At 40.4% G+C, this 144,179-nt stretch overlaps 3 protein-coding genes and 1 long non-coding RNA gene across 8 annotated transcripts in view; all 4 read left to right on the plus strand.

Moving 5' to 3' along the window:
• Positions 1–16,074, plus strand: part of MCOLN3 (mucolipin 3) — a 44,676-nt gene extending 28,602 nt beyond the window's left edge. For all 3 annotated transcript variants that reach the window (XM_032296399.1, XM_032296398.1, XM_032296400.1), the window contains 10 exons: positions 337–490; positions 1,587–1,671; positions 1,749–1,845; positions 4,772–4,871; positions 8,334–8,446; positions 8,530–8,679; positions 11,787–11,888; positions 11,994–12,116; positions 12,908–13,114; positions 14,931–16,074. In XM_032296399.1, the coding sequence (XP_032152290.1) occupies positions 337–490; positions 1,587–1,671; positions 1,749–1,845; positions 4,772–4,871; positions 8,334–8,446; positions 8,530–8,679; positions 11,787–11,888; positions 11,994–12,116; positions 12,908–13,114; positions 14,931–15,065 (1,266 nt within the window). In that variant the 3' untranslated portion in view covers positions 15,066–16,074. The remainder of the gene's footprint in view (positions 1–336; positions 491–1,586; positions 1,672–1,748; positions 1,846–4,771; positions 4,872–8,333; positions 8,447–8,529; positions 8,680–11,786; positions 11,889–11,993; positions 12,117–12,907; positions 13,115–14,930) is intronic.
• An 8,337-nt stretch (positions 16,075–24,411) lies between these two features.
• Positions 24,412–24,740, plus strand: LOC116563689. Its single transcript, XR_004274520.1, has 2 exons — positions 24,412–24,549; positions 24,706–24,740. It is a non-coding gene; the product is annotated as an uncharacterized LOC116563689 (long non-coding RNA).
• Positions 24,741–31,819: 7,079 nt separating this feature from the next.
• Positions 31,820–100,894, plus strand: MCOLN2 (mucolipin 2). Of its 3 annotated transcripts, none has more exons than XM_032296402.1 (14): positions 31,820–32,154; positions 58,602–58,761; positions 65,379–65,552; positions 67,541–67,694; positions 72,865–72,949; positions 73,052–73,148; positions 78,183–78,282; positions 84,701–84,813; positions 85,991–86,140; positions 87,545–87,646; positions 87,756–87,878; positions 94,689–94,895; positions 96,844–96,965; positions 99,762–100,894. In XM_032296402.1, exons 1-14 carry the CDS (start codon positions 32,054–32,056, stop codon positions 99,796–99,798), a joined length of 1,725 nt encoding a protein of 574 aa, XP_032152293.1. In that variant the 5' UTR covers positions 31,820–32,053; the 3' UTR covers positions 99,799–100,894. The 3 variants fall into 3 exon arrangements, with proteins under 3 accessions (XP_032152293.1, XP_032152294.1, XP_032152295.1); XM_032296403.1 differs by having other exon boundaries at positions 31,820–31,942; XM_032296404.1 differs by lacking the exons at positions 94,689–94,895; positions 96,844–96,965; positions 99,762–100,894 and adding an exon at positions 88,034–90,560.
• A 31,984-nt stretch (positions 100,895–132,878) lies between these two features.
• LPAR3 (lysophosphatidic acid receptor 3) overlaps positions 132,879–144,179 on the plus strand; it is an 86,967-nt gene continuing 75,666 nt past the window's right edge. The window contains exon 1 of the mRNA XM_032296405.1: positions 132,879–133,079. The gene's annotated coding sequence lies outside the window, so the exon portion shown is untranslated. The remainder of the gene's footprint in view (positions 133,080–144,179) is intronic.

Consider the following 144,179-nt stretch of genomic DNA (forward strand, 5'->3'; position numbering starts at 1 on the left):
ATTCAGTTCCTAAACATAATTCTTTAAGGGAAGAAAGAAACACAAAGATTACGTGGTTTCAGACTAATTTTGCAGATAAGGAACTGGAAGGTCAGAAAGGTTGTCACAGAAATGAGGCTGGAATCTAGAACTCTAATTCATGAGTGCCCTTTGCCTTCCTAGTGCACAGCAGCAAGTCGCTTACCCTGTTTATCAAGGTGAATGTCTCTATCCTAAGGGGGAGGTGGGAACCTGCCAGTTTCAAAGGTGGGGAGGGAGGGGAGTCATGGCTAGGGGAGGGGAGTCACTTCTGCCCTGGCTAGCATTCCCATCTTCTGTTTCTTGTTTTGGTTGAAGTACTTGCAGCTATACAATGTCTCAGTTGGGAATCATGCTTACGAGAACAAGGGTACCGACCAGTCTGCTATGGCAATCTGTCAACATTTCTACAAGCGAGGAAACATCTACCCTGGAAATGAGACCTTTGACATCGATCCACAAATTGAAACTGGTGATGTTCTTCTGTAACCTAGAACCTCAATTTTTAATGCCTCAATTTGTATTTAAAATCAGTAATTTTGTCTCTGAAAACATTGCTTTGGTCTGTGGTATTAGGGCATAGTAAGAATAATCTAGCAGTTATTATGTGTCAGGTAGTGTTCTGAGCCCTTTACCATAACTCAAGAATCCTCAAGAAAACCCAGCAAGTCAAGGATTATTATTATCCCCTTTTATAGAAGACTAAAGTGTGGCTCAGAGAGTTAAGTGATCTGCCTAAGATGGAGCTAGAAGAGCAGTGCTGAAATTTGGCCCAGGCTGTTTGTGCTCTTAGCTACCATATTCCACTATCTCTTGTGAAGGACATGCCTGTGAAGTATTAATAGACAGATATTAAGCTTGTAAAACATTATGCTTGCAAACTCTTGGTGTATATAAAACTCTCTTGCCCCAGTACCGCTTCACTATCATGTACCTTTTGGGGCAGATTGAGGGGGAGGAATAAGAATCAGAACATGGAATAGAATGGCTTATTGTTCTTAGCAAATTCTATTTTGCAATTATACCTAAAATGTTAACTTAAGTCATTGACTAAAAAAATAAGTATTCAAATACTTTTAACAATGGATTTTTTTTTTTTACTGATAACAGTACCAACTAGTGAAAACTTTCTCAAATGCTGTCTCCCTTTTTTCCTGTGTGTGGGGGTGTGTATTGAAGAAACATTGTTAGCACAGAGTATTTTAAAAATAGATCCTTCAGACTGCTTAGAAAATCTTATTGTAGTTACTTCAAGTGCTTCAAATCCTATGCTTAACATGCAAAAAGGGGGAGGGACTCAACATTTATCTAGGCTTTAAAAGGAAGAGAACATTCGTGAAATCGAGTTCAGATCTTTGTCTAGCCTCCACTCCAGAAATGTTGTAGCCACTTAGGTCTTAAAAACAAATGAGTCATGGTAACCATGTGGTATCAATGTTTAGCTTTTAAAGTTTTAATTCCAAAAAATATTAGAATCTGAATAACTGGTCTTAAATGTATCAGCTTTTCAAAATGCAGTCTTATTTATTTTAAGTACTAGATCATGTTTTCGTTCCTTTCTGTGGCAGATTGTTTCTTTTTAGAGCCAGATGAACCTTTTCACATTGGGACACCAGCAGAAAATAAACTGAACTTAACACTGGACTTCCACAGGTGAGGAGAGCAGATAGGGGTGTAATACATTTGTATGTATATAGTTCCACAGAACTAAAATCGCCTCTGTTTTCTAGACTCCTAACAGTGGAGCTTCAGTTTAAACTGAAAGCCATTAACCTGCAGACAGTTCGTCATCAAGAGCTCCCTGACTGTTATGACTTTACTCTGACTGTAAGTGTGAGCCAGGCTGAATTTGGTTCCAGTCCGGAGAAAAATTGTTTTATCTGGTTATGTTTCATATGCTTGGATTATGATGTTATCAAGAATACAGGATGTTTTCACTTGAATGTGCATGAGGGAAACACTGATACATCTAGCTTTATTTTGCTATAACAACAGGTTTACTGATTAATTATGTCTTTTGCACCTCCGTGTAAGTTCTAGGAAAGCAGGGACCTTGTTTTGTTCACTACTATTTCCAGTATGAAGAACAGTGCCTGGTATAGGGTAGATTTTCAAACACAAGAGGAACAGGTGTTTATAGTTTCAGTGTGGTTGGCTCTCAGCAGTCTGTGGCTGTCAGCTAAAGGTTACTGCCAAGAGTTCTTGTTACTTAGCTTCTTCACCGTGGATGTTTCCATGTTTGGGGTTTGTAGTATACATCTTTAACTTATTACAGTTCACCTTCAAGTTATACCACTGCGTATAGTGTAAGAACCTTACAACAATGTACTTCCACTTCTCCCATCTTGGCCCTTGTGCTATTGTTGCTATATAGTGTATTTTCTACATGTGTTATAAACCCACAATATATATTTGCTTTAAACAGTCAGTTATCTTTTATAGTGATTGAAATAATAATAAAAGCATCTTTGTATTTGCCCATGTAGTTACTATTTCCAGTGTGCCTCATTCTGTGCGTAGCTCCTGGTTTGTATCTGGTATTATTTCCTTCTGCCCGAAGGGCCTCCTTTAACATTTCTTACACTGCAGGTCTGCACTCCAGCCCGGGTAACAAGAACAACTTTTGTACGTTTAAAAAAGCATTTCATCTTCCTTTTAAAAGTTTTATTAGCATATTTTAAATAAAAATGTTACTAATTCATATTTATGGGGTACAGGTGAGATTTTTATGTAAGCATTCAGTGTGTAATGATAAAATAAGGCTAATTGGGACAACATTCACCACCTCAAACATTTATCACTTCTTTATGTTGAGAATATTCTAAATCTACTCCTTTTTTATATTGAAATATAAAATATTAATTATAGTTGCCCTGTTGTGCTACTAAACACTAGATTTTATTTATTCTATCTCACTGTATCTTTATACTCATTAACCAACTCCAGTTTATCCCCCATGCCTCCCCAATACCCTTTCTAGCCTCTGGTAATCATTATTCTGTTCCAAGCCTTCCTTTGTGAAAGGTAGTTTCCATGGCTATAGAATTCTAGGTTGACTGTTTTTTTCTTCAGCACTTTAAAGATGTTATTCTTTTAGCTTGCATTATTTATAATGAAAAATCTGCTCTCATCTTTATCTTTGTTCTTCTGTGTGAGATGTTTTCCCCCATCTGTTTGCTTTTAATTTTTTTCTTTATCTCTGATTTAAAGCAATTTGATTGTGAAACGCTTTGGTGTTTTCTTCGTGTTTCCTGTGTTTAGGGTTCACTGAGCATCTTGGGTCTGTGGTTTTTTAGCTGTCATTATATTTGATATTTATTCAGCATAATTTCTTCAAATGTTTTTGTCACTCTCCCCCCACCTTATCAGAGATTCAGAGACAAATACATCTGTATTTGGTTACTTGGAGTTGTCCCATAGCTCATCAATGATCTGTTTGTTTGTTTTATATTTCAGTTTTTTTCAGTGTGTTCATTTTGGATAGTTTCTGTTGCTATATTTTCAAATTCACTAATTTTTCCTCTGTGCTATCTAATCTTTTCTAATCCCATTCATTATTTTTCTTCTTTAAGATTCAACTTCTTCTGAGCCTTACTGAGATGTGATTGACATTAAGCCACAGTTACTTTCTCAATAGATATTTAGTGAGCACCTATTATTTGTACAAACCTGAGACCGCTTGTGTAAGAAAAGCATGGATTCTCCTTGGCAAGGATTACTGACTCAGTCAAATAACACTGAGCACCCTCCTTGCGTGAGGCCATATCATAGGCTGGGTCTTGCAGCCATTAGGGACATAGGCAGACACTGACTATGCCCTCAGTTGCTTGTCAAGGAAAGAAACGTACAATCCCTGATGAGGAGAAATACAGTGACTGAACTTTTAAAAGTCATTTGGAATCTTATATTTGAAGTATTTCTGATTACCCCACATGGAGAAGCTTCAATACAATTTATTTAAATAACAGACTTTTCAATTTTGAGAGAGAGAAGAGGCAGAAATGAAACAGACTGATTTTCATGCCTTGCCTTCCCTGTCCTTGCATGGGGAAGACAGTAGGAGTACTGTGGAAGGTGTTCTGGCCTAGCTGTGTCCTGCTTGGCCCCTGGTGTCCTGAAGTGTTATTCTTGAAGCAAGGCATGACTGTTGAGTCCCAGTCACCAAACCCTTTATAACAGTTGTGGTGCCAATGTGACTAAGAAATCTAGGCCCAGAATAAAAATTTTAAAAGCTCTACTTCAGATGTCTCAAAGCAGAATTAATGAGCCTTTGTATTAGTAAGAATTGTTTGTGTAAGAATAAGTTAGACTGCTTATTAGTAAGAATAAGACTTCTTATTAATAAGAATTGTAGCAGCACTAAAAATCTACCCCTAGCTGAGGTCCTGCCAGAATTTGGGAGAAAGCACAGTTGTACCAGCTCTTGCTCATATAAAGAGAGTATCTGGAAGTATTTAGAATGGAGAGCAAGAGGAAGTACCCTTGTTATATAAATTTTTTGGAGTGGAAATCCTGTCCTAGAAATACAACATTTTAGAGACTACAGGGTCTCTATAGAAGATCTAGTTCATCCTTCTCATTTCACAGAGAAATAAATGAAACTTCCCATGGTTGAACAGAGTTAGCAACAGATCGCAGATGAGAATCTGGGTCTACTGTCCCCTTAAAAGAATTGTTCCCTAATTAATACATAGAGGTATCTTGGCTTCAAAAAACTGTAAGTATGTTTTTGACTGCTTTCCTGTCTTCACAGATAACATTCGACAACAAGGCCCATAGTGGAAGAATTAAAATAAGTTTAGATAATGACATTTCCATCAGAGAATGTAAAGACTGGCATGTATCTGGATCAAGTAAGTAATGAGCATTACTGGTTTTCAGAATGGTTATTAAATACCATAAATGGTTATTAAAATATCTCCTTTTGGATATCTGGAACAGCAAATAGAAGTTTAGACCTTTTTCAAGTCCCTAAATCTCTACAAATAGATCAACTCTGATGTTTCAGGCAATAGGTAAGTCATGAATAACTGAAATGGGCTTCCTCTCCTTGTACCCTCACTTGCCCACTCCTGAGCAAGAATGTACTCATAGTCCCCTGCCACCAAAACCCTACATACATCTTCCCAGACCAATACTTATTGAGTGGTACTGTATACCTACTTCCACCTTAATTTTCCTCCTTTTAATATTTTTAAATGTCCTTAAGATAGGCAGAATCCTTATTTATTATTTTTTTTGAGACAGAGTCTAGCTCTGTCGCCCAGGCTGGAGTGCAGTGGCGTGATCATGGCTCACTGCAACCTCCGCCTCCCAGGTTCAAACGATTCTCCTGCCTCAACCTCCTGAGTAACTGGGATTACAGGTGCATGCCACCACGCCCAGCTAATTTTTGTATTTTTAGTAGAGACAGGGTTTCACCGTGTTGGCCAGACTGGTCTCAAACTCCTGACCTCATGATCCACCCACCTCAGCCTCCCAAAGTGTTGGGATTACAGGAGTGAGCTACCGTGCCCGGCCAGAATCCTTATAAAAATAAGGATTTTCGGCCGGGCGCGGTGGCTCAAGCCTGTAATCCCAGCACTGTGGGAGGCCGAGGCAGGTGGATCACGAGGTCAAGAGATCGAGACCATCCTGGTCAACATGGTGAAACCCCGTCTCTACTAAAAATACAAAAAATTAGCTGGGCATGGTGGCGCGTGCCTGTAATCCCAGCGACTCAGGAGGCTGGGGCAGGAGAATTGCCTGAACCCAGGAGGCGGAGGTTGCGGTGAGCCGAGATCGCGCCATTGCACTCCAGCCTGGGTAACAAGAGCGAAACTCCATCTCAAAAAAAAAAAAAAAAAAAAAAAAATAAGGATTTTCAAGGAAAGAAATGAAATAAATGAAGAAACTAAGGCTCAGAAGCCAGGGACGTCAGGTAGGATGTGACCCCAAAGCATCCCACATATTATGATTGTCTTCTGTCCATTTAAAAGTATACTAAAAGAAGAAAGGATCTATTCTTAGAAATATAGACAAGAATTCAGGTGTAGACTGAATACTGTCAACAATTTTGGGGCTGAACTGGAGAAAATTGCCTAGAAAGAATTTATCTAATTTTCTAGTCCCTCATAAGTAACATCATGGTACATTGTCCTGGACTTAGTGGTCATTAGATAAGGAGTTCTGAGATTCTAATCAGCAGAAGAATCATCCTGGGTACCTGCTCCAGTGCAGTTTCCCCAGCTCGATATAAGCCAGTAGTTCTGGGGTGGGACCTAGAAATGTGTAAATAGTCCTTATGCAGACTATACTTGGATAATCACAGTTCTAAAGTTTCTTACTAATTGATTTGCCAAGTTCCAAAGTAATAATGAGATAGAGTAAACAAAATGAAATTTTGCCATCATAGTATTTTTATTCACTAATAGGTAACTTCAAATATACGAGGCTCTTGAATCACATTTGAAACACAAGCCTTTTCCGTCATCTGTATACGTTATAATGTTTCTCCACAAATGCCAGAATCAGAAAAATGAGAGCATACGCAAGTGTCTGGCACCTAGGCATCCTCTCAAATGTTTGTTTCTTAATGTTTAAGTTTCTATAAAGTCAATTTAGACAATTATGTAGCAATTATGCTCCTTGACAGATATTAATGGGATGCTTCATGACAGAAATAGTCTTAAGTACTTTCTCTTTTTGTCAGCAGAGAGCAGTCTAACTTATTAAATAGAGACAAGCTCTGTGGCAGAGTGTACAATGGTTGACACCTCTGCCCATCTCTCTACATTGGCTCCAGCTTGCTAGCCAGGACTTCACACATTCGATTCTCTAAAATATCCATAAAGATGGCTCTTTCTTGTCACTCAGTTTTCAGCTAAAACCCACTGCTTCCCTCATTGAGGCCTTCCTTTACTATGCAATATAAATGAACCTCTCTTCTTCCATATTGCCCCACACTAACCTCTCTTATATAGAGCAATAGTTCTCAGACTTTAGCATCACCTGGAGGACTTGCAGAAACCCAATTCAGTGATTTCTGATTCAGTGGGTCTGGAGTAAGACCTGAAAATGTACACAAGCTTCCAAGGAATGCCAAGAACCACTGACATAGAGTGAAAGACACTGGAAACAAACTGCAGAGATTTTACCCCAGCTCTTCTACTGACTAGACCTGTAACTGTGGGGAAATCATGTGACCTCTCTGTGCTCAGATTTCTCACCTGCAAAGTGCGGATAATCATGCTTACCTCATTGGAGTTGTTGCGAAGATCAAATAGGTTAATATATATAAAGTGTTTAGAGCTATGCCTGGCAAGAAATGTGCTCAATACATGTTATCTATTGTGATTATCTTCTTTATGTTACTTACTCGTATCTAAAAGTATTTTGTTATGTGTTTACTTCTTTGTAGTAGAGTAGAAGTTTGAAAAGATCAGGGACTTTATCTATGTTGTTTACCACGGTATCCTAACATCTAGAAAAATGCCTGGCACATAGTGAATGCATAATAAATATTGTATACCTAGATAAGTATATTTTAATAGAATATGCAGGGAGGTGGGCCTGGGCATGGTGGCTCATGCCTATAATCTCAGTACTTTGGGAGGCTGAGGTGAGAGGATCACTTGAGGCTAGAAGTTTGAGCCAGACTTGGCAACAAAGTAAAACCCTGTCTCCACAAAATAATGTAAAATTAGCTCGGTATGGTGGCACATACCTATAGTTCCAGCTACTAGGGAGGCCGAGGTGGGAGGATTGCTGAGCCTGGGAGGCTGAGGCTGCAGTTAGCTTGATTGCGCCACTGCCTTCCAGCCTGGGCAACAGAGACCTGGTCTCAGAGAAAAAAAAAAGAACATGCAGGGAAGCTAATTGTATTAAGAACAAAAGACCTGGCCGGGCGCGGTGGCTCCCAGCACTTTGGGAGGCCGAGGCAGGTGGATCACGAGGTCAAGAGATCGAGACCATCCTGGTCAACACGGTGAAACCCCGTCTCTACTAAAAATACAAAACATTACCTGGGCGTGGTGGCACGTGCCTGTAATCCCAGCTACTCAGGAAGCTGAGGCAGGAGAATTGCCAAAAAAAAAAAAAAAAAAAAAAAAGACCATAGGCTTATAAAGTTAAAGATACTGGAATGATAGTTGTGGTAAAAAGAAGGACCCTTTCACCCTTCTTTAAATACTAATTGGAAGACCATTTATCAGGGCTTCTTTTCTTTGTTGTCTTACCAGAAAGATTGCTTGAATTATTTAAATGATTCTAAAAAGAAGATGTCACCGTATTAATGTCCCACCACATAAGCACTATGTAATCCTCTTTGCTTTCAGTTCAGAAGAACACTCATTACATGATGATCTTTGATGCCTTTGTCATTCTGACTTGCTTGGTTTCATTAATCCTCTGCATTAGATCTGTGATTAGAGGACTTCAGCTTCAGCAGGTAGGGGATGTTGCTTTCCAGGAATGCTACTGACATTTTGATTGACAGAGACATTCACTATGCCGCCTCTCTTTTCCCTAAAGGAGTTTGTCAATTTTTTCCTCCTCCATTATAAGAAGGATGTTTCTGTTTCTGATCAAATGGAATTTGTCAATGGATGGTACATTATGATTATTATTAGTGACATATTAACAATCGTTGGATCAATTCTAAAAATGGAAATCCAAGCTAAGGTAATTTTTTTCCTAATCATGCTATTGTTAGTGTCAGATTTGTATTAATGGTAATTGACTTTTCCAGAATTTGAGAATTTTCATAATTATTTCTTCTAAACTGTATATCAAGTAGACTTGAAATTGGTAATGGTAATTTTCTTAAATCTAGTCAGGAGGTCTCTTAGGCAGAGTTTTTCAAAATGTGATCCACAAACCATTTCATCAGAATCATTGGGTGCCTGGTAAAAGTGTACCATGTTAGACCGACTGAATTCAAACTCTTTGGCAGGGTCTGTGAATTCTTACACACACCAAAATCCATACACAACCAAGGTAACTAATGTAAGAGTTTAAAAAATATCTTACAAGAAATGCTAGAATATTTAACAAAAACGAGTGGGGCTGTAGGGGAAAGTGAGGTCAAGGCTCTATGCCAAACAAATGGCATGATTGCATTTGTGCCCTCCATCCATTCAAAGTGAGAACACATCCATTTTCTTACTTTCCCATTGATGTGCTGTGAGTTTATCCATTTTAAGACTAACCTAGCCTAAAAATCAACTGTCCCCAGAAAACAAAAATCAAATTTAAAAAACTACAAACTAATCTTGTTCAAACTTATGTTTCCCTAGTCTTGACGCAACTGATTGAGTCTCCTGGGGAGTTGGTTATAAACCCAGGCAGGGACCCCAAATGCAATCATTCAGAGAAGATAGGAGCTTATTTCCCTCTTATGTAATACTATGGGTTTTACAGATTGCTGAGTAGCTCCACTTCCCATAGTGATTCAGGCACCCACGGTCCTCCAGTTTTGTTTCTCTGCCATCCCTTAAGGACTTGCCCTGGCTGCATAATTATTGCTGGATTGCCTCAAACAGGTTGCAGCTTATGGGACGCAAAAATACAGTATGGTGGAAGCTCTCCCATAGACTGATGGCTTGGCTCAAGAGTGGTAGAATTTATTTCTGTACATATCACACTGGATAGAAGTTAGTTAATCCTAACTGCAGAAGGGCCAGGGTACACAGCCCAGGCATGTGCCTAGGAAGGGGAGAATGGGTTTAGGTCAACACTTAGCAGCTGCCACTATATGTGGCTGTGGTATGTATCATTGGAATAGATGTTTAACTTTAGGAACAAACAAAAAACCAAAACAACAAAAAAGAGGAGTAAGGGGAGATTTGCAGCAAATCTTTATTTTTACCAACATCAACTATCATTAATTTCAGTGAACTCTAAATAGTGTCCCAAAATATCTTTCTATATTTTTCTAGACCATTCACTGCTACCTCATAAATGATCATATCATGTTTTCCTCTCTTCTGAAACCTCCAGTACCCTTGTCCTATCCTCATTCTAATCTGATGACCTTACTTCCTGTTTCACAAAAATAATAGAAAAAGACCCAGAATTTCCACATTCCCACCTTATTTATCTGCCTCCTGGCAACAGTGCCCATATACTTGCTGTTTTTCTGTGGATGTATTGTTTAAGCTACTATTCAGGGCCAACCACGCCACCTGCCTACCAGAGGTCATCACCACTTGTTTATTCAAGGGCACAGCTCCCGCTAGTTCTACTTCTCTTCAGAATCATCAGTTTCCCCCTCTCTACCAGGTCATTCCCATTAGCATGTTTTTGTCCTTTTCCTTAAGAGATAGTATCTCAACTCTAAATCCTCCCCCTAACTTACTACCCTCATTTATTTAGCAAAAGATCTCAAAAAAGTAGTTAATTTTGTTATTTTCAATTCTGATTCTCTCGTACACTCCCCCCCCCGCCACTTTTGTTTTTAAGAGACAGGGTTTTGCTCTGTTGCCCAGGCTGGGGGGCAGTGGTGCAATTATAGCTCACTGCAGCCTCAAACTCCCCACTTAGAATTCTTCCCTGAACTCCAGACTCGAATATCCATTGTACAGGCTATATCTCCATTTGGATGTCTGCTTTTTCTCTCAAATTTAACACACCTAAAACAGAACATCTAAAGCCCCCACCTCTGCACACCAAACCTGCTTCTCTCATAGCCTTTCTAATTTTGGTTAATGGCAACTCTCATCAGTTACTCAAGCCAAAAATCATGGATTCATCATAGACTCCTCTCTTTTACGAATCTCCTCTCTCCCACATCTAATCCAAGAGGAAATAATGTTCTACCTTCATTGGCCAGGCACTGTGGCTCATATAATCCCAGCACTTCAGGAGTCTGAGGCAGTAGGATGCCTTGGGCCCAGGAGTTCCAGACGAGTCTGGACAACATAGTGAGACCCATCTCTACAAAAAATAAAAGACATTAGCCAGCATGGTGGCATGTGTCTGTAACCCAAGCTACTTGGAAGGCTGAGGTGGGAGGATTGCTTGAGCCCAGGAAGTCAAGGCTGCATTGAGCCGCCTCTGCACTCCACCCTGGGTGATAAGAGTTAGGGTCCTGTCTCAAAAAAAAAAAAATGAAATCACCTCGTCAACTCCACTATTACCAGCCTGGTCCAAGCTTCCATCTCTCATTTATATTATCGCAATAGCTTCCTCACTCCAGCAACCTGCTTTCAACCGCAGCAGCCAACATCTGATCATATCACCTCTGTTTGTGGTTCTCAAATTTCCCCAGTTTGAGTTAGAGTAAAAGACAAAGTTTGTAAGTGCCACCTTAGCTCTATAACTCTATATTCTTTCTATTGCTCACTCTATCTAGATGCACTATCTTGTCAGGTACCCTCCTGTCTCAGGGCCTTTGCACTTACCAGTCCCTGTGCCTGGTAGGCTCCTCCCCTAGATTTTTGTTTGATTTGCTCCCTCCCTCCTTTCAGATCTTTGCTCAGATGCCTCCTTTATTGAGACCTTCTCTGATCACTATATTTAAAATGACAAGCCCATACCTATTCCTTATCCCCTCTTCTGAATTTTCTCTTCAGCAGTTGTCATCAGCAAATGTCCCAAAGTTTCTATGAACTTATTTATATTGTCTCCCTTCCCTCTACTAGAATGTAAGCTTCATGAGAGCAAAGAATTTTGTTTACTGCTTTATTCTTAGCACCTAGAACAGTGCCTGACTCATAGCTACCTCAATATTTATTGCCCACATGAATTTCTGCTTTATAATCTGATTATATTTTTCCACTCTGTCTTAGAGTCTAACTAGTTATGATGTCTGTAGTATACTTCTTGGGACCTCTACCATGCTTGTGTGGCTTGGAGTCATCCGATACCTCGGTTTCTTTGCAAAGTACAATGTAAGGAATTCCACGGATCTCCATGCTGTTGGTATTGTTCTCAGAGTGATTATACTGCTTTGGCTAAAGGACAAAGAGATCTAATGGCCTCTCTTTCTTTCCCAGCTCCTCATTTTGACTCTTCAGGCAGCACTGCCCAATGTCATCAGGTTCTGCTGCTGTGCAGCTATGATTTACTTAGGCTACTGCTTCTGTGGGTGGATCGTGCTGGGGCCTTACCACGACAAGGTACGATAAACAACTTTTTCCCTATTACTATTAAGCTTTTAGTATAGTGCCAGTGGCTTGTTACCCTTTTTCAATGAACTCCTTTTTTTTTGTGATTCAGCCTTAAAATGTTGAAGGTAATATCTCTAGTGCCATATTTACAAAGTGGTAAGGTGTGACCAACTTGAGGGAATATGTGATGTACTCAACTGTCTGAAGTTCCTTCTTGTAATGTATCAGGTAATTAAGTCCCATTTACCACCAGTGAAGTCAAGTTCAGTCAATTTGATTCATCAGTATATCCAAGAGCAATCTATTCAGATAAGTCTTCTCGAAATGTGACTTTATTTAAAAAGTAGCATGGGGGAAACTTGTAGAAATATTTGAAATTTTGTTACCAGAGCTATAGTCTGGAATGGAATATTATGCCTTATTTTAAATGAAATAAACTTTAAAATGAGATGTGTGACCATGCATGGTTGGAACCTGGGTATCTCTGCACAGGCATTTCAAGGTCTCTTTAAGGTAAAGGGCAGATGCAATGCTTGATTCAGGAAAGCACTGAGGGTGAAGACCAGCTCCTGCATTTGATTCGAGCTACTCTAAGAGAGAGCTGCTTGTCACAAGGAAAAAAATAGTAGGCTTATACATATTATACACATCACAAAGCAAATGTGTGTGGTTACCTTAGATTATTTGTTTGAAAATGGTAACTTGGGTTATCTGGTCCCATTATGTTTAATATGATGTCATGAACAAAAGTCTCCAATGGGAAGGAACATGGAATAAAGTGAACTTTTTTCTTTTTCCAGTTTCGTTCTCTGAACATGGTCTCTGAGTGCCTTTTCTCTCTGATAAATGGAGATGATATGTTTGCCACATTTGCAAAAATGCAGCAGAAAAGTTACTTGGTCTGGCTATTTAGTAGAATTTACCTCTACTCATTCATCAGCCTCTTTATATATATGATTTTAAGTCTTTTCATTGCACTGATCACTGATACATATGAAACAATTAAGGTAGGTTTATCAAGAGCCGTAAGTAGTAGCATTGTCCTATAACTTGTAGAGATGCAGTAAAATTCAGTACCTAATGGTAGAAGACAAGTTGATGGAATGTTAATTTCTTCAGGATAGGGTAAAAGGACCTTATTTTTAGAGATTGATAAACAGGAAAAACAGAATGTCTAGAGTGCTGAAAGCCTTAGTCTCTAGGTAGTTAAGCTTTTTCACACAAGCTTTCTAACCTTTTTTTAGAATTATAAGGGTCATTCGAAGTCTGAGGGGCAAAGAGTAAAAAACTAAAAAAAAAAAAAAAAAAAAAAAGAATTATAAGGGTTAGTAGATATTGGGTGAATAAAACATATGGCATTTCAGAAAGCCAAAATATTGTGGGAACATAAAAAATCCAATTTTTATAAAGAAAAATTGACCCCTTCGTTTCGACTGTGCTGTAACTGAGCCAGTTACTCTTTGCAAGGCCCTGCAGGGCACAAGCCCAGGGGCCCAGCCTCTAGAATAGCAAAAGGATTAATGGGTCCAGTACTAGCCAGGCAGCTTTATACAGTCAGATACCTGAACTGAAAAGCTATTGTCATTCATATGAGATCTTTTAAAAAATCAGTTTGAGTCCCTTGAAATATGGAAGGGCAGAATAAATAGCCATATCTGTTTAAATTAATAATCTTATACTGTTAGGTGTATTCGTGGCATAGACACTTCAACATGGGGATTTTCTGGGTATGAGAGGGGTAAAGAAACATGAAACCATGTGGTTGGTCCCAGGGATAAAGAGAAGGCCTTGGTTTGGAGCTGATAGTGATGAATAGTTTGCTCATGAAGCCAGGGCTGTGACTTCATCCTTACTGAACTAGATTGCAGGGACCGAATATCCTCCTTGCTTTCTCATCTGCTCAGCAGATATGTCCTTAGGGTCACCAAGACAACTGTGAAAGAGCATAGTTGTAACTTCAGATCCCTCTCAATGGTGCTCTAAAAGTTCACTGCCTCCAGCTCTGCATGCAGAGAACTATGTGTTATTTGAGGGTGACATCTGAGAGCTCTTAGGATTAACATGAGTTTTCATCTTTGATGACATACGCCTAAAACTTGTATTTTAGATGTTAACCTCTTGCCATGGGCTCAGAGCACTTGCCAAATGGGAAAGCTAAGTTACTGCTGATCCTTTCTAGTCACGGCATGTCCTAGAAATTTTAGGTCCCAAACTGATATAAATATGAGGCCCTTAAACTTCCTGGAAGACTGACTCCAAAAGAGTGTGCAGATTGGAAAGGTCCCTTATAGCATTCAGATCTTTATTCAGACACCTGGGCCAGCTCAGGAGCGTCCAAGACTGTGCTCAGGTCTTCTGGGCAAGGCCAGGGATGTCCATCCCTCAGCCCACTAGAAAACCTTGTTAATTTAGATCCGCTGGGCTTCTTGTGGCCTGAACCAGGTTCCATCAAAAATGCCTGCATCACATTGGTCTCGAAGTCGCAGGGCTGCAGAGCACAGTAGTGACAAAGGTTCTCATACTTGGATGGGGCTGGCTCAGTTCTCCCTGGAAGGAAGACTCAGACTTAGACTCAGTGTGCCCATTTGGGTTTCAGTGGCCCAGAAAGAGAGCTCAGGTAGGCAGCTGCAGAATCCTAGGCCCACTTTACCTCCACCAAACCTGAGTGACTCCAGAGGCAACATCTCTTTGCAGGTACTCAGAAGTTAACTATACTATCTCTCTAGAGAACCCCCTCCCTTGCCAAATGATCCATTTTGAATTTGGAATGAAGCTGTTTTCAAAGGGCTTATTAATGAGAGCTTTTAACATTCTTCTGTATAGCATTACCAACAAGATGGCTTCCCAGAGACTGAACTTCGTACTTTTATATCAGAGTGCAAAGATCTACCCAACTCCGGAAAATTCAGACTAGAAGATGACCCTCCAGTATCTTTATTCTGCTGTTGTAAAAAGTAGCTATCAGGTTTATGTGTACTTTACAGGAAAATATAATGTGTAGCTGAGATTAAAGACTATGGATATTCTGAGATCAGATATAGTATGTTCAAAGACTATTATTTTGAGCTGAGAGCTATAATTCAACAATAACTATGTTTATATTTTTAAAAGTAATATTTAATGTCTTTGCAGTTTTATCCTGGGTTTGTTTTTAAAAATAATGAGGAAAGCTATTGGATTATTATTTCTTGTTTATTTTGCCGTGGCCTTAGAATGTATTCTCTGTGCCTCTCTTTTGCTTTGATACTCTTACTTCCCACTATGCTGACTATGTGGACTGTGTAATCGGTGGAAAACAATCCCTGGTCTGACTGTGACTTCGGACAACTCAGTAACCCTGGCTTGGAACTCTCAGGAGCCCATCCTTGAGAGAGCAGGGGTAGTTACCATATATACAGTGATAGTTATATTTTAAAATCTTCTTTTAAAAGGAAGAATAAGACTACACCAGAATAAGAATGCACCAGCTAACAGTATGATACAGTCATGTGTTGCTTAACGATAGAGATATGTTTTGAGAAATGTGTCATTAGGCGATTTTGTCATTAAACATCATAGCATATAGTTCCACAAACCTAGATGGTATAGCTTACTTACACACCTAGGCTATAGCCTGTTGGTCCTAGGGTACAAATCTGTACCATATTTTACTGTATTGAATACAGTAGACAATTGTAACACAATGGTAAGTATCTAAACATAGAAAAGGTACAGCAGAAATATGGTTTTATAATCTTCTGAGACCACCATTGAATATACAGTACATCATTGACTAAAACATCATTAATCGGCATATAACTGTATTTGGTAATGAGAAACAACTGTTATTTGATTCTGCTTTTTGTTCTTAAGAGGATTAGGTTTTTAAATACTCATTTACAAGTTTTCTATTCTCCTTCAGTATTACAGTAGAAAGTAAAAAGAGTATCTTATATATGCATGAAAATTAAAGCACATACCAAATGCATTTTTGATCCAGAAGTGATTATTTACTACTTGAGCAGCCTGTTAAAATTTGTGATATACTATACCTTTCATAGGCACATTAAGTCTCACAGTGAAGTGTTTTGGGGTGAGAGGCGGTGGTTTCATGGGGCAAGTTTCTATAGCTTACATTAAAATCGGGACTAGGCACAGTTTCTCATGCCTGTAATCCCTGCACTTTGGAAGGCCAAGGCGGGAGAATTGTTAGAGCCCAGGAGTTCGAGACCAACCTAGGCAACATAGTGAGAACCATCTCTAAAAAAATAGAAAAAAAAATAGCTGGATGCGGTGCCACATGCCTGTAGTCCTAGCTACTTGGTAGGCTAAGGCAGGAGGATCGCTTGAGCCCAGGAAGCCGAGTGCAGTGAGCTGTGATCATGCCACTGCACTCCAGCCTGAGTGACAGAGTGCGACTCTGTATCAAATGTATACACATATTTATGCACATGAAAACAATTACGCTTAAAATTTTAAAGTAAGAGAAATGTGTGCTGTAAAAAGACATAAAAATAGCCTCTACTCCTTGTAGACTGCTGATTGAGAATTGCAGGGTTTTTCAACACATGAATATTTATTGTATATACTATTTTATACAAATAGAAATAAATTCAATGATGTGCAGTGAAGATTTTCTCAAAGCAAACTCTTTTTTTAAAAAAATTGATTTTTAAATTTGTGATTTTGTTTTACTAAGATTTTATTATTTAATCATAATGACAGTCATAATAATGACTCCAGATGTTGAAATGGGGAGGTTTTATAACAGGTATAAGCTATTTCTATAGTACCAGAGGCTTTAAAACAATTAAAAAAAATCTAAATATCTAAGTGACTATTTTGGGGGCAGTTCTAATATTTGCAATGCTATCATTTTTAGAAGTTACTATAATTCTATGTGCATTTTAAAATCATGTTTATTATCTGATAAATCCTTTTCTTTACACCTTGTGAGATTTTTAGACTAACAACACTTCAGTGGAAACATGAAACCACTGACCCAGCATTGGGCCTGGAGTTTTGCTGTGTCCTGAAGTCATTATGCTTCTGTGGAATCACAGCCAATGACTTGGCGCCTTCACATCTCTCTTCTGATTCTCCATGCTCTCTTATTGTAGCAGGAGTCCCTGATAAATCCCAAGGCTTAACTTTTGGCAATGATGTCCATGAGAGAATAGCTCTACTCTCTACTGAAAGAAATAGCACTGACTGACTTTTTTGAACTGTCCTCAAACCAGTACAATGGCTTAATCGGGGTAGGCAGAGAAATTATGGGCCAGTCATTTTAGAGTTCTCCTTACATGTATATATGTATCACAGAGAATGCCAAGGTAGTTGTAAGAAAGAACAGAGAATGGAAGTCATTTTTTCTTCCAGGCTTCTAGTCTCCTTAGCCCAGGAAATCAGGGCTGGATATTTGTTGATGATACCCCCTTTTTCTGGAAGTCAGATTTCCTGTCCTCTCCTCCTGTCATAATGATTTTCAGGGTTGTAAGCCAAGGGGATTTTCTTTTCTTTTCTTTCTTTTTTTTTTTTTTTTTGTGAGATAGAGTCTTGCTCTGTTGCCCAGGATGAAGGCTGGAGTATAGCGGAGTGATCTCATTTCACTGCAACCTTCACTTCCCAGGTTCAAGTGATTCTTGTGCCTCAGCCTCCTGAGTAGCTGGAACTACAAGCGCACACCACCATGCCTGACTAATCTTTTTGTATTTTTAGTAGAGACAGAGTTTCGCTATGTTAGCCAGGCTGATCTTGAACTCCTGTCCTCAAGTGATCTGTCTGCATCAGCCTCCCAAAGTGCTGGGATTATAGGTGTGAGCCACTGTGCCCGTCCCACTGGGGGATCTTGTTAAAGTCATGAATGTACAGGTAATACCAGCAGAGATTCTCTCTCTCTCTCTCTCTCTCTCTCTCTCTTTCTCTTTCTTTAGACTACTGTATCAAAGCCTAACCGTATATTCTTATTCATCATGTCCTAGTAGGAGGCCAGGAATCTGCTATTTTTAGCCAGCACACAAAGTGATTCTGATATAAGTGGTTTGTGGTGGCTATGGGGCTCAGAGCTGAACCAGGAAGATAAATCCCTTTGTTGGGGCTACAAATAAATAGTTGTTTATAAGTCTCAGAATTCAGAATGGCCTTCTGTCACTCGAGAGAAACTACACTAGTCAAGAGAGAAACCCCAAGAAAATGGGTTTATAGATATCAACTTGGATATTTTAGTGTTTGTGTCTGTAAAAATCGTTCTTTTTCAGACATTGATTTTGCTGATGCTACATTTTTTAAACAATCCAGATCCCATTTTTTCTTTTCACTTAATAAAATTTTAAATTATCTAATATGCATTGAGTTTTAATCTTTTTTATCCCACCACACTATTTTCAAATTAATACATAAAAATAGGTGTATGGATTAGAACAAAAAAGGCAAAACTCATTAGTTGCAGATATTAGAATCTATATAGAAAGTCTGATAGAATATACATAACACATGGGTCAAAGAAGAAATATCTGGAGGCTGAGGCAGGAGGATCACTTGAGCCCAGGAATTCAAGGCTGCAGTAAACCACGATTGTGCCCTGCATTCAAGCCTGGGCAACGGAGACCTTGTCTCAAAAAGAGAAAGAAATCTTAAGAAATTAAAAATTATTTTGAAATAAAAACTAAAATAAAAATTATCAAGAATTGTGGGAAACAGTAAAAGCAATGCCTACAGGAAAATTTATAGCATTGAATGCAATAATTAGAAAAGAAAGATCTAAAAATCAATCTTCTAAGCTTCTACCTTAGAAAACAAAGAAGAGCAAGTTAAAACCAAAGGAAGCAGAAAAAAAAATATAGCAGAAATTAATGAAACTGAAAACAGGAAATTAGTTGACAAAATCAACAAAACCAAAAGCTGCTTCTTTCAAAAGATAGATAAAATCAGTAAGCTTATAGCCAAGCTAAGAAAAAAGAGGGAAGACACAAATTACTAATACTAGAAAGGGAGCATCACTACCTATCTCATGGGCATTAAATGGATAATAATATAATAGGAACGAATCTATGCCTGCAAATTTGAAAACCTGGGTGATAGGGACCAATGCCTTTAAAGACACAATTGCCAGTTGCCAAAACTCACACAAGAAGAAACAAACATAATAATCTAGTAAATAAATGGAATCAATAATGAATAACCTTCCAAAACAGCACTAGGCTCAGATGTTTTCACTGGTGAAGTCTACTAGACATTTAAGGAACAAATTATACCAATTCTGTATATTTTTTTCCAGAAGACAGAATTGGAATACATCCTAACTCATTCTGTGAGACCAGCATTAACTTAGTATCAAAACCAGAGAGAAATTCTAAAAAAAGAAAACTAAAGGCCAACATCTCTTATGAACAAAAATTCTCAACAAAAAATTAGTAAATCAAATTCAACAACGTTTGAGAAAAATTGTATATTACAAGCAAGTGGGATTTATTCTAGGCAGCAAGGCTGATTCAACATTCAAAGCTCAATTAATGTACTCCATCACATCAACAGGCTGAAGAAAATATATCACGTGGTTATATCAATAAATACACAAAAAGCACTTTTTAAAAATCCAACATCCATTCATGAAAAAGCCTTCAGCAAACCAAAAAAAAAAAAAAAAAAAAAGGTGGGGGGGGAACATCTTCAACTTGATGAAGAACATCTACAAAACAAAAACAAAAAAACTAGAGTTAACATCGTACTTAATGGTGAGAAACGTAAGACGTTTTCATGCAAAGATCAAGGACAAGGCAAGGATGGCCCCTCTTAACACTCCTTTTCAACATGTCCACTCTTAACACTCCTTTTCAACATCACATTAGAAGTTCTAGCTAATGCAATAAAATATGACAAGGAAATAAAAGATATTCAGATTGGGACAGAAGAAATAAAACTCTTTGAGATGACATGATTGTCTATGTAGGAAATCTGAAAGAATTAAAAAAAAACGAACTAATAAGTAATTATAACAAGATTGTAGGATACAAGGTTAATATACAAAATCAATCACTTTCTTGTCTATCAGCAATGAACAATAAGAATTTGAAATTAAAAACACAATACCATTTATAGAAGTATCCCCAAAAATGAAATACTTGGCTATAAATCTAACATGTAGAAGTTCTATATGAAAAAAAAACTGTAAAACTCTGATGAAAGAAATCAAAGAACTAAATAAGTGGAGGGATATTTCAAGTTGGGAAGAACTGACATCTTGACAATATTGAGCCTTTTGAAAAAGCAGGCTCAATATTGTCAAGATGTCAGTTCTTCCCAACTTGATCTATAGATCAACACAACCCCAATTAAGATCCAAGGGAGTTCTTTTGTGGATATCAAACAATTGATTTTAGAGTTTATATGGAGAGTCCAAAGACCCAGAATAGACAATATTGAAGGAAAAGAACAAAATTTTTAAAAAATTTAAAAAAAGGAACTGCCTAGTGTGAAGACTTACTATAAAACTACAGTAATTGGCCAGGCACGGTGGCTCATACCTGTAATCCCAGCACTTTGGGAGGCTGAGGTGGGCGAATCACAAGGTCAGGAGATGGAGACCATCCTGGCTAATACAGTGAAACCCCATCTCTACTAAAAATACAAAAAATTAGCCCAGCGGATATCACTTTTTTCTAATCCACTCGATTGATGGGCAATTTATCCAATCCTTGATTGATGGACATTTGAGTTGATTCCATATTTTTGCAATTGTGAATTGTTCTGCTATAAACATGCATGTGCAAGTGCCTTTTTTGTGTAATGACTTCTTATCCTCTGGTCATTTTTGTATAATGACTTCTTTTCATCCTTTTTTGTATAATGACTTCTTTTCCTACCCAGTAATGGATAATGGGATTGCTGAGTCAAATGGCAGATCTACTTTTAGTTCTTTAAGGAATTTGGACTGAGCGCAGTGGCTCACGCCCGTAACCCAGCACTCTGGGAGGCTGAGGTGAGTGGATCAGTTGAGGTCAGGAGTTCAAGACCAGCCTGGTCAAAATGGCAAAACCCAGTCCCTACTAAAAATACAAAAAACATTAGCCGGGCTTGGTGGCATGTGCCTGTAATCCCAGCTACTTGTGAGGCTGAGGTGGAAGAATAACTTGAATCCGGGAGGCAGAGGTTGCAGTGAGCTGAGATCACGCTACTGCACTCCAGCCTGAGAGTGCAGAAGCTTCTTAGTTTGATTAAGTCCCATCTATTTATCTTTGTTTTTGTTGCATTTGTTTTTGGGTTCTTGGTCAGGAAGTCTTTGCCTAAGCCAATGCCTAGAAGCATTTTTCCAATGTTATCTTCTAGAATTTTTATGGTTCTGCACAGTGAAAGAAACAATCAGCAGAGTAAACAGACAACCCACAGAGTGGGAGAAAATCTTCACAAACTATGCAACAATTGCAGAATATACATTTTCATCAGCACATGGAACATTCCCCAAGATCATATGATAGACAACTAAACAAGTCTCAATAAATTTAAGAAAACTGAAATTGTATCAAGTACTCTCTCAGACCACATTGGAATAAAATTGGAAATCAACTACAAAAGGAATTAACAAAACTATGCATTGAATCTATAAGTTACTTTGGGCAGTATGGTCACTTTCACAATATTGATTCTTCCTAACCATGAGCTTGGAATGATTCTCCATTTGTTTGTGTCCTCTCTTATTTCCTTGAGCAGAGGTTTGTCGTTCTCCTTAAAGAGGTCTTTTACATTCTTTATTAGTTGTATTCCTAGATATTTTATTCTCTTTGTAGCAACTGTGAATGGGAGTTTGCTCATGATTTGGCTCTCAGTCTGTTATTGGTGCATAGAAATGCTTGTGATTTCTGCAAATTGATTTTGTATCCTGAGACTTTGCTGAAGTTGCTTATCAGTTTAAGGAGATTTTGGGCTGAGACAATAGGGTCTTCTAAATATACAATCATGTCATCTGCGAATAGAGACAATTTGAATTCCTTTTTTCCTAATTGAATACCCTTTATTTTTTATTCTTGCCTAATTGCTCTGGCTAGAACTTCCAATACTATATTGAATAGGAGTGGTGAGAGAGGGCATCCTTGTCTAGTGCCAGATTTCAAAGGGAATGAGTCCAGTTTTTGCCCATTCAGTATGATATTGGCTCTAGGTTTGTCATAAATAGCTTTTATTGTTTTGAGATACATTCCTTTGATACCTAGTTTAGTGAGAGTCTTTAGCATAAAGGGCTGTTGAATTTTGTTGAAGGCCTTCTCTGCATCTATTGAGATAATCATGTGGTTTTTGTCTTTGATTCTGTTTATGTGGTGGATTACGTTTATAGATTTGCATATGTTGAACCAGCCTGGGATGAAGCCTACTTGATCGTGATGGATAAACTTTTTGATGTGCTGTTGCAGTTGGTTTGCCAGTATTTTATTGAAGATTTTTGCATCTATGTTCATCATGGTTATTGGCCTGAAGGTTTCTTTTTTTTGTTGAGTCTCTGCCAGGTTTTGGTATCAGGATGATGTTGGTCTCGTAAAATGATTTGGGAAGGATTCCCTCCTTTTGTATTGTTTAGAATAGTTTCAGAAGGAAAGGTATCAGCTCCTCTTTGCATGTCTGGTAGAATTCAGCTGTCAGCCCGTCTGGACCTGGACTTTTTTTGGTTGGTGGGCTATTAATTGCTGCCTCAACTTCAGCCCTTGTTATTGGTCTGTTCAAGGTTCCAACTTCTTCCTGGTTTAGGCTTGGGAGGGTGCAAGCATCCAGGAATTTATCCATTTCTTCCAGGTTTACTGGTTTATATGCATAGAGTTGTTTGTAGTAATCTCTGATGGTAGTTTGTATTTCTGTGGAGTCAGTGGTGATATCCCCTTTATTGTTTTTTATTGCATCTATTTGATTCTTCTCCCTTTTCGTTTTTATTAATCTATTTTGTTGATCTTTTCAAAAAACCAGCTCCTGGATTTATTAATTTTTGAAGGTTTTTTGTGTCTCTATTTCCTTCATTTCTGCTCTGATCTTAGTTATTTCCTGTCTTCTGCTAGCTGTTGAGTTTTTTTGATCTTGCTCCTCTAGCTCTTTCAATTTTGACTATAGGGTGTCGATTTTAGATCTTTCCTCACTTCTCTGGTGGGCATTTATTGCTACAAATTTCCCTTTAGCCACTGCTTTAAATGTGTCCCAGAGATTCTGGTATGTTGTGTCTTCATTCTCGTTGGTTTCACAGAACATCTTTATTTCTGCCTTTATTTCGTTATCCAGTCGACATTCAGGAGCCAGTTGTTCGGTTTCCATGAAGTTGTGCAGTTCTGAGTGAGTTTCTTAATTCTGAGTTCTAATTTGATCGCACTGTGGTCTGAGAGATTGTTTGTTATGATTTCTGTTCTTTTACATTTGCTGAGGAGTGATTTACTTCCAATTACGTGGATTATGTTAAACAACCAAACCTAAGAAGAATTGAAGATTCTTTCTTTCATCCTGACTTTGAATAACCTGATGACTATGTGCCTAGTTGATGATGTTTTTGTGATAAATTTCCTGGTGTCCTTTGAGCATCTGGATATCTAGATCTCTAGCAAGTCCGGGAAAATTTAGTTAATTATTGCCTCAAATAAGTTTTCCAAACTTTTAGATTTCTCTTCTTTCTCAGGAAGACCAATTATTCTTAGGTTTGGTTGTTTAACATAATCCCAAACTTCTTGGAAGCTTTGTTCATTTTTTAATCATTTTTTCTTTGTCTGGGTTAATTGGGTTAATTTGAAAGCAATGTCTTTGATCTCTGAAGTTCTTTCTTCTAGGTGTTCAATTCTATTGTTGAAACTTACCAGTGTATCTTGCATTTCTCTAAGTCTGTCTTTCATTTCCAGAAGTTGTGATTGTTTTTTATTTGTGTTATTTCTCTGGAGATTTTTTTTTTGTCCATATCCTGTATGATTTTTAAAATTTCTTTAAGTTGGTTTTCACTTTTTCCGGTGCCTCCTTGAATAGGTTAAAAACTGACCTTCTGAATTCTTTCTCTGGCAATTCAGATATTTCTTCATGGTTTGGATCCATTGCTGGTGAGCTAGTGTGATCTTTTGAGAGTATTGAAGAACTTCCTTTGTCGCATTACCGGAATTGTTTTTCTGGTTCCTTCTCTTTTGGTTAGACTATGTCAGAAGAAAGATTTGGGGCTCAAGGGCTGCTGTTCAGATTATTTTATCCTATGGGGTGATACCTTGATGTGGTGCTCTCCCCCTTCCTCTAGGGATGGGGCTTCCTGAGAGCTGGATAGTGATTGTTATTACTGTTGTGGGTCTAGCCACCTAATGGAGCTTGGGCTGGTACTGGGGAGGGTCTCCAAAGAGTCCTGTGATGTGATCTGTCTTCAAGTCTCTCAGCCATGGATACCAGCACCTGTTCCAGTGGACGTAGCATAGGAGTGAAGTGGACTCTTTGAGGGTCCTTGGTTGTAGTTTTGTTTCATGCACTGGTTTTCTCAAATGCTGGTTGTGCTAGCAGTAAAACTGTCACATGGACAGACTCAAATCTCTGGTTTGCCAGGATGTTACAGGAAGTGGAATTAGCTGTTGTTTTCTCCTTTCTTGTAGCAGGGTTGTTATTTTATAAGTTGCTGTAATGGCCTGAGTTGGTTGGGCTCCAGCCAGGAGGTGATGCTTTCAAGAGCGCATCAGCTGTGGTAGTATAATGGGGATACACACTTGCCCTAAGATCGCCTGCCTAAGTATTTTGTTTTCTCAGGTGATGTGTGGGGCCATAGAGCCACCAAGAGATTAAGTCTTTTGTCTTTGGCTATCAGGGCAGGTAGATAAAGACCATCAGGTAGGAGGAAGGTTAGGGATGTCCCAGCTTAGACTTCTTGGGTGGGGCTTGCTGCAGCAGCTGTCGGGGATGGAGATGTGGTTCTCAGGACAATGGAGTTATGTTCCCAGGGGGATTATGGCTGCCTCTGATGCATCATGTAGGTCACCAGGGAAATGGGGGAAAGTCTGCAGTGACAGGCCTCACTCAACCCTTCTGCAGCCAGCAAGCCCAGTCTCACTCCCTTTGTGCCTCCCCACCCCCGACAACACCAAGTTTTTATCCTGGCAGCCAGTGATCAGGGCCGAGATTCCCCCCAGGCTGCAAGCCTCCCCATGAGAAAGCAAGCAGGGCTTTTAGGCCCCACCCCTCCCAGCCTGCCACTGCTTCTGTTCCCTGTCTGCACTTTCCATTCATCTCCCTCCCCTGAATTCTGCACAGGAAAATTCACAGTTGGTCAAAATTATTACAAAGCTCATCTGTAAATTTCCTTCTCTGTGTGGTCCTTCCCCAATTCCATTGGCAGCCCTCTCGAAGGACCCCAGTGAGATAAAAAGTCAGAAATGGCTTCTCTGGTGACTGGGAGTACCTACAGGGCTCTTTCCGCTGCTGCATCTACTTTTACATTTTGCTCAGTTCTCTAAATTCATTTCAGCTCTAGGTAAGGTGAAATCCCTCTCCCATGATCTGAGTTTTCAGGTTCCTCAGTGAGGATGTGTGTTGGGTGGTAGACTTTCCCCCTTCACACTCAACATTTTTCAGCTGTCTTAGAGTTTGTAGCCACAGGTCACATTTTCAAAGGGTCTGTGAATTTTTTCAGTGTTCTTGGTATGTTCCTGTGGTAGTTCTTCAAGCAAAAGCTCATAATGTCTCCACATACTGTTCTGTTCATCTCAGTGGGAGCTCTAAGTTAGTCATGCCTCCTATCTGCCATTTTTTTTTCCTGGAGACTTTTTAAATACATCACTGAAAGCACAATCCATGAAATAAATAATTGATACACTGGTCTTTATTATAATTAAAAACTTCTGCTCTGTAAAAGATATCATCAAGAGAAAGAGAAGACAAGCTGCAGACTGGGAGAAAAATACTTGCAAAAGACATATCTGAAAAAGTATTGTTATTCAAAATATATAAAGAACTCATATATTTTTGTTTTTGAGATGAGGTTTTGCTCTATTGCCCAGGCTGGACTGCAGCCTTGAACTCCTGGGTTCAAGCAATCCTCCCACCTCAACCTACTGAGTAGCTAGGACCACAGGTGCATACCACCAAACCCAGCTAATTAAAAAAAAAATTTCTTTCATGGAAAGAGGATCTGTCTTTCTTGCCCAGGCTACTGTTGAACTACTGGCCTCAAGTGATCCTCCCACCTCTGCCTCCCAGTGTTGAGATTACTGGCATGAGCCACTGTGCCCAGCCTAAAGAACTCTTAAAACTCAACAATAAGAAAATAGACAACCCCATTAAAAAATCAGAAAAAGACCTGATGAGATACCACAGTAAAGAAGACATACAGATGAAAAATAAGTATATGAAAACACACTCAGCACCATATGTCATTAGGGAATTGCAAATTAAAACAACAAGATACCACTACACACCTATTAGAATGGCCAAAACCGGTAATACTGATAATTCCAAATACTGGCAAGTATGTGGAGCAAGAGGAACTCTCATTCATTGCTGGTACAAATGTAAAATAATACAGCCACTTTGGAAGATCAGCAGTTTTTTACAAAGCTATGCTCTTCCCATACAATGCAGGAATTGTACTCCTTGGTATTTAAAAAAAAGGAATTGAAAACTTATCTACACAAAAACCTGCATACAGATATTGATAACAGCTTTATTTATAATTGCTTTATTTATAAATTAAAACGGGAAAAAACCAAAAATGTCCTTTAGTAGATGAATGAATAAATACATTGTGATATATCCATTCAATGGAACATTATTCAGTGCTAAAAAGAATTGAGCTATCAAGTCATGTGAAGACAAAGAGGAAGCTTGAATGCATATTACTAAATGAAAAAAGCCAGGACTGGTGTGGTGGCTCACACCTGTAATCCCAGCACTTTGGGAAGCTGAAGTGGGTGGATCACAAGGTCAAGAGATCAAGATCATCCTGTCCAACATGGTGAAACCCCGTCTCTACTAAAAATACAAAAAATAGCTGGGTGTGGTGGCACATACCTGTACTCCCAGCTACTTGGGAGACTGAGGCAGGAGAATCGCTTGAACCTGGGAAGTGGAGGTTACAGTGAGCTGAGATCATGCCAACACTCCAGCCTGGCAACAGATCGAGACTCCATCTCAAAAAAAGAGAAAAAAGCCAATCTGAAAAGGCTACATACTGTATGATTCCAATTATATGACAATCTGAAAAGGAAAAACTTGTAACAGTAAAAAAATGAGTGGTCGACAAGGGTTGTGGGGAGGGATGTATAGATGCAGCACAGAGGATTATTACAGTAGTATTTTCATCAGTTTGGGCTGCTATTACAGAATACTACAGACCGGTTAGCTTAGGCAACAGAAATTGATTTCTCATAGTTCTAGAGGTCAGGGAATCCAAGATCAAGGTGCTAGCACAACTGGTATCTGGTGAGGGTGCACTTCCTAGTTTGCAGACAGCTATTTTCTCATTATATTCTCACATGGTGGAGAGAGAGAGAAATCACCTGTCTCCTATCTTTTCTTATATGGGCACTGGGGTACTAATTGAATTCATGATAGCTTGACTCTCAAGACCTAATTACCTCCCAAATGCCCCATCTCCAAATATCATCACATTGGGGATTTAGGTTGCAACATATAAATTTTTGTGAGGATGGGGTGATTGGTAAAGTAGGGGCAAACATTTAGTCCACAGCAGGCAGTCAAACTATTCTGTGTGATACTATGGTGGTAGATCATGTCATTATACGTTTGTCAAAACTTACAGCCTGCACATAAGAGTGAACCCTAAAGTAGGGATTTTGGGTGATGATTTGTCAATGTATATTCATCAATTATAACAAATGTACTACTCTGGCATAGGATGTTAACAGAGTGGGAGAGGCTATGCATATGTGGGAGCAGGGAACATATAGGAACTTTTTACTTTCTGCTCAATTTTGCAATAAACCTAAAACTGCTCTAAAAATAGTCTATTTTTTTAAAAATTAAAGAATAAATATTTCCCAATACACAGAACACAGACACTCTCTTCTTTATATATTATGTACAATTATCTTTACACTACAGAGTTAAATAGTTGTAAAGTAGACCATACAATGCACAAAGCCTACATATTTATATCTGACTTTATGCAGAAAAAAACAAGCCAACCCTGAATTATAAGATAACTTGCTGAAAACTGGCTTACTTGATGTAGAAAAATTGAGGTCCATTAATATCTCCCACCATATGCAAAGTTAAAGTACAATGGAATTTGATATGAAGGATAAAACTATTACAGAAAATGCAGAAGAATGGTGAATTAAGGGTAGAGAACAGCTTCTTTAAGAAGATCATAAAAGCACAAACTATAAGGATTAATATACTTAATATTGACATCATATATCAAAATTAAGGACTTTCATCCAAGGAAAAACACAGTGGAAAAGGAGATAGATGACAACTGGAAGAAAATACTTACAATGTTTAAAACTGGCAAAGAATTAATATCCACAACATACAGAACACTACTTGCACATCAAAAAATTTTGGAAAGGATGTGAAAGTAGGTAAATAAAGGGCATCATTTTTCTCCTATTTTATTCTATTTTCTCTCCCCATATTCTTCACAATAAACATTGTTTTTGCCTGTGCATCCTAGAAAATTGTTAAAATTGTTGCATTTTTACTGTTAGCCTGTTTCACATTTTCTTTTCTTTCCTTTGTTGTTGTTGTTTATTTATTTATTTATATTTATTTATTTATTTTTTTGAGACTGGGTCTCTGTTGCCCAGGCTGGAATGTAGTGGTGCAATCTTGGCTCACTGTGATCTCAACCTCCCAGGTTCAGGCAATCCTTCCACCTCAGCCTCCCAAGCAGCTAGAACCACAGGCGTGGGCCACCATGCCCAGCTAATTTTTGTATTTTTGGTAGAGACAGGGTTTCACTATGTTGCTCAGGCTAGTCTGGCACTCCTTGGCCTCCCAAAGTACTGGGATTACAGGTGTGAGCCACCATGCCCGGCCTATCTCACATTTTCTAGGCTACTTAAAAAAAATTCTCGTTTAACACTAAGTCAGTGAAACTTCCACATGAAGACAAACTGCTAGAGAAATTCAAGATCTTTAGGTTGTAAATTTAAAATGCCATATTATAAAACACTGTTGAGCAAAAGATTCTTGTGTTATTTGGATCAAATTTGAATCAGGGTACAAAGCTTTTTGTGCTATGATATACAGAACAGAGCACAGATGCTTGAAAGGATTAACACAGCACAAAACAATGTCCATTACTGCCCACTGAAAAATGAGCCACGATCTTTACCATAAACAAGTGACTTTTTGAAAGCTAAAAACTTAATGCCTACTGTGAACTAAATTTTCTAAGTAAGAATAATTAGATGGCTGAAAACTTTAGTATGTGTTATATTTATAATAAATCCTTCAGCCATCTGACTCCAGTAATTTTCCACTCTCACTCTTTTCCCTTCTTCTCCACCCTCAATTTCCGCACACACTCAGATTAAATATTTGTTAGAACAGTGCTACTTACAGAGTGGGACCAGCAGCAGCAGCAGCAGCAGCAGCAACTTCTTGCTAGAAATGCAAAACCTCAGGTCCTACTGAATCAGTCTGCTTCAATAAAAACTCTGGTGACTCATGTACACATTAAAGTTTGAGATCCCCAGACCTCCCTTTTGAAACTATTTATCTCTCTGCAGGGGTTCCCAAACCCCAGGCTGCAGACTGGTACAGGTCTGTGGCCTGCTAAGAACCAAGCCGCACTGCAGGAGGTGAGCACTGAGCAAGAGAGCAGCGGTTCCGTTAGATTCTCATAGGAGCAGGAGCCTTACTGTGAACTGTGCATGGGAGGAATCTAGGTTGCAGGATGTGTGCTCCTTTATAATCCCTCTAATGCCTACTGATCTGAGGTGGAACAGTTTCATCCCCAAAACATCCTCCCCAAATCCCCTGTCTGTGCAAAAATGGTCTTCCATGGAACAAGTCACTATGTTGTGCAGGCTGGAATGCAGTGGCTATCCACAAGCTGGATGATTGCGCACCTCTGATGAAAACGGCTCAAAAAGGCATTTTTGCCTAATAATCCTTCGGAAGTGACTTAAAAGAGGGTCAATCATGTATGCTTTTATATACATCGCCTGTCCAACTACTTCTTCCTGGACACACATATTAAGATAATTATCTGGCAGAATATTCTTTGCCTGAGCTAAACCCAGAGATCTTTTAAACGCTTGCTGACTCACAGAACCTGGCACTTCGGGCTTTGCTGCTGCTACCTGGTGAAGAGGAGGGGTACGAACTCTAGGAGGCCGTCGGTCACGTCCGAACTATCAAGCCGACAGGACTAGTAGCCGAACACCCCTTTTGGTCATGCACCGCCGACTCTCATCTTTAAGATTCACGACCGATTGTCTGTTCGGTTTCTCACAGGCGTCTTCCTTTCGTGCACTAAGAGAGAAGAGCAGCGGCGGCCGCAGCAGGGCGCTGGGGTTGCGAGTCCAGCGGTGGGGCCGGGCGCCCTCCCTCCCTGCCGGCCGGGAGATGCGGACGCTGGCTCCCGGCTCCCTCAGTGCCTTCCGATGCGAGCTCAGGGACCTCGCTTTTCCTATTCCTCGAGCGCTCGCCGCACTTTCCAGCATCTCAGAAATATGACCCTTGTCACAGACTTTCGTGATCGTGCACTTTAAAGAAAAGCCAGAATGAATAAACTTGTCCGAATGAACTTGTCAGTTTAATGTGACGTCCTGGAGGGAAAGGACCATATCTTTCTCATCCCAGCTACCACAGCACCCAGCAGTCGGCTTGGCGCTCAGTGTTTCCCTAAGCATCAAAACAAGAATGACTAAAGAAACAGAAAAATAAATGCATGTAGAAACAAGAAATGAATGCATGAAAGAATGAAGAAAAGAAAGGGCCAGGCGCAGTGGCTTACACCTGTAATCCTAGCACTTTGGGAGGCCGAGGCAGGAGGATCGCTTGAGTCCAGGAGTTCAAGGTTGCATTGATCCATGATCGCAGCTCTGCCCTCCAGCCTGGGAGACAGAGTGAGACTCCGTCTAAAAAAACCAAAACAAACAAACAAACAAAAAGCCCCACAAAAACAAACAAAAAAAGACAGGATCCCCCCAGAGGGCCACGAGTGCCGGGTGCCGCAGCCCGGGGCCGGTGCGGAGGGTGCGTGGGCCGCTTGGTCTTAGCGCCCACCGTCGGGATCCCTCTGCAAGGCGCTTCTCCCGCAGACACTCCAACCCAAAGCGGGCCGCACCGCCTAGCTGGGCCCTTGGTAGGAGAGCGCAGGGGCTGCGGGTTGGTGCCCAGACAGGTGCAGCCGTCCCATGCTCGGCGTCATCCTGCAGCTCCCGGGCCGCGCCATGCCTCAAGGCATGGAGGCGCTGGACCTGCCGGTGTGGAACTGCGCCTTGGACCTGTCCTGGGGCGGCACCACAGCTCAGTGCCCCAGGTCTCCCATTGGTACGCCCCACGCCTCGCTGGGGGCCCCATCGCGGCCCCTTTCGGGACTGCTTACTTCCTTGGCTCTTACAGCGCGCGCGCGCTCCTTGGTTCCATTCCCTACGGCCCCCACCCCGCCTCCTCGTCACCGCCCCCAGTCTCCCGGGGCTCGGGAAGACTGGTCAGCTGACGGGTCGAATAAGGGCCCCAAGTGGGAAAGCTGCAGTTCTGGGTGGGAGGCGGCGGGGCGGGGCGGGGCGGCGCCTTGGGGGCGGGGCGGGAGCGCCTGGCCACGCGCCGCATCCTGTCCGGAGCGTACAGAGCAGCCTTTCAGCCGCCCGAGCAGGGCCCGCCGCAGCCCGCTGCAGCCCTCCTCAGCCGCGCCTGCCCTCGGGCCGGGGTCTGCACGCACTGCACTGCCGGTAGGAAGGGTAAGAGAAGGGGGACCCGCTTAGAAGGGCTCCAACTTCAGCGGACGCGTTCCGGCTAGGGCGGAATGAGTCTGCTGTGAACGCTTTTTCCTGCTCCGAATCCCGAGACCCATGGAAAGTTTTGAAGGAGGAGGCGTGGCCCGGCAGCCTTACCGTTTTCCCCAGGCGAGGATTCCGGAGAGAGGATCAGGTGTTTTCAGGTTAACCGCCAGGTGAGGAGTCTGGGCTGCATCTTTCAGGATGCCACTCTGGAGAAATCCTCCTGAAGTCGATGGCTTTACTGTCCTAGACTAGAGCTTGCTTGCTGCCTTGGGAATGCTTGTATTAACTGCTTCCAGTTAGTTAAATAAGGCTGGGCTGTGCCTTCCGGAACAAACAGGCCTTTCCCTCAGGTGGGAGGGTTGTAGTGTGGCTAACCCCAGTTCCTCGGCCTTTGTGAAAAGGCTCACAGTTCAGCCGGTTGGCGCTGCCAGCGGGCTCCTCCTCTGTGGTCAAAGCTCCAGTCACCCCAGCACAGTTAAGCGAGGTTGTGAGTACAAACAGGCCTTGGCTCCCTCGTTCCCTGCTCTCCAAACAGATATATATATATATATATATATATATATATATATCTGAAATATATATGTATGTGTGAGTGTGTGTGTGTCTCTGGTTGCACAGTACTTGTGGGAAACAAAACTGTGTGTCGTAAATTGAAAATAAAGAAAAGGTTAGTAGGAGAGAGGTGGGAGAGGTTTCTTATGGGTGTCAGGATGCAGATTCTGATATTTTATGTTGAAGGAACCAACTACATAGTTCTCCCCAGAAATGGGATGTGGGTTTCACACTCAGCAGCTACTCACCACCTCTGTGATGTGATAACCAAAATCGGAGTTTCGGGAAATTTGATAGCTTTCTCCTATTGAGTCAGAAGTTTCTTGAGACTAGCCAGTCTTCCTCTTCATACCTTAAGAGGAGTCAAACGTCCTCTGCCGTGAACTTTCCACAGGCACACCCTTCTCCTTTAGCAAGCCCTTCCTAGGTCAGTTTCTGTGGCCAGTACTCTAAAAATGGCACATTTCCCATACAGAAGCCATCATAATACCAATTTTATTTAAGCTCCTGTAATAAAAACTGGGTGATTCCTGGTAAAGTATTTGAGGCAGCCACATTTTTTTTCTGTGAGGGAGGAACATATCAAAAGTGTTGTTTTTAAAAATAGAGTAATAGGTATAAATATTTTAATGAAGCAAGTGAGAAGAACTGAGAGACATAGTTTGAGGAGAGGGGCACAGAATACAGAACTGAAAGTCAAGAATGATCATATTCAAAAGCTGATCTCTTTGGCTAGGTCTCTGTCAGTGAAGCGAAACCTAGAATAAGACAATTTTAAAACAGGTGGAAAAAGAGATGGCTTTGTGACTATAGCTATCAAAGTAAAAATAGTAGCCAAAGAAAACTCTTCTGTCCAAAAAAAGTTAAAAAGCCCCTGAAGCTGGGCTGTTTTCTTTAGCTAAGGCCTACAATCTAAGTTCCTTTTTTTTTTTTTTTTTTTGGAAATGGAGTCTCACTCTGTTGCTCAGGCTGGAGTGCAGTGGTGCAATCTTGGCTCACTGCAACCTCTGCCTCCTGGGTTCAAGCGATTCTCCCACCTCAGTCTCCCAGGTAGCTGGGATTACAGGCGTGCCCCACCACGCCCAGCTAGTTTTTTGTATTTTAGAAGAGAAAGGGTTTTACTGTGTTGCCCAGGCTGGTCTCGATCTCTTGACCTTGTGATCTGCCTGCCTCGGCCTCCCAAAGTGCTGGGATTACAGGCATGAGCCACCTCGTCCAGCCGTCTAAGTTCCACATGTCAATTCTGAAGAATTAAATCAGTCTTTAGTGAGCTCTTATGTCACATGTTAAGGGGTTCATAGAAAAAAGTGCAGGCATACCTTGTTTTATTGTGCTTTGCTTTATCACACTTTGGTTTTTTTTTTTTTTTTACAAAGTGAAGGTTTGTGGCAACCTTGTATCCAGCAAGTCTATTGGTGCCATTTTTCCAACAGCAGGTACTCACTTTATATCTGTGTCACATTTTAGCAATTCTCTCAATATTTCAAACTTTTTCATCATTATTATTATATCTGTTATGGTGACCTGTGACCAGTGATCTTTGATGTTACTGCTGTGATTGTTTTGGGGTGCCATGAACTGTGCCCATATAAGACAGGGAACTCAATAAATGTTGTATGTGTTCTGACTACTCCACCGACCAGCCATTCCCCTCTTTTCCTCTCCTCAACCCTCTTTATTCCCTGAGGCATAACAATATTGAAATTAGCCCAATTAATAACCCTTCAGTGGTCTCTAAGTGTTTGAGTGCAAGGGACAATCACAGGTCTCTCACTTTAAAGCTAGAAATGATTAAGCTTAGTGAGGAAGGTATGTTGAAAGCCGAGGCAGACCAAAAGCTAGGCATGTTGTGCCATTTAGCCAAGTTGTGAATGCATATGAGAAGTACTTTTTTTTTCTGAGACAGAGTCTTACTCTCTCACCCAGGCTGGAGTGCAATGGTGCAATCTCGGCTCACTGCAACCTCCATCTCCCAGGTTCAAGCGATTCTCTTGCCTCAGCCTCCCAAGTACCTGGGACTATAGACACATGCCACCATACCCAGCTAATTTTTTGTATTTTTTAATAGAGACAGGGTTTCACCATGTTGGCCGGGATGGTCTTGATCCCTTGACCTTGTGATCCTCCCTCCTCAGCCTCCCAAATTTCTGGGATTACAGGCATGAGCCACCGTACCTGGCTGAGAAGTTCTTGAAGGAAATTGTGAGTGCTACTCCAGTGAACACACAAGTGATAAAGAAGCAAAACAGCCTTATTGCTATTATGGAGAAAGTTTTAGATAGAAGATCTGGATAGAAGATCAAACCAGCCCCAACATTTGCTAAGTCTAAAGCATAATCTAGAGCAAGGCCCAAACTCCCTTCAATTCTTTGAAGGCTGAGAGAGATGGTGAAGCTGCAGAAGAAAAGTTTCAAGCTAGTTGAGATTGGTTCATGAGCTTGAAGAAAGGAAGCCATCTCTATCACATATAAGTACAAGGTAAAGCAGCACATGCTGATATAGAATCTGCAGCAAGTTATTTGGAAGATCTAGCTAAGATCAGTGGTGAAGGAGGCTACTTTAAACAACACATTTTCAGTGTAGACAAAACAGTCTTCTATTGGAAGAAGATTTCCATCTAGGACTTTCCTAGGTAGAGAGGACAAGTCAGCATCTGATTTCAAATCTTCAAAGAGCAGGATGACTCTCTAGTTAAGAACTAGTGCAGCTGGTAACTTTTAAGTTGAAGCCAGTCCTCATTTACCATTCCATAAATCCTAGGGCAGTTAAGAATTATGTTAATCTACTCTGCCTCTACTTTGTAAATGGAACAGCAGAGCCTAGATGGCAGTACATTTGTTTACAGCATGGTTTACCTTTTAAGCTCATGGTTGAGACCTACTGCTCACAAGATTCCTTTCAAAATATTAATGCTCATTGATAATACCTCTGGTCACCAAAAAGCTCTGATGGAGATGTACAAGGAGATGAATGTTGTTTTCATGTATGTCAACACAACATCCATTCTGCAGCCCATGGATCAAGGAGTAATTTCAACTTTCATGACTTATTATTTAACAACTACATTTTGTAAGATTATGGGTTGCCATAGAAAATTATTCCTCTCATGAATCTGGGCAAAGTAAACCCTCTGTAAAGGATTCATCATTCTGGATGCCATTAAGAACATTCATGATTCATGGGAGGAGGTCAAAATATTAATATTAACAGGAGTTTGGAAGTTGATTTTAACCCTCACGGATGGTTTTGAAGGGATCAAGACTTCAGTAGAGGAAGTATTAGTCAGTGCAAAAGTAATTGTGGGTTTTGCTGTTACTTTTACTGGCAAACAACACAATTACTTTTGCACCAATCTACTAACCACAGATGTGGTGGAAATACCCAGAGCACTAGAAGAGAAGCCTAAAGATGTGACTGAATTGCTGCAATGTCATGATCAAGCTAGAATGGATAAGGAGCTGTTTGTTATGGGTGAGCAAAGAAAGTGGTTTCTTGAGATGGAATCTACTCCTAGTGAAGATGCTATGAACACTGTTGAAATGGTAACAAATAATTTAGCATATTCCATAAACATAGTTGATAAAACAGCAGCAAGTTTTGAGAGGACTATCTCCAGTTTTGAAAGAAGTTCTACTGTGGGTAAAATGCAATCAAACATCATTGCTTGCAACAGAAAAATATTTTGTGAAAAGAACAGTTAATTGATATGTCAAATTTCGTTGTTGTCTTCCTTTAAGAAATTGTCCCAGCCACCCCAACCTTCAGCAACCACCACCCTGATTAGTCAGCAGCCATCAACAAGGAGGCAAGACCCTCCACTAGCAAAAAGATTACAGCTTACTGAAGGTTCAGATAATTGTTAGCATGTTTTAGTAATGAAGTACTTTTAAATGAAGGTGTTTTTTTTTTAAAAAGACACAATGCTATTGCAGACTTAATAGACTATGGTATAGTGTGAACATAACTTTTATATGCACTAGGAAACAAAAAAATTTTTGTGACTTGCTTTACTATAATATTTGCTTTATTGTGGTGATCTGGAACCAAACTTGCAGTATTTCTGAGGTATGCCTGTAATTTTATTTCCAGATTTCATTTTATCAAACTGCAGTGTTCTGTTCAATATTAAATGTTTAAAGCTGTGTTTTCGGTTTGTTTATTTGTTTGCTTTGGCAAGCATCTGAATTTTTTTTTTCTCCCCACTCCTCTCAGCCTGCCTATAGCTGAGCTTTCTACTCCGTCTTGAGCTTGGACCTCAGCCCCTTTTTCCTGGTGTAAGAGACTGTGTCCAGGGAATGTTGTCCACACTCCTTTTCCCTCAGCTGGGTGGGTTGTTTCCTTTCTTCTCTTTTGAAGGTTGGGTTTTGTTTTCTCCCCTTGAATACATCTCTGTAGTTTCAGCCTAAAACATCTGCCAGGTAATAATTGGTAAGTCATGAGGCAGAATATTCTCAAAAATTGTCTTTGTTGTAATTCTAGAAGACCCACAATTTAAATGATGGCCTTAAAAAAATCATACTACTTTATACCAACTACAGGAATTTGGTAGAGATAGAGAGAATATAGGGATTCACCAACATGACAATGAGGTAGCCGTGTCCAAAATTAAGGTAACCTCAATGCTTTGAGGAAAAAATGATGAATTATTTCTTTATAACTTCTTTTCCTTAGGGAGGGTCATCACCTTGACTTTATTAAGTTGGGCTCTTACTGAAAATGTTGAAGAAAGAAAAATGTTAGGAAATATCATAATTCCAGTCATTTTCCTCAGCTTTAATGGCATGTGGAATCCTTTATTGCTGAGAAATGGAGTTTCCCTTTCTTTACCTCTGCCTCAGAGAACTGTTTCTTCAAGTTTTCAAAGGAGTATGACTTGTTTAGAACAAGAACTTTAAAAATATGCAGCTCTAGTTCTGCCTTCCTGGTGTTCTGAGGCAGCCAAGTGGTGCTCAGAGGTGGTTTTTAGGAACTTGGTGGCACGGTTGTCAGTAGGGAAACTCCTGAAAGGTTGGCATGTTCATCTTTCAGGAGTGGCTCTAATAGAAAATGAAAAGCCCCTGTGGCCTTCCTTCAAGGGGCTTCTTAGGATTAGAATGACCATGCCATTTATGTTCTGAGAGCTGTGCTGAGAAGGGAACCGAAGTTTTCTTCTTTGCCTTTTTTTCCCCTCAACTTCATTGAATTGAGGCCTAGCTACCCTACTTAGCTACCTCAAAACCTCAGTTGGCTAGACATTTTTCTTTCTTCCTCTCTTGTGAGACTAGCAGATCACGAGGAAATTTGTTCATAGTAGGAACTGGAGACTGAAAAAATGATTTGGGAGTTGTTAGGATTGGTCCAAAGTCTTTCATCTATTGGACTGCCCCCTGACGTCATCCTAGTCATTACTATAGAAACATTGACTTTTAGTCATTGTATCTATCACTCCTTCCACCCTCTACCCCAAACCAATCACGCACAAAGTAAGGCAGGGAAATACCTGAATACCTGATACATATCAGACTCTTTCTTTTTGAAATAGCCCATTTTAACTCATAATGACAATTCAAGAATTCACATGTTAATTACCAAAAATGAAGAAAATATGAAAAACTTAATGAAGAAAATTAAGATTACCTATAATACTACCTCACAGAGATTATAAAAATATCAAGGTTTTTTTTTTTGCTGGTTCATGTTCTTCTCGACTTTAAAATGTCTACACACACATATAAACATTTTTTTTTGGTTGTTTTCCAGTCTGGGTCTTGTTCTGTCACTCAGGCTGGAGTGCAGTGGCACAGCGATAGCTTATTGCAGCCTCAAACTTCCAGACTCAAGCAGTCCTTTTGCCTCAGCCCCCTAAGTAGCTGGGAATGCACGTCCCTGCCACCACTCCTGGCTAGCTTATTTATTATTATTATTTGTAGAGATGGGGATCTCCCTATGTTACACAGGCTGGTCTCAAACTCCTGGGCTCAAGGGATCCTCCTGCCTTAGCTTCCCAAAGTTCTGGGATTACAGGTCTGAGGCACCATGCCCAGCCTATGCTGATTTTTGAAAAATAGCAGCATAGGCTGGGCATGGTACCTCAGACCTGTAATCTCAAATCTATTCTGTAACTGAAAAAATTACAATATGTCATAGACATCTTTAAGTCAGTGCAAAGTTAAAAATAGGGCTTCAATTAACATTTTTGTAACTATCTTTCTAATTCATTATTTTAAAAATTATATCATAAATACATAGAAGTTTGATTCTTAAGTCACAGATACTTTTATAGATACTGCTCAAGTGCCAAAGTTTACATTTCTTTTAATAGTTTTAAAATCATTCCTCATAAATAAAAATTAAGATAGGTTTTTACCAATCTGATTGTTAGTAAATTAATATTGTTAAATGTTCACTGGCTTGTTCAGATCCATTGCCTGTAATATTGGATTGCCTCTTTCTCACTAATAGTCTGGAGCTCTCTACAGTTAATAATAGATAGTTAACTTTTGCCTGTGTAAACATTGCATATTTTTTTCCAAGTCTGTTTGTCTTTTAACTTTTTGAAGTCTTAAATTTTTATATTAAGAGCTGTCAGTCATTTTTATATCTTCTAAATTTTTTTGTACTTAAAAAGGTATGTTACTGGGCATGGTGGCTCATGCCTGTAATCCCAGCATTTTGGGAGGCCGAGGTGGGTGGATCATGAGGTCAGGAGTTAAAGACCAGCCTGGCCAACATAATGAAACCCCGTCTCTACTAAAAATATAAAAATTAGCCAGGTGTGGTGGTGGACGCCCGTAATCCCAGCTACTCAGGAGGCTGAGCCAGGAGAGTCACTTGAAACTGGAAGGCAGAGGTTACAATGAGCTGAGATCATGCCACTGCACTCCAGCCTGGGCAACAGAGTGAGACTCTGTCTCAAAAAAAGAAAAAAGGAAAAAGCCATGTTAAATTATTTTTAAAATCCTACATCTTATACTGCTATCAATTTTATTTTAAAAATATGTCTACATTTTATTTTTGCATTCAGTTTGAGAGAGTACTCTAATTTTCTCTTTCCCAAATGGATAGAAAATTATTATAATAACAACTCATTGAATAATTTATTCTTTGGAAAGACTTTAGGAATAATGAGTAAAACAAAGTAGAGTTTCTATCATCAGCAACCAGACAACTAAATTACCTACAGCTCGCTAATGTATCTTGACTAAGCAAGACTTTTGAATACATTTTTAATTCACTTTTTAATGTTGATATTTTAGACTTTCTATTATTTTTGTTATTAATATTGTTGTTATAATTTGATCACAAAAGGTATTAACCAAGGAAAAGTTCATGTAGTCAAGGTTGATGTCTCATTATTGATTCATTTCTTTTTTCCAACAAATTTTCATTGAACACCTATTACATGCTAGATACTGTGCTGTATGCTGGGCTATTTGATAATAAGCAAGACCCACCCTTCATTAAGTCCCTTGTAGGAAAGACCAATAAAGATTGTGATTGTAATTATGAAGGAAATAAAGTCATGATAGAGGCAGTGGGGAAGGCCACATTAATAGAGTGGTCAGAGAGCCCTGTCTACAGAGGTATCATTTGTGCTGAGATGAAGGATGACAGGAAGGAACCAGACACACAAAGAGCTAGGGGAACTGCATCTGAGCTTGTTTCAAATTTTTGCAGTTGCGAATTGTGCTGCTATGAACGTGTGTGCAAGTATCTTTTTTCACATAATGACAGTCACCCAGGCTGGAGTGCAGTGGCGCAATCTCCACTCACTGCAATCTCTGCCTCCTGAGATCAAGTGATTCTCCTGCCTCAGCTTCCCGAGTAGCTGGGATTACAGGCATCTGCAACCAAGCCCGGCTAATTTTTTTGTATTTTTAGTAGAGATGGGGTTTCACTGTGTTGGCCAGGCTGGTCTTGAACTCCTGACCTCATGATCTGCTGCCTTGGCTTCCCAAAGTGCTGGGATTACATGACCCACCAAGCCTGGCCCATATAATGACTTCTTTTCCTTTGGGTAGTTACCCAGTAGTGGGATTACTGGATCAAGTAGTAGTTCTACTTTTAGTCTTTTAAGGAATCTCCACACTGTTTTCTATTGTGGTTATACTAGTTTACATTCCCATCAGCAGTGTAAAAGTGTTACCTTTTCACTGTATCCCCACCAACATCTATTTTTTGAATTTTTGATTATGACTATTCTTGCAGGAGTGAGGTGGTATCACATTGTGGTTTTGATTTGCATTTCCCTCATCATTAGTGATGTTGAGCATTTTTTCATGTATGTTGGCCATTTGTATATCTTTTTTTGAAAATTGTCTATTCATGTCCTTAGCCCACTTTTTTATGGGATTATTATTATTATTATTTTTCTTGCTGATTTGAGTTCCTTGCTGATTCTGGGTATCAGTCCTTTGTCAGATATGTAGATTGTGAAGATTTTCTCCCACTCATTGGGTTGTCTGGTTGTCTGTTTACTCTGCTGATTGTTTCTTTTGCTGTGCAGAAGCTTTTTCTTTTTTCTTTTTTTTTTTTAAGACAGAGTTTTGCTCTTGTTGCCCAGGCTGGAGTGCAATGCAATGGCGCCATCTCAGTTCATCACAACTTCTGCCTTCCAGGTTCAAGTGATTCTCCTGCCTCAGCCTTCCAAGTAGCTGAGATTACAGGCGTGCCACCACACCCAGCTAATTCTGTATTTTTAGTAGAGACGAGGTTTCTCCATGTTGGTCAGGCTGGTTTTAAACTCCCAACCTCAGGCGACCCGCCCACTTTAGCCTCCCAAAGTGCTGGGATTACAGGTGTGAGCCACCACACCCAGCCCAGTTTCATTCGTCTACATGTGGCTTGCCAATTATTCCAGCACCATTTGTTGAATAAGATATCCTTTCCCCACTTTATGGTTTTGTTTGCTTTGTCAAAGATTAGTTTGCTGTAAGTATTTGGCTTTATTTCTGGGTTCTCTATTCTGTTCCACTGGTTTATATGCTTATTTTTATATCAGTACCATGCTGTTTTGGTGACTATGGCCTTATAATATAGTTTGAAGTCAGGGAATGTGATGCCTCCAGATTTGTCTTTTTGCTTAGTCTTGCTTTGACTCTTCAGGCTCTTTTTTGGTTCCATATTAATTTTAGGATTTTCTTTCTAGTTCTGTGAAGAATGATGGTGGTATTTTGATGGGAATTGAATTTGTAGATTGCTTTTGGCAGTATGGTCATTTTTACAATATTGATTCTACCCATCCATGATCATGGGATGTGTTTCCATTTGTTTGTGTCATTTATAATTTATCTTAGCAGTATTTTGTAGTTTTCCTTGTAGAGGTCTTTCACCTCCTTGGTTTAGAATATTCGTAAGTATTTTTATTTTATTGCAGCTATTGTGAAAGGAGTTGAGTTCTTGATTTGATTCTCAGCTTGATCTGCAGCTGAAGCATTTGGTTGAATAAGTACAGATCACTACTTTGAGGAGATGGGTGGAGGAACAGGTGGAGGGCAGCTTTGAGAGACCAATTAGACCTGTGGATGGAGCTTCAAAAAAGGGATTGCAAAAGAGATTTGCTGGATATGCAAATATGGAAACCCACATCATGTGGAGAGTATTTAAAGTCACAGCATTGGACAAGCTGTTCTAGAACAAAGGAACCCATACTGTGCCCCAAGATACTCTGACATCAAGAGGAGGGAGGTGTCCTGACACTGACAGAAGAGGCTGTCCCAGGGAGGCAGTGGTCAGCTGTATCAAATGCTGCTGAGCCACTAAGCCTGATAAGTGTTTGTTAGAATCTATAGCAAGAGATGGTTTACCCTGAGTGTTTTAACAGAGTGATAGAAATGGGAACCCAGTGTTTTGTTCTAGAAAATCTATACCACAAAGTCAGCTTGAGGAGATAAATGCTGGATTCATTCCATCAGATGGCTTTACTTTTTTTTTCTTCTCATTTTGTTAATGTGATCATGTAGAAGTTTCCCGAATGTATGGACTAGGATGGCTGTTTGCCAAAATGTCACGTTTTTAATTTAAATTTTATTTCAGTTTTTCTTTTTGAGACAGGGTCTTGCTCTGTTGCACAAACTGGAATGCACTGGTGTGATTATGGCTCACTGCAGCCTTGACCTCCCCAGGCTTAAGTAATCCTCCCACCTCAGCCTCCCAAGTAGGTGGGACTACATGCCCAGCTAACTTTTTGTATTTTTAGTAGAGATGGGGTTTTGCCATATTGCCCAGGCTGGTCTCAAACTCCTGAGCTCAAATGATCTGCTGCCTCGGCCTCCCAAAGTTCTGGGATTATAGGCATGAACCACCACACTTGGTCATATTGAGTTATTTTGTCCTTTGGTATTAATATGTTGCTTGCCTTCAACAAAACAGGAAGAAGAGAGGAATGGATACTAGACAGGCAACTAGTAGTGTCTGTCACAGAAGTCTCTCAATTTACTTTTCAGGCTTCCTTTTCCATGAAGGGATTGAAGGATATTCTCCACAAAATGGGAGAGTAAAGAAAGAAGCAGACCTGGGATCCAAGAGATGGGGATTCCAGTTTAGGAAGGCAGTGAAGGAATTCCCAAAGTTATGGCCTTGAAAAGTGATTAGAAAGCAACCAGGTAGATTTGAGCAAAAGGATGAGGGCTGTAGGAATTGATGTCTCCGTGGAAGAAAGAAATTGACAGGGTACCTGGCTTGTGTGTATTTAAGAGTGCTGTCAGATTCAGCCACAGTTTGTTGATAAAGGTATAGTTGACATGCAGAAAACTAAACAAATGGGGAAAAGGGTAATTAACTCCAGGAAAATAGTTCGAATGAGGAAGAATATAACATTACAGTATGTGAATAGCTCAACTATGAAGAGTTTTTGCATATTCACTTCATAAAATCTGAATGTTAATTTATCCAAAATTTGTATTAAAACTTTGTTAGGAAGATGAGTGGGGGAGGTGAAAATAAATCCATATTTTCCAATGGAGGATACGAATTGACAATATCTAAAATGAAAAAATAGTGGCATAGGTATTATTTAGAAATTTTAAAGTAAATGACTTTTAAAAGACAGATAAAAGGAGTTGCACCTAAGGAACAGAAATCAGAGGTGGAATTTATTAAAAATTCATTTAAAATTATGTATAGGCCAGGCACAGCGTCTCACATCTATAATCCCAGCACTTTGGGAACCCAAGGTGGAAGGCTCATCTGCGTCCAGGAGTTTGAGACCAGCCTGGGAAACGTGGCAAGACCCCATCTCTACAAAAAATTTAAAAACTAGCTGAGCATGGCAGCACATACCTATGGCCTCAGCTACTCTGGAGGCTGAGGCGGAAGGATTGCTTGAGCCCAGGATGTTAAGGTTCCAATGACCCATGATTGCATCACTGCACTCTAGTCTGGGCGACAGAGTGAGATCCTATTTCAAAAAAAGAAAAAAAAAAGAAAAGAAAAATACAGTTATGTATATTATTAAATTTGTTTGGGGGAAATAAAGATGGTGGGGAATTAGGTGAAACCAGATCATGCAGAGCCACACAGATTTGGGTTGCTGGTGTGGGGACCTGGGAGGCTGGTTTTACCACTCACTGTAATGAGGATACAGAATGAAGGATGGATTTGGGAAGTGGTTTGCCCTGCCTACCCTGCCTCATCCTCTGAGGCTGATAAGTTGTATTTGCGAATAAAAAGAAGAAAATTCTGGCCGGTCTCAGTGGCTCACACCTGTAATCCCAACATTTTGGGAGGCCAAGGTGGGCAGATCACCTGAAGTAAGAAGTTTGAGACCAGACTGGCCAACATGGCAAACCCCTGTCACTAGTAAAAATAAAAAAATTAGCTGGACGTGGTGGCAGGCGCCCTGTAGTCCTAGCTACTCTGGTGGCTGAGGCAGGATAATCACTTGAATCTGCAAGTTGGAGGTTTCAGTGAGTCAAGATCATGCCACTGCACTCCAGCCTAGGTGACAGCATGAGACTTCATCTCAAAAAAACAAAAACAAAAACAAAGTTTGTGTGCTGCTACACCAATATATGATACCTAAACAGATCTGGTAGGAAACATGATGCCTATTAAAATTATTTTCTGTTTGTTGGGGCTAGGGGAACAAACATCAATTTCTTAAAGCTAACAAGTTTATAATATCAACTGGGACAACAAAGAACAACCTCAGCTGAGGTGTGGTCAGAGCTCTGAAACAATAAGGAAGTAGTTTCAAATGTTTTTTATAATTTTTTCCCATCAGTTAAAAGAACATCCACCCTCTTTAAATATGTATTCATTTACATATCATATGCAGAAACATATGTATATTATGAAACAGATAAAATGAACGTTTTGAGGAATGGGATAAATGAGGATATTAAAAATGAATTGCCAGTCTGGGCACAATGGCTCACTCCTGTAATTCTAGCACTTTAGGAGGCCAAGGCCTGAGGCTTGCTTGAGGCCAAGAGTTCAATACCAATCTGGCCAACATAGCAAGATCCCATCTCTATTTTTTTAAAATTAAAATAGAAAAAAAATGAATTGCCAAATGCAGCAACTTCATCTTATGACTTCATAGTGTCATTAGCAAGTATCTTATGGTACTATATATACTTAGAGTCATACACCTCATTGAGCAATCATAGTTTTCTTGATAAATCTGCTTTTCCCCCTAGCTTCTTTTCAGATCAGATACGCTTTTCATATTTTATTTAAAAACCCATGGTTAACAAAATTTAGAGTGTCAGCTCTCCTGTTTTTTTATATTAATTTGGGCTTACATTAGTTTTATAATAAACCTAATTTTTTGCCATTATTCTTTTTATTTTTAATTTTGTGGGTTCATTGTAGGTATAATATGGGATTACATATTACATATTGTAGGTATAAAATGGGATTATACCTACAATGGAGATGTTTTGATACAGGCATGCAATGCATTATAATCACATCATGGAGAATGGGGTATCCATTCCCTGAAGCATTTATCCTTTGTATTACACACAGTCCAATTATACTCTTTAATTATTTTTAAGTTTACAATTAAATTATTATTGACTATAGTCACCCTGGTGTGCTAGCAAATACTAGGTCTTATTCATGCTTTCTCTTTGTACCCATTAACCCATCCCTACTGCGCCTTCAACTGCCACCTCTCTGCCACACTATTCTTCCCAGCCTCTGGTAACCATCCCTCTACTCCCTCTGTCCAACAAATAAATTGTTTTGATTTTTAGATCCTACATATAAGTGAGGACATACAATATTTATCTTTTTGTGCCTGGCTTATTTCACTTGTCATAATGATCACCAGTTCCATCCATGTTGTTGCAAATGACAGTATCTCATTTTTGTGACTGAATAGTACTCCATTGTGTGTATGTACCACATTGTCTTTATCCATTCATCTGCTGATGGACGTATAGATTGCTTCCAAATCTTAGCTATTGTGAACAGATCTGCAACAAACATGAGAGTGCAGATACCTCTTCGATATTACTGATTTCCTTTCTTTTGGGCATATACCTAGCAGTGGGATTGCTGGATCATATGGTAGCTCTATTTTCAGTTTTTTGAGGAACCTCCAAACTGTTCTCCATAGTGATTGTACTAATTTACAATCCCACCAACAGGGTATGAGGGTTACCCTTTCTCAACATCCTCACCAGCATTTGCTATGGCCTGTCTTTTGGATACAAGCCATTTTAGCTGGGGTGAGATGATATCTCATTGTAGTTTTGAATTGCATTTCTCTAATGATCAGTGATGTTGAGCACCTTTTCATATGCTGGTTTGCAATTTGTATGTCTGCTTTTGAGAAATGTCTATTCAAATCTTTTGCCCATTTTTTGATCAGATTATTAGATTATTTTTTATAGAATTGTTTGAACTCCTTATATATTCTGGCTACTAATCCCTTGTCAGATGCGTAGCTTGCAAATGTTTTCTCCCTTTCTGTGGGTTGTCTTTTCACTTTGTTGATTGTTTTCTTTTCTGTGCAGAAGCTTTTAAACTTGATTTGATTCCATTTGTTCTTGTTTGCTTTGTTGCCTGTGCTTGTGGGGTGTTGCTCAAGAAATTTTTGTCCTGGAGATTTTCCCCAATGTTTTCTTGTAGTAGTTTCATAGTTTGGGGTGTTAAAGTATTTAATCCATTTTGATTTGTTTTTTATATGGTGATAGATAGGGGTTTAGTTTCATTCTTTTGCATATAGATATCCAGTTTCCCCAACACCATTTATTAAAGACACTGTCTTTTCCCTAGTTTATGTTCTTGTCACCTTTGTCAAAAATGAGTTCACTGTAGGTGTGTGGATTTGTTTCTGGGCTCTCTATTCTGTTCCATTGGTCTGTATATCTGTTTTTGTGCCAGTACCATGCTGTTTTGGTTAGTATAGCTACATGATATAATTTGAAGTCAGATAATGCGATTCCTCCATTTTTTTTTTTTTTTTTTTTTTTTTTTTTCTGCTGAGGATAACTTTGGCTATTCTGGGTCCTTGGAGGTTCCATATCAATTTTAGGGTTTTTTTTTCTATTTATATGAAGAATGTCATTGGTATTTTGATAGAGATTGCATTGAATCTGTAGATTGCTTTGTAGTATGGACATTTTAACAATACTGATTATTTCAATTTATGAACGTGGAATATCTTTCCATTTTTTGATGTCCTCTTCAATTTCTTTCATCAGTGTTTTACAGTTTTCATTTAGACCTCTTTCACTCCTTTGGTTAATTTCTAGGTATTTAATTTTATTTGTGGCGATTGTAAATGGGATTACTTTTTAATATTCTTTTTCAGATTGTTTGCTCTTGGCACATAGAAATGCTACTGATTTTTGTATGTTGATATTGTATCCTGCAACTTTATTAAAATTGTTTATCAGTTCTAACTGTTTTTTAGTGGAGTCTTTAGGTATTTTTCCAAATATAAGTTAATCTCATCTGCAAACAAGGATAATGTGACTTCTTCCTTTCCAATTTGGATACCCTTTATATTGCTCTAGCTAGGACTTCTAGTAGTATGTTGAATAACAGTAGTGAAAGTGGGTGTCCTTGTTGTGTTCCAGATCTGAGAGGAAAGCCTTTCAGTTTTTGCCCATTCAGTATGATACTGGCTGTGGGTATGTTGTACATAGCTTTTATTATGTTGAGGTATATTCCTTCTACATTCAGTTTATTAAGAATTTGTATCATGAAGCAATGTTGAATTTGATCAAATGCTTTTACAACATCAATTGAAAAGATTGTATTGTTTTTATTTTTCATTCTGTTAATACGATGCATCACATTGATTGATTTGCATATGTTGAACCATTCTTGCATGCCAGGGATAAATCCCACTTGGTCATGATGAATGATCTTTCTAATATATTGTTGAATTTGGTTTGCTAGTATTCATACATGTGTATAGTTTCCAAAATTCCTTTTGTTATTACTTTCTAGTTTTATTCTGCTGTGGTCAGAAAAGATACTTGATATTATTTCAATTTTATGAGTGTGAGGGTAGAACAAGTCTGCTGTTGATGAAATCCCTCATCTTTTGTTTGTCTGGGAAAATCTTTATTTCTCCTTCATGTCTGAAGAATATTTTCACCAGACCTACTATTCTAGGGTAAAATTTTTTTTTCTTTAGCACTTTCAATATGCCGTGCCTCTCTCTTTTGGCCTTTAAGATTTCCACTGAAAAGTTTACTGCTAGATGTATTGATGTTCCATTGTATATTATTCTTTTCTCTTGCAACTTTTAGGATCCATTCTTTATCCTTGATCTTTAGGAGTTTGATTATTAAATGCCTTCTGGTAGTCTTCTTTGGATTGAATTTACTTGGTGTTTTATAACCTTCTTGTATTTGGATATTGATATCTTTCTCTAAGCTTGGAAAGTTCTTTGTTGTTATTCTTTGAACTTTCTATTCCTATGTCTTTCTCTGCCTCCTTCTTAAGCTAATAACTCTTAAATTTACCCTTTTGAGACGATTTTCTGGATCCTGTAAGCATGCTTCATTATTTTTTATTCTTTTGTCTCCTCTCACTGTGTATTTTCAAATAACCTGTCTTCAAGCTCACTAATTCTTTCTTCTGCTTGATCATTTCTGCCATTAAGAGACTATGCTGGGTCAGACCTGAAGCCAGCACAGCACTGGGTCTTGCCCAAGTCCTGCTGTAACTACTTCCTGGCTACTGCCTATGTCTGCTCAAGGTTCTGGGACCCTACAATTAGCAGGCAGCAAAATCAATCAGGCCTATGTTCTTCCCTCCAGGATGTGTGTTCTCCTAGGCCTCTGGTGGGTTCAGAGGTGCTGTCCAAGATTGAGGGACTAGAATAAAAAACCTTAGAAGTCTACCTAGTATTTTGTTGTATTGTGCCTGAGCTGGCACTCAAATTACAAGATGCAATTCTTCCCAGTCTTCCTTCCCCTTTCCAAAAGTAGAGGAGCCGTTCCCCATGGTCATCACCACCAGAGTCCCATGGGCAGTACTGCCAGACTACCACTGATGTTCTCTTAAGGCCCAAGGTCTCTTAAGTCAGCTTGTCATGAAGGCTGTCTGGCCTGGGACTCATCCTTCAGGGCAGTGGGCTCCCTTCTGGCCCAGGGAAGGTCCAGAAATGCCAGCCAAGAGTCAGCTCTTAGATTTGAGGACTCCGCTTATTGCTCTAGCCCCCATAGCCAAGATGAGCCTGAAGCCAGCAAATCTCAGAGGCTCACCTAAGGCCCTCGACATAGTACCTGGGTGTTGCTGCTGCTTATTCAGTGCCCAAAGGCTCTTCAGTTAGCAGGTGATGAATGCTGCCAGGACTGGTCTTCCCTTCAGGGCAACAGGTTCCCTTCTGGCCCAGGGTGTGCCTAGAAGTGTTGTCCAGGAGCTAGGGCCTGGAACAGAGGCCTCATGACCCTGACCCATGCCCTATCTTGCTGTGTCTGAGCCAGTATCCAAGATGCAAGACAAAGTCCTCCCCACTCTTATTTCTCCTCTTCTCAAGCAGAAGGAAGGGGTCTTTTTTGGAGCCACTAGTTGTGCAGCCTGGGGTTAGGGGTGAGGTGATGTCAGCACTCCTTTAGCTGCCCTGGTAGCTTGGTAGATTGCCTGCCCCTCCAGTCCACTGTCTCTGGGCCCAGTACAGCACTAGGACTCACCTAAGAATTGCAGTCCTTGTGGCTTAAATTGCCTTTCAGATTCACTTAGAGACCCAGAGCACTTTAGCCTGCAGTAGTGAAGTTTGTGGGAACTCAAGTTCCCTTCACAGGGACCTGTGACTCCCCTCTCTGGCTAGTGATGGTTTAAATGTTCCCTCCGTGGGTGGGCATCAGCTGAATTTGGTCCAGTTTTCCTTTCTGTTCTAACAGGACAACACCGAGTTTACTGCCTCATAAGTGCTGTCCTCTCCCTCCCCCAGCATGCAGAGGCACTCTGTACCAGGTGGCCACGCTGGGGGTGGGGAAAGGGTGGTGTCAGTGATTCAGAACTGTTTTTTCTACCTCTTCAGTGCCTCTTTTAGCAATACAGAGTTAAAAGCTGGTAGTGTGAGTGCTTATCTGATTTTTGGTTCTTTTGAAAGTACTTTGCTTACATAGATAGATGTTAAATTGGTGTCTTCTTGTAAGGGGATGATGATTGGAGCCCTTTCTTCCGCCATCTTGCTCCACCTCCTGGGCTTTTGCAAGAATCTTTATGTCCTTTGCCTATTTCGCAAGGGTTATTTCCACAAAAACTAGATGATACATTCTAAAAATGCTTAAATGGGCCCACATAAACCATAACTGATAGGAATATGCTGAAAGTCAATGGGGACATCACCATCAACCCCCCAATTTAGGAAGCTTGAGCAATTTCCCCAGGATGCCTCACATGCCTAAGTGAAACACAGGCGCCTGATGTTTTGTTTTGTTTTGTTTTGTTTTATTTCCTTGAGATAGGATCTTACTCTGTTGTCCAGGCTGGAGTACAATGGCACAATCATAGCTCACTGCAGCCTTGAACTCCTAGGCTTAAGCGAATCTACTGCCTCTGCCTCCCGAGTAGCTGGGACTATAAGCGTGCACCACCATACTGGGCTGATTTTAAAAAGTTTTTGTAGAGACAGAGTCTCACTATATTGTTCAGGTTGGTCTTGAACTCTTGGCCTCAAGTGATCCTCCTGCCTCAGTCTCAAATCCCAAGTGTTGAGATTACAGATATGAGCCACTGTCCAGTCGCATCTGATGTTACTGATCAAGTGAGGGCACCTTAGGTATGATAGGTAATAATTCATATGTTAAATCTGGGGAGATCTTAACTTCTTTGTTTTCTAAGTTAGCACAATTAGAAGCTCTAATACTTCCTTCTCACATACCAGTGGTCTTGCATATGTCATTGTGCACAAGGACCCCACTTTGGAGACCACTGCAGCAGGGGATAAAACAGCTTTCAGACCCCTTGTCAAGTAGGGTGAGGATCACGTAAGCCAAAGGCAACAGCAGCCTTGGTTGGTCAGCTTATTTGCTGACAAAATATCATCACTGAAACTGGTGTGTGTATTTTCCTGGGGCAAAGGTCAAGAGCCTTATTCTGTTCTCATAGGGGTTTATGACCCCAGTAAGGTTAAGAATCACTGGTATCTTGTTTTGTTTTATTTGTTTCACAACTTCAGGCTTCCATAGACTCTTAGTCATTGGTTTGATAAAACTGAAATTGCCCTTGATCATATGACAGCCTTAAACTTAACCAATGTCACACATTTCTGATTGTCTGTGGAGAGAGTAGGTTTTCTTAATACTGACGATAGCTTTGTTGTGCCTCTCTCCTGTTTTCTTACCACAGTACCAGTCTCAGCCTTCTTTTCTTTCATTTTCTATTCCAACATCTCTAGCTTTTATTTAGCTTACTGTATGGGTGGCTTTCTATTCTATTCCAGATCTTATTTTTATGCCTTCAAATACTGTGCTTTTTTTCTTTGATATTTTGGTCTTTAGTGGTGCCTTTATTAAGCTTATAAAAATCCAGATCATGCATTTCCTATGGTTTAATGAAACATAAATAATTCATAAGAGCTGTGATTGCTCTTATTTATTTCATGCGATTTCAATTGCGTGACAGCCCTGTAGCTGATGGGTCAGTGTAATTTAGATCTTCATTGATTTCTGTTCCTTAAGTGGTTTTATGGTGGTGCAGTTACTTTCACTTCCCCTGACTTACATTAACACAAGTTAGCAGCTTTATGCTTTTCTTAAACTGTTGGTGATTTTCATTTGTGATGGAAGTTGCAGTATTTCTCCCATCTGCTGACCTATCTGTTTGTTTGTTGTTGTTGTTGTTCATTTTTGTTGCCCAGGCTGGAGTGCAGTGGCACATTCTCAGCTCACTGCAACCTCCACCTCCTGGGTTCAAGCAATTCTTGTGCCTCAGCCTCCTGAGTAGCTGGGGTTACAGGTGTGTGCTACCACGCGCGGCTAATTTTGTATTTTTGGTAAAGACAGGATTTCACTACGTTGGCCAGGCTGGTCTTGAACTCCTGTCCTCAAGTGATCTACCTGCCTTGGCCTCCCAAAGTGCTGGGATTATTATAGGTGTGAGCCACGACCCCCAGCCTCTGCTGACCTAATTCTTGCTTATGAAGCTGTGGTTGTAGCTTAAGCCTCCTGTAAAACACCCATCAGAAGGTATATAGGGTAAATATGCATTAAATAAAAGAATGTTTTAGTCCTATGATATTGTCTTGTCTCTCTCTCTGCTTTAAAAATTTTTTTCTCTCTTCACTTTGCACCATTTTTTATACAATTTTATTTTTGTTATAGCAATAAGCTATTTTGTGTGTGTGTTTGTGTGTGTGTGTGTGTGTGTGTGTGTGTGTCTGTTTAATACCCTTCATCTACCAGGACAAACCTACAAATGGGGAAGAGGGAGGCAATAAAGAGCCCTCAGAAGAGTAAAGTTAAGAAAGTTTATATATTTATATTTTCCTTGAGCTATCAGAATTTTTAAACCAAAATTTCATTATTGTTTCCTCCCAAACGTACATAGTATTTAAAACTTAAGTTGGGTTTGTTAAAAAACAGCTATTTCATCATGCACCTTTATTATTCATTATCAAGTTTTTTCCCATACACTTCTATCATTTTATCATCAGATGACTAGTACTAGCCTATGTATCACCAGTTGGTGCATGTACTCTTGAGGGAAATGTTTTTCCTGCTAGTTTTTTCATTTTTCATCTTTCACATTGCTAAAAGCATTACAACTGCTCTGTAACTACCCAAAGGAAACAAGGATAGATAGTATAAATCATGTAACACAATGAGTGATCTGACAGTCATTATCTGCTACTTTGACTTTCTTTTTTTTTTTGCCTGAGGCTTCTTAACCAAGTTTCTTAGGGCAATGCTAACATCAGTTATCATTTCTTGAACACTTAGTGGCCACTCAGTCAAAGGAACCCAGCAGTCAGAAGAATTATTTGAAGGCTCTTGAAGCAATTAGGCTGCATCAAGCACTCTCTGTTTCCAGGGCACTCAGTGCATATTTCCAGTATAACTCTTAACACATTGTATCATATTTTTATCTATTCACGTTTGCTCCTGGAAGGCAGGAAAATGTCCCCAGCAGAGCATGGCTCACATTTATTTATTTATTTATTTATTTTTATGTTTATAAATGAGGCTGAGTCTTGCTCTGTCATCCAGGCTGAAGTGCAGTGGTGCAATCTTGGCTCACTGCAACCTCTGCCTCCTGAGTTCAAGCAATTCTTGTGCCTCAGCTGCCTGAATAGCTGGGGTTGCAGGCATGCGCCACCACACATGCCTATAATTTCTGTTGTTTTTTTTTTTTTGTATTTTTAATAGAGATGGGGTTTCACCATATTGGTCAGACTGGTCTCAAACTCCTGGCCTCAAGTGATCCACCCACCTTGACCTCCCAAAGTACTGGGGTTACAGGCATAAGCTACCATGCCTGGCCAATATTCTTTTTTTTTTTTTTTTTTTTTTTTTGTTTTGCACCACTGTTTCGAGAAAACAATCTCTTCCTCCTTCAGTTCAGCATTTCTCACCCAGAGGCTGTGTGTGTGTGTGTGTGTGTGTGTGTGTGTGTGTAGGTGTAGGTTCTATGGCTTTATTCTCAAGGGCTTAAGAATTCAGTACACACCATTACATACGCTCATTTTATTAAATGAAAAAGCATATTGTGAGTCATCAGGAGGGGTGCTTTAGCAACACTAATCCACTACAGTGATGGTGGTTAACACTAAATTCAGTATTGCTGAAATGTGCCCACAAGAGCTTCTTATAGGGATGTTCTCAGGAGGCCTGAAAGTCCATGTTTGGGGATGTTACTCTCAGGCAGAGTTAAGATGCACCTTTTTCTTGGAAATGCCTCCCTCAATGCACCCAGTCACATAGTCACATGCCCCTGCAGCACTTACTGCACTATCTATTATGACTCTTACGGGCTTTCCCACCAGCTCTCTCACCCCTCTCCCCAGAGTCAGAACTCTGCTTCTGTAATATTTACTTATTTTACAACATTCACGGAGCTCTTTGATAATTATGCATTGACAAGTCTGTCTCTCCTACTGGACACTAAGAATGTGCAATTCAGGGCTGTTCAGCCTTGTGTACCCAGCACAGTGCTTGCTCCGTGGACTAAGTGCTCGTTAAGTTGGTTAGACTGAGTCAAGAGGTGACTGTGTCAGGCTTAGGACAAACACATGCTTAAGGTCTTCACATTCTCTTGAAATGAGACTCATTATAGTGATTCGTTTTTCATTTCTTTCTTTCCTTTTCTTTTTGAGGTGGAGTCTTACTCTCTCACCCAGGCTGGAGTGCAGCGGTGCCATGTCGACTCACTGCAATCTCTGCCTCCTAGGTTCAAATGATTCTCCAGCCTCAACCTCCCAAGTAGCTGGGATCACAGGCATGTGCCACCATGCCTGGCTAATTTTGTATTTTTAGTAGAAATGGGGTTTCACTATGTTGGTCAGGCTGGTCTCAAAATCCTGACCTTAGGTGATTCACCCACCTCTGCCTCGGAAAGTGCTGAGATATAGGCATAAGCCTCCATGCCCAGCCGCCTCTGGAACTTCTCACTGTCCAACTTCAAGTTAGGATTCCCATGACTCTCTCTTTGGGTTTGATTAATTTGCCAGAGAGGCTCACTGAACTCAGGAAAACACATTTACTGGTTTATTGTAAAGGATACTACAAGGGACAGAGTGAAGACATACATAAGGTGAGCTATAAGGAAGGAATGCAGAGCTTCCGTGCCCTCCGCAGGTGCAATACCCTCCAGGAAGTGACATGTGTTCCACAAGCTCTCCCAACTCTGTCCTCTTGGGCCTTTTATGGAGACTACTGGAAAGGCATGATTGATAACCATGTAGAAATGTGACTGACAAAAAGGGTATGATTGGGCGGAGAAACCCAGCAAGGCCTGTCTGTTCAGATCCTTCTGGCCTCTTTATGCAGCTTTCCTTCTTCCAGGGTTTGGGGCAGGGCCCCTTCTGAAATGGGAGTCTTGTGACCTACAATCAGACAGGGTAGGTCAGAGAATTTTTTACGGCCGGCTCCTATATAGCAAGGTGGGGAAGATGCCTGTCTTTGGGACAAAAAGGAGCAGGTGAAAGGGTATCAGGAGAAGGTCGGAGAGAGAGATTCTGTTTTCTGAGGCCTGCTCCTGAGGCCTTAAGGTGCCTCAACATTATAACAAAGGCTATGAGAGTTATGAGCTAGTAGCTGTGGACAAAAACCCACATGTATATACGTCATGATATCACAGATGGTAAGCATGGTTATTTTCTAATGTGTCTAATTTCCAGTATACTTTGTCCTGTTTCAGTCTTTAGTCTGTTTCGTCTCACTTGGTTTCCTCATGTGCTTAGTTATATTTAACTACCTGCTGGTCATTGTGTCTTATAAGTTATTTGTTAGAGTGTCAAGTCTTAGGATGAACCTAAGACACAGAGTTCTGTGTGTATTTTCTGGGATATGAAGAACAATTCCAGTCTGGGGCCTCCAGAACCAAGCAGGCTCACAGTTTGAAGTTCCCTGGCACACCCGGGTGTGAGGCTCAAAGGTTTATGAGCCTTATTTCATCATGGCCTGGTTTATGGACATTCTTTATCAGGATGGGTCTATTTTAAAATTTCCTTTTTCTTTTCTTTGATTTGGAACCACTCTGGCCTTCTCTGTAGCCCTGTAAGTTTGAGGACAGGCAGTTTTGATGCCTTTGGGCCTAGAATCTTGGCTCTGTTGTCCCCCTTTCCTGAGGCCACAGAATGGAAGCTGAGTGTACTTGAATGGCAGTTGGCTCTCACTTCTCTAGGTATCCCCCAAGATTGACACAGGAGTTCTTGTGCTCTTCAATTCTTCAGTCTTTTAAAGGTAGTCCCTCACCCCCCTCAAGAAGTATGTATTGTATCTAGGATTTTTCTTTTCCTTCCCTCCGTCCCTCTCTCTCCCTCCTTCTCTCCCTCCCACCCTTCCTCTCTGCCTCTGTCCCACTATCTCTTTTCTTCCTTCCCTCCTTCCCCTACTCTTTGTCTTCCCTCCTTCCCTCTCTCCTTTTATTCCTTCCTCCCCGTCCTTCCCTCCTTCCTTCCCTTCTCTTCCTCTCTCCCTCTCTTCTTGCTTTCTCTCTTTCTTTTCTCCTGCTTTCCCTCCTTTCCAGCAGGATAGTTCTGAATAACTTAGTCCACTAATCCTAGAAACAGGAGATCTAAAAATCTATTTAGAAATAGTAAATTATTAACAACTGACAGTAAGCCTTAAAATGGGTATCCCCTTTTGGGATTCTTTCAGACTTGTCAGTCAAGGCAGAGAACATAGACCATGAGTCAGTATAAAAATATGTCACTTACATATTTCCAGTAAAACGATCCTTAAAAATGTCCCACAATTATAAAACCTTTCCAAGAAATGAGTAACTTGAATGATTAGCCTAACTTACTAGAATTTATTCATTACACTTACCATCAAGATACTTCCTAAGGCAAGAAGCCAAACTTAAACTGGCTTAAGCCACAAAGGGTATTTGTTGGCTTGAATGGAAAGACTTGGGATGGAATACTTCAGGAACAGGTGGATCCAGGAATTCAAATATTATCATTAAGCATGGTGTCTGTTTGTCTGATCTGTGTTAGCTGTAGTCTCTGGCAAGCTCTCCTTTGGTGGTGCGATGGGTTTTAGGAACTCCAGACTCACAGTCTATGCTCGAAGGCAATGATCTCCAAACTTTGTTGATTATGTACCCAGTAATAAAAGTTGAGCATAATAGTCCCTGTGTGTATATATGTCTTTATACATGATATGCTACTCGATACTACTTTTATGTGTTATATAATGTATATTCTTTGTTATGTTGTACATACTGTAAGTTATATTGCTATGTTGTATGTATATTCTATGTTATACTAGTTATGGTGTTCAATTTTTAGTTTTTAATGTAAAGAATGAAATAAAAATACTAATATTTTTTATACTCCCAATGGATCGTTTTCTACAACCCACTTTGGGACTATAATAACAGTCCTGTGAACCACGTCTCATTGGTTCTTTTTAGGCCAGCTTGAGTCATGTGCTCATGCCTGAATCCAAAGTCCTTGAAAGCAAAATTTTATTAATATAAAGTGACAAATATCTGAGTAGGCTTCAATAGAGAGATGCTATTTGTCTTTTTGAAGCTGCTTATATTCTGGAATCATATAATCACTGATATTTTATCCAATAAAGGGGTCATAGTCCTTCTCTCCAGTACAGTATCACAGAACAAAGATTCTCTGCTTCCGTAACAATCTAATTCCATTAGTTTATACTAAGTTTCTGTAATGTCATACCTGGAGTATCATGAAAATGTCCTATCTGGTTTTTGTTCATATACTTACTCACATACACTCACACAAACATAAACATACATACTTTCTCCAGTGACAGATGAATGCTCTATGTTAAGATGTAGGAATTGATGAGTCTTGCAAGTAAAATCCATTTTTTATAATTCTTGGCTGTTTTGTTTTTAATTTTTAATTTTTTTTTGAGAGGGAGTCTTGCTCTGTCACCCAGGCTGGAGTGCAGTGGTGTGATCTTGGCTCACTGCAACCTCCACCTCCTGGGTTCAAGTGATTTTCCTGCCTCAGCCTCCCGAGTAGCTGACATTACAGGGGCTCACTACCACACCTGGCTAATTTTTGTATTTTAGTAGTGACAGAGTTTCACCATGTTGGTCAGGCTGGTCTCGAACACCTGACCTTAAATGATCTGCCCGCCTCGGCCTCCCAAGTGCTGGGAGTACAGACATGAGCCACTGCAGCTGGCAGAGATTGGCCGTTTTGAACAAGTTTGGTAGCTGTCTGGAAAGGTAGGAGATAGAGGGTCTGGAATAATTTTTCAGATTTTTTTTTTTTTTTTTGAGACAGAGTTTCGCTCTTGTTACCCAGGCTGGAGTGCAATGGCGTGATCTCGGCTCACCGCAACCTCCGCCTTCTCGGTTCAGGCAATTCTCCTGCCTCAGCCTCCTGAGTAGCTGGGATTACAGGCACGCACCACCATGCCCAGCTAATTTTTTGTATCTTTAGTAGAGACGGGGTTTCACCATGTTGACCAGGATGGTCTCGATCTCTTGACCTCGTGATCCACCCACCTCGGCCTCCCAAAGTGCTGGGATTACAGGCGTGAGCCACCGTGCCTGGCTTTTTTTTTTTTTTTTTTTTTGGGGACAGAATCTCATTCTGTCGCCCAGGCTGGAGTGCAATGGTATGATCTCCGCTCACTGCAACCTCCGCCTCCAGAGTTCAAGTGATTCTCCTGCCTCAGCCTCTTGAGTAGCTGGGATTACAGGTGGACGCCACCACCCCTGGCTATTTTTGTTCTTGTTGTTGTATTTTTAGTAGAGACAGGTTTTCACCATGTTGGTCAGGCTGGTCTTGAACTTCTGACCTCATGATCCGCCTGCCTTGGCCTCCCAAAATGCTGGGATTACAGACATGAGCCATCACACCCGGCCAATTTTTCAGATTTCTGAAGAGAAATGGAATTCCCTGGTTGGAGAGACAGTTCTGTTTAAACAGGTAAAGCGAGTGAATAGAAAGTATTTTTTTCATGAACTGAGGGACAGGCTTTCCTGGGTATTTAAAATTGATCTTCTGTGGCAGAAATGCAATGGCACATCATGATTCTGAGATGAAAGAAGAATCTCTAAGGGAAGACCTGAAGTTTTACTTCATGAGCCCTTGTGAAAAATACCAAGCCAGACGCCAGATTCCATGGAAACTGGGTTTGCAGATTTTGAAGATAGTCATGGTCACTATACAGGTAACTTATATTATTATCTCATTTGGTTTTTCCCTTACCCCCAGACGAACTCTTATCATGTGTTCTGTACTTGACTTTAGTTCTGAAAAGTTTACACTCAAGTTTATAAAACTAAAATTATATTGAATCTGGAGAGCAGAGGGTAGGTTGAAGTTCTGCTTAGAAGATGACCTTGTCTTACTAACAGATCCTGAGGTCCTCTGTGTACAGATTCTGTAAATGCCGAATAAATGTAGATCTGTGGTGAGGGGTTTCTATATCTGAGTGGCACACATTTGTGTTCTTGAAATCTCTTTATTAAACACATCTTATTCAATATACTTTCAAAATCTGTGTTTTTGTCTTCAGACTTACCAAATCCTAAGTTTTCCTTTTATCATACCAATGTGCTCTATCTAAGTAAATACTGATCCCAGGCACTATCAGGATTATACAAAAGCTGCATTTGGACCTTTTATTTGCGTTCATATTGTTGAGCTCTTTATTACTGGTATAAAAACAGCCATCAGAGTTTTCCTCTAGTTTTGGGGCTGTATTGCTGAACCAGTACTGGGGAGGCTTCTCTGCAGGTCAGGGATTCCTAACCCTGTTACACAGCAGGAGGTGAGTGTAGGCAATGGAGCAAAGCTTTACCTGTCTTTATAGCCACTCCCGATGGTTTGCATTACTGCCTGAGCTCTGCCTCCTATCAGATCAGTGGTGGCATTAGGTTCTCATAGGAGCACAAACCCAATTGTTAACTGCACATGGGAAGGATCTAAGTTGTGTGCTCCTTCTGAGAATCTAATGCCTGATGATCTGTCACTGTCTCCCACCATCCCTAGATGAGACCTTCTTGTTGCAGGAAAATAAGCTCAGGGCCCCCACTGATTCTATGTTATGGTGAGTTGTATAATTGTTTCATTATATATTATAATCTAATAACAATAGAAATAAAATGCACGACAAATGTAATGCATTTGAATCATCCTGAAACCATTAGCACCCCCCTCTCCAGTCCATGAAAAAATTGTCTTCCACTAAACCAGTCCCTGTTGCCAACAAGGTTGGGGATCACTGCTGTAGTTAACTGTATTTGAAACACATGCCCTTTTAAACTGATTTGGGGGTATTTTGCTCTACTGGCAAATAATCATTCTGTTATCAGTGTAGAAGTGTATAAAGATGTTATTTCTGGAACATAAAAATAAAAACTTAAAAAATACCTTCATGTAGTTTAGAATTGGGAGAAGATCCCTACTACCATAACTAGAGTTGCTTCTTTATTCTGTGTCATAAAGAGGCTTCTCAGTGTATGACATGCCATATGTTCCAACTCATCAAGTTTAGGGAAAGCAAGTTACTTCAAAAGAAACAACAAAGTTGAGATGCAAAGACATTTTAAAATGTGTATACTTATTATTAGCTTGTTTTCATTCTTGGATTTGAAGTTTTGATTTGGTAACCAATAAAATAGATACACTGATACATTGTTAGTATTATTTAGAAGGAGAAGAAATAATGTCCCCTTTTGTCAGTTGGTTAATTTTAATTGTTTCCTAATTTCTTTTCTTGTTAAACAAACTTCCTTCAATTATTTGATCTATTAATGTACTAAAATTCTAATTTACTCAGGCATAAAATATCATTGCCATCTCTATTAGTGTGTTCTCCCATTGCTATAAAGAACTACCTGAGACTGGGTAATTTATGAAGAAAAGAGATTTAATTGACTCACAGTTCTGTAGGCTATACAGGAAGCATGGCTGGGGAGGCCTTAGGAAAATTACAATCATGGGGGAAAGTGAAGAGGAAGCAGGTACATCTTCATATGGCGGAGCACAGGAGAGAGCAAAGGGGAAGGTGATACACACTTTTAAATAACCAGATCTCGTGATAACTCACTCATTATCATGAGAACAGCAAGGGGGATGTCTACTCCCATGATCTAGTTACCTCGTTCAACATTGGGGATTACAGTTTGACTTGAGATTTGGACAGAGACACAAATTTAAACCATATCACCATCTTTGACTTGCCTTCTTTTTCCTGATACCTTCTAAATCTTATTGATTCTTCCTTCAAAACTGCATCTATTTATGTTTTCCCACACTCACTATGTTCTCTGTAGCACAGACTCTGTAGTTAATTAAAAATAAATGGCAAGCATCTCATATTCTGGGCATTCTGTTGGGAATACAACTGTGACTGTATTACCAGTGCTGCTAACAGCTAATAGCCTGGTGTTTGCCATGTCCCAGGAACAATATATGTTTTGTGTACGTCAACGCGTTTCCTCATTACAACCCTGTGAGGTGGGTTCAATTATAATACCCTTTTTATGGATGAAGAAACTGAGCAAAGGGAGTTAAGTAATTTGCTTACATTCCTTCAATTAGTAAGCGACAGAGCTAGGATTGTGTCACTCTCCTAGAAGAAAACTTCACCTCTCTAGTTTGGAATTCAGAATTCCAATCTCTTTCAGCTTGTCTTTCCAACAAGTTTTCATCTACTATTTCTTACCCAAATCCCAGCCAGACAACCAAACCCAGTGATTCTTGTCCACATCCTGTTTGTTCCTCCAAGTCCAGAGTGATTCTTTTTCTGCCTCACCTTTCAGGTACTATTTGAAGTTCCATCTCTCCCACTGGGTCTTGCCTGACCATCCGGCACACGGTTCTCTTTGGTACATCTTCCTGTCTACATCACTAATTTTATTTTTTCTTATTTTTTCAAGATGGGGGGTCTCGCTGCGTCAGCCAGGCTGGAGTGCAGTGGCACCATCATAGCTCGAGTTTGAGCATTACTGCAACCTCGAACTCCTGGGCTCAAGAGATCTTCCCACCTCAGCCTCTTAAGCAGTTGGGACTATAGGCACATACCACTGCACCTAGCTTTTTATTTTATATTTGTAGAAATGGCATCTTGCTTTGTTGTCGGGACTGGACTTGAACTCCTGGCTTCAAACAATCTTGCCACCTTGGCCTTCCAAAGTGCTGGGATTACAGGCATGAGGTACTGTGCCTTGCCTTCTAATTTTACTTTTAATAACAAAATATTTCTGGGACCTTAGTTTACTTTTCATGTGGACATACCCTGTTTCCCCTAATAAAATTGGCAAGGATTAAACTTTTGTTTCCATATAGGATCATTCTAACAAATTTTGCTACTTGGGTGATATCTAATTAGAGCAGATGTTTTGATTACCTTTCCTTCCATAACACCTCACTTTTCTGTCCTCTTTTTCTGTCTTTTTGTGCTACATCCTCAAGTCTAATGGGATGGGTATGAGGGTTGATGAGAAAAAAATTTTTTAAAAATTTCTACTTTGCATTCTGCAGTAATTTATAATCTTGAAGGAGGTGCCTATATTATTTTGCTAGTTCTACTCTTTCTCTCCCATATACTTTGTACATAATTAGAGCAGCATCAGGTTTTTACCTGGTACAGAATATTTTATCCTACATTGATTTCATAATGAGGTTTTAAATTCACAGCCTTTGCCAGACTACACTTATAAGTAATTATTTTTCTGTCTTGTATCATACTTTCAGCACAATCTTAATGTCTAATTAGTGGGACTAGGATGCATTTTGCTGTCAACTCCTTTAAAAAAAAAAAAAACCCAGTCATTTGGCCAATACCATCATCCCTTACTCTTGCTCTGCAGGGAGTGTTTGGTTCTGTCATAGCAAGAAAGGGATTTTGCACTTTCCTCCACAGGGTGTGTCTCCTTAGGAGATGATTTGAAAATCCCAAACTTCCCCAGTACTGGGCCATACATTTTGATCTTGGCTTGTTCTGTGAATAGAATGGAGGAAATTTCTTGCTCCTGATGCCAGATAGGGGAGGTTCCAATCAGAGATTACAGTGGAGTTCTCTCTTTCCCAAAGCTGAGTTTTGATGAGCTTTGAGTTTAAATAAAGTTATGGCTTCAAATATCAGCAAACTATATATCACTTTCATGGTCAATTTGTTCATTCCCTAATTCACATTCTCTTTGTATTTCTTTAGCTTCACTATTAATGTGGGAGGAATGGGTCTAATATCCCTGCCTCTAGAGTTAAATTGGCAGCATTCAGTTTAAAAGGTTGTGGGACCAAGAGGTTGAGAGAACAAACAGACTAGAATCAAACAGACCTGGGTCCAGATCCGTACTCTAATGCTTTCTGGATATTCCAACCTGGATAAATTACTTGACTTCAGATTGCATACATATAAAATGGGATTATATTCATCAATTGATTCAGTATTTGATGTTGTGAAGGGCATTATTTCATTTCCTGAGAATATGATGGTAGGGAAAAAGGAAAAACATTCCTGTCCTTGCAGAGAGCCCTGTGTAATAGCTCCCTCACAGGGCATTGAGAATTAAGTGAAAAATAATAATTATAAATTTTAAGCACAATGCTTGGTTCTCAGCAGATAAGGGTTGTTATTCAATACCATGCAGTGTTATTCTTGCCCACATTGTACCCCAGCTTGGCTTAGAGTAAGCACCCAGCAAACTTTGATTGAAGAGCTTCATTCATGTGTGGTATGTGTACCTGTTTTTTTCATATGTGTCAGTAGTTTTAATAAAATTTTGAAACAATCATGTATGTGTTGTTTCCCTGTTGACATTTTAGCTTTCAAAGAGCAACATGACATTTTCTGGTTTCTCCTACAGGTACCATTGGCAGACATCACATGCTTAGAAGAACTTGTAACCTTCTCTTGCTTAATTTTCAGCACAAATTGGATGATGTGGGACTTCTTATCTGATGTTTTCCTTAGAATAGCTGGGTTTTAGCAGTTGCACAATCCTTTGACATGGCATTTGAGGAATGTGACATGATGAGATTCAAATGCTGAACAGTAGCATCTGTGTATATTCTCAAGTGATAGTTGCCTTTCCTAATTCTGAAAAGCTAGCACTTAAATTTTTTATAAGAAGCATCCCAAAGAACTTTTTCAGCAGAAGAAATTTGTTTTTACAGCATAACAAAGATGACTTTGGAATTAGACTTGGTTTCCATTCTGGTTAGGTAACTCAGGCAATTTAGTGAGGCTAAATCTCAGTTTCCACATATGTAAAATGGAATAACAATAGTAACATTTTCACAGACCACTTGGGGTAAATGAGACACTGCATGTAAAGCAGTTAGCACAGTACCTGGCACATAATAATTGCTGAATATGGTAGCTATTTTTCCTAATTGTTTAGTATTTTTTTAAAAGTCAGACAACATATAAAAGCAAAAAATATAAACCACTAAAAAAATCTTATGCCTATATGTTGTTTGCATATGCAAATTAATATTAGCTATTTTACTTTATTATTTTTTTTTTAGAGACAGGTCTTGCTATATTGCCAAGACTGGCCTTGAACTCCTGGGCTTAGGTGATCCTCCCACCTTTGCCTCCCAAGTAACTGGGTCTACAGCCACAGGGTACCACACCCAGCTAAATTAACCTTAGTTTTATCTGAATTGTTCAGAATTGACATCTTGTGTATTATTGTTCAGATGTATCATGTTGAACCATGGAATGACAACAAATAGCAGAACTGTCAGGGTCATCTAGTTATACCTGCTAATTTCACATAGGAAGAAAATAGTCCCAAAATTTGATGGCTTAGTTGAATAAAGACTTGGAGCAAACTTTCTAGTCTCATTGTTTTATAAGGCAGCTGAAGAGATCACTTAGGGAGATGTGTGGGATGGGGCTGATAGAGATTTGACTACCATCACTGCCTGTGCGTATATGTGAAAGAGACAGGATGCCAATGAGAGTGCATGTGTGTGAGAGAGTGTGATTGCACGCTTGTGTATGTAACAGTGGATGCATAATGGGGTATGTGGGTAGTTATGTTTCTAGTTTCCTAAGTTTTTTGTAAACTTTTGATACTGACTAATTTCTTCCCTTTGTTGGGTACCAAGAAGAAAACTTTCACTTCCAGTGAAGAGAGCTCTTGGGTTCGTAAATTCTGCCAGAATACAGTGAAAAGGAGAATAAGTGGACATGTTTTCAGGACTAGGTAGATGCTTGGTGACAATGAATGGGTTTGACATTATATAAGTAAAGCATGCTGTGTTATTCTTTCATGTGCTTTGATACTGTAGAATTTGGTGAAAATTCTTGCAGAGCTGGGTTAGTTGAATTCCTTTGATAACTATTACCTCCTAGCCAGAGTAAGTATTTATGTAGGCTACTTTCCAAAAAACACTTTTAAAAGCCTTGTACAAAACATAGTTGTGATTTTTAAAAAATACTACAATTTCTAAATTTTAAATCAATGCAATGAGTTATTGCTTTACTAAGTAATCAATTTTGAAAACAATTAATTTGAAATCTAAGTATGAGAAAAATGAATTTAGACTTAGCTGTTTGGGATTCTTTCTTTAATGAAAGGCCAGTAAGGTCACTAGTCATTGGGAGTGGTAATCTCTTCTAATTTTATGCTATTTTGAATTGCTGGTGTAGCTTGATAAGGCTATTCATCTTTAGGACTTGTATTTTGACATTGATGCTATTAGTATAAACCAAAAAAATTGATATTATTTTCTGATGTTTATAGGTAATGGTTGATGATAGTGAGACAATATTTGCTTCCCCGATAAATGGTATAATTCATGTATTTCTATTTTATTTCTTAGCTTGTTCGTTTTGGTTTAAGTAACCAGCTGGTGGTTGCTTTCAAAGAAGATAACACTGTTGCTTTTAAGCACTTGTTTTTGAAAGGATATTCTGGTACAGATGAAGATGACTACAGCTGCAGTGTATATACTCAAGAGGATGTCTATGAGAGCATTTTCTTTGCTATTAATCAGGCAAGTGTTTTTTGTGAATGATCTATATTTTAACAATGTATTGATATTTGGCTTTGTCTTAAACAAAAATTAAACATATGTTAAAATATTCTAATGTAAGTTTTGCATAGTCTGCCAAAAAGTGTATTTTGCTATTTCAGAAGCTATATTTTCACACAAAAGAGTTTTCCTATTTTGACTTTTTAAAAAAGATCTATCCTTTTAATTTATCACTTCATACCTACTGCTTTCGGAAAATTACCCTAGATCAAATAGCAAGAGTAGATTTTTAATCTCAGAAGACTTGATGAAAGCTTAATACAAAAATCAAAGATAGATTTTTAATCTCAGAAGACTTGATGAAAGCTTAATATAAAAATCAAAGATTCTAGCCTTGATGTGGTGGCTCATACCTGTAATCCCAGCACTCTGGGAGGCTGAAGTGGGTTGATCCTTTGAGTGTAGGAATTTGAGACCAGTGTGGGCAACATTGCGAACCCCATCTCTACCAAAAAATATATATATATCAGGGATTCTCTGGTCTTAATTGTGATGTTTTAGCATTAGTAACCCTAGCCGAATCTTAAGAATATGGAATACAAAATAGTTGTATCTAAACAGGTATGAGAAAGCAGATTGGTAGACTTGAAGAAATAATTTAGGAAAGAGAAAACTTTCCTGTTCTTTTTCATTCATTCAATAAATATTCAAGTATCTAATATGTAGCAGATGCTATTCCAGACATTGAGGATGCAGCAGTAAATAAAACGACAAAAAGCCTTCCTTTATAGAGCTTAATTCTAGAAGGAAGAACTAGACAAAAAGGAGTGAAATATGTAGTATCAAATGTTGGCTCCCTGAAAACACCATGCAAAAATCATGTTGATGAGCAAAGCTGAGCTTATTACTTAGAGTGGTAAGGAAGATGCTATCTTGATCAGATGCCATATTGCCTTGGGTGAGGAGGGAGTTCTTCAATGTGAGGGGAGCTTGATTAGAATTAAGTAAGGATGATAATATAATAGCTTGGGACTGGTGGACATGGCAAAGTGAAGATTGGGGAGGCAGTTTCAAAGAATCTTGGAGTTTTTTTCAGACAAAATCTTCCAACTGCTATCTATTTCAGTGAGTTTTTTGGATGTTCCTGAGATAATACAGGAACTCTTATGGTCCAGGGCAAAAGTTTTCTGGAATAGTAAAGTCATATTAATGAAGACAGGGCTACTAAAGCCCTATTAGTGCAGATAGCCAACAGTAAAACCATGTGAATGTAAGCTCAGTAGCTAATGTTTGTTCATGTTAGTCAATGATGTAGTCTGTGGAGTGTGGATGGCTCATGTCCTCAGTAGATGTTAGAAAGTAATAACTGCTAAGGAGTAAAGCAGGGAAGGAGATGGGAAGTGCCTGCATGTGGTGATGGATGTTTGTGATTTTCTTTATATGTTTTTACTGCATTTATTTTATTTTAAATTGGCAGGGCATACTTATACACATTCTATAGTTATGGGGTACCATGTGATGTTCTGATATATGTTTGCAATTTTCCTTGGCTTGGGGAAGGAAGGCCTCATTGAGGTGCAGAATTGAGAGCTGAAGGAGTGATTAAACCAAGCAGGTGTGTACATGGGTCTCCAGGCAGAGGGAACAGCCAGGGCCAGAGGCAGAAATATGTGTGGGAACTCCAGGAACTGCCTGGAGGCCAGTGCAACTTTGTGGGGTGGAGCCAAGGGACTGGAGTAGGAGATGGGACCACAGAGATAAGACAGGATCTTGGCTATGGTTTAGTGAGGTGGGAGCCGTCCGTCACCGTGTTTAGCTTCGAGCTCTGTGAGTCAGTGTCTTGTGGAACAACCTGAGAAGATTTCTTTGTAGTATTTTAAATTGGGAAGTTCTATTGAGGGCTGGGAAGTAAACAATACAAAGTAGCTAAAATACATTCTATATGCTATAACCTCTGATCAAAGTTTTAAAAGGTCATATGTGGTTTTTATTTGACTATTTTTTACTAGTATTATCATCTAAAGGACATTGCCCTGGGGACCCTTGGTTATGGAGAAAATGAAGACAATAGAATCGGCTTAAAAGTCTGTAAGCAGTGTTACAAGAAAGAGAGCATGTTTCCTTCTAATGAGACACTGAATATTGACAACGACATAGAGCTCGGTAATGCAGTGATAATTTCATGATGTACCTTTATCATCTTCTGGTAAGAGCAAAAATGCCCTCCTGTGCTAGCAACCCACATGGAGCAACTTTGCTCTGATGAGAGCTAACATGTTAGGGGCTGGCACTCTGACATTGGCCTGCAGAGGGCTTTGGCTCAGGAAACTGTGGGGTTGTGGCAATGGGACAGGGCCAGCATTTGTGGATCTCTTTGGAGCATCTCAAGATTGTTGGTTTTGGGGTAAATGCACAGGTCCTGTTTTTCAGTTAGTTTTTTTTTTTTTTTTTTCCCTATGGGGGTGATTAGGCTTTTTGAAAAAATGGTCTGTATGTGTTAAATGAAAGAATACATGCTTTGTACACTTGTTTTTATTATTTGTAAAATACAGAAATGCTCTTCAAAGGTGAATTGTGATTAATAACTCACTTTCTGTCTTAGGAGATTCCTTGGCAACAAGTTAATGGCTAATCAAGTTGAATTGTTTTGTGCTATTTTGTTAACAATTTAGAGCATACCATATGTAAATGTGAGGTGTTTGACTTAAGACTTTTTAAAAAAAATATGGTTTTATTATTTTTTTGTTTTGTTATTCACTCAACAAACTTCTGGTGTGTAATCATCATGTCCAGAGCACTCAGTTTTATTGCTGGGGTTGCAAATTAATCAGTTGTGGCTCTTCAAGCACCAACAGTTCAGGAGTAGGGGTTCTCACAGCAGTTTAAATTTGGAATGGTTTTATTAAAATTAGAGCTTCACATTGATGAGTTCATTTGATTGTACTTCCTATAATCTGATCTTAACGTGCCTTAATGACACAACAGGGGAGTACCCTATAAGACAGAGGTTTTAATTGTTTCTATAGGCTACCCACTCAGAATCTCTTGGTGAGTAAATCTGTCATGTGCTCTTGACTCTGAAAGAAGCAACCCATGAGCCGGCACCATCAAGGACATGTGTGGTATCTGGCTCCCATGGCGCTTTCAGAGACTATCCAGAGGAAAGTTGCCTGGTTCTGTAGCCAGCAACGTTGAAATGTCACTTGTCACTTGTCTTATCTCCTTGGAAGCTGCTGCTAGCCTGAGATCTATTTGGCAGTCCACCTACAGAGGCTAATCCTGTTTTAATCTTTTACCTGGGTGGTCAGCTATGCTCCTCCCTGTAGGTGATTCCAGTCAGTAACTGTGACAGGAGGACTTGTTCTATTACCCTCTGTTTCAAGTAAGCCATCTGTCCCTTGCCCTTTTAAAAATAGGTGACTCAAATTGGATGTACCACACAGTAGTTTTGCAGTGATTCATATATTGTTTTTCTCGATTCATTTTTCTTGGAAAATTTATTTTAAAAATGTGGCCAAAGTCAATCTCGGTAGCTAGATAGCACTGGTAATGCTGGAAAGCAGGATTATTTCCTGACCATTGGACAGTCTTTGCCTTGTTCATTTCTCTCAGAATATGGAATATGTTTAAGTAAATGAACAGAGGTTGGTTATTATTTGACTTTATTATTATTATTTTTGAGATGGAGTCTCACTCTGTCACCAAGCTGGAGTGCAATGGGACAATCCTGGCTCACTGCAACCTCCGCCGCCCAGGCTCAAGTGATTCTCCTGCCTGAGCCTCCCAAGTAGCTGGGACTACAGGCATGCACCACCACACCCAGCTAATTTTTATATATTTTTTAACATTAGAGACGGGGTTTCACTATGTTGGCCAGGATGGTCTCAATCTCTTCACCTCATGATCCACCCCCATCGGCCTCCCAAAGTGCTGGGATTACAGGCCTAAACCACCACACCCAGCCTAATTTGACTTTAAGAGAGATTGCTTAAATATGTTAATTGTATGCTTTGACTTACTAAATGTAACTTGTCAAAGAGAATCTTCAGACATATCTAAAATGTATAATGAAGATTCTTCTAATATATGATACTGGATTGTAGGCTCTCTTTCCTTGGATACACTGAAGGAAGCCTGCAGATATAAATGGGATTGAGTTTGACATTGTTCATTTGGCACTCTAGTTGATGTAGGTGAATTAGCAGAAGCTGTTCCAGATTAACGACTCATGACATTTGCACTATCTTTACTATTAAGGGAATCATCCCTCAGTGTTCTAAATGCAGATATCTGCCTATATGCCCAGCTTTCCAGGTGGGTTTACATTTAACTGCACAACTGATTGTGTAGATCAAATTAGTGTTTCCCTTAACTTACGCTAATGGGTATATCCCTCCTGGATCTGCCTCTAGAACTACAGCTTTCCAGGTCAGCCTCATTGGGAGGACTGTTATGAATCCTGTTAAAAAATGTTTGTTTGTTTTACAACATTTGGGTAACTAACATTTTAATATAGTGTTTCATTTTCTGTAATACGATTTTTGAATGTCTTATATTCTTCTTTTCCACATGTTCTTAACATGAGACATTATGACCATTTCATCGTTTTTCCTGCTATTTTAAGAACAGCAGGAATCTACCACCCCGGCAAAAGGATTATTTCTTTGACTGGAATATTCTGTGAGATTCATATTCATTTGAATTATGAGGCTGTTACTGTAGATTTCAGTTTATTCTGCTTGAAGTGTGATGTTTTACTTAGGGCTTTTGCTATCTTGAAAAAATACCTCAAAACTCAGTTTTGTTGCCACCAGGTGCTTGATGGCCTCCAAAGCAATGACTATAAGTGGAAGGTCAGCCAGACTTCAGAGAGTTCTGAATGAGTATTTAAACAAAGTATAACCCTGTAATTAAAGTAATACAAAATTTGAACAACCAAACCATGTAACCCTCCTAGTTATTCTTGTTTATTTTATCTTCACAGTACTTCTCACACTGTGATATTATCTTGTATATATTTTTACTTATTGTTATCTCCCCCACTAGAATGTGAGCTCCGTGAAGATGGTGACCATGTCTGTCTTGTTCATTGCTTTACCTTCAGTGCCTAGCACAGTGCCTGGCTTTCAGCAAATATTTACTGAATAAATGAATTAGTTGGGTACAGAGCCTGTGTCTTTGATGTTCTTCTGAAATGTATGCTCAGAGGTCAGCCTCCTCAGTGCACTGGCAGAACTCAGGCTCTGGAAACAAGCACAAGTAGATTTAACTTTTGGATAGCCAGTAGCTAGCTGTGAGACTGAGGAAGTTTCTTGGCCTCTCTGGGCCTTGGTTTGTGCATTTGTGAAATGGCCATAATAGTGCCTATCTCACAAGGTTTCTTTGAAGATTAAATGGGATGATGCATTAATTGAGTGAACATATAAAGTCCAGCACAGTGTCTGGTTTGGAGTTAAGTGCCCAATATGTTTTTGCCATTTTTATCATTAGTCTTTTTCTTAAAAAAAGTTTCTTTTGACCAGCTGCCCTCACTGTACTAATTAAGGTCTAGTCAGGAAGGCCAATGTTGAGTTGTTCCCTGACATTAATACTCCATCTACCAAACACAGGGAGACACACTCTCTGCAACTGTCTTTTAAAAATATGTCTACTGAGTTGCTCTGGGCCCTGTTTTTGGTTGAGGACATCTAATTTTTATTAAAAATAAGTGTATCCTGTGTATCAGGACATATTTTGAGTGCCAGGTAGATGCCAGGCCATGGCTGTTTAACAAGGTGTGACAAAACTGTGCTCTTAATTTCGGAGACCTCATACTCTAGTTGGAAGGATATAAGCAAATGAAGAGCTGCAGTTGTGGAATAACACTTTTAAATAATCAACCAATGAGTTTGCCAACATTCATGAACACCTACCAGGTGCCAGGCACTGCATAAAGCCCCAGCTTTTCCATTTCAAAGTCAGCACGGAAGGGGTTGCAAAAGCCTGGGTGAGGGCCACCCATGCTGGTTTCATACCAGTTGTGTCACTAGGTCTCTGTGGTCTTCGAAGGTGCTTGTCTTTAGAGCTCCTTGTTTTATGCCCTGTAAAACAAGGGGGTTAGCCCACACAATAATGAGACTAATTTTTTTTTTTTTTTTTTTTGAGACGGAGTTTCACTCTTGCTACCCAGGCTGGAGTGCAGTGGCGCGATCTCGGCTCACCGCAACCTCCGCCTACTGGGTTCAGGCAATTCTCCTGCCTCAGCCTCCCGAGTAGCTGGGATTACAGGCACGCACCACCACGCCCAGCTAATTTTTGTATTTTTAGTAGAGACGGGGTTTCACCATGTTGACCAGGATGGTCTCGATCTCTTGACCTCGTGATCCACCCACCTCAGCCTCCCAAAGTGCTAGGATTACAGGCGTGAGCCACTGTGCCTGGCCCTAGACTAATTTTTATGTGAGGTTCTTGGAATCATTCTTCTATCATTTACAGCTCATAATTTGTTTTTTACAAATTGAATACAACCTGTGTTCTTTTTCTATTTTTTACTTTGAAAAAGTGCCAGACTACCAGAAAAGTTACAAAATAGCACAAAGATTTCTTGTATATGCTTCATCCAGATTTCCTCAATACTAACATTTTATCACATTTGCTTGATCATTCTTTCTATGCATAAATATTTCTCCCGGAGGTACAGACATGCTGTTCCTTTGCCTCTAAATACTTCAGTGTACATTTCCCCAAAACAAGAATGTTCCCCTATACAATCACTATACAGTGCTCAAAACAATGAGTTAACATCGAGACAATACTATAATCTACAAAACCTATTCACATTTCATAAATTTTGCTGTTGTTCATAGTAAATGAAAACTGCACCCAACTCCAGGGTCCTACTCAGGATAACATCTGGCATTTAGTTGTCATGTCTTTTCAGTCTAAAATTTCTTGGTTTTCATTTGTTTAACTTTTATGATCTTGATACATTTAAAGAGTAGAATGTCTCTCACATTGGGTTTTTCTGTTTCTTCATGACTAGATTGAGGTTATACCTTTTTTGGCAGGAATACCACCCAAGTGAGTTCATGTGATTCTCAGTTCATTGTATCAGAAGGTACCTGTCTGTTTATCTCATTACTGTGATGCAACCTTGTTCACTTGGTTAGTGTGGTGTCTACCAGGTTCTCCACTGTGAGGTTACTGTCATTCTTCCTGAATAATTGGTAAGTGTTTTCTGGGGAAATACTTTGAAACTCCCTAAGTAACCTGCTTCTTGTCACACTTGTGCCCACTAGTTTTAGCACCTAATTCCTGCCTGAAACAACCATTTCTTGTTCTTTCATTGCCCTAGATTGTGTGCACTTAGACCTTCAGGCTCTCTCCAAGGACCCTCCGGACTGGAAGAACTCATCATTCTTCAGACTGGAATTTTATCGGTAAATACATTTTAAAGTGTTATTCCCGGAGGTGAGGGTGGGAGAAGGAGAATAGTATAGTAAGATTATGACAATTTATACCTTTCAATGTATTTTATTCAGGCTCTTACAGGTTGAAATCTCCTTTCATCTTAAAGGCATTGACCTACAAACAATTCATTCCCGTGAGTTACCAGACTGTTATGTCTTCCAGAATACGGCAAGTATTTTAGTTTTACTAGCCACTTCCTTTTGTTTTTCCCTACATATTTTGTTGATGCAGAGTATAAAACATACCAGGCTACAGTATGTTAAATGCAGTCGTGTTTAAAACAGATATAGTGATGCAATATGGTACTTTTTTTTTTTTTTCCGGAGACATGGTCTCGCTCTATCACTCAGGCAGGAATGCAGTGGTGCAGTTTCAGCTCACTGTCATCTCTGCCTCCCAGATTCAAATGATTCTCATCCCTCAGTCTCCCAAGTAGGTGGTATTATAGGCATATGCCACCATGCCTGGCTAATTTTTTTTTTTTTAGTAATAGTAAAGACAAGACGGGGTTTTGCCATGTTGGCCAGGCTAGCTCAAACTCCTGGCCTCAAGTGATCTGCCCTCCTTGGCCTCCCAAAACACTGGGATTACAGGCATGAGCCACCATGTCCAGCCTCATTATGGTAGTGTTGATCCAGAGACCATTACTTCTGAAGATGAAGCAAGCCCTTTTCAACTTTTAGAACTAAATTTCTACATTGAAAAGAAGAGTTTAAAAAATTGGCTTTGACTTTACTCTCCCAATACATTTTTTTAAATGTTTATGAAGGTGTTTTAAATGTCTATAGTGTTCTTCCAAGCTTCAGAGAAAGATATTTGCAAATGTTGTAGGAAATGTTTTCAAACCTTGAGGCATAAACTGCTCCACTGAAGTGAAGACCAGTTTGCAAAGGAGCAGTTGTTTCACTTTTTATTTTGGTAGGGGGTGTGTATGTTAGAAGAGACAGTTCACTTGCTCTGTCATCAGGCTGGAGTGCAGTGGCATGATCTCGGCACACCGCAACCTCTGCCTCCTGGGTTCAAGCAATGCTCCTGCCTCAGCTACCTGAGTAGCTGGGACTATAGGTGCATGCTACCACATCTAGCTAATTTTTGTATTTTTAGTAGAGATGGGGTTTCACCATGTTGGCCAGGATGGTTTTGATCTCTTGACCTTGTGATCCACCCACTTTGGCCTCCCAGAGTGCTAGGATTACAGGTGTGAGCCACCCCACCCAGCCAACAGTTCACTTTTATGGGGAGAGTAAGCTGCCTTCTCATTTTCATAGACTTTCTTTCTCTGTTTTTCTCTTCTTTCCTGTTCATTAAGGGGCTAAACTGAATGCCTAGTTGAAAGTTGTATATACTGGCATTTAGCAATTCAGAAGAGCGTTTCATTCAACTATCAATAAATACTTAATGAGTCTTAACTGTGCACCAGGCATTTTGCTATGCCCTAGCGGTACCCTCAGGAAAGCTTACAACCTAGTGGTGGAAGAAGAAAAACAAGTAAATAAAATAAAAGTAACTACAGATTGTGATATGTGATAAGGAAGAATGTCTCCAGCTGCAAGCTCTCCAGAGTGGGTTGGCTGGAGGAGAACTGAGAGCATCTGCAGGGATGAGGAGAAAGGCAGGAGAGGAGCATGGAGCTTGGTCTGCAAGGCTGAGGTCATTGATAACTTTGTCATGATATGGTCAGAAGTGTGGGTTTTAAAATATTGGCTTTTCATTTTTATTTTGTTATTTGGACTTCTATCTGCTTTGAGAAAAGCATTTTAGGGGCTCTCCTTGAGAAAACAGAGACCTTGAGTGCCAGTGCTAGTGGAGGTTTAGTCATATCTTACAGATATAGAAATGAGGATGGTATGGTTTAACTCTCAAATTTGTGGTTTGATTATGTGATCTTCTTGGGCAAACTTGGCTTTTGTTCAGAGACCAGCAGGTGCATGTAGATTTGATCACCTATATATCCGACTCTCCAAGCTCTGCCAGTGAACTTTTGGGTTTTCTTAATGTGTTCACCCTAATAAATATTTGGCCTATATCACTGATAAATTGTAAATATATTTTATTTACAGTTGATTTAAATGATTGATTTAAATTTCATAAGGTAGAAGATTGAGTGCATATGGACATCTTAAGTTTAGCCTGCAGGCTTGGAGCAATCTTTGTTCTTTCTGAAAGCATTATATGTAGCTCTGGAAACATAGAAAAATAAATTCTAGTCTAACAAAAACTAGAATTTCATAACCAAAGAACTAAATTGAAGGAAATGCTTTTAAATTCAATTCAGAATAATAAATGAGATCATTGTGTTCTTTCAAAGATTGGTGAATTTGGGTTTTTATTCCTGGGACTGGTTGTTTTGTTCTAGGATTTCTCTGAACCAGATATCTGAAATCCTGTATTTAGTAAAACTTCACATATTAGCCCTTTCAATCACATCTATTTAATTAATAACAGAAAGTTGTGAAGAAATCCTGTGATGTGAACATTTTCAGTGGTATGATTCTCTTTGTTGTCTTATTTTATGTCTTTATTTCCTTAGCCTCTAATTGTAGTTGTGTTTGTTTTTTACAATTTTGACTTAAGACCTTCATACCAGAGGACTGAGAGATTTATATAGCACCATTACAATACTGGGGTATTCTGAATTTGATTATAAATTTACCTCTACTGTTGAGTTTTATGCTTTCACATGTTTTTATGATTCTAATTATTGTTCGGTTCCAGTTTTAGTGCTCCCTCAAGCATTTCTCGAAAGGCTAGTCAACTGGTGAAAATTTCCTCAGCTTTATTTCTGAGAAAGTCTTTATTTCTTCTTCATTGCTGAAGGATAGCGTTTCTGGATATAGAATTCTTGACTGACAGTTTTTGTCTTTTTTTTTTTTTCTTTAAATCCTTTGAATATATCATCTCATTCTCTCCTGGCCTGCCTGGTTTCTGCTGAGAAATGTGCTGATAGTCTAATGGAGATTCCATTATGTATGACTCGATGTTTTTCTCTTACACCTTTTAGAATTGTCTCTGTCTTTGACTTTTGACAGTTTGATTATAATGGGACTCAGAGAGAATCTTTTTGGGGTGAATCTAACTGGGGATCTTTGAGCTTCCTGGATCTGGATGTCCATATCTCTCGCAAGACTTGAGAAGTTTTCAGCTGGGTTATTTCAAAAGACCTGTCTTCAAGTTCAGACTTTTTTTTTTTTCTTTCTGAGACAGAGTCTCAATCTATTGCCCAGGCTGGAGTGCAGTAGTGTGATCTCAGCTCACTGCAACCTCTGCCTCCTGGATTCAAGTGATTATCATGCCTCAACCTCCCCAGGAGCTGGGATTACAGGACCCTAACATCGCACCCAGCTAATTTTGTATCTTCTATTAGAGATGGGGTTTCACCATGTTAGCCAGGCTGGTCTTGAACTCCTGACCTCAAATGATCCACCTACCTTGGCCTTCCAAAGTGCTGGGATTACAGGTATGGCCATTGCACCCAGTCAAAAATTCTTTTTTCTTTGTTTGATGTAGTCTGTTGTTGAAACTCTCAATTGTAATTTTGTATTTCACTCACTGAGTTCTTCAGCTCCAAGTTTTTTGTTTGGTTCTTCTTTATGCTATGCATCTCTGCTGAATTTCTTGATCAGATAATAAATTATTTTTCTGGTTTTATTGAATTGTTTTTCTGTATTCTATTATATCTCACTGAGCTTTCTTAAGATCATTATTTTGAATTTCTTTTCAGGCATTTAATGAATATCCTTTTTTAAAGGGCCTGCTATTTGAGAATTATTGCATTCCTTTGGGTGTTGTGTTTTCTTGCCTTTTTGTGTTTCTTGTATCCCTACATTGTTATCTATGCATCTAGTGAAATAGTTGTTCTTTCCAATTTTATGGAATACTTCTCACAGGAAAATACTTTTTCCTGTAGATGGGCACTAGGATGTTGGTTGGGTATAGTGCATTGGCTTTGGTTCTGGGCAGACTCAGCAATGTGGTGTACATGCAGTTTGTTCAGTTGTAATCCTTGTCAGTGATGTCTGTGATTGGCTCAGTGGCCTAGGCTGAGAGAGTTTTTAACAACAATGGCATAGTTTTGCTGAAGATGGGGTTGCCAGACTGGTTGTCAGGCTGGACATGTGCATACATGATAAGCAGCAGGTTGTGTGGCAGACTCTTCAACTGGGTGGGGGCAATTGCTGGCTGTCAGGCCAAGTGTGCATGGTTGCGGTGGGCCAATAGGCTGTGAGGCTGGCTCTTTAGAGATGTGAGGTTGCTGCTGAACTGGCTGTCAGGCCTGTGGGGGTATGGAGAGGCAGCCAACTGTGTGGCACAATTGTGCATAAACACCGCACACCAGCCAGCTGTTTGGCAACTTCCTGCTGTGTAGTCCTGCCTGCTGTGTTCCCAGGGTCAGGGGCAGGAAGGGATTCTGGATGGATTCAGATGTCAGGGTCTCAGGTGTTCCATTAGGTCTAGGCCCTGGGCAGCCAGGGTCATGGTGTTGCAGGCACCTGCGTAAACATGGTAGAATAATGGCAGGACTTTAGGGATGGAGAGAGACAATAAGTACTGGCCCCAGCGCAGAGCAGGGCAGATCTGTTTAGTGATGTGGTTTCAAAATGGTGGGCCATAGCAGCTTAGGTCACAGAGGCGAGGAGTGCACAATGTGGGCTTCCACTCTTGGGCAGCGTGGCTGCATGAACTCCCAGCACCTCTCCAAACTGGATTGAAAGCCTGTGAGGACTGGAGGGCTCCCCTGTAGCAAGTACTGCTGGCATTCTGTGGCAGTAATGAGGATCACCAGGAGTCTCTAGCCTAACATTTTCCTATCAAAAGAGATCCCACCTGACTGTAAGCTGATCCTGGCTGGGGAGACAGTGTGGCAGAGGCAGGGTGACTTGCTCCCCTTTCTATGTTGCTGCCCTAGGCTTCCATGCTCCACAGGATTTTGCTGCTATCCTGGTGCTCTCCAGTGTACTTCTTCAGTGATTTCAGTCAAAATATAGTTGTTTATTATTTTGGTCCCTTTGTGTGTGTGTGTGTGTGTGGCGGGGGGTGCAGGAAATGAGTGTCAGGTAACTCTAGTCAGCCATTTTGCTGGCCTGTGTAATTCTCTTTGGATCAGCACACTGGATGCCAGTGATTTTTTTTTTTCAAAGCAGAGTTGATCTAACATGTTATATTTTCTTGTGTTGTAACCTCTCTATACATTTGTGTCTCCAGGTTATCTTTGACAATAAAGCTCACAGTGGCAAAATCAAAATCTATTTTGACAGTGATGCCAGAATTGAAGAATGTAAAGACTTGAACATATTTGGATCTAGTAAGTATGCTATTTACTTGCCCATGAGGATTATAGATGGCTTTTAACACTTTATTTTGGGGGTTAGGGTATTTAGTTTGTTTGCATGGGAATAGGAAGAAAACTGCATCTTGAGCATTAGATTCTGTAAAGAATATCTTAAAGCTTTGTATTTTTGTTTCATTCAGCAAACGTTTATTCTACACCTCTTAGGAGAGGCAGCGTGACTCAGTGGTTTGGAACTTAGCTCTGGAGCCAGAATGCCTGGGTTTCGGTTCCAGTTCTGTTTACTCTGCCTGTGATCTTGAACAAATTACTTAACCTATCTGTCTCAATATCTTTCTGTGTAAATGAGAGTAATAATAGTGCAGTTTGAGCATCCTAAATCAGAAAAATCTGAAATCAAAATGCTCTAAAATTTGAAACATTTGCGCACTAACATGACTGATGCTCAAAGGAAATGCTTATTGTAGCATTTTGGATTTTGAATTTTTGGATTTGGGATGCTCAACCAGTAAGTATAATACAAATATTCTAAAATCAAAAGAAATCTGAAATACTTGTGGTCCCAACCCATTCTGGATAGTGTATACTTAGCCTAAACTTACCTTCCAGGTTATTATTGAATATTAAATGAATTAGTGTATAAAGCAAAGCACTGAACACAAGAGTTGGCATATATTAATTGCTAGGCATTATGGGAAAAGGAAGAAAATGTCTTAGTGAGGAAGACTGACATGCTTATGAAATCTGTGATATGTTATGGAGAGAAATAAGTGGTATATATACAAAAAGTATGGGGAGAAAGAAAGTAAAAGTTTGAGTGGGGCAAAGAGAGAAATAAAATCTTAAATGATTCTTGGAGAAGATATGCTTTGATCTGAGCCTTGGACAGTGAGGAAGGGTCAGGGCCACCAGAGCCCAGAGAGCAACCACTGCAAATGCTGGGTCATTTACTCAGTCACTGCTTGGAAAACATCTCTTAATCCACATTTTTAAAATGGGCAACCACTGAGCATGGTGGCTAACACCTGTAACCCCAGAACTCTGGGAGGCTGAGGCGGGTGGATCACTATAGGTCAGGAGTTCAAGATCAGCCCGGTCAACATGATGAAACCCCATCTCTACTAAAAATACAAAACTTAGCCAGGCATGGTGGCACACACACCTGTAATCCCAGATACTTGGGAGGCTGAGGCAGAACTGCTTGAACCTGGGAGGCGGAGACTGCAGTGAACTGAGATCACGCCACTGCAGTTCAGCCTGGAGGACAGAGTGAGACTTTGTCTCAAAAATAAGTAAAATAGGCCGGGCACAGTGGCTCACTCCTGTAATCCCAGCACTTTGGGAGGCTGCGACGGGTGGATCATGTGAGGTCAGAAGTTTGAGACCAGCCTGGCCAGCATGGTGAAACACCATCTCTACTAAAATCACAAAAAATTAGCAGGGCATGGTAGCAGGTGCCTGTAATCCCAGCTACTTGGGAGGCTGAGGCAGAAGAATCACTTGAACCCTGGAGGCCAAGGTTGCAGTGAGCCAAAATGACGCCATTGTACTCCAGCCTGGGCAACAAAAGTGAAACTCCATTTCAAAATAAATAAATAAATAAGATACAATGGGCTACCTATGGAACCTGTTCTGTTTGCTCAGTAAACGATTGGGATGATGTAAATGATGGATGCTCAGTATTTTTTACTTTGCAAATTTTGTTTAAATGACTTTCCTTTCCTTTTGACCAGATTATCAGAATGAAATAAAATGTAAAATAACTATGGCTCCTGTTTTAGATTTGTTGTAAACTATATTTGATTTGTGGACTGCTGCTTTTCAGTTGTATAATATATCCTGATTATTTTGAAGTTTTGGTTTCAATAATTTCACCGGCTGACTTAAGCCTTCAATTACAGTTTTGGTTTCTGTTAAAAAGTGTTACTATTTCCCAGCATACACCACTTTCTTACAGACACACAGAGATCAGGGGCGTATTTTCCAAGCCCAAGTATAGGCTGCAATTTTCTGTGAAAAGAAACTAACCTTTGTCAAATATGTGATTTGGAGAATCATTATAAAGGTTAAAATGATGGAAATCTCCAAGTCAGTCAAATGCATTTCCAGAACAGGGAGTGTTTCCTTCTGCCTGCGGGGCTCTTTGCAACATAAGGGGTTTTCCTTGCTTGTGCTCAGTAGAGAGTATCTCTAGCCCCCTCCTGTGGCCAATGAGGAGAAACACAAGCCTCCTAGACCACTGGGATTTACATATTCTAGAGGTGTGTCTTAAGAAACCAGGTTCTATCACTAGGAGAATGTGAATTTAAAATAAAAATGATGTGATATGAAAGCCTTAAAAAATGGATGTTTAGAAACCATCTTAGGAAATGGACTTTTCCCCCTATGTGAAGCTGTCTGGTGGATTGAGATTGCCTTGGCTTTGGGGGACGTGGACAAGGACAAGGGTGACATCCAGTGGGATGCTTACACTATTTTTAAAATTTCAGAGACTCATTCACACCCACACGCTTACCCCGAGGCTCCTCTCTCCCTCCTCTGTCTTTACCCGTATTGAAGCAAAGTATGCAGGTAAATGTCCATTTACTCTCTTTTTTTCTTTTCTTTTCTCCTTCCTTCCTTCCTTCCTTCCTTCCTTCCTTCCTTCCTTCCTTCCCTCCCTCCCTCCCTCCCTCCCTCCCTCCCTCCCTCCCTCCCTCCTTCCTCCCTCCCTCCCTTTCTTCTTTCCTTTCTCTCTTTCTTTCTTCTTTCTCTCTTTCCCTCCCTCCCTCCCTCCCTTCCTCTCTTCCTTCTCTCCTGATGGAGTCTTGCTCTGTCCCCCAGGCTGGAGTACAGTGTTACAATCTTGGCTCACTACAACCTCAGCCTTCTGGGTTCAAGCGATTCTCCTGCCTCAGCCTCCCGAGTAGCTGGATTACAGGCACACGTCACTAAACCCGGCTAATTTTTTTTTTTTTTTTTTTTTAGTAGAGAGGGGCTTTCACTATGTTGGCCAGGCTGGTCTTGAACTCCTGACCTCATAATCTGCCCACCTTAGCCTCCCAAAGTGCTGGAATTACAGGCGTGAGCCACCGCACCCAGCCTAAATGTCCATTTTCACATACAAACCTCATGCTGCCTTTTGTGACTCCCAAGTCCCCTCTCCAAATGTGCCATGTCTTTATTTAACTTGGTTTCATAAATATAGTAGTTTGGAGATGAGGGACTTGGGGAGAAATTAGTGGGATTCCCCCTTGGTGGGATTCCCCATTGATGGGTGATATAGATGGTATTACAAGGAAAGGGTTTTAGTAAGTTTGGGAAGCTCTGAGCTAGAGTCCACAGACAGGCTACTGGTGGTGCATGTAGGACTTTTCAGGGCCTTAGAGGGGCTCAGTGGTCTGTGGGACTCCCCTAAAAATGTTGGCAGGGGCATCTTTCTGGACTAGTGTATTATAAACCCAGGTTTGGAAATGTTCCTGTGGGGTAACTTGGTTTTAGTAGAGCAAGAAAGCAATTGAGATGTTCATAAAGTACATATTTTTTAGCATACCAAACTAGTCTTCTCAGTAATTCAAAGAAAAACAGACTCCTCTACTGGATTCTGTTAGGAGGGCTGGTTTCTGTTTCTAAGCCTGTTTGTTTTCCCATCTGTAAACAAGGTCCAATACAAGCTGTCTTCGAGGTTTGTGTTCTACTTATGTGTCAGAAAGGAAGGTACTAGATGCTGTCCTTGCATTTCATAAGATTTTCAGTCTTATCTTCTCAAGAGCTGCCTCTGTATCCTCTGCCCCATTCCATGGATCCAAGAAAAAAGAAAAAATCTTGCATTATGATAGAGCTAAGTTGTTTTCTTAGTCACCCATTAGATGACACCTCAAGATAACTCTCCTGAGTGTAAAATGGCTAAAGGTAAATATAAATAACTAGGCACTGTTCTAACATGCACTTCACATGGGCTGTTCCACCTGGTTCTCATGACAGCCCCAGAAATGGATACTCTTGTCCTCCCCGTTTTGTAGCTGGGACATCTGAAGCTTAGTAAGCTGAACTCATTTGCTCAGAGACTTGCATTTACCAGCTGGCTGTCTCTGCTCACCACCCACTGTAGCAGCTGCTTTGCCCTCAGACACTCATGCCAGTGTCACTCACATCTTTGCATTATTAAATCCAAGGCATGTCTCTTCAACGCAGTCTCTGCAGAGGTGTTGCTGTGGAGGACTCCAGCTGAAGCCTCTCCTCTGAAGGTCGCCTGTCCCTGGTTCTGTTTGCTTCTCTGGCCTTTCTGCTCCATCTCATTCCTGAGCTCATCTCCTTTTCTAATTCTCAAGCATTGTTCCCCACCCCCCACTCCTGTCCTTCCCAGTGGTCTCTCTGAGAGGACATCACACCATGGCTTTAACTGCCACCGAATAGTCCTCTTTTGTCTTGAATATCCAGAGTGAACTCGGTTTACCAAAGACAGGAAACCAGGAATCCTTCTTGTTCTTCCTTATTCCCCAGGTCCAGTTAGAGACCAGGCCACTACTCTCTCCGTCTCTTGCGATTCTGTGCCTTTTCCTTTTGCTCTGCCCCAACTTAGCTCAGATCATCGTAAATTCTAACTTAGATTATTCAGTGGTCTTATGTGCTGCTTGATTCTCCTCATTTCTTTGTAAGTATGCTGAAGCATTATGCTAAGCTCAGGTTCCATATTTTGTTCAACACTACTGTCTTAGTCTGTTTTCTGTTGCTTATAACAGAATGCCTGAAACTGGCTAATTGTTATAAAGAAAAGAAATGCACTTCTTTCAGTTCTGGACCCTAAGAAGTCCGAGGTCGGAGGACCACTTCTGATGAGGACCTTCTTCCTGTTTGGGACTCTGTGAAGTCCCCAGGCAGTGCAGGGCATCACATGGTGGGTGGGTGGGTGGAGGGGCGATGAACATACTAGTTCAGTCTCTCTTCCTCCTCTTGTTCCTCCTCAAGCCATTCTCTTGATAACCCATTAATCGATAGGTGGATTAATCCATTTATAAGGGCAGAAACCTCATGACCCAATCACCTCTTAAAGGCCCTCCCTCTCAATATTGTCACATTGGGGATTAAATTTCAACATGAGTTTTGAAGGAGACAAATAACTCAAACCGTAGCAACTACTTATGGGCCCTGCTTCACAGAGCCAATCACTTGGTATGGAAGATGGACACTGAATGATAAAATAGTAACGACTGTAGGTGTCCGCTATTGTTATTTTCCTGAGCCTGTTTTAAGGGGTCTTTTCATATGAACTTGCATAATTTTCACAATAGCCCTATGATGTAGGTATTTTTTAATTCTACCCACTTTTCAGAGGAGGAAACTGTGGTGCAGGGGTTAAGCAACTTCCTCGAGGCTCTATAGCTTCTGAGTGAAGAACTGAGATTCAGAACCAGGCTGTTGGGCTCCAGAGACTGTGTTCTTTCTCATTCTAGTCTGTCTCTGTGCACGTGCTTGGCTGCCTTTGCACTTGTAATTACAAGGTCAGTGTCTGTTGTGCAGAGGAAAGTAAAGAAGCTCTGGGTGTGTGTAGTAACCAAGAATCACGAAAGCATATAGGAGGGGGCTAAGAGAGATGAGAATTTAAGGAATTCTGTTCTGAGATGGGAGATTTTTCATTTGGAACTTGAGGCTGAAAATAAATAATCTGCACAGTGTGTGTGGGAGAAGTGCTGTTCCAGGCAGATGGACCAGCATGTGCAAAGTCTCTGAGGCGAGAGCAGGAAAGTAAGAAGACCAGCGTGGCTGCAGGGTGGAGAAGGTGGGGGCCAGGCAGGAGAGAGCCGGACTGGGATCTGAGACACTATCGTGAAGTCTGAGAGAAACGAAGGTTAGTTTCATCTCCCTCCTGTACATTCCCTGTGCTGCTGTGTGCGCCAAACCAAAAATCTGATTACCACTCCCCTCCTTGCTTCCATTTCAAGAAGCAATTTTCTCTATGTACAGAGAAGGCTTGTAGAATTGGCTCTATGTCCTGGGAAAGTGCACAGTGAGGTTGAGAGGCAGAAGTGGGGATTCTGAGTGGTGGTGTTTTAATTTGTTTGTTCTCTTATTAATGGTGAACTTGATGTCTCTGCTTTTATGTGAAAGAATTCAGAGTATGTCAAGAGTTTTGCCTTTTTTTTTTTTTTAAATGGAGCCCAAATGGCTCACTTTTTGTTGAATGCTATTCTACAGTAAATGTTTATATATAAATTTGAGTGCATTTATTAGCAGTTCCCATGTTTTAAAATGTAGAGCTTTATGTCAGGGAATGTTTTGCCTTATATATAGACATCTGAATGAATGCAGTGTGATTTGTCTCTTATATTTACCATTTGTTCTAACAGTAGGCAAAACGTTTATCATTTGAACTTCTTTTCACACTTCCATTTTGTTTGGCAATTATTTTCCGGTAAGGTGTGTTTAACATTTGAATTCTGTTTTTATTCCTCAGCTCAGAAAAATGCTCAGTATGTCCTGGCGTTTGATGCATTTGTCATTGTGATTTGCTTGGCATCTCTTATTCTGTGTACAAGATCCATTTTTCTTGCTCTAAGGTTACGGAAGGTAAGAGTGTATTCACCTTCTCTTCCTGCCCTCTTGGCCCGAGCCCTCAGTTTGCCCAAGCAGCGGACCACCGATGCTGTGCCACCTGCCTCTTTTGGAGCCTTTTGACTAAATTAGATTCCTCTGAGTAGTTGCCCCTATGAGGCATTCGTCAGCCTGAGGTGTAGGAAGCAAGTAAAGGCTCTGGGTGTGTCAGGTGGGATCAGATAATTATCCTGCTTAAAACTGAGCTGATAAGTACAGACGCACAGTGGTGAACTCTCAGGCTTTTGAATGTTTCCAGAATAACGAGATCCTCTTCAATTTAGGAGTGATCTGAAGAACAGAGTAATACCATGTGTGGGTTTCATCTTTTGTCTTCAAATCAGAGTTCATTTTGACAGAGAGACATGGTAAATGGATTATAATGAAGCATAAAATACTGTATTCTGTGTTTAAAATAGTTTTAAAATTCTCCTCTGAGTTTCATTTTGCCTTTTTACCCTCAGGGCTTTTAAGAATGTATACTTCTGCTCCCTAAATATCTTATTCTGGCTTGTTTCGTGTGTGCAAATGCACACTGGGGTCAGGGGAAATTTGAAGTCCACAGAGTACCATTTGTGGAGCAGGGACATAGTCTGCATTTGACTTCGCGTAATCCTGACCTTTGTCAATGTCCTTTGTAAATATCCACCTCTCTTAAATGTTCCCCGATCGCCTTGATGTTCTGAATGCAAAGTTAAGGTCCTGTCCCTGCCAAGGTGAGGGGGCTTATATTCAGAGCATGCGCTGTGGAGCCGGCCTGCCTAGACTTGGATCCTGGCTTAGCCTCTTGGTGCCTCAGTTCCCTCCTCTGGATGATAGACCTGCCAGAACCTGGTTCATTGGGTTGTCATTGGAATGAACGTGTTGATAATATGAAGAGCATTTGGAACGTACTGTGTTCTAGTTATGACAGGAGGCTGCTGGAGTTACAGCATATGTAGTTCATGTTTGAGGGAACTTCACAGACAATTGAATGGTGACTCAGTTTACGGGGGAAAGTATGTGCTGTAACTTCCACCTTTGAGGTGGATCTGGTGAGTTGGAAATGCAATACCATGTCCTTTTACAGGTGAGAGCACAGTTTTGCACTTGCCTTCTCCTTCCGGAGGGCAGTGTGGTTTGTAAGAAATGCTTCTTTAAATGTTTGCTGTAGAGATTTCTAAATTTCTTCCTGGAGAAGTACAAGCGGCGTGTGTGTGACGCCGACCGGTGGGAGTTCATCAACGGCTGGTACGTCCTGGTGATTATCAGCGACCTGATGACAATCGTTGGCTCCATATTAAAAATGGAAATCAAAGCAAAGGTGAGGGAAGCCCATTTAAAGTCTTATTTTCTTCATCTTCTCCCAGATGGCCACAGGCATCTTAAGACGTACGATCCTTTGGAGACCACTTGATTCTCGTGTCTTCCCTTTACTCACAGCAGCACAAGTGAGACCTCTCCTGGCTTGGTTCCTCATGAAGGGAAAGTAGGAAGCCATGGAACAAAACTTGGCGACAGCTCCAGAATAGTGACTAAACCTGAGAACACTGGTTATTTGGGCCTCATTTTTCTTTTTAAGTTGCAAAAGGAGCAGCTTACCCATAAACCAGTCCCTTCCCTGAACCTGCATGCCAAGAGCCTGTGGGGAGGATTTGTGACCATTGGGTGCTCCGACAGATGCAGTGAGGGCAGGAATGTCAGCGTGCTACAGCCTGGCCCTTTGTACAACTTAGTCTATTTGATCTCCTAACTAAGCCTCGGCGACTCCTTCACCGCACTGTTTTTCTGTCCACTCTCTGCTGTTTGCCACAGGTCCCACCAGCCTTAACTCCTAACCCCAAGACACCCACTCCGCCCAACCCGGCTCCCTCTGGCTTTCTTCAGGCTTCTTCCTCTTTGGCCAACTGTGACTGCAGCCTCCTCACCTGCTTTCCCATCTTCCGTTTCATATCCCTGAGATCTGTTTACACAGGGACTTTTCTGAAAGTGTCTATCTGGCTGTTATTCTTTCTACCTCTTAGGGCCTGCTTCGGGATGAAGCGGCCTCCCTCAGCATGGCCCCTAGGGTCATCACCATCCAGCTCTGCCTCCTGCTCCAGCCTCTGCTCTAACCCTGTCCCTCTAGGAGGTCTTGTCAGCATTGTGCCTTTGTTCAGCCTTTGTCCACTGACCTGTGACGCCTCCTCCCAGCCTGTCCTGCAGCCCATCTTTGCTCTGGGGTGGAGTCTGTGGTAGCCTCTCTGTGATGAGCTAGGCATTGTGTCTTTCACTGCATTTAGCATATTATAGAAGAATCAGGTTTGCGTTTTGTCTTTTCAGCTAGCCCTAGACTTTCCTGAGAGCAGGGGCTGTGTTAGCAAATCATGTTGGAATTTTCTTTCAAAAGCAGCTGAATTTTATTGTTTGATACTTAACAGACACCATTAATTTATGTCCTCAAATGCCTAGGTCAGTGATAAATGCAATTTCTATTTCAGGGTATTATTTGGAAAAAAAATTTAGTTCAACTAATTGAAATACTAAAAGAAAATGAAAAGCACATTTGGAATTATATTCTCTGTTTTTCTTCTTTTCTTTAAAGAACTCTTACTATCACCTATAGGTAGGCAGATAGTTCTCTTTTTTATAAATTGGTTTAAAGTAAGATTAATAAGCTAAGTGGAATCAAATATTTTACTCCTTTGTCTCGTTTTCTTGTTTATTTATTTATTTTTTCATTCCTCAGAATCTCGCAAACTATGATCTGTGCAGCATTTTGCTTGGAACCTCTACGCTCTTTGTGTGGGTTGGAGTCATCAGATATTTGGGTTATTTCCAGGCATATAATGTAAGGATGTGGCACTGGGCAGTGCCACTGCACTTGAGATTCATTTATTCTTTGGGGTCTAATAGCTACTTTTCCATTTCATCTGTCCTGTTAATTCTTTTTTTTTCAGGTGCTGATTTTAACAATGCAGGCCTCACTGCCAAAAGTTCTTCGGTTTTGTGCTTGTGCTGGTATGATTTATCTGGGTTACACATTCTGTGGCTGGATTGTCTTAGGACCATACCATGACAAGGTATGTAGCACAAATTCTTCCTTCTGCACGTGGGCACATGGGACTCTTGATCATGGGTTTCTAGCACTTACTGGCTTCTTAATCTTCTCTGTCACGTACCCTTGACATCAGTAAGCACATATCTTTTTATCAGTTTTTCTTTTATTCCTTTTCAGTATATAGAAGTGACTATAGGATATTGAACCAGGAAGTGTAAAAGACTAGAAAGCATGGATTATAATTGTCTAGGGCTGGCTTAAGGGGTCACATAGCTACCCAGTGATCCTCAAATGGGAAATGTTTGGAGATGAGATCACTATATTAAAAATGAAAATTAAGTGAGGAAAATTCCTATTAAAAATTTCCAATTTAATGTATTACGTTTTTCATCCAAGTTAATTGAGAAGAATGAGGATGGGCAGAGACTGCCTAGAACAACCATTGTAGGTTTATGATTGAAATGGTGACATGTCTTGTCTCTGCAGATGGTTTTGGTTACAGCATCATCTTTGTGCCTTATTAAAGATCAATATCTGAATTCTAAACTATTACCAAACTTCAGTTAGCATTATAATCTCAGGGACATCAAAGTTATGCTAAGATGTTCTTGTTATAAAATGATACATTTGATTGGTAGATACATCAAGAAATGAAACTAGATAAGCCTTGTTTTTAACCCAAAAAAGTAGAAGGAGTTATTTCATCTTCTGGCTTTTTCTCCATGGGCCTGTGGCAGTTGGAACGATAGAAACAACAAAAATAGCAGCAGCTAACACTTCCTGCTGTGTGTTAGACACTCTGCTGGGCTTTTCTGTTTTCTTTCTTACTTACTCCCCACCACAGCCTAGGTACTGCTTTCCTCACTTAGATGCTCTGCAAGGAGAAAAGAGGTTAAAAATGGCAAGTATTGCTTCCAAGTTTGTATACCAGTACAGCCTTAAGTTTTGACCTTGTTAGTACCATTAGCCAAAGAACATATGATCAAATCTGGTTTACAAACTGTTAACAAAACTTAACTTAAACCTTAAGGTTTAAGATTAATGTATAGCTTACTCTTCTATCAGAAGGTTTAAGATTAATGTATAGCTTACCGTTTGTTATTGTATGTATAGCTTACTCTTTGTTATTAATGTATAGCTTACCCTTTGTTATTGTATGTATAGCTTACTCTTTGTTATTAATGTATAGCTTACCCTTTGTTATTATTCTGATAGCTGTCCTATCAGATTAATGCCAGGTAACCTGGCACAGTCAGACTTTCTCCTTTTCAAGTGTCACATTTAATATGTCTAGGGAGAATTACTGTTTTTCCTATTTGAGATATTATATAATTAACAAAGTGACAACCTCTGGGTTAGTAGTAAATCTTGGTAATACTATTGCTCTTCAAATTCCATGTCACTGTTTTAAAGTGACTCATGAGAAAAAATTATTCTTTGCTATGATATCTCTGATTTGGAGAACTTACTGTCAGAGCCTGGAAAAATGTATTTTTCTTCCTTACTTGCCTCATGCTCTGAAAGCTTTTCCACCTCTTTGTCACTAGAGGACAGTGTTGCACTGTGTGGAATAAATACTGTGCCTGAGGATTTGGCTTTAATTCACTGACCCCAAGGTTTCTGGACAAGTGGTCACATCTCCTTTGTACCCCACCCCCATCTCCCCTATCTCATCATTATTCTGGAAGGTGCTCAGATAAGGTTGCTCGAATTTTACTAGATGGCTGCCATTCTCAAATGCCGTCTGTTAGGCATGGTGCCCAGGATTCTTCATCTCCCTTGCTGCATTAACCCTTCCCTCCCCTTCTCTGTGAGGAAATCTGATGATTCTTTCACAGAAAATAGGTACCTTAATATATTAAATAATATTCCTGAGATTACCCAGCTAGAAAATGGCAGAGATGGGATTCAAACCCAGGTCAGCCTGACTCCAGTACCTGTGCTTTGACCCATACTCTGTAAGGCTTTTCTTGGTATTATCTAAAACAGATAATCTAAAACAGGGGAGCATTTAGTCTGACAAGAAACAGGCTTGTACTTGGAGATCAACCGTGATTGGACAGCCATGTAGTCAGTCTCATTCTCTCAATGATGTCAAGGTCACCTCGTGGAAAATGAGGTTACTTGTTTTGTGAGCCTGACTGCATTACCATATGTTCAATTTTGTCCTTTCAAAGGATCCAGGTGAAATTGGGATCTTCTGAAGCAGCACTGTCCAAGAAAAATGCAATTTGGGCTATAACTGAGAGCCTTGCCTATACTGTAAAATTTTCTAGTATCCACATTAAGAAATAAAAAACTGATGAAATTAATTTCAATGATATATTTTAAGCCTAATATACGTAAAATATTATTCCAGCATGTATTCATTATAAAATATTGAAATATTTTACATTCCTTCATACCAGTCTTTTTGATCTGGTGGATGTTTTATCCTCATGGCACATCTTAATTTGGACTAGCTACCTATTGGATGCTGGCTGGCCACACGTGGCTGGTGACTACCATTATGGACATTGCAGCTCTAGACTTATGTCTGTCGCTTAAAATCAGCTTTCCCTTTACCCCCTCCCCCACGGAGGAGTGGAGGGATAGGGGATATCTGTAGGATTGCCCGTAGGTCTGTTTACGGCATCTCTCACCAGGCTGATATATTGGGGAAATGCACAGTTGAGTTAATTCACCGGATGTACAAGTCAGGGGACAGAAAGAAAATGTTAGTCTGGTTTTGGAATTTTGTGTTTTTCTTCTCCATATTGCTGCCTCTTTGAATCTGAAGTTAGAATATTTTATTGCCCCTTGCATCCTTACCCCCAAATTAATCCAAGCTGTCAGCATGTTCAGGCTCTGCCAGTGTCTGAATCAGAGGACTTTCAGGATTACCTGAAGCCTTGAAAAGCTGAGCATTCCAAGCAGGCATTTTTGTAGGATTTTTAGAATCACAGCAATCTTGATTATGAAAGCTAATTGTTTCTTTAAAACAAAACAGCTAAAAAGGGACATCAGGAAGACTGTAATTCTATACTACTGTTTGACTGACAGCTGGAGTCTCATAACACTTCAGCTTCCTGTCTTCCTGTTAGGCATCTGATTTCAGGGGCTCAACAGTAAGGGAGTCAAGATACAAAAAGTATCCTGCTGATGTGTGTTCCCAGCACTAATGGACTTTGGCACAATGCCCTTTCAAAATGTCTGGACACCAAGGGCAAGAGACAGACTGTTAATGTTCTTCCAAACCAAATCTTGAATTATTAAACATTACTCTAATGTGGCTTTTACATTTCCAGAGGACTTTTTTGGTCTATGAGGAATAACTCATAGCCTTGCTTTGTCCCCATTTTACAAATGAGAAGACCAAGGCTTGAAAAATTGTTGAACTTTGCTGATGTCATGGGTCAAAGTTCAGCAGACTCTGCATTACATTTTCCTCCTTCCAAGGCCTCTAGTTTTAGCCAAGTACCTCTCATTCAAAAGAACCATTAGCCAGCTAAAACATTTTGCCTAAAGTTTGCATGAGATTCTTGGCATCAGCTATTAAAGCAAATATTTATGTCATTCTCTGACCTAAACCATTGCAGCTTATGTTTTCATTGATATGAAACGTTTTTGGCCCAACTGCAGAATTACCATTTCTGAAATGAATGGTTGGGTTCTCGCTGTGGTCCCAGAGAACCTATGGGGACTGTTTATGGAAATAGCCATTTAATATGTATTAAATGTCTGCTGTGCACCCAACATTGCTAGGTTCTTGTAGACCAAGTTCTTGGAGGGCAGGAACTATGGCTTGTTTCTCTTTACATTCCCAATCTCCAGATTAGTACACAGACCATGGCAGGTACCCAACAAGTCTGTTGAACAAACAAAAAGCAATGAAAGAAAGAGAGAGAGAGAGAGAGAGAGAGAGAGAGAGAGAGAAAGAGAGAGAGAGAGAGAGAGAGAGTGTGTGTGTGTGTGTGTGTATGTGTGTGTGTAATACCTGCTTTCCAGGGGCTGTGGTCTCTCAAAAACCAAAGGAATGCCCTACAAATGTGGTCCTTCTAGACTGGAAGCACATTAGGACCTCAAGTATTTTTAAGCTCAATTCTACTATGGCATTTGGCCACTGAAACGGACTCTGGTTCACAGCCACTTCTTGTACAAAATAGCAGGGTGTTACCAAACACCTAAAATTGACTGGGTCTCCGTTTTAACTCTTTGCTGTGTTAAAATAATTCTCATGTTTACAAGAGGAGGAGGAGATAAAATGGTTATGAATAATGTTAACGTTGAGACAGATACTGTGTCTAGCCTGATAAGTAACTAAACAGAAAATTAAGAAATGAATATGATGTGTACTGACCAACTAGCTATTTGCAGTTGAAACCTGAAGCACAGACAGTTGTGCTTGGAGCTCTTGCAACTAGGGAAAGGAGTTGACTGGATTCCAAAAGAAACTGAGAAATATGAATTATTAATGGTGCTGTCAGAGTTGTAATTGACATCCATAGAAACCAACTTCAGTGTCAATGTTTTAAGCTTTAACTTCAATGTTTCGAGGCTAGTGTAGGGTATGGAAAATATTTACTCTGGCAACCCCCGTTTTGCTGTTAAACAATCTAATATTGTTAAGTGATTTGTTCAACTGGATATTTCCTCTAGGTCTTTATGGAGAAGGACTTGAGTTCTTCATAGTTTTTGCTGATGCAGCAAAGCCATGAGTGGGATCCTTGTTTGGGGTGCATTTGTGGACCCTCTCCCTTGGTCACCAATTCGGCTTGCCTCGTCCAACCACGTGGCTTGGCTGGTAGTGTAAGGCATGATATTTGTATCTAGTTGCAGGACAGGGAAGTGTGCGTAAAAATAATTAGAAGACCATCCATAGTTCATTGTATGATTCTTACCGATACGGAGTGCAGAGAAAGGACTAGAGATGCCAGGGCACTCTGTCTTGAAGTACACTCTGAATTAATTCTTGAACATTGGCTTAACTGGACACAGAGAAGAGAAGGTTACAGCAGGAGAGGAGAATAAATTCCATGAGGGAAAAATGTAGGGATGGGCCTGGTGTTGGAGCAGAAAGCACAGCGTGTTAATATTGACAAGGAGGAGGCCGGACACGGTGGCTCATGCCTGTAATCCCAGCACTTTGGGAGGCTGAGGCAGGCAGATCACAATGTCGGGAGCTCGAGACCAACCTGGCCAACACAGTGAAACCCTGTCTTTACTAAAAATACAAAAATTAGCTGGATGTGGTGGGCGCCTACAGTCCCAGCTACTCAGAAGGCTGAGCAGGAGAATCACTTGAACCTTGGAGGCAGAGGTTGCAGTGAGCCAAGACCATACCATTGCACTCCAGCCTGGGTGACAGAGTGAGACTTGGTCTCATAAAAAAAGAAAAATTGACAAGGAGGAGATGTGATGAGGCTGCATGAAGGAGGAACTTACCACAACCTTCTTAGTTTGGACTTTTATTTTGCATCCAGACTTTGTATAATCTCACAAGGGAGAAATGACCTGAAAGCCATCTTCTTCAAGTACAGGTTTTCCTGCAGCTTCGACTAGGGAGAGTGAAGAGATTAGAGTAAAAGAGACTTCCTTGGGAGTTTCTGTAATAATTCAGAAATTCATGCTGACATCACAGTAGAGTAGAAAGGGTGGATTGGAGAAACATGTGATAGGAACGGACAGGCCTTAGAAGACTGAAAGGAAGAAGAGTAATCAGTTCAACACAGAGTTCTAAGGACTTAATTATTTCGGACTGGTTCTTCGGTGGGAGATTGGAATCACTGACAGAAAGAGGGCAATTTAGAAAAAAAGCTCATTTTTCTGGTTAGGGTGGTGGAAAGTTTTGTTGGCATTTCCAAGGAATGGTCTGTCATATAACAAATGTCAGCTGGGCGCCATGGCTCATGCCTGTAATCCAAGCATTTTGGGAGGCTGAGGCAGGCGGATCACCTGAGGCCAAGAGTTTGAGACCAGCCTGGCCAACATGGTGAAACCCTATCTCTATTAAAATACAAAAATTTGCCGGGCTTGGTGGCACACACCTGTAGTCCCATCTATTTGGGAGGCTGAGGTATGAGAATCACTTGAACACCAGAGGCAGAGGTTGAAGTGACCTGGGATTGCACTGCACTCCAGACTGGGCAGCAGAGTGAGACTCCATCTCAAAAAAATAAAATAAAACAAAAACCCCCACAAATGCTCTCTAAGTATAGAAAACATAAGAAGATGCTTATGTTAATTAGCAGAAAAACTGGGATCTAAATTATTAGATGATATGACCACAAATACATCGGGGAAAACAGGGAATTGTCGAGATTAACTTTGAGAGTATAGAGAGGGGGTGTGTGTGTGTGTGTGTGTGTGTGTGTGTGTGTGTGTGTTTTAAAGAGACAGGGTCTTGCTCTGTCCCCCAGGCTGCAGTGTAGTAGCACAACCTTGGCTCACTGCACCCTGAACCTCCTGGACTAGAGATCCTCCCACCCCAGCCTCCCAAATAGCTGGGACTACAGGCGCACCACCATGCCCAGATGATTTTTGTATTTTTTGTAGAGATCGGATCTTGGAATCTTGCCCAGGCTGGTCTCAAACTCCTGGGTTCAAGTGATCCTCCAACCTTGGCCTCCCAAAGTGCTGGGATTATAGGCATGAGCCACTGTGCCTGGCCTACAGGGGATTTTTGAATAATGTTTTCCTACTTCTTATGGTGTTCTAGCATCTTAAAATAAATAAGTTACCGCTACTACAAATGACAATGTTAAAAAACAATGTTAACAAAACAAGCTAACTGGATACCTTCGGCTTTTTAGAATATTCTATTTCAGAACCTAATTTTTATTTCTTCCCACAGTTTGAAAATCTGAACACTGTTGCTGAGTGTCTGTTTTCTCTGGTCAATGGTGATGACATGTTTGCAACCTTTGCCCAAATCCAGCAGAAGAGCATCTTGGTGTGGCTGTTCAGTCGTCTGTATTTATATTCCTTTATCAGCCTTTTTATATATATGATTCTCAGCCTTTTTATTGCACTTATTACAGATTCTTATGACACCATTAAGGTAAGTAATTATCAATATTTGCTGCCAAAAAAATCACTGCAAATTCTGTATAGATCATAGAAAAATACAATATTTTAAAAACATACTTAAAATATTACAGTTCAGATTTTGAGGCAGACTTTTTAAAGACTGGAGATGACTTTTAGGACATTGTCCCTGTTACCCACAGCAGGGTGGATTGGTTTGGAGGGGTGGTGGGAAGCAGAATGGAAATGGGGTAAGGATGGGTGGAATGGGGTGAGTCAGGTAGTCGGGCTGCTGGTCTCAGCCCTGACAGATAAACCTGCCAGTGTGGCTACCTGAAACTTAGGATAGAGTCATAAGTGTCAGGGATGAGAGGAGACTGGCACCCTGACAACTCTCAGATATTGCTACAACTCACACTGCATGATATGGCTACTGTCATGGCACAGGTTTCCTTTAAATTTTAAAAACTAAGGCTTTTGTGACTGTTTAGCTTCTCCCTCCCCTCCCCTCCCCTTCCGTTCCCTTCCCCTCCCTTCCCTTTCCTTTTTTGGAGTCTCACTCTGTTGCCCAGGCTGGAGTGCAATGGCACGATCTCTGCTCACTGCAACCTCTGCTTCCCAGGTTCAAGCGATCCTCCTGCCTCAGCCTCCTGAGTAGCTGGGATTACAGATGTCAGCCACCATGCCCAGCTCTTTTTTTTTGTATTTTTAGTGGAGACAGGGTTTCACTGTGTTGGTCAGGCTGGTCTTGAACTCCTGACCTCATGATCTGCCCATCTTGGCTTCCCAAAGTGCTGGGATTACAGGTGTGAGCCACCGTGCCCACCCTAGCTTCCTACTTTCTTAAGCTACCCAATAGGTTCTGTATCCTTTCAGACTAGGTCCATTTAACTGATTTGGGTGCTGGTATCATCTTCACAGCAGATGGTCATGTTTAGAAAACCCTGCTTCAGGGTCAGTGACTGAAAAACCAGGGGTGCCTGCCTTTGTAGGGCTGTTTTCTGCTTAACCGCTTTCTCAGAATAATGCAGAAGAAAGCCAGTCCATTGGGAAAACTCCTGAATACCTTTTGAGTGTGTGGGGAGATAAGGTTCGAGTGGGAATGGTAGTTGGCTCTGGCAGCAGGGCTTGCATGGAGAAGGAAGAGGTGCACAATCCTGCTACAGAGGGGCAGGGGAACCTCAGTGTTGAATTGGGTTGTCTTATTAAGCATGAGGGGAGGTAGTCTTTGTGTCTGCTTGGAAAAATCTACTGTCTTCTGTCCCACTAAGTGACCAACTTCCATTAAAGTAGAGGAAATAGTGATTACTTCCCAGGCAGAGTCTATGTTGCCAATGTGTATGTGGGGTGGGGAGGTCTTATCTAGTCTTGCTGTTAGCATTAAAGCTTAAGACATTTTTTTTTTAAGAGAGAGGGTCTTGCTCTGTTGCCCAGGCTGGAGGACAGTGGTGTGATCCTACCTCAATATAGCCTCCAACTCCTGGGCTCAGTCAATCCTCCTGCCTCAGCCTCCAAAGTAGCTGGGACTGCAGGTGCACACCACCATACCCAGATAATTTTTGTATTTTTTGTAGAGATGGGGTCTCACCATCTTGCCCAGGCTGGTCTCAAACCCCTGGGATCAAGCGATCTTCTCTCCTTGTCTTCCCAAAGTGCTGGAATTACAGGCATGAGCCATTGTACGCAGACTAGATTTTGACTTTTGATTATTTCCTTCATTACCTTTTTTAAACAAACCTCTCCGTGGCTCTCCTCTGCTTTCTTTCTGAAGTTTTTCTCTGGATTGTTCTCTGTTCCCACAGTGGCCCTGGCTTGGTGTTCTGGGACTGACAGATTGATTCATCATTGTTAATATCAGTTCTTGAATCTGAGGTAGCAATGTGGGAGAGTTTTATTTTAGTAAAGGTGGGCTTGGTTTGTTGACAAAAGAGCAATTTCTCATGCTGTATAAATAAGGTAACAACATTGTGTACTTTCTAAAGAAATTCCAAAAGAATGGATTTCCGGAAACGGATTTGCAGGAATTCCTGAAGGAATGCAGTAGCAAAGAAGAGTATCAGAAAGAGTCCTCAGCCTTTCTGTCCTGCATCTGCTGTCGGAAGAGGTCAGTATCATGTTTAAGCTCCATGCTTCTATAGTGGGCTGCTCTGTTGCCTTAAGAAAAAGCCCCTGCAATAGTGGGAAATAATTCATCTTTCTCTTCTTTCCTCCCACTAAAATTGGCTTTAGAAATGAATTGTTTCTTCTACAACAGGGTTGTGTAGAAAGCTACATGATGTGATTGTAATCTCTTAGGAATACTATAAGACTATTAAGAGAAGGCATAAATTATGTCCCTAAAGTCAAGAGGCTGAACTCTTAAGTGACCCAAGTAAGAGGTCAAAGCTCTTATTTTTAGAGGTGGAACTCTGGGAATGTCAGAGGCATTTTCCCTTTTCACAGTATGTGGTTCAAGCAACCTTTCTTGATCAGAGCAGGAAACCTCCCTGTGAGGAGGCCGTCCAAGTGCTTGGTTAGCAATGCACACCTGTAGCTCTTCCTTGCCTAGCTGTGCTTTGCCTGCTGTTCATCAGGACATGTAGGGAAATGGTCTAGACCTCAGTGGACAAAGCATATTGCATAGTGATTTGTGGACTAGAATGGGGGTCAAGTGAAGACTTTTTTTTTTTTTTTTGATGTGCCTATGTTTGCTTTCATCTGAAGTCAGGGGTGCCAGTTTGTAACTAAAAGTATACCCTACACATGTTTTTTCTTTTTGGAAGGATTTTCTAACCCATATTCCTGAAGGAAGCTAGGAGAACATAATTGCTACTTAAAACCACAGGATATATTTTTCTGTTAATCAATTCATATAGCATCTTGGGACTTACAATGATGTGATTGAGCAGATCGAGAGGATGTCTGGTAAACGGAAAATGAGATCTGAGAAGAGCTGTTTTCAGAACCACACCTTATTTTCTCAGAGCACTAAATCATTGCTGTGAAAGCTGGGATAAAGGAAATTAATTTTCTTAATAGGCAGTTGCCTTCTAGGAGGTACGTTGTATAAGGAAAGTCTCTCAAAATCTCTTTTTTACTATAAGGGGGAAAAACTTCATTGGAAAATGTAGTCATGATTTCTAAAATGTAGCTGATAGGTCTTTGGTGTTTGTGACACACGAAGTCCTGGGAGGTTGTTAAATGTTTTCTCATGCAGCCCTATGGAACAAGTGAAAGATTTAAGGTGTGGACCCAAAGACTTTTGGGTAAGATTGGGTCTGAGCGGTGAGACGCAAGGAGCAACAGGAGCAGACAGTTCACCCTAAGGTGTGCTGAGGATTGTTCCAAAGACGCATGGTGAGACAGAGGGTCTGCTCCTCATGAAGAATGAAAGAATTCAAGGGAACAAGAGAATCCACCAAGGAGATCAGCTGAAGAACTAGGATGATGAAAGTTTTGAAAAAGAGGATATCAAAGAATAAAGACAGAAGTAGCTGTAACTATATTTGGCCAAATGATGGTCCTGGGTGAAGTCAGCTATAACAGTTTTAGTGGAATCATCAGACCAAAGCCTAGATCCCAGGACCCTGCAGAGTGAAGGGCCTAGGCCCTGATGGAAGGAAATGGATTGTAATGGAACCTTGAGAAAAAGTGATGGCTTTGACTCCATCAAAAATTAAGTATAGCTTGATGTGTTTAAAAGCTAGGAATGGGGCTGGGTATGGTGGCTCATGCCTGTAGTCCCAGCACTTTGGGAGGCCAGGGCAGGAGGATCACTTGAGCTCAGGATTTTGAGACCAGCATGGGCAATGTAGTGAGACCTGACTTTTTAAAAAATAAAATAAAAACTAGGAACAGAAGAATGGACTGAAATTGAGGAAGGCTGTGAATGGAGGGTAAAGAAGAATATAAAGATTCAGTGTTGCAAAGATTGGTCTCTATGCCCCTGTCTGGTGACCATGACAAATGACACCTGCTATCTCAATGCTACTTCCTGCAGAGGATGGCTGTGGTCACTCCTCTTCAACAGAACAATCCAACAACCAGCACACACTTGATCCTCCTTTGAGTTATTGACAGAGCCTCTAGCCTGAGCATCAGAACACCTGGGTTTTTCATTTTGGACACTGCCATTAACCAAGTGTGTCCTGTGACCTCTCCTAAATTTCTTGGATGGACCAGATGACCTCTGAAACCTCTTCCACTTCTAAAATGATGTGGTTCCTTGGAAAGAGATGCTTGGTTGAACAGATGCAGAATTAACCTTTCTCTTCCTCTACTGCAGTGAAGGAGGAAAATTGGCTGTTCTAGTCATTGATAAGGCCTTGTTAGCCAAGGGACATGAAGATTTCTTTTCTTTTTTTTTTTTTCAGAATCAAACCGATATACTTATTGAGTAAAACATAAATGTGACACATTTTTCTTTTTAAAAAAATTTTACTTTAAGTTCTGGGATACATGTGCTGAACGTGCAGGTTTGTTACATAGGCACATATGTGCCATGGTGGTTTGCTGCACCTGTCAACTTGTCACCTAGGTTTTAAGCTTTGCCATGCATTAGATATTTGTCCCAATCCTCTCCTTCCCCTTTCCCTTAGCCAAGAGGCCCCAGTGTACGATGTTCCCCTCCCTGGGGGCACGGAGGTTCGTAAGAGACAGTTGACTCCTCACAGTGTTTCCAAAGCATCTACTCAAACCTCAAACAGTGTACATTGACCTTCTCTATTATCTGTTTACTTATTTATTCTGAACATTGGTAAATAATCAGAATATATTGCTTGTCTTAATTTTTCTTCCTCTTTTATGTTTCACTCAACATGTCTGTAATCTATGTGAGCCTAGAATACAGAGTATTTCTGTTGCTCCTCAAAGATTTAAAATTATTGTGTTTTCTCTTTTCTTCTTTCCCTTTCTGTTACAGGAAAAGAAGTGATGATCACTTGATACTTATTAACTAAAATTCTTCTGTTAAAGATGATTAAAGTTCAGGCCTCCTTATTCAGTGGCTGGGCAGAGGAACCCCAAATGACTTGGACCAACGGTTCCAAAATAACGCTCTTATTTACCATGCAGTGAGAAAGAGGACTTGTTGTTAGCCAGCTGACCATGACTGAGGTTCCAGCTTTACTTTTTATAAACTTGAATGATGAAGAATGGACCATAGGTTGCTACTGGGCATTAGTGCAATTGAACAGCAATAATAAAATTCTCTATTAGTCTGTTAATCTATGACATGATCTTGGAATGGAAAAAGATCACATTTCAGAATGTGAACAACAGTAGTGTTTAAGGCCATGTCATAAATATGTGTGTTTATTGTCAAATAAGGATTTGTTTTAAAGGTGATTCTTGGGTTTGAAGACATTTGTTAATTCATGATCTGTACAGAAATGAAGTTGGTTGCAATACCAATCTAGAGACTCCTAGCTGGTGAACTGTTAAGCCATTTAAATATCACCCTTGGCCAGGCACAGTGGCTCACACCTGTAATCCCAGCACTTTGGGAAGCCTAGGCAGGCAGATCATTTGAGCTCAGGAGTTTTGAGACCAGCCTGGGTAACATGGCAAAACCCCATCTCTACAAATAATTCAAAAATTAGCTGGATGTGGTAGCAGACATCTGTAGTCCCAGCTACTTGGGAAGCTGAAGTAGGAGGATCACCTGAGCCCTGGTGGTTGAGGCTGCCGTGAACTGTGATGGTGCCAGCGTCCTCCAGCCTGGGTGACAGAGTGAGACTTTGTCTCAAAAAAAAAAACAGATCACCCTTAAATAAACAAAAAGACCTCATACTCATGCAGTGGACTTCTCTTGGCCTGTTTTCCTGTGTGTTTTCTTCAGCGTGATATGAAGCAACTGTTGGCATAGCCAGTGGGAATCATTTGGCTGCCTCATCACTGTGCTGATGGTCGTTTGTACACACACGACATGTGGAAGTGACCTGTAGCAGGGGCCACTCATTTTAACAATTGAACTCCACTGTGTTGGGTATTTACCTTTGTCTAGCCAAGGAATATGGTATATTTTCTCTAAATAAATTTATTTTTATCATTCCATATGGCACTATTACTATTTTATGCAGTGTCTCTAAACAACTTCCTAGTGAAAAATTCAGATCATATCTCTCTTAACTACTTGGCCTCCAAAAGGGATTTCTCAATTTCTTAAAAGCAGTGAAGGAGATACAGAGTCTAGGACACAGAAGTTATTCAATAAATATTTATGACGATAGCTTGGGAGATGATGACCACTTCATGCATAGACTTATTTCATACTTGAGCTATCTCAGTGGTCAACTATTTAAGAGTTATTGGTAAAGCAGAGAATTTGAATTAAGCAGGACCCCCCTTCCAGGGCTCTTCCTCTTTTTCCTTGGCCTCAGTGGCCCCTCCCCGCAATCCCCTACCCAGTTTTCCTCCTCCTGTCACCTTCCCCCTCCTTGCTCCGACTCCATTTCATATGCCTGTATCAAATCTAGGAAGGGAAAAATCTTGCAGTTAATACCATTAAAGTTTGTTGAGAGAGTAAATGACTCATATCTACACACAGAAAACTTTGCTAAAAATTATCATTTTAAACTTCCTTTTTTGCAAAATATGTGAAGAGTTATGTTTGATTTTTAAACCAAGACACCATTAAACTTGTGGTTTGGGGGTAATTTGCATGACTCCAGAGTCAGATATGTAATTGGATCACTTGTTAACTTCTGAGTATATTGTCATATACTTAGTTTTGTCTCTGAAAAGAATTGCTTTTTTTTTTTTTTTTTTTTTAGAGGGAGTCTGGCGTTGTTGCCCAGGCTGGAGTGCAGTGGTTCGATCTTGGCTCACTGCAACCTCTGCCTCTTGGGTTCAAGCAATTTCCCTGCCTCAGCCTTCTGAATACCACCACGCCCGGCTAATTTTTAGTATTTTTTTAGTAGAGATGGGGTTTCACCATGTTGGCCAATATGGTCTCAATCTCCTGACTTTGTGATCCGCTCACCTCAGCCTCCCAAAGTGGTGGGATTACAGGCGTGAGTCACCACGCCTGGCCCAAGAATTGCTATTAAAAGTCTTTCACTTATTGTGCAGCTATGACTGCCATTTGAATAGAAGATTAATGATGGTCTTTCATGCTCATATTATTTTTTTTATTGGCTTTCATGTTTTCTTTTCTTTCTTTCTCTCCAGCTGGATAAAACCATTTTAATATGAAAAATGTTTTTCAGGTTACCCCACATCTATAGCAGACATTGTTTTCTCCCTTTTAAATAATGTTAAACAATTGTCACTTTACCCACTGTATCGTCTATTTGGATTTTATTGAACAATATTGTCTTATAATTCTGCTAATAGACACATCTGGGATAAATCATTTTCTCTCTTATCATTAGCCTCCACTTAGAGAGTTCTCTGTGAAAGTTAGGAGACATTCTTTCTTCCTGCTGGTTTCATTCTGGCATCTCCAACCCTTGAATTCACTTCCTTGGCTATTGGAGACACAGTCAAAACCATATGCAACATCTTGAAGCTTGTTCACTTAGAGTGGTGGGAGAGAGTGTGGGCCTAAGAGACATCTAGACAGACTTGCGTTAAAATTCCAGCTTACCAGCTGAGCATGATGGCTCATGCCTCTAACCCCAGCACTTTGGGAGGCTGAGGTGGGTGGATCATGATGTCAGGAGTTCAAGACCAGCCTGGCCAACAAGGTGAAACCCCATCTCTACTAAAAATACAAAATTAGCTGGGCCTCTAACAGATGGTGGGCCTCTGTAATCCCAGCTACTCAGGAGGCTGAGGCAGGAAAATCACCTGAGCCCGGGAGGCGGAGGTTGCAGTGAGCCGAGATGGTGCCACTGCACTCCAGTCTGGGTGACAAAGCAAGACTGTCTCAAACAAAACAAAACAAATAAACAAAAATCCAGCTTAACTTTCAGGCCCTGAACAAATTACTTTCTTCCTCTAAGTGATGATAAACCTCAACCAAGACTGGCACTTAAGTCACGTAATTCATGCAAAGCCTGGCATTGAATTCATTCCTGAGCTGTTGTTTCCATTTGAGTTTCTACCACGTTTGCAGTAGTTTCCATGGGACCATGGAATAATCCAGGTATGAGCAACATTGCTTCTGCAACCCGTCTGCCTCAGCTGTCCTCCTCCTCCTACTACCTGACTCTCCTTGGACAGGTCACACCATGCATCAATTTCCTCATTCATAAAATGGGGGGATTATGAGAATTAAATTAGTCAAATGTAAAGTGTATGGAATAGGGCGTGACTCCTAAGTGCTTAATAGCTATTAGCTCTTCAAAAAAATGCCTTACTAACGTAGTCTACAAATGCACAAATCTAATTCATCTTGGCCAGCCAGGAAGATTTTTATTTTATAATGAAAGTCCACACTTCTGGTGGACTTTGTTCTAGTTAGAACTTTAAGTGTACAAAAGTCTCCCATCCAGCCCTGTCCTGGAGGCAGTGATCAGTTCAGCCCTGAGAGGCTCACACCTAGCCATAGAGGAGCAGCAAGGAGAGGCAGCCTAAGTGCCTGGGGCACAGCTTTCAGTCCTGTTAGAAGGGAAAAGGTCCAGGAGGTGCACAAGCTGTCACAAAGTACCAGCCCTTCACCGTGGGTGAGACAGACCATCAGTCCTCTACTAAGAGCCTAATCCCTTAACCAAACTTGTCAGAATATATGAAATTCGGGCCCACTTGCTTCTCAACCCACTGCCGATTCAAAGTGGTGAATGCAAAAGAGTGAGAGAGGGTAGTTAGGAAAAGCTCCTTATGCAATTCCAGGCACTATCCCCCACTCCTGCTGAGGATCTATACCCCAACAATTCTAAGAAGGGTCCACTGAAAGGGTACAGTGGAAGCCCACGCTTGGAATCATGGGTTTATGAAAAGCACAATAGCCCAATCTTTTGATTTAGGAGTAGCCAGTTACTCTCTTGTCCCTGCAGACCTTCATGTAAAAATAGCCCAGCACTGTCATGGATATTCAGGGGCCTTTCTAAAGTCATTGAAAAGGTATATTCGATAAACTACCGCCATGGTCTTGGTCACAGAGTTGTTTTTTAACAATATCAAGAGCTGTGATGTTTACCGGTATGATTCCAGATATCTGAACAATTCACTTGTGACAGCCACATATTGCAGTAACATTAGATGAATAGGCCTCATTTTACTGCTAAATCAGTTCCATCTTTATTTTCTTGTAACTTGGGCAAATTTTATTTTGCTTTGCTTCACTTGAAGTTTGAACATTTTAACCATGTAGTCCCTCCTTGTTCACAGAGAATATGTTTCAGGACCACCAGTAGAGGCCTTAAACGCCAAGCAGTACTGAATCTCACATAGGTTAAGCATCCCTAATTTGAAAATCCAAAAGCTGAAATGCTCCAAAATCTGAAGCTTTGAGTGCCAACATGGCTCCACAAGTGGAAAACTTCACAACTGACCTACTGTGATGGGTCACAGTCAAAACTTTGTTTCATACACAAAATTATTTAAAATATATGAAATTACCTCAAGCTATGTATATAAGGTATATATGAAACATAAATGAATTTCATGTTTAGACTTGGATCCCACTCCCAAGATATCTCATTATGTATGTGTTAATACTCCAAAAGCTGAAAAAATCCAAAAGCTGAAACACGCCTAGTCCCAAGCATTTTGGATAAGAGAGACTCAACCTTTATATATTATAATATGTTTTTTCCTATACATACATACCTATGATAAAGTGTAACTTATAAATTAGGCACAGTGAGAGATTAACAACAATATCAAAATAGGACAATTATAACAATATGCTGTATTAACAATAATAAAATAGAACAACTAAAAGAACACTATACTGTAATTAAAGTTATATAAATGTGGTCTCACAAAATATCTTACTATACTGTATTCACCCTTCTTATGATGTGAAATGATAAAATGTGTATGTGATGAGATGAAGTGAGGTGAGTGACACAGACATTGTGATGTAACATTAGGCCACTACTGACTTTCCGCTGATATGTCAGAAGTGGCCCCAGATCATTGAGCCATGAGCATATCAATGGTTAGATGTCAGGAGCAGACCTTGCTGATGACTAATGGATGGGGAGCGTCTCAGAATGGACACGCTGGACAAAGCGAGGATGCACGTGCCAGAATGGATGGGATGAGACAGCATGAGATTTCATCACACCACTCCAAATGGCAGGCAACTTAAAGCTTATCAAGTATTTATTTCTGGAATTTTCCATTTAATATTTTCAGACCAATGGTTGATCTCTGGTAACTGAAACCACAGACAGTGGATAAGGGGAGCCTACTATATTGCAATGAGGTTATGTTTTTCTCTACTAAATATCTAGAATTTCAGTTTGTAAAGCATGCATGAAGTAGCTCTTGGGTGAGAAGTGATGAGGACCTCACAGGCTAAACCCTAAGCACAGCATTCTGATGTCAGGCATTTGAGGAAGGACAATAGGCACAGGAACAGGAAACCGGTGGTTTCATGTCTTGATGCAGATGCTGACTGAGCACTTCTGCTTTTCTTCCTTCCACTTGAGATGTTCCAGGCTCTGGATACTGCTGACATGCAGGGCCAGCTCTGTGGCTATGTACTCTGTGCATTCTCAAAGACCCTTGTGCTTGGCTTAATGGTCCACCATCAGGCTTGAAATTCTTAATGTTTCTTGAACAAGAGACCCCACATTTTCATTTTTCAGTGGGCCCCACAAGTTATGTAGCTAATCTTGATGATGGGATTATATAACTCAGTGATTAAAGCATGATTTTTAAAAGAGAAGGCTAGGAACCCACGAATGTACTTTTAAATTTAATAAATTAATAAAAGAAAAATGAGAACCTGAGTTGGAATTGCTTTTTCAAAAAACAGACTTTATTTTTTAGAGCAATTTTTGGTTTACAGCAAAATTGAAAGGCAGGTACAGAGAGTTCTCATATCCCTCCTGCCCACACATGTGCACAGCCTCTGCCATTAACAACATCCCACACCAGAGAGTTATATTAGCTACAATCCAACCAATGAGGCTGCACTGCACATCATTACCACCCAACGTCCATAGTTTACATTACTGTCATTCTTGGTGTTATGTACTCTGGATTTGAACATATATATAACATGTATCCACCATTATAGCATCATACAAAGTAGCTTCACTGCCCTAAAAATCCTCTACTCTGCCTCACTACCCATTCCTCCCTCATCACCATCCCACACCTGAACTCCTGGCAACCTCTAGTCTTTTTACTGCCTGTAGTTTTTCCTTTTCCAGAATGTCATATAGTTGAAATCCTATAGTGCGTTGCCTCTCCAGAGTGGCTTCTTTCACTTAGTGGTAAACATTTACATTTCTGCCTCCTCTTTTCCTGGATTTGCTTTTTAACAGGCATTTAGGTACACCATTTTCTTCTGTGCTTACAAATAAGTGGCTGTGGAGCCGCTTCCTACCTTACAAAGATGGAGATTAAACTTCTGTGGTTGGTGATGTTGATCAAGTTTCCCACATTGTGCCTGCAGGCTGAATGCTGAGCCGCTCTCCCTTGTCCCATGCCCCACCCTCTACCAGTGAAAAGCCTCATTTTCTGGCTTTCCATTTAATGTTTCTTCCTTAACAGAGACTTAGTTTAGGGTGGTTCACATTCTAAACTCAAGCATGTTTGCCCAGTTGCCATATGACCTCCAGCCTTGCTAGGGAAAATACAACTCATGGTTGTTTTACTATGGGCTCATTTATAGTTAGTGCTGCTGCAAACCAGTGCGTGAAAGAGATGGCGAATGTTTCTCTTGCCATCTGTCTCTGCCAGAGAACCAGGGAGTGAATATGAAGCTAAACGAGTTACAGACAAGCATTTCCACACCACCTTACATAAAAGGACAGCAAGACTCTGACTTCTTAAAGACCTCCGGGAGCTATTGGCTATGGTGAATGGGAGAGACAATTTATTAGGGTGATATATGTTTCTTAGTTTCTAATGATACATAAATTATCCCATGAGCCATGATACATATGGCTTAAAGAGAATTTTAAACGAAAGCAATTTTTTTTTCTAGCGTCACTAATTGCCTAGTAGCAGTAAATTACTCATCCCCCATGGCCTATGGGCTGTGGTCATTACTCTCTCCTCGAGGTTGAGCAGATGTCCCCCAAGAGGAACATTTGCTCTGAAAAAGCGAATTTATGTCTTCACTTGTGAGCTTGCCATGCTAGGTCTAGGGAGGGAGAGTGTATTAATCATGCCTTTCGGACGTAGCACTGTGTTTGTGCCTTCCTACATGTGTTATCTACGATGGCAGGACAGTGAGTTGAGTCTCAGATCTTGGTTTGCCTTTGGGGGAAAATCAGAGTGCTGCTTTCAATAATTAATCTCCTCTGGCTGGCTGGTGGGAAGGGAGGCATGGTTTGAAGGATAGACTTAGCTAATAAGCATGGAAGTTTCCTAGATGACAAGTTAAGCAAGGGAAGTGTTAAGCATCATTAGTTTTGGGAAACATTAGATAACTACATGATATGTAGAAGGAAAATAATGGTGCTATCAACGACCATTAATTCAGCACATTTTTGTTGATTTCCACTACTGTGATAAATACTAGATATGCAAGGAATGAATGACAAGAGTCCTGCCCTCACCAAGTTTGGTGTCTAGTGGGAGAGACAATCACAGGAAAAAACAAAGATAACACAAGGTCAGGTACTATATGAGAGCAGAATGGAGATAGCTTCTGCCTGCCTGTTGAGGAGACTAGGCAATGCCAGAACTTAGATTTGAAGAATATGTAGTATTTGACCAGATGGCCGTGGTGTGGGATGGAGGAAGGGCTCTCTGGACGTGGATAACAATGGCAAAGGCCTGGACATCAGAGAGAGAGCCTGGTCAGTTAGGAAAATAATGCTTTGGCTTGGTCAGAGTATAGGCTGTATACAGGGGAAAATGATAGCCAGGACTAGAGAAGGAACAAGGCAAGGCCACAGGAGTATGTACGCCGTGGGAAGGAGGGCTTTAGATCTGAGAATTGCATGACCAGAGAGGGCAAAACTGTGGAGGATGGCCTGAGGTGGAGGGAGGCAAGCAGAGAAATCAGTCACAAAGCTGCTGCAATCATCCAGATTAAAGAGAGAGAGAGAAATGCCATTACCCTGTAATTAAACACAATCACAAACACAACGAGAAATGTGCCTTAAAATTATCTCTCAGAAATACACCAGATTGGTGTGTATGTATATATGCATAAAATAAGTATTATATATTATGCATGTATGTGTTCTATATGTATATGTGGGTATATATGTATGTATATATAGGTGTGTGTGTGTATATATACATATACATATACATATGTTTTATCTATCTGTATATACTGTTATCATGTGGTATCCATGGACCCCTGTGGAAACCAAAATCCATGAATATTCAAGTCCCTGATATAAAATATTTGCAGCTAACCTACACATATTTTCTCATATACTTTAAATCATCTTTACATGACTTATAATACCTAAAATAGTTGTTATACTGTATTCAGGGTATAATGACAAGGAAAAAAGTCTATACGTGTTTGTTACAGATGCAACCATCCATTATTTTCTGTTGGTTGACTCCACAGATATGAAACCCATGAATCGAGGATCAACTGTATATTTTTGTTTCTCAAAAGACTTTTCCGCTAATTACCCTGTCATTTTCTTAAGGGTTCATGCTTTTGAACTATGCATTTGGAGGGGAGGGCCTCCTTTTGTAGCCTCTATTATTGAGAAATTTATATTTGTTAGGATGAATGGGTTGAATGTATATTTTCATCACACGCATATTGCTTCTTCTCACAGTTTTAAGAAGCATATCCAAAACTTTCTGTCTCTGCACCATCCCTTCCCCATAACTCCTATACCCACATACTCTGAGATGCTCTGACCTTGGCCACCAGCAGTTTTGTGTCTATTAATTTGTCAAGATTTGGTGTAACCACTAACAAAATCAGCTTGGCATCCGTATTCTGATGCTTATAGACTGCATAGGGACTTTATAAGGACAACATCCTACCCTCAGCCTCCCACCTGTGACCACAGTCAAGATTTGGGAGTGGGATCACAAAGGTTTAGAACATGATGAGGCTGCCTGGGAAAGGAGGCTGTTGCAAGTAAATGCCAGGAAGTGCTTTGCCTCTGTCTCCCTTAGGCTAGGGCAGTGTGTGGGGGTGGCCACAGGGAGACGGAAGGGAGGGTGAACTGATGGAGGGACTCTGAGACAGGATTACTTTGTGCCCACTCCCACGACTGCCTTTATTTGGAGGGTGGTGGTAAATACAGCCGTGTTGAAGGAATGTTTCTGGGCCAAGGTAGCCTGAGGCTGGGGGAACAGGTAAAGAGAGTGGCATGTCCCCCATCTCACAAGAAAAGGTGGAGTTGTATAAATGGCTGAGTGCATGTAGTACTGATCTGCCTCCTTCCATCCAGACCCTGCACAGATGGTCAGTAGTTTGTGTTGAGACCAATCCCAGTGATGCTCCTTCAGACTCTCGCAGCCCCAGTGACTGCACCTCACAAGGATCAGAGGTGGCAAGCTCCTAACATTTCCTTAATTAAAACCCATTTATCCTGGAAGTTGCAATTTTTTGAATTTTTGCGTGAGTGAAAAATCAGATCTTGGCAATGACCTTGAGCAGCAGGATATAAATAACTCCTACATGCTTAGCGTTCCAATAATGGAACACTAGGCATAAGTGGGTTTAATGTATGAACCGTATGAGATGCAGGGACAGAAAAACAGTCATTAGGATTTTCCTCATTTCCCCAAGCCAGGTCAGGGGAGCCAGGCTGGACGTTGATGGTGAGAGAACTCTCGCCATTCTGCAGGCTTACTGCGAAGCAGAACACCCATCTCCAACCCTGAGGGCCACAGTGGGCAACTTGGCACAGACCCTGGAAGGTTCAGCTCTTGACAGCGTGCTCAGACGGCTAACCCACAGTCTTAAGGTGATTCACTCCAGCACAGTGACCCTGCATGACCAGTGAGTCCCGGTGAGGGGAAACCATAATTGTCCAAAGTCATTTCTGAACACTGAGCCACCAAGTCCTGGTTTGATCTCTAGGGAAAATGCATTTCAGCCCCAAGCCAGAATAACATGAAGACTGCTTCCCATATCTTATCTCTTGACAGCCAAGTTTCTTGAACAGCTTTTAAGGAAATATAGTAATAGTTGGAAGAAGGGGTGAGTGGATCGGTGATGATCCATCTACTAGACTTTTATCTTCCTTGCATAAATGGCTCCATGGCCCACCTGGAAAAGGTAAGCATAAGGAGAAGAGATGACAGGCAGATAAAGGAAGTTACGGGTGGGGAGTTCCCAACGACATGACTACACACCTGTCTCACTTTTCTCCAGGATGAGGGAGGTCCTGACTTTTAGCCTTTATGCAAAATACTCTTGTCAAAATTTCCACATTTATGTGACTGAGATAAAAGAGCCGACATTTATTATCTTACATTAAAAATGAACCAACTAAATGGGATAAAACCCACAGATATATATTTCTTCCCTATTGGCCTTTTCAAAAATGGCAATCCATTTTCACAGAAGGCAGCTTAGAAAGTCAAGTTATTGGGACAAAAATGGGTAAAAGCCAGCTGAACCAGCATCATCAACCGGTGTCATCCGGATAACTATTCAGCACTGTAGGACCATGTAGCCAAATAAATTCCAGAGAGATTACAGATTTAAATGTGAAAATTTAAGCCTATAAAATAACTAGAAAAAATTTACAGATAAATATTGATCTGACCTCAGAAGTCAAGAAGGGTTTTCTGAGTTTAAAGCTGCACAGGCTGGACATGGTGGCTCACGCCTGTGATCCCGGCACCTTGGGAGGCTGAGGCAGGTGGATCACCGGAGGTCAGGAGTTTGAAACCAGCCTGACCAACATGAAGAAACCTGGTCTCTGCTAAAAACACAAAAAAATTAGCCGGGTGTGATGGCGGGCACCTATAATCCCAGTAACTTGGGAGGCTGAGGCAGAAGAATAGCTTGAAGAAGAATTGCCTCCGAGAGGCGGAGGTTGCAGCACTTTGGCAGGCTGAAAAAGGAGGATCACTTGAACTCATGAGTTCCAGATCAGCCTGGGCAAGATGGTGAGACCCCCCCCCTTCTCTACAAAAAAAATAAAATCGAAATTAACCAGGCATGGTGGCCCACGCCTATAATCCCAGCTACTCGAGGGCTGTCACCGTGCCACTGAACTCCAGCCTGGGTGACAGAGTGAGATCTCGTCTCTTAAAATAATACATACATAAAAACAAAAAGCACACCAAGGAAAAAATCATTGCAGCATATATGACTGGCTTAGTATCCGTACTGTATTAAGGTATTAAGAACCATTACTAACTCCTGGAGCCCCTTCTGCTAGGACTGTTTTCTGTTTCTGTGCTTCATGTGCCTATCAAGGTTCCTGGTGTGTAGCAGGCCATCAACAAATAACATATTTTTAAAAAGCTCTATTTGGTTGAATGCACTCTATGTCCATGTATTATTGCCACTCATCTCAGCAAACATACAGATTATATAACAGGATCTCCATTTTACCAAAGAGAAAACCGAGCACAGAGTAAGTAGAGAACCTGGATTCAAATCCAAAGCTTCTGACTCTGAAGCTTTCTCCATTCTTCCCTTTCTGCTGCCTCCCGTCCAAATGAATGCTTATTGAATAGAATTGAATGGCGGAAAAAAATCTTTAGCCTACTTAATGAGAAATGTGACTTCTATTTTCAAACCACACCTTGTTAAGCAACATTCCTTGAACTCAAACAATGCTGGCGTTCAGTGGAAAATAATTTTTAAGTTGGTGGAGGAGTTGAAAGCCCCATAGAAGCTCCAGCTCTAGGCCGGGCCCCGTGGCTCATGCCTGTAATCCCAGCACTTTGGGAGGCTGAAGCAGGCGGGTCATGAGGTCAGGAGCTCGAGACCAGCCTGACCAACATGGTGAAACCCCGTCTCTACTACAAATACAAAAATTAGCTGGGCATGGTGGCACATGCTTGTAATCCCAGCTACTCGGGAGGCTGAGGCAGGGGAGTCTCTTGAATCTGGGAGGTGGAGCTGAGATCGCACCACCGCACCACTGCCTGGGTGACAGAGCAAGACTCCATCGCAAAAAAAAAAAAAAAAAAAAAAAAGAAGCTCCAGTGTTAACACTAAATTGTTTAGTGGTTTAGTGATTTAGACAAGTTGTTAAGCTGCTCCAAGTCTCAGAATCCTTATCTGTAACACAGGGATAATAAAATTGAGAGTACAGAAAGGTTACATAATTTGTCCAAGGTTACACACCAGTAACCGCCTGAGTGAGCAGTTTGCCTTTATAGCTGGGTATTTCACAAGGTTGATATAATATCTAGGAGAAAATGAATAAAAGCAAGCTTTGAAAAGGATAAACTGGACACATTTGGTGAATAGAGAGAAAAGTTAAATAAGCCTGTTTTTGTGCAAGAATTATGAAAATTAGTTTGATATGCACATCTCAAATTTCTGAGTGTGTTCTTCTTCACCTGCTATCTATTTTAAAATTTCTATAGCTGAAAATACACACTGGTAGCCTGACTATCCCTTCCTTTCTGCCCCCTTACAGTAAACCAGTCTGGCAGTACTGATTAATGAATCAAAGTCAGCTTGCCCACAATTATAATCTTATCTAACTAGCTCTTTAAAAAAAGGTAATTGCATTCACTGGGATGGAGTTTCTGGCATGTACAATAATGAATCACCAAATCGTGATTTTTTAAAAGATAGTTACCTCATAAAATCTGGACTCAGCCCCTCTTTCATCTCACTGGCTAGAAGCCAGGAGACTCAGTGTTAATCTGTTTTAATACCACTTATGTACTTTTCATGATTCAATGCAGTATTTGATCATTGACGAAGTCAGCAGTTGGACAGGCATCTCAATTACTGTATCTTTCAGAAGATGCCCTTCATATTCTCTCTCTAATTTACAGAATTTATTTTACTAAACTATTCAAGAGAAGGTTGTATATACAACTATGAAAGGAGTATAATACAAATATTAAAAGGCATAAAGGGGATGTCTTAAACTTCAGTATTTCCTAAGAACAAGAATAATCTCTTATGCAATCACAACACAATGTTCAAATTCAGAAACTTTAATAATGATGCAATGCTTTTATCAAATCTGCAGCCAACAATCCAGCTCATCAATTGTCCCAACAATTCTCTTTATACCACTCTTTCCCCTCTCACACAGGCTCCAATCTGGGGTCACTATTGAAGTTACTTGTACCTCTTTTGTTTCCTTTAATCTGGAACAGTCCCTCTGTCTTTCATTGTCTTTCATGACACTGAGATTTTTGAAGAATACTGGTCATTATTTTACACATAGCCCCTTAACCTGGATTGGAGTTTTCTCATGATTAGATTCAGGATATGCATTTTTTTGGCAGGAATACCACAAAAGCACTGTGGTGTCGTATCCAGAAGTACACACATTGGTCTGCCCTCATTAGCGATATTTATTTTCATCCCAGTCACAGTGTTGCTAGGCTTCTCCACTGCAGTGGTGGAGCACAACCGGGGATCGCCACCTCGATCTCCTGCTATGAGAAGCATAAGTGATATGATGTCCTGGCTGATGCACTCAGATTCCATCTGCATGGGGACCACACTTCCCACTGACTTCTTCTGGACAATGATTCTATTAGTATCCCAATTACTTTCTTTTATTTTGTTTTTGTTTCATGTTTTCTAACTCATATCAGCCACCCCAAGAATTCAGAATAGGGCCCAGTGTGGTGGCTCATGCCTGTAATCCCAGAACTTTGGGAGGCTGAGGTGGGAGGATTGCTTGAGCTCAGGAGTCTGAGACAAGCCTGGGCAACAGGGCAAAACCCTGTTTCTACTAAAAATACAAAAATGAGCCAGCTGTGGTGGCGCTTGCCTATAGTCCCAGCTACCTGGGGGCGTGGGGGCTAAAATACTAGGATGGCTTGAGCTTGGGAAGCAGAGGCTGCAGCGAGCTGAGATTGCGCCACTGCACTCCAGCATGGGCAACAGAGTGAGACTCTGTCTAAAACCATAGCAAGGCATGACAAGACATTCTAGTCTCGTGATTGCAAGAAAAAACATTTTTTACTAAAAAAAAACTAAGAAAAAATATTTATTACACTCAATACTTAAAATAGTTTTTCTTCATTTTGGATATATATGTAGCATGTTCAGTGATAGAAAGGTGAATGGTGAGAACTCTTTTACCATTATATTTACTTATGTAAATATATAAATGATGGTAGTTTTACTCTTAAAGTTTAGGCAAAGTGTACAATAATTGATAAGTGAGCTATTACAGGCATGTTTAAGAAGTGGTAGGTAAAGCTTTTAATACTAACAATCCACCATTGGAACATGGGTTCAAAATCAGAATAACACCCTACACTTACATAGTCAAAAGGTTTGCAAAAGGCTTTCACATATATTATTTAGTTTTATCCTCACAATAGCCCTGTGCTAGGTAGAGCAGCTATTGTTACCCCTACTATATATTTTGTTGTTTTATGTTTTCTAACATATATATTCTACTCTCTCTCTCTCTCTCTCTATATATATATATATATATATATATATATATGATTACAAAACATAAAACAAAACAAAAAATATATATATGGTAGGGGTAGGGATGTATGGTACTATACACACACACACACACACACACACACACACACACACACACGGGACAATCATATTATTTCACAAACATAAAAATTAAAGAAAGAAAGCTAATTGAAATGCTCATGGATTATAAAAGACATATTTGAAACCTGGCCTAAGAAATGCCTACTCTGTTTCTGAAACTATCTACTCTTAAGCCTGGAAATTTTTCTTTTGTAATATTTAATATAATTGCTAATGCACTAGAATCAGTGTTTCCAACCTGCAGAGAACCCTCACTTAATCTGCAATTCCTTTTGCTGCTCTTTGCAGTTAGGATTTAATAAGTAAAATAACACAAGTGCTGAACATGAATCCTTTTCCTTTGATGTTTCTGAACATTTTAAGCAGTTTTTAGAGTGCCATGGGGTTAACTAAAAAAGAAAAATGAGAACATGAGATATGATTTATTTAGGAGGTGGGATAAGAAGGTGTTGTTATTTTTTTCCCTGGTAAAAATACTTCCCTAAATGTTGCAATGAAAGTTGTGAGAACATGGTTTTATAGACAAAATCTTGCTTTTTAGCAAAGTAACTTTTTGAAGAATTATTCTATTTGTGGTGATCTTCTTTACCCCAAATAACACATTTTGTCTTACGGTCTCTTTTGATGGACATTAATAGAGTTACACAGGCTTTCTTTCAGTATTTGTTCAGTATATATTTTTATTATGATGATTTAAATGTATCTCATTCAAGTAGCATGTAGCTGGATTTGTTGGTTCAATTGCAATATCTCTATTTGAACCCAATTGCTTATTTTGCTTACACTTTTTGCGATTTCTGATATATTTGGATTTATTTCAATAATCCTAATTTGTGTTTTCCATAAATCATGGGTTTTTTTCTTATTTATTTGCCTCTTCCTTTCCTTCTGTTGGATTAATGGAGTTTATTTCCATTTCTTTTATTTAGTATTTACTCTTAACCTCTTTACTTTTTACCTGACTTAGAAAAATTCAAAGTTAATAAAAAGTCTCTACACTACTCTTCAGTAATATAGGAACCTTAGACTTTTTGCCTTAGGCCATCCCTAATTCCATTCACTCTCTCATATGTATTTCTTGCCTAGTATTTTAGTTCCTTTTTTCATGTCACTCCCTGATTAATTGTTATTTGACTTATTGTCTGGTACAGGCAATGTTTATTTGAATTTACTTATCTTTTATAGTTTATAAAAGTGAAAAATTTAAAACACCAGTTTACTCATGCTTTTACCATTTACTGTAGGAAAAATGCATTTTATGCTTTTTGCACACACTATTTCTTTTTGGATTTGATGTTGTTCTTTCATTAGTAGCTCTTTCAGTCTTAGTCTTCATCTCAAAAATCCTTACTTAACCTTCAGTTTTCAATAATTCTTTACTTGAAAAGTAAGTTCTGGCTGGGCACAATTTCATGTATGTGAGGTTTTTTATTTAAAAAAAATTGGGGATTCAAAATAAGCCTTCACAAACCTATGATCTTAAAAATATAAGATTTACTTATATGGGTTGATGGATCCCTTAGATCAGAGCTGGCTCCAATGGTGAGCACCAAATGCCCCTGCCTCCTGTCTTTGCTACCTGCTGAGGATGCCGATATGTGAAGTTTCTGGGAAATGAAATCTCTTTATGAAGTCTTTTTAGGATTCATATCTTTGACCACTTCTTGATGGGGTTGTTTGTATTTTTCTTGTAAATATGTTTAAGTTCCTTGTAAATTATGGATATTGGAACTTTGTCAGTTGGGTAGATTGCAAAAATGTTCTCCCATTCTGTAGGTTGCCTGTTCACTCTGATGATAGTTTCTTTTGCTGTGCAGAAGCTCTTTGGTTTAATTAGATCCCATTTGTCAATTTTGGCTTTTGTTGCAATTGCTTTTAGTGTTTTTGTCATGAAGTCTTTGCCCATGCCTATGTCCTGAATGGCATTGCCTAGGTTTTCTTCTAGGGTTTTTATGGTTTTGGGTTTTACACTTAGGTCTCTAATCCACCTTGAGTTAATTTTTGTATAAAGTGTAAGGAAGGGGTCCAGTTTCAGTTTTCTGCATGTGACTGGCTAGTTTTGCCAGCACCATTTACTGAATAGGAGTTCTTTTTTTATGCTGAACTATTTTCTTTTTTAAGTGTCTTGCTATATTTTTAATTTTTTTAACAAGATCAACCCACATGTGAACGAAAGATAATACGCTATTTCCCAAATTAACCATTTAAACCTACTATATAGCCTGGCTTTTTACCTACCATTTGGGTGAAATATTGGACAGGTCTCATAAACATTCTAATTGTTATTAGATAGTTAGGCATATTGTGATTATTTTTAGACAAAAAACAGTCTTGTTTCAGTAACTCTAATGACCTACCTGGTATAATAATTAAATTTCTGAATTTCAGTCAAAGTTAAACCTCTCCTTCCAAGGTTTGAGTTTTTCAAGGCAGGAAACTGAAATGGAGAAGGGAGTCTGTGTCTTTCATTTTCTTCTCTTTGTCTGTGTTCCTCTAGTCAGTGGCCTTGGTTTCTAATTTCTCCATGGTCTAACCCAGGAGGTTACAGGAACAGGAGAAAAGGTATATTCTTATAAGGCTTGTACTGTCTGTCTGGTACAGGGGCTCTTTAGATGGCAAATATTCAGTTGCTGTCTCTTTCTTATACGATGCTTTCCCGGGTTTCTCAGAGATAAACTCCTTCCCTCCCCCGACAATTACGATAAATTCCCACGAGTCAGCAATGCCTTACTTGTAATTAATCGCACACTTCTCCAGTCTTGACCCTAGCCCCTTGTATTTTTCACCTATGAATCACATTGCTCTCAAGGAGGCCTCTGCAGCAAAGTCCCCTTAAATCCAGCCTCAAGCTGATGGCACACTGTGTGAGTATTTTTTGGCTCATGAAAACATGAACAGCTTCTGTGCTGCCATGAATGAAAGTGCGGCATGCTCCCAACGTGACCTTTTTCTCCTCTCTGCTCGGCCATCTCAGGGCAACTTGAGCACAGCTCCTCATTCTGGCCCTTATGCTCACCTAAACTCTAGTTCAGTGGCTCTCAAACTTTAATGCTCATACCAGTCACCTGGGGAATATTGTTAAAATGCAGATTCTGATTCAGCAAATCTAGGTTGGGGACTGAGATTCTGCATTTCTAACAAGCCACCAGATGATGCCTATGCTGCTGCTCCACACCACACTTTGAGCAGCAAGGCTCTGGGGCATATATGTCAGGTTTATTGAATGTTATGTTGTTGTTCTCATTTGCTTGAGATCTAGGGGAATCGTCCTTCTCTTTTGCTTTGGAGTGGGGAAGATAAAACATCTATTTCAGTTATATTTTTCAAAGAAATTCCCTTGCTTGACCTTTTCCACTTGCATTCTTTTATACACCGGAGGGGACAGATTACCAGTGCTGGAAGAAATAGTTTTACAATAATTTACCATACACAAATGTGGTCCAGTAGGTTATTTAAGAATACAGAGTCCTGGTATCTATTTTATTCTAGGCTTTTGGGACTTCATCCACAACTGAAATGGAAAAAAGCCATTAAAATAACTTATTATAATTATTTTATATTTTATAGTTTCTATAAAATTTTATTACGGAAATGAAAAACTAAACCCCAAAGTAGAAAGAATCATAACAAATACCAAGCTTTAGTGGGAAAATCAATGATTTTGAAAAAAAAATCATAATATAGAGTATTTCCATCACCCCAGAAGTTGTCTTGTGACCCTTTGCAGTGAATCTCTGTCACTCTGATTTCTCTCACTATACTTTAGTTTTGTTTATTCTAGAACTTCATATAATGGATAAAGTTCTAGAACAACACACTAAGCACTCTTTTATATCTGACTTCTTTCATTCATCTTAATGCTTTTGATATTTGTCCTAGCTATTGTGGTATTTATAGTCCATTACTTTTTTAAAAATAGAGTAGCATTTCATTATGTAGCTGTACAATTTATTTATCCATTCCACTGTTGATGGACATTTGTGTTGTTTCCAGTTTTTACCGGTTACAAATAGAGCTGCTGTGAATGTTGCTATACAAGTCTTTTTATGGACATGTGTTTTCATTTCCCTTGAGCAAATAATTATGAGTAGAGTTACTAAGTCATAGAGTACTATGGTTAAATTTGTAAGAAACTGCTAAATAGGTTTTCAAAATGGTTGTACCATTCATTGACAATGTATGAGACTTCTAGTTAGTTTACTTTTCACCAACATTTGACATTCTTAGTCTTTTCAGTTTTAGTCATTATAGGATATGTGAAGTGATATCTCACGGAAGTTTTAATTTGTATTTACTTGGTGACTTTTGATCATCTTTCCATGAGCCTATTAGCCATTCATTTACATTCATTTTGCTAAGTGCCTGTTAAAGTATTTTGCCCACTTTTAAATTGAGTTATCTTTTTATTATTAATTTTTAAGAGATCTTTGTGTATTCCAGATGCAAATCCTTTATCAAACACATATAGAACAAATATTTTTTCCCAGTCTACGGATTGCATTTTCATTTTTGTGATGATATCTTTTGAAGACCAGACACTGATAATTTTGAAGTCTCATTTATTAATTTTTTCCTTTTAGTGTTGTTTCTTGTCTCATAAATTTTTGCCTATCTCATTATAGTCTCCTCTAACCTTTCTTCTAGAAATTTTTAAATTTTACCTTTATGCATCGGTCTATGATTTGTCTCTAAAAAGTTTTGGTTTGAACTTAAGGTGGAAGCTTATCTAATTTTTCCATATAGATACCTAGTTGTTCAGGTACCATTTGTTGAAAGACTATGCTTTCTTTATTGAATTATGTTGGCTCCTGTGTTGAAAATCAATTGACTGTATATGTGGAAGTCTATTACTGGACTCTACGCTGTCCCATTGATCCACTTAATTAACCCTGCTTCAATATCACATTGTCTTGATTACTGTAATTTTATGGCCTTGAAATAAAGTAGTATGAATTCTCCAACTTTGATTTCTTTTTCAAAAATTTTTTGATCATTTTGGGTCCTTTGCTTTCTTTCTTTTTCTTGAGAGAGAAAACCATGGAATAAGGAAGTTTATTTTTACTTTTTATTTTATTTTTAAAAAATTATTATTTTAAAATTTTACTTTAAGTTCTGGGATACATGTGTTGAATGTACAGGTTTGTTACATGGGTATACATGTGCCATGGTGGTTTACTGCACCTATAAACCTGTCATCTAGGTTTTAAGCCCCGCATGCATTAGGTATTTGTTTTAATGCTCTCCCTTTCCTTGCCGCCAACACCCCGACAGTCCCTGGTGTGTGATGTTCCCTTCCCTGTGTCCATATGTTCTCATTGTTCAACTCCTAATTATGAGTGAGAACATGAGATGTTTGGTTTTCTGTTCCTGTGTTAGTTTGCTGAGGATGATGGTTTCCAGCTTAATCTATGTCCCTGCAAATTGTCCTTTGCTTTCTTACATAAAATTAGAATCAGTTTGTCAATTTCTACAAAAAGGCCTGGTAGGATCGGGATTAGATAGCATTGATTTTACAGATTGAATTGGGGAGATTAAAATCTTAACCCATCAACATGGTGTAGCTTTTTATGTATTGCCAATCAGGATGAGTTTTTATTTCATTTAACGTGTGCTAAATTATACCTGTGCTTTTTTTGCACAGGTAGAATTTCCTGTAGAATGCTAAATAGAAGGAGTAAAAATAAACATCCTGGCTTTGTTCCTGATCTTACATATAAAGTGTTCAATATTTTGCCATTAGCCATGCTGTTAGTAGTAGGTATTTCATAGATGCCCTTTATCAAATTGAGAAAAATGCCTTCTACTTCTAATTTGCTAAGTTTTACTTTTTTATTTTATTTTGAGATGGAGTCTCACTCTGTCACCCAGGCTGGAGTGCAGTGGTGCTATCTCAGCTCACTGCAGCCTCCATCTCCTGGGTTCAAGCAATTCTCTGTCTTAGCCTCCTGAGTTGCTGGGATTACAGGTGCCCACCACCACACCTGGCTAATTTTTGTATTTTTAGTAGAGACGGGGTTTATCCATCTTGGCCAGGCTGGTCTTGAACTCCTGACCTCATGATCTGCCAGCCTCAGCCTCCCAAAGTGCTGGGATTACGGTTGTGAGCCACTATGCCTGGCCTATCTTTTATTTTTTTGAGACAGGGTCTCACTCTGTTGCCTAAGCTGGAATGCAGTAGCATGATCTTGGCTCACTGCAACCTCCACCTCCTGAACCCAGGTGATCCTCCCACCTTACCCTTCTGAGTAGCTGGGACTATAGGCGTGTGCCACCATACTGGCTAATTTTTTGTATGTTTTGTAGAGATGGGGTCTTGCCATGTTGCCCAGGCTGGTCTTGAACATCTGGACTCAAGCAATGCACCCCCTCATCCTCCCAGAGTGTTGGGATTATAGGTAGGTGTGAGCCACTGTGTCCAGCTGAGTTTTTGTTTTTGTTTTTAAATGAAAAAGATGGCCAGCCATGGTGGCTCATGCCTATAATCCCAGCACTTTTGGAGGCTGAGGCAGGTGGATTATCTGAGGTCAGGAGTTCAAGACCAGCCTGGCCAACATGGTAAAACCCCATCTCTACTAAAAATACAAAAATTAGCCAGGCATGGTGGTGGGCACCTGTCATCCCAGCTACTCTGGAGGCTGAGGCAGGAGAATTGCTTGAACCTGGGAGGCAGAGGTTGCAGTGAGCTGAGATCCACCAATGTACTCCAGCATGGGCGACAGATTGAGACTCTGTCTCAAAAAACAAACAAACAAAAAATGGGTGTCAGCTTTTGCCAACTGCATTTTGTGCATAAATTGAAATAGTCATATACTTTTTATTCTTATTCTATTAATCTGGTGAATTACTGAAATTTGATTTTTCAAATGTTGAAACAATCATATATTCATGAGATAAATCTCAGTCATGATACATTATCTGCATATGTTGCTACATTTTATTTGCTAATTTTTGGGAGAATCTATTTTATAAGTTCATGAATGATGGTGCTCTATAATTTTCCTCCTTTATAATCTTCTAGTCAGGTTTTGCTATTAAAGCTATGTGGGCCTCATGAAACAGGTAGAGAAATTTTCCTTCCTATATTTTCTCAGAAAGTTTTTATAAGATAAACATGAGTCCCTTCTTAAATAGTTGATAGAGTTCATGAGTGAAGCCATCTGGACCTAGAGTTCTGTTCATGAGGTTTTAAATTACATATTCAATTTCCTTGATAGGCATAGTGCTAGTCAGACATCTTATTGCTCTTTCTATCAGTTTTGGTAAGTGATGTTTTTGAAGTAATTTGTTGTTTTCATCAACTTGTCAAATTTACCTAATATTATTTTTTAACTTTTTGATGTGTGTAGGAACAATAATGATGTCCCCCTTTCATTGCTGATATTGATAATTTGTGGGGTTTTCTTCCTTATCTTGACCAATCTACTATAAGAATATCAGTTTTATCAGTCTCTCCAACAGAGCAACTCTTGGTTTCCTTGATTTTCCCTACTGTTTTCTCTTTAATTGCTTTCCATTGTTTTTTAATTTTCATTTTCTACTTTCTTTGGGTTGATTTTTGCTCTTCTTTTTTCTAGCTTTTTATGGCAGACGTTTAGATCATTAATTTTTTCACATTATGTTTTTTCTAATATGGGTGGTACCTATGGCTTGACTTATGATTTTTTTTTAACTTTAAAATTGGTCTATCTGGATATAACCTCATCGTAAGTAGAGAAGCCTCTGTATAACCAGTTAAAACCATAAACATCCTTTTAAGTACTGCTTTGGCTGCAGCCCCCCAAATTTTTATATGTAGTGTTTTCATTGTTATTCTGTTCAAAATTTTTAAATTCTCTTGTGATTCCTTCTTTGATCCATGGGTTATTTATATGTGTGTCATCTAATTTCAAAATATTTGGAGATTTTAAAGATATCTTTTTGTTGTTGGCATCTAATTTACTCTCATTTGGCCAGAGAATAATTTGAATTCTTTTAGATGTACTGAAACTTGTTTTATGATTCAGAATATGGTCTGTCTTCACAACGGACTTTGGGGACTCATGAGGAAAGGGTGGGAATGGGGTGAGGGATAAAAGACTTCCAACTGGGTTCAGTGTGTACTGCTCGAAAGAAGGGTGCACTAAAATCTCACAAATCACCACTAAAGAACTTACTCATGTAACCAAATATCACCTGTTCCTGAAAAACCTATGGAAAATAAAAAATTTAAAAAATATATGGTCTACCTTAGTGAAGACAGACTTTTTACTTATATCTGTTGTGATAGAGCTAGTATAGTAAAGGCAAATAACAATGACAGGTAAAAAGTATTTTTTACTTTTTCTTAGTGAAGATAGATCACATATTTTCAAGGTTCATTATTTGATGAGTTGACTATTTTATCATTATAAAATCATTGTTTTTATCCAGGTAATAAGCTCATTTAAAAAATTACTACAGTACATTATCTCTTTTCAATTTCCACTGCACTTGGAGATAGGTACTATTATTCCATTTAGAGTTATAGAGACTGAGTGAAATTGGCCAAGGTTGTATAACAAGTAAACATGGTAGAACGTATAAAAGTTTTCAAACTTGAAGGCCGGGTGCGGTGGCTCACACTGGTAATCCCAGCACTTTGAAAGGCTGAGGTGGGTGAATCACGAGGTCAAGAGATCAAGACCATCCTGGCCAATATGATGAAATCCTGCCTCTGCTAAAAATACAAAAATTAGCTGGGTATGGTGATGTCTAATACAAAAATTAGACAGGAGAGCTTGATTCTCCTGTCCCAGCTATTCTGGAGGCTGAGATAGGAGAATCACTTGAACCCAGGAGGCGGAGGTTGCAGTGAGCCAAGACTGTGCCACTGCACTCCAGCCCAGGTCACAGAGCAAGACTTCACCTAAAAAAAAATTTTTTTTTTTTAAACCTGACAGTGAGTCTTAGAAGTCATGGGCACTTTAATTAAGTCCTATAACATGTTTTATTTGTATTATTTTGTTTTTCACAACTTTTTACTTATATCCTTATTCCTACAAACATTAGTCATTATTTTCCTCATTTATATTCATACTTTTTAACCTGTCATTGTTATTTGCCTTTACTATACTAGTTCTATCACAACACAGCATAATGAAAGTAAACTATGTCCAAGTAATTTAAAAACCTAATATTGAACCTCCTAGAAAATCTTCTGTTATAGCAAGATAATTTATCATGACATATTTTCTTGCTGATAAGTAATAACTTCCTTCAAAGTGAAGTATAAAATTATGTGATTTACTTGTTATGTTTCTTTTATATTATATAGTGCTATTTAATCATATATTTTTTTATTTTGAACTGTATGACATTAAAAGCTGAAAACTTCTTAGCCCTTGATCTTCCATTTTAAAGGCATCAACCCTCTATTTTAGAGGAACTGAGGGTTAAAGCTCAGATTTATACTTTTATAATAGTGCATTCATATTATCTTAGTCTCCTGTGTTAGTATTCAAATTACACAAAAACATTAAATATTAATCTGGCCAGTGCCCCTCAAATCCAATTGAAAAAAAATCAATCCCGGAGATGAGAATGTTAGTGTCATATTACAGCTTTCTTTCGCAAAACAAGGAAAAAGGTTTAGTGCATAGAATGCAGAAAATGCTGGCAGGATTTATTTACAACTATTTCCTTTTTCAGGTTTACTAGAACAAATATTTGTGCAGCTGAACGTGTTGCTAGAAGCAGGTCCTTGATGGCTGCCTTAGGCAAAGCCAATATCTAGGCATAGCACGGCATCAGGCTTGGGAGAAGGTAGCCTGTTATACAAGCTGCTATCATTGTCTACACTTGACTTCATCTTTGCCTAGGTGGACCCTCAGCACTCCACAGTTGTTGAACTCATGCAATCTCCATAATGTTCTCTTAAAGTATATTGGTGAAGTGTGTATACATTTCTCAGGCTGCAAACAGGCAGGCAGACATATAACTATTTTTATAAAAGTGGATCTGAATTCTATCTTGAACCCCCTATTTCTCTCACTGACCAAAGAATTTAGTCTTATGACTTTCCAGGTAAACTCAGACAAATGCAGCAGTCTCAGTCATTTTAAGTTTACACTTAGGCTTCTGCTCCTTTCATTTTCTCCCTGTGTGGCATCTAGGTTCTGATGGGACTTTAAGGTGTTCAGGTGTTGGGGTAGAGTGGGTGGGTGATAAACACCTGGCTCACTACATTCCTTTGGGGGTGATTCTCCTTCCTAGTCTTTGGATGCTGGCCTCTGTCCTTGCTGCGTTCACCACATTCACTGCCCAGGTTTTCTTTTAAATATTTAGAAGCAAAGAACTGACTTGAGGGCTGTTCTCTATCACTCTGAGGCTCACAGGAAAACTGGATGCAGTCCCTTCTGTCTATTTCTGCTGTGCCACCACTTCACTACTGCTGCTCCCCATATCAGGATGGTATGAAGCACTTCCATTAATATTTTCTATCCAAGTCTCAGATGGAAAGCAGGGCACAGTACTCTATTTCAGGGGTCCCTAACTCCAGGGCCACAGACCAGTACCAGTCCATGGCCTGTTAGGAACAGGACTGTATAGCAGGAGATGAGCAGTGGGCCAGTGATATAAATGAGTAAAGCTTCATCTGTATTTACAGCCACTCCCCATCGCTCCTATTACCACTTGAGCTCCACCTCCTGTGAGATTAGCAGTGGCATTATTATACATTCTTATAGACGCCCAAACCCTATTGTGAACTGTGCATGCAAGTGATCTAGGTTGCGTGCTCCTTATGAGAATCTAATGTCTGATGATTTGTCACTGTCTCTCATCATCCCCAGATGGTACCATCTAGTTGAGGAAAACCAGCTCAGGCCTCCCACTGATTCTACATTATGGTGAGATGTATAATTATTTCATTATATTTTACAAGGTAATAATAATAGAAATAAAGTGCACAATAAATGTAGTGTGCTTGAATCATCCTGAAACTATCCGCTTACCACCCTTGTCCATGGAAAAATTCTCTTTCACAACACTGGTCCCTGGTGCCAAAAAGGTTGGGGACCTCTGTTCTATTTGTATCAGTCAAGATAGTCTACATTATGCTGTGGTAACAAATGCTCTCAAATCTCAGTGGCTTAGAAAGACAAAGGTTTATTTTTCACTTGCTTGGCCTTGCTGGGGGAGCTGAGATTGCTGATATCAGGGTAGAGGAAAAAGAGAATAAAGTGAACCTTGTGCTGGCTAGAAAAGCTCATACTTTATTGGCCAAAGCAAGTCAAATGGATAAGCCTGACATCAATAAGGGAGAGAAGTTGAATTCCCCTCTGGAAAGGGGCAGCTTATATTTTTAAATAATAATGCAATCTACCACTTTATTCCTGGGTTCTTAAACTTAAAGAGAGACCTAAGTGTCTCTAGTAACTTAGCCTAAGGAGTGGTGAGGGGTCAGAAACATCATGCTCATGGCTTTTCGTGCTATCTCTTCTTCAATTCAAATTCTCCTCCCCAGGTCGGGAAACCCTATCTAACAGGTGGTCTCGTTCTTCATCTGCTCTCTTTTGATTGACTGTTTATGGACAAAACATTTATGTTTCACTTCTTTCTGCACGTAAGCCCTTAGAAGCTTCAGAGAACCCATCTTTTGCAAATCATAAACCTAGGTGTTTAAATAAGTTTTTCTGCTATGAGTTTAAGAAAATATATTTACAAGCTGATAATTGATTTCTTTTGTTCTTTTTCATTTCTTTTCTTACTTTATCTTTGAGACAGGGTCTTGCCGTGTCACCCAGGCTGGAGTGCAGTGGTACAATCATGGCTTAATCTACCTCCCAAGCTCAAGCAATCCTCCCACCTCAGCCTCCCAAGTAACTGGGACCACAGGTGCACATCACCATGCCTGGCTAATTTTTGTATGTTTTGTAGAGACTGGATTTTGCCATGTTGCCCAGACTGGTCTTGAACTCCTAGACTCAAGCGATCAGCTCACCTTGGCCTCCCAAAGTTTTGCTTTCTGATTTTTTTTTTTGTTGTTGTTGTTGTTTGTTGTTTTTATGTCCACCCTTGATAAATGCGCTCAGAAAAATAGAGTCTCTTGGCTCAATGAGCTGAGGAGTCATGAGGGCAACAAGGAATGGTAGTAAAAGAAAACCTCAATTATTGTCTCCAAATAGAATTTCCTCAAAACTGGAAGGTAGGCAAAGTAGTTGTAAAAATGAAGGCGTTTGGATGGGAGCTTTAGGGCACTGTTGCCCTGACTGTTCTAAAGTATGCTTACTGTAGTAGTGGTGGATTATCACTTTCCATCCCATAATCTCCAATGCTCTTTATAAAGGATTTGTAAAAGATTTACAATGCTAGCTTCCTATTTTCTGCTTGAAACTTCCCTTTGAGAATTACAATATTTGCCCACAGTATTGCACTAGCGAAGCTCACAGGTATGCTAAAATAATACTCAAGTGAATATACATGAAATTACAATGAACCAGAAACTGAGTAAAATAGAAAACTTACCTTAGATTCTGATTTTTTTTTTTTTTGGATAATTTACATTTAACAGACCCTCAAATTTCTATTTGGCTGTATATATTTTTCTTTATATGTATTTGTTTGAAAAGGCATGACAATTTACAGGAGTTCACTAATATATTATATTTTAGAAATTTGTGATATAAATGTTTTATATGTTAATTGCAGAAAAATTTGAAAATATGCAAAATAATACAGAAAATTAAAAATACATATAATCTCACCGTCCCCAAATAACTACAGTTAACATATAGGGGTATTTATTTGCAGTATTTTTTTCCTTCAAATGAACACACGCTTTAAAAAAAGAAACAGAAACAGACTTGATTATATAGTTTTATATTCTTTTTATTAAAAAACTTAATTTAAAGTCATGAATATGTCCTATGTCATTATATATTCTTTGGAACATGCTTGTTACAGCTGCATAATAGTCTATCTGGCAGATGTCTGGTAATTTATTTGATCAACTTCCTATGAGACTTTTAGGTTTGGCTTTGATGTTCTTTTTAACATTTCAATTGTATAAACAATACTGAAGTGTTTACATTTGTAAAAATCTTTGTGTGCCTCCAGTGGTGTCTGTAGGATACCTTTCTGCATGGCAAACTACTGGGTTAAATGGTATATTTTTGATATATCATAGCTCGTCATATCCAAGTACCTTATAAATTATAAGATGCGTTATTATTTTATTTAACACTAAGAAAATACCAATTAACCATCACTTATATCTTTTGTTTTACAATTTGAAAGAGTTTTCTGGACTTATTGAAACATAAAATTAGTAGTATATTTTATGTTCGTGTATCTGTAAAGTGGAAGCTAAAACTTTGGTGAAGGTATTCACTCCAAAACTTACTCATTCTTCTGAATCACTTGACGACTGCATGTGGTCCATGATCTGAGTGCCATAAGAAGCCTTGTGATGCTGCATTTTTTAAAATGTGCTTTACGAGGTCAGGAGATCCTGGCTAATGTGGTGAAACCCTGTCTCTACTAAAAATACAAAAGATTAGCCGGGCGTGGTGGTGAGTGCCTGTAGTCCCAGCTACTCAGGAGGCTGAGGCAGGAGAATCACTTGAACCCAGGAGGTAGAGGTTCCAGTGAGCCAAGATTGTGCCGCTGCACTCCAGCCTGGTTGGACAGGGCAAGACTTTGTCTCAAAAAAAAAAAAAAAGAAAGAAAGAAAATGTGCTTTATACTTTCCTCCAGGATTTTCTTCCAATCACTGACAGCTATTCTTTAAAATTTGGTGCATAAGGTCAGGCAAGGACAATTAAGCCACAACTGCTGCCTGCCTGACAATGATCATAAAACACACAGTAATGTAGAGAGATTTAAAAAGTACTTCTGAGAATGAATTAAATATGTTATACTGCATATTGCCCACCAGGAAAGTTTTACCAGTTTGTATTCCTACATGAAGTTACCTATTTCTCTTAAACTTTAGTCAGTACTGGGAATTTCTGTAATCCAAAGCCTTTGCAAATCTGATAGGTAGCAATTGACATCTCACTTTAATTTATACTTCTTTTATTGTTAGACCATTGGAACTTTATTTTCATATCATTTTGGTCATTTGTATTTCTTCTTCTGCCCATTGTTCATATTTCTGGCTTATTTTTCTGTAGTGATGTTAAGCTTTTAACTGTTAAGCTGAAAGAGCACACTGTAACACATGCATACTGGGCTTTGGGAGCTAAAGGCACTTAACCCTAGATGCTGCTGTGGGGTTGGAGCCCAAAAACGCTCCCCATGACCTGCATGTCTACACAGTCCACCTAGGGGTTTGAGCAGTGGGGCACTGAAGAAGTGAGCCACACCCCTGTGGCACACCCTGGGAGGGGGATAAGGGAACTTCTCTGGTTTCAGAAGTATTAAAAGCAAAACCCTGTCTCAAACAAACAAACAAATAAACAAACAAAAAACAGAATTAAATAGTGACAGGATGAATATCTAAGAAGTATTTTTATTTATTCATATGTAAAGTTATTTCATACTACATATGATATATGGTTTGCTCAATCTAAATATACTTTAATTTTTATGTTTGACTTTTTTGTTATTTATGGACTATTTCCATAACTTTCCATTGAAGTTACTCACATGCTACTGAGAGATACTCCACAGGGCCACCTATCTGTCTTGTACTCTCTTTGCCAGTGGTTTCTTTGGCGTTAACTGTCTGCTCAGTCTTTTCTCAGAACTGTTACTTCAGGTACCACTTACACCTCTCACTTTACAGCTCCCATTCTACTTTCCCACACTATTCATCTGCTATAGACATCCTCTTTGCTGATTAGTACAGATGAGCGAAATTCAGCAGAGATTCAGTTCAGATACTTCACAAAGTTAAAAACAACAAATCTGTGAATTCCTGCCCATATGACTCAAGCCCCAAGCTGAGTTGGGGACAAAGGAACACGGCCTCTTTCCATAAATCCAGAGAGGAAGAAACCTTGCCTGAGTCCAGCATTGCTTCTCACTGTGGCAGGAGGCAGTTTTGTTTGTTTGTTTGTTTTTTGAAACAGATTCCAGGCTGAGTGCAGTGGCGCGATCTCGGCTCACTGCAACCTCTGCCTCCGGGTTCAAGCAATTCTCCTGCCTCAGGCTTCTGAGTAGCTGGGATAACAGGAGCATGCCACCATCCCCAACTAATTTTTTGTATTTTCAGTAGAGATAGGGTTTCACCATGTTGGCCAGGCTGGTCTCAAACTTCTGGCCTTAAAGTGATCCACCCACCTCAGCCTCCCAAAAACCTGGGATTACAGGTGTGGGCCACCACATCTGTCCCAAATTGTTCTTTCAGCCATCACAATTCCATTCTGTCAATCACGGTGGAACACCCCTTTCACTCCCTTAGAGAAACAATGTTATAACTCTTTGTGTTTCCAGGAACACAAAACACAATACTTGTATACAGGAAGCTGACCAACAAATGTTTGTTGAAAGTTTTTAATGACTTTCCAGCCAGTGATGTCTAAGACAAAGTATACCCTCAGCCTTCATTCTTGCCATTTTGATGTTAATTTTAATTTGGCTTTGCTAATAAAAACATTTTGGTAGTGAAGCGAGACACCGCAGGCCAACCAAGGATTTGTAAGAGGTTCTGGTGGATAATCCCTGGGCTACCTTCTAAAAACTAGGATTTGGGGGTCACATCTTTCTTTTTAGTTATCCTTTGCCTCTTGTCTTTTCTTTCCTGGTTCCGCCCATAAGTTTTTTGTTTGTTTTGTTTTTTGAGACAGAGTCTCACTCTGTCGCCAGGCTGGAGTGCAATGGTATGATCTTGGCTCACTGCAACTTTCGCCTCCTGGGTTCAAGTGATCCTCCTTCCTCAGCCTCCCAAGTAGCTGGGATTACAGGCACATGCCACCACACCTGGCTAATTTTTGTATTTTTAGAAGAGACGGAGTTTTACCATGTTGGCCAGGATGGTCTCGATCTCCTAACCTTTTGATCCACCCGCCTCAGCCTACCAAAGTGCTGGGATTACAGGCGTGAGCCACCGCACCCAGCCCTTAAGTTTTTTTTTTTTTAATCACTGCTCTTACTCTCCGAATCTGTTTCTTTGTATTACTTTCTGGCCTTCCCCTCACATCTGACCCACATTTGTTAAAAACTGTCTAGCTAGGCCAGGTGTGGTGGCTCACACCTATAATTCCAGCACTTTTGGAGGATGAGGCGGGTGGATCAAGAGGTCAGGAGTTCAAGACCAGCCTGGCCAAGATGGTGAAACCCGTCTCTGCTAAAAATACAAAAATTAGCTGGGCGTGGTGGTTGGCGCCTATAATCTCAGCTACTGAGGAGGCCAAGGCAGGGAATTCCTTGAACCGAGGAGGTGGAGGTTGTAGTGAGCCTAGATCACACCACTGCAATCAAGCCTGGGTGACAGAGCAAGACTGTCTTAAACAAACAAACAAACCATCTAGCTAGAATGTCTCTTTCCTTTTGCAGCACAGCTCCTCATGCCCTCTTCACTTTTTAAGGATTCAGATTCAACTCTGTGGGATTCCTGTTCTGCTTTGCAGTTACCTCAAGTTCAGAAAGTTCCCAAGGTACAACATAATGCAACATAATATGTTTCCAAAGTGCCTTTGTTAGTAAGTTGTTTGGATTCAGAACAGGTTTTCCCATCAAAAGAAGGCTCTTAGTGATGTTTACAGTGTAGCCTACAACTTAACATACTACACATTTGATGAGTCAAGTATTCACTGAATGCTGGTGGTTGGGTATTTCTGTGTTTACTGGGTTGCCCTTCAGCACCGTGATGTTTGAGCTGAGCTGTTTGCTCCCTTGACCGAGATTTTTTTTTTTTTTTTTTGAGTTGGAGTCTCACTCTTTCGCCCAGGCTGGAGTGTAATGGCACAATCTCTGCTCACCATAACCTCCGTGTCCTGGGTTCAAGTGATTCTCCTGCCTCAGCCTCCTGAGTAGCTGGGATTACAGGCATGCACCACCACGCCCGGCTAATTTTTTGTATTTTTAGTAGAGATGGGGTTTCACCATGTTGGCCACTGAGCTCTTTCTATCATATGCAAGGCTTCTGCTTGTTCTGGTAAACACATGATCTTTCCTTAGCCCTAGCTTTACAAGTTGTACTGCTCTCTACACAGCTCAACTGCAAGACACCGCAAAAATTTTCCGAATATTCAGATGAAACAATAATTTTCACGTGCTGATAAAAACTTAGTTGTAGCCCTGGGGAGGTTTGAGACACAGTAGGCTATTATTGTCTATAGGATGAAACCCACTGGTAAGGGATGTAACCTTATTAAAACATCCTCTGCAGAGAGAACAGAATCTCTTTGATGGTAGGGGGCAGATTATCTAACAGGTTGTTTGCAAGGATGTGGTTCCTAGCTGGCACACAGAAGGGCCCAGTAGTAATGTTGAATGCAAGATGAATGAAGAATGGATGGATGGATGGATGGATGACAAAGGGTCACAGGAAGGCATCTGGACACACCACTCTCTTTTTATTTATTTAAATAGAGATGGGGTTTCACCATGTTGGCCAGGATGGTCTCATCTCTTGACCTCTTCAACCGCCCACCTCGGCCTCCCAAAGTTCTGGGATTACAGGCGTGAGCAACCGCGCCCGGGGCCCTGGACACATCACTCTCATTGCTTCTCAAGGACTTGAAGCCTTAGTGGGAAGGATCTCACCTCACAGTATTTGCTTTTTGTAGGGTCACCAGGAAAGCACAACTTTGAACAATTCTGTGACTTCGTTATTGCTTTGCAGAATTTAGAGAGAACAATGCCTTCATTTGTTTTCCTTTGCATCTTTCTAATTTACTAAAGGTGGGTCAGTGGAGGTTTTGTATTTCAACTTTGAAAAACAAAGCATTCAGGACGATTTGCCTCAGGAGGCCAAGAAGTCTCTTAAAAGAAGCTTAAATATTTTTGGTTGCCTCTGGGGCTGTCTGCACCCTGGGGTAGCTTTGGGTTTGAGTTCTCCTGTGAGAAGAACTTTGCGTTAGGTCGGGCCTGGCCTAGAGCCTGCCTCCCACGGTGGTGGGTGTGGGCTGCACTTCCCGCAGCCGTTTCAAACAAATCTCTGAGGCCAGAGGGACAGAGGGACTGCGTTCTAATTCGGAGCTCCGAGGTATGGCTCCGAAAGGCTTGTGGGTGCTAGCGGTCCTTTAGTGGGCGCCTCTCCCACTCAGGGCGAACCACCCACCTGGGGACGATCCCAGGCAGGAATTCGTCAGCAAGAGCGCGCAGCTTGCGGCCTCGCCGGTTGGGGGCGCTCTCCCGTGGGAACTTCGGACGCGCCCCGCAGGGCTGGGTAGGGCGGGGCAGGGCGGGGCCGCTGCCCCTCGGTCCCGCCCTCGCACCGCCAAACTTTTCTACTGCTCTGGCTGCGTCGCGGCGGCCGCTGGAGAAGAGGCGCCCCGCCGCCCGCTCGCCGCGTCCTCCGCCGCTGTTCCGCTCCTTGTCGAAACCCGGCGCCCGGTGACCCCGTCGCGCTTGGCCCCGAGGGCATGCAGCAGCCGCAGGGGCCCCCGCTCCCAGGCTCGGCGGCGCGGGTGAGCTTGAGCGGTGAGTCAGGGTCCGGAGCGGGGAGGGTGCCCGGAGCCGCCGTCGCTGGGGCGCGCGTTGGGAGGCCCGGGCGCAGGGGCGCCCGCGGGACCCAGCCGGCCGCTTTTCGGGGCTGCCTGGCGTGCAAGCCTGGGCTCCAGACCCACTCCAAACTCCTGGGACAGGCTCTCCCGGCGGGTGTGTGGCACAACCTACCCTTTTCCCACCTTTTGCCCCACTAGGAGCAAAAAGCAATCTAGATGCAAAACCGGCGTTGCGTCCGTCTCCGCTGAGGGCCGGCGGGCTGGGCGCAGAGGCGAGGAGAGCGCGGCGCAGGTTGCCTCTTCCCTTGCACAGGTGCTTCTTTCCAAACTCAGTCTCACTGCCGTCGATGGTGATTAGGAAGCGGGGTTCCCTCGTGAAGCCTAGGGATGTAACGTTTTTCAGCCTCCAGTTACGTCTGGTATGGGGTGTGTCCGTTGGGGAACAGCTTGAACCATGTCAGGCTTCTAAAGATTGGGGAACTAGTAACTAGCAACACTGTGAGGGTTGTTTGTTCAGGGTATGGCCCCCTCACCACTGTGACAAAAGTGCTTTGTTCTGTAGCAGAGTTACTTTATCGCTTTCCCTCAGCAAGTTGCAGCTACACAAAATTGCCTAGAAATTCCTCATGCATGTAATTTGAGGAGTGACTGTGAATATTGGAAACAATTTAGTCTTATTAAGGTAATCATTAAAATAGCCCTGAAAAACATTTGCACGTCAGTTTTTTTAAACTGAGTAATTTCCACGAAATATTTTCCCTGTAATTTGTTATTGTTATTACAACGCATTTCTTCCTCCTGCTTTTCCTCCTAAAGTAGCATTACCTGGTCTTGGGACGACATTTAGAAATAAAGGATCTTCTCACGGTTCCGACTTAGTCTGTATCAGTCAGAGAATAAAGTAAATGCCCGTTACAAACAGACAATTTCCTCTTTGCAAATAGGTGATTATTCTCGGTACCCTCACAACGTTTCATTAATGCATGAACTTTTGTATTGCTAAGAAGAGTTGCTGGGTGTTCCAGTGATCTATCAACAGTTGCTAACCCTGCTTCCCAGGGACAAGTGTATCCGATATTGTTTAGTGGTCTGAGTCGGGTAAAGAGTTTTCCTCTTTTTTGGACAGAAGCGATACAGTTAGAAACACACACCTTGGCTTCGTTAACCCCACGCTTGTCTAAACAAACGGCTGTTCTAAAAAGACCAGCAAGCAAACCCTACCAGTGAGGGTTGTGTAATTGAGATAATCTTCCAGAGTCGTCTCTTGTGCCTTGCGACTGCAAGGATCTCATTATCCTCTGGAGATCTGGGCATCTAACCGTTTGGACAACACTTATATTGATTGTCACTACCATGTAACTAGGAAAATAAGTCATTTTGGCAAAATTTTTTTCTTTTTTTGGTCTTTAGAATTCAAAACTTTGAGGTTTTGATTTAATGACAGATGACACTCCTCTTGTCTAAACCTTTCAAATGCATTTGTCAACTACCAGACTCTTTTTTAAAAAAAAATCAGGTCAGACCTATTTTAGATATCTCACTATTTTGCAGGATACTTGTTAGAACAGGCCTGCATATATTTTCTATGAGTGGAGACCGAATTGAAAACATTAAAATATGAGATTGTTTTTCATGTGTGTACACCAGAATCTATTTGAGAAACTACATGTTAACTCTCTAATTTTTCTAAAACATGTGCACAGTGGAAAACATGCACACACAGCATTGTAGCCAGGCAGCACCCAGACACATACTCTCAACATCACTTGTACACACATGCCTAAGGCTGGCTGCTGCTTCTCCAAGTTTCTCAGCCTGCTGCTGAGGAGTGGCAGTGCATGATAGCTTAAGACCAACCTCTTATTTCTTTGGGCTGGGGTAAAGGGAATCACTATAACTCAAATGGGAATCACTATAACTCAAATTACCCATTAGCCATTCTCCTTAGAGTATACATTAGTTCAAATGCTTTCTGGCCTGTGATTATATCCAACCGAGTGGTTAAGTCTGATTGCAAGCTTCTAAATGGCAGAGACCAGGCCCAAGGCATTATTAATGTGGCATAAAAGGAAGACTAAGGCTTTGCAGTCAGACCAGCTTTTGTTCCAGTCCGGGCTTTGTGACCTTGGGCACATAGCTTCACCTCTCTAAGCCTTAATTTCCTCATCTGTAAAAATGAAGATTATACCATCTTCCAAGATTAAAAGAGAATGCACTGAGCATGGTCTCTCATGTACAGGATGTACTCCTTAAATGCGGGGTTGCCCTCTTTTCCTCCTAGATAAAAATTTAAGTATTGACATTTGCGTAAACATGGGTGCAAATGGTAAGCCTTAGGTGACTTAGATATGTTGTACACACTTTTCTTAACTTGCTTTCTCTTTTCCTGGCCATGGGCCTTTTGCTGGCCTTGATGATCCTTTGTACCTTATCCTGGATTCTGTATTTGTGGAGGAGTCCTGCTATGGATAGACGAGGTGGTGGTAGGCCTGGGGAGCTGTCTGCATAAGTGCTGAGATTTTGTGCTTTTACAAATGGTGGACTAGAGGTACTTAGAGTACAGGGGTCTGTGTTTGAATCCTCGTCCCACTTTTGTGAGTTCTTGTGACCCTGAATAGACTGTTATGTTTGAATAAGTTTTTTCATTTATATAATGGGGATAATAATTACTTTTCTACCTGTCTGCATGGGTTGTTGATGGAGTCCATTAACTGATGTATGTGAAAGAGCTTTGTGCCCTGTGAAGAGCATATAAATGTTGGAATTAAAGAGGCAGGGCATCCAGATGTGGGCTGCCCCAGGCAGGGGAGGCAGAGGGGTCCACCTATGCCATCTTCACTCCACTGTGCCTTCTTGCTGACTTGGATCTCTAGTTTACTCTGCAAAGTTCTAAGCTGACCCAAGGCATTTCCCCCCACCCCTAAATTAAGCTAATTATTTAATTTGTTCTGAAAGGTGTTTGTTACTATCTGCCTGTCCTGGCAAGCCAGGGGGTAAGTACCCATTGAGAGGGAGTCTCTGACATCCTGGGTTGTACCCACCCCGCTTCATCACCCCCAGTCATATGTCCTTTATTCCTCTTCCCCTCCCTGCCTGGCCTCTTGTTGTATTGTCTATAGCCTTGAACTCCTCCCTTGCCCATGACCCCTGATACTGCCCTACTGCCATGAACCTTGTTACCCCTCCTCAGATGTATATCATTTGTACACCTCAGGCTGGTCTAGACTGGGTGTCACTCTGGAAAGCAACCCCCTTCCTGAGGATGTTTATCAGCCTCCCTAATTACTCATCAGCTAGTTCTGTGTCTACACTGTTCCCTGGGACATTAAGCTGGAACTTCTCTACCCCTGGCCTTGACTCTGCCATATGCAGATTGACCAAGATGTTATCAAGGGATGACTTGGCAGGTGGCAGGGCTAGGTTGGAGGGCACATTAGCCCCTCCATAAGTGCACTAGTTTGTCCAAAGGCCTTCCAAGCAAACATGCAATCTAAATAAAAGCAGTGTACTTGCTTTATAAATGCAGCTTTGAGGCAAGCCCCTGATCTCCCCTTTAAGCCAAGCTGTCCCGAAGCACATTCTCTGTAGAAATTCTGTAGCTGCCCCCAGACAGACTCAGACCATGTAATTCAAAATGGGCAGTGGAGGCTGTCAGCAGCATTCACTCCCTAAGAAGGTAGAAATCCAGAGTTTCAGAGCCATTGGCAGTGACTAGTTATAGAAGACCAAAGCAAGGGATCAGGTATAGAGTTTATTGGGAGCACATAAGTGAATCATTTACCCCTTGCCCTGCTTGATTTTTAATAAGTCAGTTATTTGAATGGGGGTAAGGAAGGCCTTTTTCTGGACAAAAACTATCACATGGGTCTGGTGAAGAGAAAATAAGTGGTATGATCATTTTCTATGTCTCTATGGTATTAGGATTGAAATCTCAATCTCTCCCTCTCTCCCTCCATCCTTCTCTCTCTCTCTCTATCTCTCTCTCTCTACCTACACACACACACACACACCCCATATACATCATTAGTCTTTATGCTGAGAGCAAGTTGTAGATGTTATTCTCCATCACTCTTAAACACTCCAGCATTAAACACAAAACAAAAAGCAAGCACTCTGGCCTTCTATGTAACCAGCATATACCCATCAAATCAGGAAATGGACATTGGCACAACACTGCTATCCAATCCACAGAGCCCATTCCTGTTTCATCAGTTATGCCCCAAATGTCTCTTCTATCTGTCTGATCTAGGATTCATGTTACATTTAGTTACCGTGTCTCTTCTGGAATAGTTCTTCGGACTTTCCCTGTTCCTAAAGTCCTTGCAGTTGTATAGGTCCTACATGCTGTAGGATGACTCTCAACCTGGGTATATTGGGTATTTCCTCAGAACCTGACTGAGGTCATGCATTCTTGGCGGGAATCTTTCAGAAATGAAACTCAGCTCTTCTTAGCTTCTCACAACAAAAGGCACATGGTGCCATCCCATCCCACCACTGGTCTATTGACCTCAATCACCTGGTTATGTTGGTGTCTGACAGATTTCTCCACCTTAAATTCACCATTTTTCCTTTGAAATGTATTGGTGTTTGTGGGGAAGTATTCTAAGGTTATGCAAATAGCCTGTTCCTCATTAAACCTTTACCTACAGACTTACCGTTTATTGATGACGTCTGCCTGAATTAGCCACCCCTATGAATGTTGCCAATGGTGATTTTTTTTTTTAAGACAAGATCTCACTCTGTTGCTTAGGCTGGAATACAGTGGCATGATCTTGGCTAACTGCAGCCTCAACCTCCTAGATGCTAGTGATCCTCCTGCCCCCAAGTTGCTGGAACTACAGGTGTGCACCACCATACCTGGCTAATTTTTTTTGTATTTTTTGTAGTGATGGGGTTCACCATGGTGCCCAAACTGGTCTTGAACCCCTGAGCTCAAGTGATCCACCTGCCTCGGCCTCCCAAAATGCTGGGATTACAGGCATGAGCCCCCCACCCCCAGCCTCAAATGGTGATTCTTTATTGCCATCACTCTTTCTACATTTGTTTGCAGGTGTTCTACTATAATGAAGAACTGACTTTCTTTTTCTGTCATGTTTTTATTTGGAAGTATTCATGGATTCCTTATGTATTCAATAAGTTGAAGTCTCACGATTGTTTTTTTTTATTTTAATGCTCAAATTGTGCTCAGTTTGGCTAGTGGAGACCCCTTGGAGATGCCCCTGTGTCCTTTTAACACATCCCTATCATTCATTGAGTATTTCTTTCCTGGCTTCACCAGATTATCTAGGCTCATCTTTTACTTTCCTTGATGTAGTTAAGCTTCCCTTTTAGTACAGAATAGTATTTTTGTCATATTTTTATTTGATATATTTAAGGCATACAACATATTTTCATGTATTTATCTTGATAAACATATATATAATGAAGTGATTACTACAGTCAAGCAAATTGACATGCCCATTATCTCATATAGTTACCTTTCTTATGTTTGTGACAAGAGGACCTAAAATCTACTCTCTTGGCAAATTAGCAAAACACAAGATTTACTACTATTTTTGGAGACAGGGTCTCTGTCCTACAGGCTGGAGTGCAGTGGCGTGATCATAGCTCACTGCAGCCTCTAACTACTAGGCTGAAGCATCCCTTTTGCCTCAGCCTCCCAAGTAACTAGGACTTCAGGTGCTCACCACCATGCCCAGCTAATTAAAAAATATTTTTTAGAGGAGGGGTCTCACTGTGTTGCCCAGGCTGGCCTCCAGCTCCAGCCTTGAATCATCCATCTGCCTTGGCATCACAAGTGCTGGGATTACTGGTGTGAGCTACCACTCTCAGCCTCAATACAGCATTAGTAACTGTACTCTGCACTACTTGTGTTTATATTAGTGGAAGCAGGGAAAAAGGGAAGTTGTAGATCAAAAGGTACAAAACTGCAGTTATGTAGAATGAATAAGTTTTGAGATCTAATATACAGTATGAGAATTGTATTTAGACAGGAATACATAGAACGTTGATGTGCCCATTGTTCCTGGGGTATTATTGCTTCTAGATCTCTCAGAGGACAGAGCTAGGAAATATATGTGTATATGTGTACACACATAACATTTATAAGTTTTTCTGTATTCGGCTGTTTATTATAAAATCATGATTCATACTAATACCTCCAATTTCAATCTAACACCCAAGGTGCTTTCTGTTCTTCTACCTTTATATGTTTGTACATATCTTCTGTGCAGTTAGAAAACCTGCATCTCATTATCTTCAATATTTATGCTTATTTGCCTAAAGTAACCAGTTTTCGAAATGTGAAGGTCATCCTGCCTCCTGTGTCCACTTTGCCACTTCTGCCTCCTCTTTGCCACTGCCTCTTGTCCTTGGCTGCCAGGCCTGCTAGCCTGTGTCTCTAGGCAGCTTCATCGTCAGCCTCCAGTCCCTCTAGCTCACAGCTCTGTGGGGCTTCCCAGCCTTAGTTCTAGTCTCCATGTACCTTCCCAGCCCCAACTGCCCCTCTCCACCGCCTCATATTGCATTCCCAGCTGCATGCTGATTGCTCTGTTCTGTGGAAGGAAGAAAAGAAAAGGGAGAAGAGAGAAGATGGGAATGGAAGGAAAGCAAAGATAGGAATAGTATATATATATTAAACTCTTTCATTATACGTTGCCAAATTGCCTTCCCCCAAAGTCCTATCAGTTTACATTCTCACCAACATGTTATAAGGGTACATTGTCCCCACATTCTTTTCAACACTGAGTAGTAGCCACCTGTTTACATGTTGTCTGTCTAATAGCACTCCACTTTTACCTCTATTACAGCTCTACCACACTTAACCCTGTATTATATATCTCATCTCACCCCCTAGGGTAGGATTTCTCAACCTTAGCACTACTGATATTTTGGACTAGATATTTAGTTCTCTGTTGTGGAGAGCTGGCCTGTGCATTGTATCATGTGCAGCAGCATTCCTGGCCTCTGCCCAGTAGATGCCAATAGTACCCCCAGTCATGAGTAATGCAGATGCCTCCAGATAGTGCTAAGAATCCCCAGGAGGAGGAGAGGATTAGCCCTGGCTGCTCTAGATAATGAGTTCCTGGGGGAATTTTTCATCTTTATACATGTCTTCATATATCTCTGTCTTTGTCTTACATATGGTGAACAGTGAGGGAATGTTAGTTGGAGAGGGATGAGAAGAATAAACGGTTAGGTAGAATCCACTACAACAGGACCAGTGGAACTTGTTCAGTGTAAGTATGCAACTCTCCACAAATGCAAATTCCAGGAGCATCCAACAGAGGGAATTGAAAAGGAATGTCAGCAAGGTTAACTTTCCATGGATTGCTAGCAGGTTATTATTTGTCTTTCTCAGTTCATTTCCACCCCAATTTCGTATAGACAGACAGTGAGATCTGTGGCCTATTTCAGCTGATATACTGTTTTTTGTTGATGGGGAAAGTAAAATGCTTTAGGAGAAGGTGTTAATTAATGTCATTTAAAATTGTAGAGGTAAACTGAGTTTCTTCTCTTCTGAGCTTTCTCCAAAACAGGCAAACTGACTAATGGTAATTTCTATGATGTATTTAGAGTTTTACTCTGATATTTTCATTTGATTATATGGATTTTCCCCCATAAACTCTTATAAAAAAATTCTAAGGGGAGATGTGCTGCAAGATTTTTATTGACATTTACCACAATCATTATATTTCTTCTAGATTCAGTAAATGTTTGCAAAAGGCATTAATGTGACTATGGAGAACAAATCTACACCTGTCATTTCTCTGGGGGTCAGGTGGCAGAGACTTTGCTTCCAAAAAGAGACTCCAATGGTCAGTATTGTTTAAAAAAAAAAAAGCCCTGGGCCAGAAGGATGAGAGCTGGTCAGGGTGAATCAGTCCTCCATTTCTAGTTTTCAACTCTGTAAATGGAGAATGCTGCACTGCCCGTCTCACTGAGGGATCAAATGGGGAAAGAGATGTAAACTTTGAAATTTGTTCACTGGTATGTCAGTGAATGTGTTTTGGTGGATTACTCCAAGATCCTGATGGAGTGGCTTAGAGGAAGTGTGGTAATATGGTAAGAATGTTAAACATTAGGTTTTCAGCCTGGCTGGCTAAACCCCTTTTTCCTGATTGTACACATTCATCTGGGACTCTGGGACTAAAAGGTAGTGAAAAACACTAGCTTGTGACTGTGACTAAGGTGGTAGAAGAGAGAAAGCCTTGGCCTTGGGGAGTTACTGTGGTGACCCACCCAGTCTGAGGGAAAGGATTCTTCTTTGGCTTCCCCTTCCCAATATTCTCTGTTGGGGCTCCCTTTTTCCAGCCTTTTGGGAACAAGCTCACCCTGGGGCTCAGTGAACTTTCTCTGAGTCCTCTAGACCTTGGAGTGGACTGGGGCTTTACATTTGCTACATGATTCACTTTGTCCCAATAACAAGTTAGATCTTGTCTCCCTTTTACAAAAAAGGAAATTGAGGCTCTATTTCTCAGGCCCCACTGATAATAACAATAACTAAATTAGAACTATTTGTTAGGGGCTATTCCAGGTACCTCCTTTTAATCTCTTATCAGCCTTAGGAGGACGTTACCCTCATTATCCCCATTTTGTAGATGAGGGAATTAAGATAGAGAAGTTAACTAACTTGTTGGTAAGCAAGGCTTTAGACTCAGGCTGGCTGGCTCCAGGGCTTTTTTGCATGTGAATATCCACTTTTTTCTAGCACCATTTGTTGAAGAGACTGTGTTTTCTCTGTTGTGAATTCTTGTGCCCTTGTCAAAGATCAGCTGATTGTGTGTGTGTGTGTGTGTGTGTGTTTGTTTTTGGGCGCTCTATTCTTTTCCATGGGTCTATGTGTCAGACTTTATGCAGTACCATACTACCATACATAGTTTTTTAGTATGTTTTAAAACCAGGAAGTGTGAGGATTCCAGCTTTGTCCTTCTTTCTTATGATTCTTTCAGCTGTTCAGGGTCCTTTGTAGTTCCATATGAATTTTAGGATTTTAAAAAAATATTTCTGTAAAGAATGCCATTCAGATTTTTATAGGGGTTGCATTGAATTTATAGATTGTTTTGGGTAGTATGGACATTTTCACAGTCTCCTGATTCATGAACATGAAATGTATTAATCTTTATTTGTATCTTTAAAAATTTCTTTTATCAGTGTTTTATAGTTTTCAGTGTGTAAGTCTTTTGCCTTTCTGGTTAAGTTTATTTCTCAGGGTTTTATTCTTTTTAATGCCATTTTGAATTTAGTTGTATTCTTAATTTCCTTTTTGGATTGTTTGTTGTTGGTGCATAGAAATAAATGCAACTAATTTTTATATGTGCATTTTGTATCCTGCAACTTTATTGAATTAGTTTATGAGTTCTGATGGGTGGTTTGGGGGAGCCTTTGGTGATTTCTACATATAAGATCATGTCGTTGATGAACCGAGATAATTTTACTTCTTCCTTTCCAATCTGTATGACTTTTATTTATTTATTTATTTTTCTTGCCTAATTGCTCTAGCTGGGACTTCCATAGAGACTTCTATGTCAAACAGAAGTGGTGAGAGTGGACATCCTTGCCTTGTTCCTCATCTTGGAGCAAAAGCTTTCAGTTTTTCACCATTAAGTATGCTGTTAGCTGTGGGGGCCATGCTCTCTAAATACTCAGCTCACCTGCTTATCTGCTAGTGTTTGGACCTAAATCCTGTGTTCTTCTGCCACACTGCATTGCCTCTCCTCTCCTCTCCTCCTCTTCCCCCTTTCCACTCCTGCCTCCCTGGTTTGTTTCAAGCAATAGGAGAGTAAAAATGTCAGTGTCAAGTTTCTTCACTGCAGCACTGAGCTATTCTCAGGCAGGGGGAATTCTTTCTTGGACTATAGGTATTTTAGTGTAGTTACAGGATGATTTTGTTGCCGTTCCTTGTTAAATTGAGGTGGTAGAGCATGAACAGCTAATCTGCCAGAATGCCAGAAAAATTCTGTTTCACTGAACTTTTTAGAAATTTTGAGTTATCTAACCTTTGGAAGTGCTGTCTGCCATTTATTGAGTACATCCTATGTACTAAGCATCTCGCTAAGCACTGTAGAAATATTGCTTTAATTTAGTCCTTCCAACAATCCTATACAGTTATCATCATGATTAAGCCATTTTAAGAGAAAGAAAAGGGTCTGGCCAGATTGGCAGTGTGCCAAGTAAGAGCCACTGCTGAAAGTGATGCACCTGCATCTGACCCAGGTCCAGCTGATGCCGAAGCTTCCCCTCCTCTCCCCTTACCACCCTGCCCCTAGCATGACTCACAGCCTGCCATGCTTTCCTTCAGCATGTAGGTGACCCCAGAACTCCACAGGTCTGGCTATCCTTTCTCTATCCTCTGTTTTAAATACCCACTCTAAAATGTCCTTTCTTTTCTTTGTTCTGACAAACATCCACTATTTAATGGACGAGTAGAAACAAAAAAACCAAAATAAGACCTACCGTTTAGAAGAACTGAAGACACATAACAGCGGCCTAAAAATGATGAAGCCCTGCTGGAGTCAGTTCCATGGTTGGTCCATGCTTCTGCTTTTTGGGTGGGGCCTCCCGGAAGCCCTGACTTTGTCTTTGTCCCCTGGGAAGTCCTTCCTTGTTCTTTACCCTCTGTGGCCACATCTGAACAGTGTGGAAAGTGTGTACTCCTTGTGGGAGGTGGAACATGGGCCTTTCTAGGCCAAGCTATGGCTTCCCTGGCACTACAATTCCGTATAAACTTGATAGACTTTTAGTCAGTTTGACAGGTCTGTTACCACATCCAAATTCCACTCTGAGTCAAGCTCTTAAGCATGACTTATTTTCCAGTTTCTGTGCTTGGCCCATCTGCCTCTGCCTGTCTTAAGTAGTGTGTACTCTGAAGTTCTCTGAAGCATGGACTTGGGTGGGAAGATGCACCTATACTCCAATCATTACTGCAGGCCTGCCTGCCATTGTCCTTTGCAACAGTTTACTGAGAGGCCTGTGAGATAGGCTGAGAGTGGTAATACTCTTTTCTACCCTTTGGAGCTACACAGGCCAATTGACTTTTCGGATCCTCCAAGGCCCTCGGTTTCTGGACACTGTCCAT

This window comes from Sapajus apella, unplaced genomic scaffold (assembly GCF_009761245.1).
Source record: "Sapajus apella isolate SASKATOON/1434 unplaced genomic scaffold, GSC_monkey_1.0 scaffold36, whole genome shotgun sequence".
NCBI lineage: Eukaryota > Metazoa > Chordata > Mammalia > Primates > Cebidae > Sapajus > Sapajus apella.

What these genes read in the sequence shown, in the direction of transcription:
- MCOLN2 (XM_032296402.1), top strand. Translation starts at nt 32,054, where the DNA reads ATGGAAAGTTTTGAAGGAGGAGGCGTGGCCCGGCAGCCTTACCGTTTT. An exon ending in CTTGAACATATTTGGATCTA is followed by an intron (nt 78,283 to 84,700) that starts GTAAGTATGCTA and finishes TTTATTCCTCAG; the next exon opens with CTCAGAAAAATGCTCAGTAT. An exon ending in TAGGACCATACCATGACAAG is followed by an intron (nt 87,879 to 94,688) that starts GTATGTAGCACA and finishes TTCTTCCCACAG; the next exon opens with TTTGAAAATCTGAACACTGT.